The sequence below is a fragment of the Desmodus rotundus genome, chromosome 2 (genome assembly GCF_022682495.2).
Source record: "Desmodus rotundus isolate HL8 chromosome 2, HLdesRot8A.1, whole genome shotgun sequence".
NCBI lineage: Eukaryota > Metazoa > Chordata > Mammalia > Chiroptera > Phyllostomidae > Desmodus > Desmodus rotundus.
The window spans coordinates 1,622,374-1,762,033 of NC_071388.1; the positions used below are offsets into that span (position 1 = coordinate 1,622,374).

A 139,660-nucleotide genomic window follows, 5' to 3' on the forward strand; every position below is an offset into this window, starting at 1 on the left:
GAGCAACGCACTCGGAACCTTTAAGCCACGGCCGCAGCACTTGTGTAAACTCGCACTCGCTGCACCGCACCTGCCAGGCGCTGCCCCAGGGAGGGGTGCGGGGCAACTGGCCAGAGACCCTGCCCTGGAGCCAAGCCCGCGAAGCCGCAGCCACAGCATTAGGAGGAATGACCGCCCGGTGCCCTGCGGTGCGGTCCCCGCCGAAGGTGCATAAATGTGGAGCCACGACGCTGCCCGCCCCAAACGAACCCGACCCTGAACGTCAGCTGTGCCCGAAGAAGAAAAAGGTCACTTCCCCACCCTGAAAGCCCCACTGCTGAACGTGGCTGGCAACGTCGGGCGGCGGGCCCGCGACCTCCGGGAGACCCCCAGTCGGAGACACGCCGTTTCCCGGGCGACCCAACAGGCGGTGAGCGGCCCTCTCCTCCCGGGGCTCGGCCCCAGGGCCCCGCGGACGACTCGCCCCGCAAATCGGAAGTGTGATGGGAGGGACCCCGCAAAATCTCGTGAGACGCAGCAAGTTCTGAGCGCCCCATCAAGACACCCACAACCGCTGCATCTGGCTTCTTAAATATCGGGCTTGTCTCTAGCATTTGCAAAAGGAAGACTGTGCAACCGACGCACGACAATGGTCTCCGTGCCGGGACTGCGTTTTAAATCGCCCGGGCCGGGCGCCCTGCCCCCAAGGCTCGGACCCACTACTGCGCGGGCCGCGCCGCGCCCACAGGGACTGGAGGGAAAGTGGAGCTCGTGGGTCGCGGTAGCTCCGGGCCAGGCTGGGGGTCTCCGCGGGGGAAGGCTCGGGAGGCGGGGGTGCTCGAGGGGGAACGGCCGGGGGACCGGTGCGCCGAGGCCGCGCTACCGCGGGCTCGCGTCGCTCATTCAACTTCTCAGGTGTCACGCCGGGCTCGGAGTCCCCGAGGGCGGCGTGCGCGACTGGCAGTGACAAGGGGCACCCCTGTGGTGCACCAATCCCACTTCCCACGTGCGCGAGTCCCGGGTCGGACGGGCTCGCTACCGGCCCGCTCCGGACGCCAACCGCCCGGGATCAGAGTCCAGCGGCCGCGGCCCGGCAGCGGGAGCCGGGACCGGCGGACGCTCCCGCCCCGCCCCCCACGCGCCGCGCTCCAGTCCCGGCCGCGGGCGGGCTCTGACTCCCGGGGGCACTAGTGGGGCTGCGGGCGAGCGGGCCGGACGAGGAGCCCGCGCGGCCGCGGACGCGGCCGAGGTCGTCGCCGGGCGTGGGGGAGGGGAGGGGTCGGCCCCGCGGCCGCTGCCACCTCTCGGGCCGCAGGCCGTCGCGCGGGCCCGGCCGCCGGAACCGGAGCAGGAAGCGTCCCCACCCGAGCCCAGCTTCAAGCCCGCCGCGCGGGAGAGCCGGCGCCGGCCCGCGCCCCCTCACCTCCTGGTTGAAGGCGTTGACGGCGTCCATGTTCGCGCTGCGGCGGCGGCGGCTCCGGGCCCGCCGGTCACATAGAATTGCGCAGGGCGGAGCGGGGCCGCGGCCCGGCCCGGCGGGGTCGGGGGCGGAGCGGGCGGCGGGGCCGGGGGCCGGGCAGGAAGCGGGGCGGCGGGGCGGGCGGGCGGCGGCGGCGGCGGGCCCCTCTCAGTGCCGTTCGGGGGCTGAGGAACAAGAGGCGGCGGCACTGCGCCCTATCATGTCCGTTCGGTGGCGGCGGCTGCGCTTTGCGTCTCGCTGACACGGCCCCCGCGCTCTCACGCACTGGCCACACGAGCCCGGCCGGCGAGCGGGCGGCCTCTCTCAGCCTCTCGCCAGCGGGATGGCGGCAGCGGCCCGAGTCCACGCCGCGCGGGGCACCCTGGGACGGCTCGGGCCTCCCAGCGCTTCCGGTGCCCGCGCCGGCCCCGCCCCGCCGCGTCGGCTCCGTCCCCGTGCACGCCGGCCCCGCCCCGTCCTGCGTGCCGGGCGGCGGGCGCGGGACTCGGGCAGGCCGGGCGTTTTCCCGGGCGCTTTCCCGCCCGCCGCGGCCGCGGGCCGGGGAGGGATCCCAGCCCGGAGCCTGCGTCTCCTAGGGTCGCCGGAGGTCGCGGATCCCAGCGCCGGGATGTTGACCCCTGCAGCGTCCCCAGGGCCATTTCCGAGTGCCATTCGGTCCGAGCTGGCGGTGCGCCGGGCCGGGTGGTGCGGGCGCGGAGCCCGGAACAATGGGCGCAGGACTTCACCCAGCCCGCGGAGGTGCTTGTGCCGGCTCCCTCGCAGCCCCTGCCTCGCAGCCTCTGCCGCGCAGCCCCGTGGGTGTCGCAGTTGTGCGGCTTAGTCTTTGCGAGGTGAAGTGCGGAGAAGGACAAACAGGCCCAAAGGAACCCCTGTTCCGTGGAACAGCCTTGTGCCACGGGAGGAGTGGACTTGCTAAACCCTGATATCGCCTCCCCAAGCCACCTCGTTTCTTTTTTGGTGGAAGGACTGTGCCCTGATTCACTTCCCCTGAGTATCTACTGTCTTCCAGGCGCTGGGCTGGGTTCTGGGCACATGGAAATAAAGGATCATTTTTCTGCCTTCGGACAACCCAGGTTAGTGGAGAGGATAGGCAAATGAGCAGATAATAACTGAAGCATGTAAGTGTTCGGGCAGAGCCCCTGGGGAACAAAGAAGAAAGGTATCATCCTACTAAAAGCCCAGTAAGGCTGAAGGAAGTGGCACCTGAGCTGCATCTGGAAGCAGCAGCAGCATTGGGAGAAGATACTCCATCTTGAGCTTGATGGGTACGGTGGCATCAACCTCCCCCAAGGAGGAGCTGAAGCTGGGGCAGTGATGTGGACCTGGAAGGAGTGAGGAAACCAGGTCCCTGAAGAGCCTCTGGGCCATTCCAAGGAGTTTGGATATTTTGTCCCCAAAGTAATGGGGAGCCACTGAAAGCTTATAAGGGTGGGGGGAGTGGTGTCCTGCAATGTGTCCTTTCAGAAGAAAGGCATGGAGTAGTAGCAAGTGTGGGGTCAGGGAAGGAATAGCCCTAGTCCTGGGGGATGTGCTGGGGGCTCAGGCCCTGGAGCTAAGAGGGAGAGACAAGGTCAGATATTTAAGAAGTGGGAAGGAGAGGCTGTGAGATTAAGGAAGAGATAGGCTTTGACAAAGATGGTCCAGGTTCTGGCTTAAATGATGTGGATGGTTGGATTTATAAGTCAATTTAGGGGATACATGGGGAGGAGGGAATGGGTTTGAGTGAAGAGGGTCGTGTTTAATACTTGTAGATCGTGCCAGGGTCTATCTGACATGCTGTTCTGTGTTATTTAATCTCCATAACAGGCTTCTGTGTGAGGTGCCTATTAGTAATACCCCTGTGTTATATTTGAGGAAGTGAGGCCCCATTCAGTTAACTAAAGTGAATTAAATGACTTCCTTCTGGGGCCTATGGAATTTGAGCTGCCCCTGGGGCAAATAAGTGAGGATGTCTAGGAGGCAGTTGGATAAACACAGGTGGAATCAGGATGGATGGCTGGGAGGTGGTAGAGATCTGGGAGTCATTAGCACTCGGCTGGCTGGCATGGGAGCAGCTGAAGCAGACAGGGAACGTGGGTATGTGAGGGGTAAGAGGCAGAAAAAGGAAGGGCACAGGAGAAGCAGTCAGCCCCTCCCATGCCGAAGGTGGATGGGTAGGCCCAGCAGGTACAGGCGGCATCTAGGGCCTCAGCAGGAACGTGTGACTGTGGGATCGAGGGAAGGGGGCCGTTCCATGTGCCGTCCTATTGAGATTTGAGTGGACGAAGAACAAGATTTACCTTGTAAGATCCTTGTGTTTGAAGTAGATAATTTTGGAGGTTCTTTTCTGGATAGGGTTGGTTTTTATGTCGATCGTGCTTGGGAGGTCTTTTAAGCAAGTTGTTTGGGGAAGGCATGTTATCAGTGAGACTTTTGGAGACTTGTCAGGGTTTTCTACCATTTTTTCTGTTCAGAAGATGGCAGCACCAGTGTTTTTAAATTGATTTTAGAGAGAGAGGGCGGGGAAGGAAGGGAGAGGAAGAGAGAGAGAGAAACATAGATTTGTTGTTCCACTTGCATAGATTTGTTGTTCCACTTGGCTGCCTCTTGTATGTGCTGCCCTTACTGGGGATCGAACCCACAGCCTTGGTGTATTGGGAAGATGCTCTAACCAGCTGAGCTACCCGGCCGGGGCAGCAGCACCTCTAGCTGCTTTGGGACACCTGCTGAGCATCTGCACAACTACTGCTGGACTTCGGTCTCTGCTCCTCCAGGCAGACAGGTCACACCCTCCAATAGGAAGTTTTGGGCAAATGACAAAAACTTGCCAGGGCTGTGCTTTGAAAGTGAGCAGCCCTCGAAGCAGAGGAATGCAGCCTGTTGGAAAGATGGCCAGGCAATCATAAGTGCAAGTGACTGATAAAACTAGCAAGACATTTCATCCAGTTGCAAACTTGCCTTCTCTCAAAGGACAAGGGTCTAGTAATGTGGGCATGAAGACGGACAGTTTTGAAAAGCCATTCCAAACAAACCCATGTTTTTAAAAAGAGTAGATGAAATCCATTTTCAGAGGAGAGAAGAGATAACATTCAACAAGTAATATTCTTGTTAGCGCCCTGGCCAGCTAGCTCAGTTGGTCAGAGCATCGTCCCAATGCGCCAAGGCTGCAGGTTCAACCCCCCGCCAGAGCACATACAAGAGTCAACCGAGTGCATGAACAAGTCCGACAAATCAACGTTCGTGTCTGTCTCTCTCTCTGCCCTCCTCTTTCTCCTCTTTCTCTAAAATCAATGAATAAAAATCCTCGTTAATTCTGTGCCTTTCACATGTGACTCCATTCTCTTGGAAGGCATGCTGGCTACAGTCCACAGGTGCAGAGAATAAATACAGAGACAAGACGTCTCACCTCTGCCGATCCAGGAAACATCTACAGGTGTGAATTCTAGAGAAGACAGGTTCTTTCTTGTGCTTCATCCTGTGTGCTTCTTGGGGCAAGTATAAACTATGACGTGGCCCAGGACCCCTCTTTTCTTCCTGGGCATCCTCCTGCCTTCCATGAGCACTCACCTGCCCCCTGTGCCCCTCTGCCTGCCCCGTTCTGCACTTGAACTCTCTCCTGGTGTACGGCTGCATTCCCCAGCACCCACTGGAAATTCTGAATGCGGGCCCCCTCTGTCCCACCTGCCTGATCCCTTCCCATGACAGCCTCCCTCTCCCTGCCCTCTATTCTGCTAGGCCCAAGAGCCCAAGACAGTGGCGCAGACGAGGAGGCCACCAGGTACTGGATGGAGCTCAGTGCCAACTGGGGTGCTGGGACTTTAGGGAATTTTCATTCTCTTTAATTTTTCAGCACTTTCTAGACCCTCCAGAGAAAGCATATATTACTTTTGTAATCAGAAAGAGTAAGCTCCAAAAGTGACAGAGAGAAAGGGAGAGAAAGAAAGGAAGGAAGGAAAGAGAGAAAGAAAAGAAAGGACTCGTACAGATAAGGGTGCAGCGAACCTGAATGGCTTTGGACAGGTAGCCTTGGCTGCGACGACTGTGTGAGCGAGCACAGGCAGGGTGCTGGTCAGGGCTCTGCAGAGACAGAACCATGAAGATGGAAATATATATATATATTCTCCTTTTATATATCCCATTTGTATGTGTGTATATACATCACCTTATAGACAGTTACATATGTGGAGACGTATATCCTCTCTGCCATTGGAGAATCAAAAAAGCTGGTGGCCAGTGTCCAGCAGAAGGCCGGAGGACCAGGGAGGCCCATGATGGAAGTCACAGTCTGAGGGCAGGAGAAGGTGCGGTGAGATGTCCCACTCAACCCGTGAGGCGGGAGGACAGGAGCTGACTCCTCCTTTTCCCACCTGCTGTTGCATTTAGGCCCTCAGCAGATCGGACAAAGCCCACCCGCCCTGAGAGGGCCGTCTGCTTCCCTAGGTCCCTCAGTTCAACCCATCTCACCCAGCCGCCCCTCCACAGAAGTGACCTGTGATTGGCATGTTCTGTGGCCTGGGCAAGCTGGCATATAACATGAATCATTGCAAGAGCTAGTAAAGGGAAATGGTTTCTCCCAGCTGTTTCTTGTCTTACTTAAACATAGAGATCTAAGATTCTTTTTGCAAAATTGGAAATATGAAACTCAAGTCTTGACTGAAGTGACCTGTCACCTCCTGAGACTGACCTGCCCAGTTGAGCGTTCATTCGTTCATTCACAGGACGTGGGCGGGCAGTTAGGACACCGCGGTGCACACGTCCAAGAGCGCCTCCTCACTGCGCTCCCCATGAGTCCAGCCGCCGCCCTGGTGTTGGGCATTTTTTCAGACGCAGAGTGGCCATCAGCATGTGATCACGTCTTATTTGAAGAAAGAGTTTTACTTTTTTTCTAGTCCCTGCATATGCCTGCTATTTACTTTTCTTATCTGCACTAACCAGCACTCTGGTGCGGTGTTGACCGAGAGCAGTGAGAGTGGACACTGGGGTCGCCTGTGTTGTCTCTGGGTCAGACATTCCTTGCCACTGCCCAGGCTTGAGCTCCAGGCTGTCCACAGAAGCCCGGTCACAGGTCGTCTTGGACCGTCCAGGAAGTCCCCTGTCACTGATGTCTTGAGAGGTTTTGTTTCCTTTTTTCCTTTTAAATCATGGATGGGCCCTGGCTGGTGTGCTCGGGATTGAGCGCCGGACTAAACCGAAGGGTCACCAGTTCAATTCCCAGTCAGGGCACATGCCTGGGTTGCAGGCCAGGCCCCCAGTTGGGGGCGCTCAATAGGCAACCACACATTGATGTTTTTCTCCCTCTCTCCCTCCCTTCCCCTCTCTAAAAATAAATAAAGTCTTAAAAAAAATAAACTGTGGATGGGTGTTGAATTTTGTCAGATGTTGTTTCCGTGTCTATTGAGCTGTTCATCTGGTTCTTCTAGTTTTTTTTTTTCAAGTACAGTTTTCTACCTTTTCCCCCCACCACCCCAGCCCTCCCTGCCTCCCTCCCCCGAGGTTCTTCTATTCTATTCTGTTAATATGGGGAATCACGTTGATCAGTTTTTGAATGTTTGGCCAGCCCGCCAGCATTCCCGAATGAACCACGCTGGTCTTAGAGTGGTCCTTTTTTATATGTTGCTGGATTCAGTTTGCAAGGATTTTGTCACGAGGTTTCCTCTATGAGTGATACTGATCTGTTGTTTCCTTTTCCTGTGATGGTTCTGCTGTCTGAGTATCCTGTCCTCATCGAATGAGTTAAGAAATATTTCCTTCCCTCTCCATTTTCTGAAGGCATTTGTGTAGAATTGATAATATTTCTTCCTTAAGATTTTGTTAGAATTCACCAGTGAAACCATCTGGGCCTAAAGTTTTCATTATAGAAGGGTTTTAATCATTCAATTAAAAAAATTTGTACAGGGCTCTTCTGGTATTTTATTTCTTGACTCAGTTTTGGTTTTTTGTTTTTTTTTTCAAACAACACAGACATCCTCTTGTAGTTCTGGTGGGCGGAGTCTAAAGCAAGGTGTCAGCCCGCCGCCTCCCTTCTGGAGTCTTCCGGGAAGAATGCATTTCCCTGCCTTTGAGGTCCCCGTCTGAGGCTCCCGCCCTGTCTCAGCCTCGCCAGCCTCCTGCTTCTGCCACCGTCACACCTTCCCACGGAGCCTCTGTTGATAACCTTGGATAACCTTCGTTTCTGATTAACGACTTACTGACTTTTTCATAACAGTCCCTTCTTGTTCTTTTCGAGGCTGTGGTCCATCTCCTCTTTTACTCCCGATGTGGGAAGTGCATGTGTTGTCTTCACAGCTCTCTCCACTCCAGTGCAGTTGGAGGCTCCTCTGTTCTGCTGATCTTTCCAGAGGAATAGCCTTCGCTTTTGTGGAGTCAGTCTGGTGTTTGTGTACTTTCTGGCTCACTGATTTGCACTCTTACCTTTATTATCTCCTTTCTTCTGCTTGCGTTGTGTTTCATTTGCTCTTCGTTTTCTGGTTTTTTTAAAGTGGAAGCTAAAATCATTGATTTGAGATTTTTGTCCTTTGTAATGTTGTAAGCATTTAAAACTTAAAATTTCCGCCTTAAAATTTCAACATGTTTCCACTTCTATTTAGTAAAGATATTTCATAATTTCCCTTGTGATTTCTTCTTTTATCCACAAGTTATATAGAAATGTTTTGTTAAATTTCAAATACTTAGAAATTTCTCGAGTATCTTTCTGTTGCTTCGTAGTTTAACTTTACTGCAGTCAGAGACTGTACTTGGTACCATCTCAGTTATTTAAAATTCATCGAGACCTGTCGCATGGCTCCGCCCGTCGCCTGTCTGACCTTTCCATACGCACTGGGAAGTACGGTATTGTCTCGCTGTCGTGCGGTGGGGTGTTCTGTCAGTGTTGGTCAGGCCCCCTCTCTGGTCCTCTTCTGTCCACTTAGTCTATCAGTTACTCGGAGAGGAGATTCCACATCTTCTGCTGTGATTCTGGATTTGTCTGCTTCTTCCAGTTCTGCCCGTTGTGGCTTCAGGTGTTTGGAATGGTTATTGGGTGAGTAACAAGTTACGATGATTATTTCTCTCTGATGAATTGACCCTGTTGTCATCAGGAAGGCTTCCTCCCTCACCTGTGGTTACTGTTCCTTGTCCTGACCTCTGCTCTGTCTGAGGTTCTTACGATCAGTCTTTGCATGATCCAGATTTCCACCCTCGCCCTTACCCTGTCTGCGTCCTCTCCAATTCTGTGCTCATTGTTCCCCTGCATTTTACTTCTACATGTGTTTTACCAGCCTGCCGTTCATCAGCTTTGTTTTTGCTTCAGACAGTTTTCTTTTCAAGGCATTTAAAAAAAATAATACTTTTTATATTTTCCCACATACTTAACATTTCCAATGCTCTTCCTTTTTTTTTTTTTTTTAATAGATCCAGCTTTCAATCTGGTGTCAATTTCCTCCTCTCTGAGGACATTTCTGTAGTATTCTCATAGAGCAAGTCTGCTGTCAAGTGACCTCTCTCTGCTTTAGTTTATGTGGAAAAGTCTATATTCACCCTTGTTTTTTACAGATATTTCCAGTGGGTATAGAATATCAAATTTGCAGGATGATCGCCCAGCACGCCAAATACGCTTCTCTGTTGTTTTCTGGCTGGCACAGTTTCTCATGAGAAGTCTTGATGATTCTGTATTTGTTCCTCTGTCAGTAATTTGCCTATTACCCACTGTCTGGGAAAGTTTTTCTTTCTATATTTTCCAGTTTAAAAAAACACGGTGTAAGGATTTCGGGGTGGGGGTGTTCATTCGGCAAGGTCTAGGTCTCCTGCCTACACCCTGGCTGGGGAGTTGCAGGGTTGGTTTTCAGTGTCAATAGCAGGAAGCAGAGTCTGCTTTCTTCCAGGATTTGTAACTGGGGGACACAAATCCAGTTTTTATCCCAAACATAAAAGAAGGAGATTCAGAGGTTTTTCAGCCAAAAACAATGATGAACGCTTTTCCCAATCCACTGCACCCCTCTTTTGTGTAATGACTCTGAGGTTTAGAAGAAGGCTCCCACCTCCCAAGGTAGCCTCTGCTTGATCCAAGCCCAGTTTAATAGTGTAACCCTCCCACCCACCCTTTTGCCAGCAATTTGTTCAGAAACTCAGGCCTAAGCCATGTGGCACAGGACGTCGCTCTGACTTCGAAGGCTGGTTTAGAAATAGGCGCCTGACACGTTCTGGTCTCATGAGGTGCAAGATGACGTGTTCTGGGGGACTCTGGGGGAAAGTTCCCCATGTTCCAGAGAATTGTAGAACGCAAGCTGGCAGCATCTTCCACATGGGATGATCGTGGTATCAACCTGAGGATGAAGCTGCCGTGGGCCCAGGAGCAGAACCGAGAAACGGAGCTGGATCTGCTGGATGAAAGCAACCCTGAAGCCCGCCCTGCTCCTTGGGGTCACGACAGCCGGTGCTCGTCCTTATTGTTGAAGGCAGTGTGAGTCGGGTTGTCTGCTGTTGGTGATGGGAAGTATCTTAACCGACTCAATATAGAGTCTTCTGGGTGTGTAGCTCCTAGTGGCACCTTCCAGAATTGGTGTTCCTTTCTAACAGTCCCTGGGAGATGGAAGTGGTGGAATCCGGACTACGACGGCGCTACAACAAACATGATGAGTGATGTGAAAGGAAATAAATATTGATTGGATTAAAGAATGATTGAAATGTATAGTCTTTATGATGAAAGAGTTGTGCTTTGGTTACCAAAAACCTTAAGTGCATTGACAGATCAATTCTGAGTAATGTAAATAATGAGGCTCCATTAAGCCTTTAGAAAATACTTGTCTGCTTACCTGGCAGGGGCGATGCCGTGGTCAGGAAGGTGGTTTTCCTGGGGCTCAGGCCCTGCACTGGGGACATGCTGACCCCTGCAGGTCCCCCAACTGTGGGAACCCGGACTACAGAGTTTGTGGTCGTGGGGGGCTGCGTTCACGCTGTCCCCAGAAATAAAAGGAAGAAAATACTTGTACAAGTGAAATAAACTAACATATGCCTCATCATATCCTTGGCCTTGGAAAGGGTCCAGGGTACCGGTTTGTGACATGACCTCTGGTAGGTTAATTTGCTTTTCTGAATCTTAGATTTCTAGTCTGCAAAACACTTGTTGTCAGAATCAGGTTAATTCATAAGTGTGAAAGATCGTTATAGAAACCAGGGAAGTGAAGAAGCAGGTTTTGTGTCTGTCTGAGTTCCGGATGGCTGATAAGGCCGCACTGATCATCCATGACTTTTGGTTCTAGTGCAAACACTTCATTTCCCATTTTGATTGCTGATTTCCATGTTGAAAAAAATCCACTGGTGTGCGTCTTTGCATGTAATTCATAATTGGTATTTTATGTATGTTTATTTTCGTTTGATAACTGAGTATTGAATATAACCGACCTTTTGTCAGAGTGAATGGAAGTAACGAAACACTTTGAAATGTGTAACTAAGATGAAATGTAAAAGGAAAAATGGCCGGGTAGCTTTGTTGGTTACAGCGCTGTCCCACCTTACCGAACAGCAAGTGGGGTCCTGCTGCCCGCTGCCACCCACTGGGCCAAGTTCCAGAGGCAGAGGTGTGGTGATGAAGGAAAGGAGTCTGTGTTCAAAAGCTTCACAATTTTGGAATAACACTTTCCACATGCATTAGTCACTTAGACCTATCAATTAAGGCTACACTCTTTAACTCTGTAGTGACAGCTTTAATCACTTAAACCTACCAATTAAGGCTAAACCCTTAACACCTGGGTTCTCCTAGATTCGCCTGATTAGTTTTTAGTTGTCTTATTTCTATAGGGTTAATTTACAAGCTAAAACAACATAAGATACAAAAGTTACACCATTTTGGAAGAATGGCAGGCTTCCGCCTCAGAGCCGGTTTCCTCTAGAACCCCCAAAGAAGAACAACCCTGCCACCCTCTGCCAGGCCAGCTGGATCCTAGGCTGTGCCCAGAGTTCCTTCCCACCCAAAACACTTCCGGTTGGGAACCCCCAGCAGCTGCAGCACCATCATCCAGGCACCCCCAAGGCAGAAGAGCCTGCAGACCAGAGAGCCAGCCCCCTTTATTTCCATGCATTAGAGGCATTCTTCTCAGCCAATCGCGTCCTAGACTGTTTACCGTCGCCCGGCAAGCTCCTCCCACGGCGCCTCCCGGCTTCTCCCCAGGCGTCTGATCGGAGCTCTCCCGTGCCAGGGTCCCGGTCAGGGCACACGCAAGAGTCAACCAAGAATCCATAAGTAAGTGGAACAGCCAATCGATGTTTCTCTTTCTCTCTCTCTCTCCCTTAAAAAATCACTAAACAAACAGTTTTTAAAAACAGGAAAAAAAAAAGAAAACCCCTGCACGATCCCATTTGAGAGGCGCAGAAACTCCGCGCAGTGGGGAGAACGGCCTTACGGCGGCGACTTTCCGAGGGGAAACGGGGACGTAGAGAGAGGTCTGTCTGCCTAGTGAGCGGTGGGAGCGGCGTTTTCGTCCCGCGTCCTGCTGATGTTTCTGAGTCTCTCCTAACTCACCTCCAGTCTCCCTGCCTTCCTTTCCTTATCTGTGTGTTAAGATGGGGTTGTTCTGGGAATTAAATGAGCTAATACTTACAAAGTGTTTGGACTGGAGCCTGGAACTTAGTAAGCACTGTGTAAGCATTTATTAAATCATAAACAAAGATGTTCTTTTTTTCTTCCCGTTAACTACCACCACTATGGTTAATTCTCAGTTTTAAGTGCTTCTCCTCAAATACCAGTGTTGTTTTGATCTAGGTTTTCTTTTCTTTTTTGCCTGCTATGCTTGAAAAAATGTTTTATATGAAAGTGCGTTACTTGTTACTCTTTGTACAATGTTGTAGATCAGGGGCTGGCAAACTATGGGCCTAATCGGGCCCAGTGCCTGTGTCCATAAAGTTTTATCAGCGCGCGGCCACGCCCACTCATTTGCATACCGCTCCAGGCTGCTCTCGCCCGGCCTTGTCCACCGAGTTCTGTACTTAGAGCAGACAAAGCCTGAAATTATTCATTATCTGACCCTTTACACAAAAGGTCGCTGACCCCTCTTTTACTCATATAGGTTTTAGGGACATATTTGAAGCTTTTGGTCCTCAAGAAGGAGGAAAAACTCAGACTTTTTCAATTATAAACAGATAAGTAGTTTCTTCCTGTTCTTTTGTTTGATTTTAGAGAAAGGCGGGTAGAGAGGGAGAGAGACATGGATTTGCTGTTGCTCTTCTTCATGCACTCCTTGGTTGCTCCGTGTGCGCCCCCACCCGAGGGACACCCAAGCCTTAACCTTGGTGTGTTCGGACAGCGCTCTCACCAGCTGAGCCGCCCGGCCAGGGCTTTTCTTCTTGTTCTTATGAGAGTAGAAATATAAATGATTCCTTCCACGCTGTTTCCCCACCTCCCCTGTATCACGGATGAGGGGCTATTAGTAGCAGTAGTCCTCGTCTGTTATTGTTACAGTAAGCGCAGACTGTCATTGCCCAGCCCGTGCCTGCCAGATGCTGTGGGCTGGGCTCTTCTGTGTTTGAGGCTCATTTTCCTCCTCAAACCTGTCTGTGATCAAGGGCTCTCCGTTAAGATCGAAGGAGTGATTCATTTCCCCTGAGGTCAGATCAAAGTCCGAGCAGGAGCCCAGGTCTTGTGCTGCATCCCCCCGCCCCACGCACCCCCTCCCCATGCTGCCTGGAGTGGGGCGGCTGCCAGGTTGGACCCTGGGTTACACCACTCAGCACCCCACTCCTTCTTGATTGCATGTCACCCCCTTAACCTTGGGTATTTGTCACCTAAATCTGTGCTGAGAGGAGCTGCTGGGAGAAGAACTGAGATGCAGCAGGTCAAACCCATCCTGGTTCCCCCGGGAATGCAGCTTGGGGCGCAGGGCCCGCTGTAACCAAGGGGCCTGCCTGCGGCCGTGTCCTCCTGCATTTTTAATGTTCTAACGTTTTATGGTTTGAAACTGTGTGAGAATTATCTCACATCTAACTCTTTCAGTAAAAGTTGCTTTTCAGAGATCATTTTTGGCAATTTGTCTTAAAGCTTCTCAAGACTATCCTGGCATTCTCCAGCAGTGCCCGCACTCTGTGAATCTGTCTCCCCCAGGCATGATTCCAAGTCTTTAATGTCTGCTACTGTTCAGATTGTCGGATTTCGCGCTTCTTATCTAGGGTATTTTCACTGACTGCTTTGCACGCAGCCTGGGTAAGGTTTCACACCTGGTCCCTCCCCCCTCCACGCACCATGCTCATTAATAACTCCTTCCCCTTTTCCCGGCCCCCATGCAAAATATAAATCCAAAGTCTTTCCTTTTTAACACATTTCCTTGGATACTTTTCTGTAATCGTGACTTAGGTAAAGAAATATCATCACCTCGAGGGCAGTGGGGGGCCGACCCCTGTCTGCATTCTGAGTTATCGAGGTAGTTTCTGATCTCATCACACCAGACTCCTAAGGTATGTCCAATTATATCGCTAAAGACAAAGCCTGTTGTTTTACTATTTCCTTGTAGACATTATTTATAATGTCTTTATTAGAAACAGTGCAAATTGTTGCTAAGGTGCCTCTATCTGAAGTTTAATATTTATGGAAATTTAAAACTTTAAAGCCTACTTATAGAAAAGACTATACTATATGTTTAAACTCTTTGAAAACACCGATCTTCAATTGTCGTGACAGATTGTGAAACTTGAAACGCTAACCTTTTTCTTCATCTGAAGCTATTCGTGGAGTTCCAGTTTCAGGTGAGAGTCCGACCTGAGAAACGCAGGCCTGGCCAGGTGGCTCAGCGGGTCGGAGCGGCGTCGCGCGTGAGGGCTCTCAGGGTGCGCCTCTGCGGACGGAGGGGTTCAGCCAGGAGAACACCTCTTCCTTCCCTTCTGTGGGTCAACTTTAGGAAGCAGCAAAATGTACAGTCAGTAAAAGTGGATGTTCCTAAACAGGTCGTGTGTGTGTATATGTCTGTGTATGTTAGAACGTTTCCTTTCTCCTGGCTTCATGGAATGTTAAAACAACCGAGTGAGCAAATTGATGCTTTTTTCTCTTAGTGGTGTTGTTTTTCCATCTCAGACACGAACATGGCCAGCTGGTCTCTTTTCTCACACCCAGGCCAGGGTATCGGCTTAAAACACCATCACACAGTGATTACGAGTCAAGACCATGGACCCAGGATGCCGAGTTCAAGCCCCAGAGCCACCCCTCACTGAGTCTCTGAGCTGGAGTGTGTCGCTCAGCTCTGTGGTCTGTACCCTGGGCTAACACCGACATGCCAGCCTCACGCAAGTTTTTATGACGACTGGTCAGTGTGGGTGCTTTGAGGAGGACCCGGACCACCGCAGGGACAGCCTGAGTGTCAGATCTCTGCCATTGCCCCAAGAAGGTTGTCTTCTGGTCCTCCTCCCTTCCATCTTATTCACTGTGTCCCGGCCACCCTCACCCCAGTGAGCCCCTGAGGCTCTGACGAAACTTGTTCCGTCACTTGTTGACACTGGCGGCCTGGCCAGTGTCAGTCACTGGTAGCAATGAGGCAGGGGGCTGTGTTTTAGGTGAGGCTCTGGCATGGAGGAAGGATTTGATGAAGAGTAAGAAAACCTGGCTCTGACCAGGCTGCTCAGTTGGTTGGAGCGTCAAACCGATATACCAAGGTCGCAGGTTCAGTCCCCTGTTAGGATGCAAATGGGAGGCAGCTGATGTCTGTCTGTCTGTCTGTCTGTCTCTCCCTTCCTCTTGCTCTAATACCAATAAATATATCCTCTGGTGAGGATTAAAAAAATAAGAATAAGAAAACCTAGGGTCTGTTCTTCCATCACTACTTACCAGCTAGGTGTCTTCAGGGAAATCTAAAACTTCTGTGACCCGGGTCCCTCGACCTCAAAGTTAATGTGTACCTGGCCTGCTCTTTCCTATGTCTTTCTGTGTCTTTATACTGGCTGTCCTGTACTATGGTCACTGATACGTCTGGCCTTCTTTCTGACCTCAGTGGAGGTGGCCCGCCGACCCCCACCATTTCATGGCCCCTGAGTGTGGAAGGTGACCGTCCAGTGGCCCTCCCCATGTCCAGACACAGCCGTGCGAGTAGCTCTCGGCATGGAGGGCGAGCCGCGCTGGCTGGAAGCATGGAGGCCTTCAATTACTTCCTCCACTTTGGATGCTCATTGAATTGGACAAGGCCTTGCAGGTAAGTGGAGGAAGCAGAAGGGAGCACCTGTTTGTCTGTGAATTCTGACCCCTGGAGAACTAGGGGTCAATGAGGTATGTAAGTCAATGCTCTGGCCTGAAGGGTCACGTCCCCCCAAAATGCGTGTGTTAGAGTTCTGCCCCTCGAGGTGATTATGCTAGGAGGGGGGCCTTCCGGGGGTGATTAGGTTGTGGGGTGAGGGCCCTTCTGAAAGGAACCCTGAGCGCTCCCTCACCCCCGCTGCTGTGGGAGGGCACAACGAGACGGCCGTCTGTGAACCAGGAGCTGAGTTCTCACCATGCACCGGAGCTGCCAGCCCCTTGATCTTGGACCTCTCGGCCTCTAGAAGTGTGAGAAATAAACTTCTGTTGGTTATTAGCCACCCAGTCCATGGCATTTTGTTACAGTGGCTTGGACAGGCTAACGGTCTCATCAGTGATGTAAGTGACTTCCTCGATACCTGTCTTCTCTGTAAGTGCCAGCTCCCCGGGGCCCAGGGCTGTCCCCGTTTCTTTCACCACCGTCTCCCTAAAGCTCAGCTCTGGCGGACACTGCATCAACTTTCGCTGTGTGAGCGAATGGGGTGCTGGCCATCCCCTCGAATTCACTCGCCGGGCCCTCATTGATTCTTTCCACAAGTGAATCTCTCTGCTTCCATCAGGCCAACATCTTCCTCAATAGGAAACCGGCCCGTGAACGAGGCAGGGAGACCCCTGGGAAAGAAAGCTGCCCACCCGCTGTGTCTCTCAGCCACCCGCTGTGCGGAGTGTGGTGAGGAAGACTGCAGCAGGGATGAAGGACAAGAAGCTGTGCCCGTGAATAACAACCGAGGCTTCCCCATCGGGCCCTGAGCTGGCGCTCCTCCCACATCCCCTCCCCTCCCCTTGGTCCCCATCTTTGCCCCTCGTTGTCAGTGCGGTGTGACCCTGTGTTCCAGACGAGTCTAAGGGGGCTGGCTCTCTGTGGGAAGCAGCGAAGTCCGCACTCACCCCACATCTTCCCAACTCCAAGCTTGGCCTCCCCTACACCCCGCACTACAAAGAACTCAGCCGCCAGCAGGAGTCACTGAACCTCTCTGAGCCCCAGGCTCACCCCTGGTATCGACAGAACAGGGTCAGTGCTCCTGGGTCACCGTGGAGGCCAGAGGAGAGAGAATACAGCCGCGGTCGCAGGGCTTGGCGGGCTGCTGGCCTCCTGAACAGCACTCGCAGATGGCATGCTGGAGAAGGCTCTGTTGACCGTGCCGGCTCTCAGTTAGAGTGGGGCTTCCACAGGCAGCCTCTCACTCACTCAGACTAAAAATAATTCTCTCAGGCACACGAGAAACCGTTTTCTTCTTCTATTTTAAGTGTTCGACTTTCTCCCCAGTATTGTCTGTGGGTGGGCGAACCTTAGTCAAGTTTCTGTTCCTCTAATCGGCTTCTGAGTTTGCGCCAGGGGAAGTGCTGTGTGAGCTGCGTCCAGTGTTGTCCTGCCTCTCCTGGGTCTTTGCAGGAAGACAACTGGGGGGGCGGTGGACATGGAAGGAGGCCCTGGGTGGTGGCCACTGGGCAGGGGGACCGCTGGGCCATGATGGGCTGGCCTGGGCTATGCTACCTCTTTGCTTCTCAAGCACCCGCTGCAGAGCAAGGGGCAGGGCTCTTCCCCCCAGGGTCCCCTCCCTGTACAGCTGAAAAATAATGGCGGAGTCTTCAAAACTAAACACCTGCTAAACCTGTCCTTGCCGCAGCGGCATTTCCGGCGGGGCAATCTCGCATACTGACTTGCGTTTGGATAACTGTCCCTTTTCTTTCAGCTTCAGCGCTTCCTGCCCCCAATATTTGTTTATTGTACCTATCCCCCTTTTTGCTCTCCTGAGGTGGTGAGATGCAAATGGACCTTTTGCTGTGCGCCTTGGGCTCGAAGCTGACAGAGGGGAGACAGAGCAGTTAGAAGAGCGGCTGAGAGCTGGCGAGGTCTGGGGCAGAAAGTGTGAGTGACACCTGATAAAAAACAGAGCCAGTAGCTGCAGAGGGGGGAAGAAGACTTGCATCTAGGGAGAGGATTGAAAACCAGGCTAGCGAAAAGGGGGTACTGGGACCCAGTTCCAGCGGGTGGACGCTTCCCCTCACCAACTAGCAATTCTCAGACGCAGCAGGGTGTCCAGAACTTCGGCTCAGTTCTGACGCCATTTACCGGGAGAGAGGACCATATTCCACAGGCGCAGGCTCCGTCCCACCGGACCCCCTCCACTGCAGAGGCCAGTCGCCAGTGCGATTTCCACCCTCTGGCCACAGGTTGGGGTTTCTAACGGCCCCTTCCCTGGGTTTGATTAATGTGTTAGAATGGCTCACAGAACTCAGGAATGTCTGTTTACTCCCTACTGATTTGTTACAGAGGAAATGAAAATACAGAAACCAACAGCCAGGTGACAGGACACAGAGGGCGAACCTGAGTGAAGGGGCCTCTGGCCTCATCCGTGGGGCATGATGACACGGGGAAGCTCCCCCAGTAAGGGCCAATGGACTGTCCCTCTGGGTTTTCGTAGGATCTGTAGATGAAGACCAAACACCTTAGCAATCACGACATCGCTGCTAGTCCAAGAGACCTCTGGCCCGGGGACCCTGCAGAGGGCCAGCTGACCTGCCTGGGGCCAGGCCGGCACCACCTTGTAAAAGAAAAATTGAATCTTGTCGTTCCCCTGCTTAGAACTCTCCTGGGGTTCCTGGGGTTCCCAGCCCACTTAAATACAAAAGGATGGGAAGGCCCTTACCTTGGCCGACAAAGGTCCCCACCTCAGCATCGCTGTTCTTCTCATCTCCCACTACTCTCCTCCTGGCTTGCTGTGGGCCGGCACGTCCGGTTTCTTAGAACTCCTTAACGGGTCCCGCCTCAGGGCCTTGGCACTTGTTTTCTCTGCCCTGAACCCCCTCCTTTCAATAGAGCCTCAGTGGCTAAGCCAACTGCTGGGGGGCCTACCCTGACCCCCCGTCCCCCCCTGATGGAAGGAGACAGCCCCACTTCCGGCTTTTTTCTATCTCCTTGTTCAAATTTGCCTTCCTTCGTAGCGTTCACCCCTGCCTGACCTTGCCTCATAACTGGGGCTGTCTGATGTCTGTCTGCTGCCCTGAGCGCCTCGAGGACGGGTGCTGTGACATTCACTGTCCACAGCATGCAGTTCAGGGCCCGACACGGCTGTAGACAGACTGGCTGAACGAACGGTCGAACACAGGAATGAATGAATGAATGAGTGAGTGAGTGAATGAATGAGTGAGTGAGTGAATGAGCAAATGAATGAATGAACAAATGAATGAACGAACGAACGAAGGAGCAAACAAATGAATGAAGGGATGGTTGGTTGGGCAAAGACATGCCAGACTGTGCGGAACTTCAAGCCTTGGACCTGCGGCCGGTTCCTCAGACTTCCCTCTGCCCTCGTGGTCCTTGGCTCCTGATTTCCACGCATTTCTAAGTCCTCCCCTGTCCATCCTCTGTCCTCTGGTTTTCCTTACCTGCAGTCTCAGCAGGAAATGTCCCTGGGAAGGATGCAGGGAGCCAGGGGATGGAGGTAGCAGGTCCTCCCCCTTCACGGGGTGGGGGTGAGGGGTCGAGAGGGGCTCCTTGTGGAGCGGTCCAGAGCCGTCACCCACAGGAGAGCAGCTGGCTCCTTCCAGCTCTCCTCCTACCGTCTTTTCTCACCACCAGGGTAGACACCAGTTAACCCACAGGGGGCAAACACAAGGCCCGCAGGCCGAGTCTGGCCCGCCACCTTGTTTTACCTGGCCTGGCACCTTGTTTCTACCCAGCAGCGGCGCTGAGCTCTCGCTTAACTGTTAAGGAGTAGTTGCATTTACACCGTCCTAAAACTACATTCGGCCCTTTGAAGGCAACCATGAGGCTGATGTGGCCCCCGGTGAAAATAAATCTGACACCCCTGAGTTAAGCATACCATACTTGCTTGCCCCTCTTTTTTAAAAAATAATTTTTTAAAGAATTTATTTATTTTTAGAGGGGAAGGGAAGGAGAAAGAGAGGGAGAGAAACATCAATGTGTGGCTGCCTCTCCCATGTCCCACACCGGGAACCCGGCCCGCAACCCAGGCCTGTGTCCCAACTGGGAATCAAACCGGTGACCCTTTGGTTCGCAGGCCTGTGCTCAATCCACTGAGCCACACCAGCCAGCATGCTTGCCCCTCTTTTAAATATGAGAAATAAGACAGAACGGAAGTCCCATTGGTTCTTCCCCAGGCCCTACATCCTCCCCTTGTGCCACAAGTTTGGTGAGCATCCCTCTGGCCCATTGAAAAAATGTGTCATATACCTGAGGGGACAGTGAAGATAGGGAACATATGCAATGGAGACACTGTAACCAGGCTGCTGAAATTACTCACATTATGAAGGTTGAAGCCGGAGGGAAGGTTCCATTCTCGTTTTAACCAGCCTGGAAGCTTGGACCCTTTTGAACTTTCCCGTGCTGCGCCGGTGCCTGGGTCGGGGCGGGTCTGCACCTCCAGGACGATCTCTCCTCACCCCCCACCCCGAAGCACTCACGTATCCAGACCACCTGACATCCGGTATCCAGACCCCTGGATGTGACCGGACCTCCTGGCGCCCACCTCTGGACCACCTGGCACGGTCATCCTTGCTGGCACGCGGCCGTCCTGGACCGGTGCCAGGTGAGGGACACAGGGCTGCCCAGTCTCGAGAGCGGGCTTTTCGCTGTGAGAACGTTTGACTTTTCTTTCTTCTCCAAGTGCTCCTGGCTTTTGGCTTAGCTGTGTTTCCAGTCTGCAGACTCTAAGCGTGTTGAATAACCCTGTCATTTATTTCGAGCAAAGCCTCCAGACTCTGAGTTCGTTCAACATATCTGTAATTGTATATGCCTTTAAATGTACTTTCCATAGACAAAACAGCTGATGTGTCTGTAAAGTAGGCTCTACACTAAATGTCCGTCCTGAAGCTTCCTTTTTTCATTGTATCACATTGTGAGCGCCAACCACACACACACACACAGATCTAGTTAATGTTTTTTCATTCCTGCACCTCACTCTGTCCTATGGATACACCGCACTTGCTTTGTCTGTTTCCTTACCGAGGCGTCGATGTTTAGCCTGCGCCTGGCTGTTGTGACAGGCAGGCACATCCTGGGGCTCCCCTTCACTCTGCCTTTGTTCACCAATGAGAGGCTCTCGGCTGACCCCCAAGAACCCAGCAGGGCGGTGTCCGAGGCCCTGTGCCCACCCGCCACCTGTGCCTGGGGCCTCCAGATTCTGCAGCTGCACCCTACTATCCGTTCCTAATCAGAGGAGACACTGCGGGGGTTCCTGGATCACCTACTGCTGGCAGGCAGCCCTGCTCTCCGTGCTGTTGGCCCTGCTGCAGGGACAGGGGCAACTGCCTGGGGGTGGGGGGAGGGTTTGGTTTCATCAGTCTGCAATCAAGCAAGATATGGTGGCTGATGAAGATGAGTCCCTGGGCAGCCCAGGCGGGCCCAGGCAGGCCCAGGGAGCGAGACCTCCGGACATCTTCTGCCTCCCAGGCTTCGACCTGGTTATTCCCACAGGAGGCCAAGGAAAGCAGAGGCTTTGGAAGAGTGCTGTTGATACAAACTAACCAGTTTGAAACGTATTGAGATCCAGCTGTGGCTGGAAGCACCAGCCCCATGCAATGTGTGCACGGCCTGTTCTTACTTAAGAGCCACGTAAACATTTACACTTGGTTTCACAGGTGCCCAGGGCCCTTGGCCATTAGTGAGCTGCTGTACCACGTAACAGTTTGATGGGGCAGGTAATGAAGCCTGATTTAGGGACAAGGAGAATGAGATTTGAAGATGCAAATACCTTGTCTGGGGCCGGATTCCTTTAACAGAGCCAGGAAAATAGATTAGAATTCCCAGTTTTTCCAAAGGTGCCCCTAGGGGGTGGTGATGCTCTTGGCTGATACTTAAATACCACCAGTCCAAGGTGGCAGCCCCACGCCTGGGGACGCAGCTCATCTGCCCCAGGAGTGGGAAGACAGATTGTGTACAGGTGGGAGTAGGAATTATTTGCTGTTGTTGATAAAAGTGGAACTTATTTTCCAACACTTAGGTACAATTCCTGGTGGAGCCCACGCCTTTCCCCCTTCCCTTCCTCCCCATTTTATTCTCTTTCTGAGAACTACAAGCCCAGCGGAGGCCCCTGTGAACCCTTCTGTCGATGGTGGGAAGAGCCGCCGAGGTGGCCATTCTTCTTCTTGTCCCCTTCCACCCCCAACTGCCCTGCCCACGCCCACCTTCCCTGCAAGCCCAGACCTGGTTCCGTCTGTCAGTGTCCAGTCCGTGAGCCTTTGGGGTCCCCACTGCCAGCCAGGGAAGGCCAGTCTTGCTGGCCCTGGAGACCCTCAGCCAACCCCACACCTCCTGCAGTTCTGTGCACCCCCCACTCTAGAATCGAGGATCCCCCGGGGGTCAGGACATTCCTTCCTCCTGGCACGCTCGTCCCCATCGGCTTCTGCACCACCCACTTCCCCATCCCTGTTGGCAGCTGCATTCTTGTAACACCTGTGCAAACGCCATTCCATCCGTGAGTGGGGAGAGCATCCTCGTAACTCCCCCTTCTCACTTTTGGGGGGAATACTCAACAACCGGTTTCCCGTGGTCTTCCTATGCAGCAGACGCCAGAACAGTTGAGATGCTTCTCACCTCCTTTTAGCCATGAAATCGCCGCCTTTGTCCGAGGCCGTATCCTGACTTGGGCGATTAGTGGTGGGACAAGCGTTTTGTCTCTCTCAGCGTGGTTTCCTTGAACCGTAAGGTGTTGGGTGTTCTGATACGGAGACATTGTTCGTTATGACAAGTTAAACCATTCTAAAAACGGTCAATGGTTACCGTGTGGGACTGGGACCGGAAAAGCCGGCGTTCGGGCTGCCTGTCACCACCAGACCCAAGAAGCAGCGACAGGGACCGCATCTCTGTGGGCGCTTCATTGAGACGCCGGCGATCCGAGCAGACGGCGGGCTTGCATCCTAGCGGACCATCTTACCTTCCCTTTCAAGCCAGCCTGTTTATAAGGGGCAAAAGTGTAGGTGAGGGATCTGGAATTCAGGAGAGAGGTTAATCAGATAAAAGCTGCAGCTGGACAATTTCCCTAACATCCTTTCATCCTCTGACCGGTGATTCTCTATCTGGGTCCTGTGTCCTGGGTGATTTTCTTTATCTGTGTCCTGGGCGGCGGGATGTCTCTCCCTGGGACACAAGGGCTCAGATGGCACCTTGATCGCTTATGGTCTCTTCTGGAGCACAAACAAGGGTCCAGTCGCTTCTGGTCCCTTAGAGTCAGGGTTGGCGGTGCCTGCGGTTCCTGAATCAATAGCTTTTCACACGCATTAACCTCTAGACTTATTAACCTAAAACCAAAGTTTTCCAACCCTTAGGGGCCCATCAGGATTTCTATCCCAAGAGCGTTTTTTACAAAAATTAAAGGGGACGTTGATGCAATGCTTCCACACGATGCAGCGGAGAAGCCTCATTGAGTGGAGAGACCCCGCCGGCCAGCAGAGGGCTCCCATGCACGTGAGAAACATTTCTCGGCGCTCAGTCCTATGAGCCACACCAGCCAGGGCCTCTTCCACAGAGCAGGCGTGCGGGTGGGTGAACCCCACTTGTCGTCTGGGTGCCTTGGCAGGTGCAAGTTCCAACAGGTGTAATTATGGGGCTCGTGGCTGCATCTCTACTCCCCAGCGTTGTTCAAAGGAAGAGATGATGACAGAGACAGCAGCCAGCGGGTGGGTGGGTGAGGGTTGGGGTGGCAGCAGGTCTGAAGCGAGATGCACATGAAAAATAGGATCAATCAGTAAAACGGCAGAAGTCTGAACTACCCCCGTGAACGCGCGCGGAGGTGCGCAGGAGGTGCCCGGGAGCGGCTCCGCACAAGTGCGCGCTGTTTGTCGCCTCCTTTCCGGGTGGCTCGCTGTCTCTCCCGGCCTGGCCCTGACGCTAAGGACGCTGACATTGCAGGCCTGCATGTCCAATGTCCTGCTTTGAACTCCTCCCCATGTCTAACAGGCGTTTCAAAATCAGTTCTCTGCCCAGCCCACTTCCAAAGCAGAAAAACCACTGACTCCGCCCGCATGTTCGTCATTCACTCGGTGCCACCAGCATCCGCCCAGCTGCTCCCCCCAAAGGTCAGAGCCTCGGTTCTGCTCTGCTCGCTGTTCCCCGCCTCCAGCACAGGCCCCCCCTCTGCTTCTGAGATGCATTCCGACTCTGCCCCCTCTCCGCCCTCTGCTCCCACTATACCCCCACCATGGGGCTGGCCTGGACTAACGCTGAGAGCTGCCTCGTGGTCCCTGCTCCCTCTCTGGACCCTTTTACTCCCCCTCAAACACAGCCAGAGTTCCTTAAAAGCAAATCCCATCATACCACTCCGTTGCTTAACCCCCCTCCCAGCCCATGAAGCTTCTTCGTTGCACTTAAAGGAAAGGAGGCCTAGGGAGCCCCACCTGGTCAGGCCCTTCCTCCTTTGCAGACGCCTGAGCTCCAGGCCAGCTGCTGTGGCGCCTGCACCTGCGGGCTCCCCTCTTCTCTGGTCCACCCTGTCTCCTGGGAAATTCATAAGGTGAATGAGCCTCAGGCTTGGAGCCCTCCCACCCACAGATACCTTACTCCTCACTCAGACGTGTCTCTGCCTTAGGGGTGCCTGAGACAAGCCCTCCCACTACAGCAACCCTTCCTCCAAACCTATTCTTCAGGGGCTTCTCCTTCAGTGCCACCCCTCTGCTCTCACTCTCAATGAAAACCCCAAGTATTTGGAGTGACATTTGATTAAGGTACTGCACACACCTGTGTGGATGACTGGCCTTCACTTACCAGGTTGTGCTTTTCCTTTGAGAGAGAACCCTAATGAAACCCTAAATAAGACAAGTATCAGGAATGGTTATTTAATCTGTATTTTAGAGCAGGGTGTCACGAGCCTCTCCACTTCTCTCTGCTTACCAGCTGTGTTACCTTGGGCAAGTGGCATAACCTCTCTGTGCTTCAGGTTCCTCACATGAAAAGGGGGCCATGAAAGCACCTGCCCTGTGAGGACGGGATTAGTGTGCGGATGTAAAGCGTTTGCAACAGAGCCAGGCATAGAGAAATGAGATGTATGCATTAGCCATTATTGCCGTCATCACCATCACCCCATCATCACCACCATCACCACCATCACCATCATCCTCACCATCACCATCACCATCACCACCATCACCACCATCACCATCACCACCATCACCATCATCCTCACCATCACCGTCATCACCATCACCACCACCATCACCACCATCATCATCACCATCACCACCATCACCATCATCACCATCATCATCACCATCCTCCTCCTCTTCCTCACCATCGCTATCACCATCACCAATATCCACAGCATTTTCCCTCTACCATCGCCAGGTCTTAGGGCAGCAAACTGCCTCTAGTCCCCCCACTTTGCGGTTTCCCCCCAGTAAGCTCAGTCTCAGATGGGTTTGTTGCTTGTTGGCATCAGCAGAGGGCAGACTGTAAAGGGAAAGGGTGGTCCAAGTGAAAAGGTTAGAATTTCACTTGGTTGCTTAGCTTGGAGCTTCCTGTGTATGAATCCCTCCAGACCGCTCCCCAGCCACGCTTTATACATCTGCTAAGCAGCCCTATTTTTTCCGTTTCTCTGTCACAGCGAGTTTCTCTTGCTCAGTGAAATACATATGGTTTTGAATATTTGGACCCGATGTTTTCCTCTTTGCTCTGAATGCTACAATGTTTTGCAAAATGTGGGAAAACGGAGCTTGATATAAGTGAATTGCATTTTTCCTGCCAAAGAGCTATTTTGATTTTGGGCTTCAGTCACGGGTGAAAGGTGTCAACAACCAGGGGTTTGCCCCTCCAGGCTGCACGCCCGTGGCACCGGGGCCACCCTCCCCTCGCTGGTGCCCACGGGGGGGCATTGCTGGTCCGCGTGACGCCTTTCTCGCTGACTCAAGGGCAGTTTTAGGCTTCTTCCCAACACGGAACTTGGGTCAACTTCTGGCAGCCAGTGGTCCTTGAGAGAAAGACAATCTGGTGTCCCCGAGATACTCTCCTCCGCCGCTCTTCCACCACTGCGCACTTGAAGTCTAGTGTTTAGATCACGGCCTCCTATTTTAAGGAGAACTTTTGTCCAGTGATGCTTAATCGGTGAATTAAAAACGGTGTACAGCAAGTGCTGAGAAGAGTTGTGGAGAGTAAGAATCGTAGGCTGGCGTCAGGAAGGACATTTGGAACGCACCCTGGTCGGGGAAGAGACAGGTGTCGGGACGGGGGCAGAAAGCAAGGGGCTCCTTCAGGCGCCAGAGGGAGAGGGGCGCGGGCAGAGCCTGGCGGGAGCGGGGGCTGTGGAGCCCGGTCAGGTCCCGCAGCCCATTTCATAGCAAATTATGCCTCGGCCTGGCTCGAGGAGATTAAGGTTTTCTCTGGGGACACGGAAGAGTCCATAGGCATAATGTCGTGAACTCCAGGGCAGTTGGACGGGTTAGCCCTTAAAGGCCCGCGTGTGAGTGTGCGTGCGTGAGGGAGTGTGGGGGCGGGAGTGGACGTGCGTGTGAGCTTGCGGGTGTGTGAGGGTCAGTGTGAGTGTGAGACTGTGTTTGTAGGTGAGAGTGAGTGCGGGTCCACACCCTGGCCCTAGAGGGCGCTGCATTTGCTTCCTGTCGCGGCTGTAGCGAAACACCACCCTTTACAGGCGTGAAGCAACACAAATCGGCTCCAGTTCTAGAGGTCAGCAGTCCAGCTTGGGTCTGGCAGGGCTGTGCTCCCTCGGGACGCCCCAGGGAGCGTCTGTCCCTCGCTGCATCCCGCTGCTGGAGGCCCCTGCGTTCCTCAGCTGGTGGCCCGTCCCCCGCGGACGGCAGAGTCCTTCTCGGTCTGAGCACTGTGACCTCTTCTTCTGCCATCTTCCTCCGCCTGCAGGGCTCCTCGGGCGCACATGGGAAACCTGGGGGAATCCCTTTATCTTTAGGTCGGCGGATAAGCAGCCTCTGTCAACCTCAGCTCCTCTTTGGCGTGTAACCTAACCTGCCGGCAGTTCCAGGGACTGGCGGCGGGGGCGCTATTCTGCCCACCACAGTGGCCATCCCAACCCCTAGAAGACCTTTCTCTCATAAAGCAGAACTGCTTCTTTCTCCTCCTCCAAAAGCCTACACTCCTTGGTGGCCGGCTGGAGAAGCAGGTGTTTTTCGCAAAAGCACCCAGATGGTTCCGATTCAGCCCTGCCCCCATGGGCCTGCTGGAGGAGGCGTCATCCTCAGGCGTTTTGTTTTTCCCAGTTGGCAGCGATGGAGAGGACTTTTGTGATGCCCCCTCTGACCCCTTTGTTGTCATTCACGAGGACCCGGAGAGCCCGGCTGGTGAGATGACTTCTCTGGGGCCCCCCAGCCGGGCGGCAGAGCTAGGGCTCCCACAGACCCTTGGGACTCCATCCACTTCCCTTCCTACCATCATGCACATCAATTTTCTGAGATTGCTGTCCAGCAACCCCCAAAGATGAGGTTTTGACCTTCAGAAGACATTCATTCTCCTGACCAACAAAGTACACCTGTCTGTGGGTGCATGCACCTCAAAAGCAATTGCCACGATGGGAGTGGTGTTTGCTGTGTGCGGAGCAGGAGGAGGGAGGAGGGGGAGACGTGAGTGTGCCTGGCGTTCAGTCCCAGGGCGGAGGTAACGGGAAGAGGCAGAAACCTCCGCAGAGGTTCAGAAAAGACCGGCTGAAGTGGCCGAAAGAGAGAAGGCTGAAGTGCCCATGCAGGGCGTGCCTCACGAAGCAGTTAGGCAGCCGGCGGGGAGGAAGCAGGCTCCAGGACTTCCGAGCATCTTTCCCAGCTGTGACAGAGAGGACACGGCGGTGTTAGCAGCCGGCAGGTCTGAGAGCAGGCCCTGCATGCAGATATGAGAGAGGAAGCTGCTCCGTGCCTGCACTGCGGGTTCCAGCTCCTCTTGCCGTAACCTGCGGCCAACCACACCGGCTGACTGCCAGGGTGACCAGTGGTCCTGGTTTTCCCGGGCCTGAGGGTTTTCCTGGGGCAGGACTGTCAGTGCTAAACCCAGGACAGCGCCCAGCAAACCTGGAGAGTCTGCCTCCCTGCTGACCACTCTGACTGTCTCCTTGCACGGGAGGGTCACGATCCAGCCTCCAGCTGCCTGTCCACCTGGGGCCTCGAAATACCAGAAGTCCTGTTTGCACAAGGGTCCCGAAGCTCCTTGGAGAAATGGCGAAGGGGCCCGGGGCACTCGTGGACAAGCCTCAGACAGCTAGTGGAGCGATTCTTCTCGCACCAAGGAGGCACAACTGGTCCCCCTGGGCTGCATCAGAAGGCAGCTGGGTGTTTCAGGAAGGGAGGGAGCAGGGCGTGAGGCTGCCCAGGTTGTCCCGGGGGTCCTGTTCAGGTGTAGTGACCGATGTGTTTGATGTGGTCTTACCCGGTGCCCCTCAGTCACCTCTAGCCTAGTCAGAAAGAAGGCGGCTGCCTTTGGACGCCCAGAAATTCATAACCACCGAGAGAGGACCGTGCTTACGGCGACTCGGTCCAACCCAGTCAACATCCATCATGCCTTCCTGGTTCAGCATCTCTGCAAAGCTAGTCCTGGGTGAGAACGGAGAACCCAGCGCCAGTGGACTGCGCTGCAGCCGCCCACGGACCCATTTCCCATCTGTAAGGGGTGCTCCCTGGACAGAAGCCATATGTATGGTGGATGGTGATGCCGACCAAATACGGCTGGTGCAGAGAGCAAGTTCAAGTCCAGAATAACCGTCTAATCCATGGGGGCCGATGCTGATCCTCCTGAGAGAAGGGATCGAATGCTCTCTGTCACCACAGGACGGCCCATCAATGGAAGACAACATTAGGGGACAGAGAGCGATCCGTGCCAGCTGTGAGTTGGTCCCCATCACTAGCAGCCAGATGAGCATCAGGGCAGGACATCTACGGGCGTGTCTTTGATCCATCAGTAAGTTCCACTCCCATGGCCATGGCCACCAGGCTCGGGAGCCTGTCCAAGTGTCACTGAGTAGCCGACAGGGCGGGGCGTCTTGTCACGGTTTACTCAGCACTTTTCCCAATGCAGAGCGAGGGTCTTCGGGCGGATGTGCACTTGGGGCGCCTTCCTAGAGGAGAGGCCCATCCACGTGCCCTCTCAACCCTCCCTGTCACTCATTCTCCCATCTTGTTCCTTCCAAGTTCATGACCAGCCGTTCAAACATGAGCCACAGCCCACAGCCCAAGAATCTTACCATGTTTCCCTTTAAGCCAGGGTGTCAAACTCATTTTCACCGGGGGCCCCATCAGCCTCGTGGTTGCCTTCAAAGGGCCAAATGTAATTTTAGGGCTGTGTAAATGTAACTGCTCCTTAACTGTCAAGGAGTTGCACGCTCGACAAAGAAGGCACGAAGAGGTAGCCTCCAGACAGGGGCGAACACGTGGCTCTCACATCCGCGGGGCGATGGACACCCCCTGGGGACGCGGCAACCCCACACCAAGCAGGACAAGTGGCAGCCGTCTGGGGATGTCCTGGGGAGCAGGTTCGTTCTGAGTCGCAGGTGGAGAAGCTCTGTCTTCCACCTTCCCTTGGCTCTTTGGGTCCTCAGGGCACCGGGGCCCCTCACATGTCAGGAGGGAGGACAGCCACCTGGTAGATGCCCTGGCTTGGTGGACACACTGGGCCGTGGGAGAGGCACCTCTGTCTGGGCGGCAGTGGGCTGTGCTCGGAGCTGGTCGGCCCCTTTCCACTCACCTGCTGATTCAGCTGCTGGGCTCACCGGTCAGTTGTGTTAGCTGCCACTTTATATTGCTTGTACTGTTACCATAATTAATTAAATATTTTTAAAAATCTTCACCCAAGGGTATGCTTAGAGAGAAAGGAGGGAGGGAGGGAGGGAGGGAGGGAGGGAGAGAGAGAAACATTGATTGGCTGCCTCCCATATGTGCCCTGATTGGTGGGGGTGGGGGGGTTGAACCTGCAACCCAGGTATGTGCCTTGACCCAGAATCGAACCTGCAACCTTTTGGTGCTTGGGACAACACTCCAACCCACTGAGCAACCCTGCCAGGGCTGTAATTAATTAACTAAATTTAATTTAACATTGTGTGAACCAAATTTTGAAAGAAAGTGAACACCTACAACATGCTAGGTGTTTGTGCTCAAAATAAAACCAGTGAGCAAGACAAAAATCTCTTTTTTTCCCTGTAACTTTGATTCTATGCAAAAAGATATAATTTACCCCATGGAGTTGTGTCTATGAGACTAAGCTGAATGCGTTTGTGAGACTCAACAAATGTGAGTTGCTCAAAAATTTTGCTTAATTTGGTGCGGTTGAGACAACTGTAAAATGATTTGGAAAATGTGGCAAAGATCTGGAAGGGTTCCACGCTCAGAACACTTCACAGTATCTTCAGATTCTTGTTCTATTTTAAAGAAGCCAAAACTAGAAATATATGGATGTGATTTCTACAAGAAGAACAACGAAGCCATCCAATCAGCAAACCCGTAGCCAAGAAAGGCTTTGGGTGTTCATCAACAGATAGGAGCCCCGGCTGGTGCGGCTCAGTGGATTGAGCAATGGCCTGGGAACTGAAAGGTCACCGGTTCGATTCCCAGTCAGGGCACATGCCTGGGATGTGGGCCAGGCCCCCAGCTGGGGGTGTGAGAGAGGGACCCAGCTGATGTATCTCTCACACATTGATGTTTCTCTCCCTCTCTCCCTCCCTTCCCCTCTCTCTCTAAAAGTAAATAAAGTCTTAAAATAAAAAGTAGCAGTGGGTGGGTAGAAACGGGGTGGGGGAGGGCTGGGGGGAGAGGCAGAAAACTGTACTTGAATAACAATAAAAAAAAGGGTTTTTTTAAAAAAAGTTAAAAGCAGTCAATAAGACATGGCTCACCCATTTAAAAAAAAAAAAGCTAGGAATGGACATTTGTATGTTTTAAGTTAAAATGAAATGCTTAAATAAGTATGTACCCTTTTCCTTTAAAAAAATGGATTTTTAACTGTAAGTAGCTTTTTCTTCTTTTTTTTAAGTCCTCACCCAAGGACATGCTTATTTTTTTTAGAGCGAGGGGGAGGGAGAGAGAGAGGGAGGGAGAGCAACATCAATTGGTTGGACGATGCCTGACCAACTGAGCCACACGGTCAGGGCAAGGAAGTGTGGCTTTAACTTGCCTCTCCCTTATGGCTACGGATGTCCAGCATCTTCTCATGTGTCTATTGGACACTTGTATATCTTTTTTTTATTAAGATTTTATTCATGGGGAGAAAAGGCATACAACTGTAATTGAATAACAATAAAAATTTAAAAAAGATTTTATTCATTTATTTCTAGAGAGAGAGGGAGGGAGGGAGAAAGAGAGGGAGAGAAACATCAATGTGTGGTTGCCTCTCATGTGCCCCCACCTGGGGACCTGGCCTGCAACCCAGGCATGTGCCCTGACTGGGAATCGAACTGGTGACCCTCGGGTTTGGAGGCCCATGTTCAATCCACTGAGCCACACCAGCCAGGGCTGTATATCTTTTTAGAAGAAGTACCTATGCAAGTTTTTTTGCCTGTTTTTAAAATTGGGTTGCTTATCTTTTTTTTGTTGAATCATAGGAGTTCTTTATATATTCTGGATGTTATACCCTTGTCAGATAAATGATTTTTAAATATTTTCTCCCATTCTGTATGTTGTAGGAGTTTTTTGTCCTTTGATGGATAATTTTTTTTTTCATTTTTTTTTTCATTTTTTAAGTCCAGTCTACCCGTGCTTTCTTTTGTGGCTTGTGCTTTGGTGTTCTGTCTAGGAGTCCATTGCCAAACCCAATGCCAATGATTTACCCCTATGTTTTCTTCTAAGGCTTCTATGGTTTTAGCTGTTCTGATTGGGGCACTGATCCCTTTTGAGTGAAATTTTGTCTGTGACATAAGGAGGGGCCCGACTTCATTCCTTTGCATGTGGACATTCAGCTGTTCCAGCAACACCTGTCGAAGAGCCTGTGATCTTTTCCCGTTGAGTAGTCTGGGAGCCTTTGTCGGCGGTGACCTGGCCCATCTCTGTGTGGGCTGTGTCTGGCCCCCGCCCCCCCCCCGTTCTCTTTTTCCTCGCTCCCTTTACCCTTCGGCCACCTCCACGCTGTTTGTTGCTTTCACTTTGTTTGGGTGAGTTTTGAAACTGGGAAGTGTGGGTCCTCCAACTTTGTTCCTTTTTTTCTAGTTTGTTCTGGCGATTCCAAGGCCCTAGCAATTCCATGTACATGCGAAGATTGGCTTTCTCATCTTTTTTAAAAAGGTTGTTGGAATTTTGATGGGAATTGCATTAAATTTGTAGATCACGTTGGGTCCTGGCCTGTTAGGACTAGGGAGAAGCCTTCTCACCTGATTCCAGAGGGGTGAACTTGGAGCGTCTTAGCCAGGAGGCTCAGCACCTGCCCAGCACCCTGTCCCTGGGGAGCCAGTGGGTCTGGAGCAGTGAAGCCGGTCAGAACACTCAGCGCTTGTCTCTCCTCCCAGGCCAGGCGGAGTGCATCATTGAAACAGCATCTCTCTCTCTCTCTCTCTCTCTCTCTCTCATTCGTTCCAGCCTGGAGCCCACACTTGAGGACCCACTGTCTTAGCGACTGATGAATCAGCACCCAAGTGAGGAACTGAAATCGGACCAGCTGGGCGTTCTGAGGCTAATTGGGAAGCAGACCTGGGACTAGTTCTTAGCTTTCCAGCAACTCTTCCCTTTTGGCGAATGCACTTAGTACTTTTGTATGTAAACACAGGTCACGATGCCCGTGGGTACCGCCCGAGAACACGTCCGTTGCCTGCCACAGGGCCTTGCTCTTCTCGCACGACTGGCAGCTCACAGGTGGGCGGCTCCCGGCCCCAGCTCGGCAGGAAGGGTTTCTGGGTTGGTGTCTTCGCTGTCCTTTCTCCTGCACAAGATGGCATCACCACTTCAAAGATCACGTCTACCTTCAAAACAGAGGACGGTGGGAGGGCTGCTCCAGAGCTCAGAGCAGTGAGGCGGAAGCCTTCCTGGAAGCCCCCAGAAGCCTTCCTGTTTCAGTGGGCGAGTTAGAGTTGTGTCCCGTGGCACAGTGGCAAAGACCCGGGAGCTCAGAGGACGAGGTGACAGTGACCGGCTTCACCTGGTCTGGATACACTGCTTGGAGTTGGGCATGATACCTCCCCCAACAAAACGGGCTCTCTGGGCAAGGAATAAGAAAAAGGGGGTACCAGTGTACCAGCACACACACATGCGTGTAGGTGGTCCTTTTACTACACGCTCCCTAACACTTCCCTCCTCTTGTGGTCCTGTGCTCCCCCGGGTCGTCCACGACTGTCAGGGGTCACCTCATCCGCTTCACTTTCCTGCTGGGCCTGAGAGTGGTTTGGTACATAGGGAGAGCACCAAAGACACGGGTGATCTCACCCACAGACAAGCTAGGAAGCTGGCTTCCTCAGGAGCGTGTGTGCCAGAGAGGGTGCGGTCCCTCCCGCGTGTGGGCCAGCCCGGGGGAGGCGGGATGGTCCATCCTGGGAGCGGGGGCTCAGCCTCTGCGTCTGCGAGACCTCAGTTCACACGCTCCAGAGAGTGCTTCCTGACGAGAGCCTTGGAGTGCTGAAAACACTTTCTTTTCTTGACCTTTAGAGGAAAAAGCCGTGCTTCGAACACTCATCTCATCAATGATTCAATCAAAGAAACTTCTTAATGAGAAGACAAGGAAAAAAAATCCCCGACATTATGATATTTGGGTAGATTTCAATAGCTCATTTAAATTTCAAAATGTGAATATAAATTAAAAGGCTAAACACTTAAAAGTCAAAAATATTCCATATTTGACATTAAAGTCAGTGAATTGATCACATTTGCTGAATGTAGCCAGTGAAAAGCGCTAATTTATGGCTCAGTCATTAAGCAGGAAGACAGATGGAGACCCCGATGACGGTCCCTCTCGCCCAAATGTGCACACGGCTTCCAACGGCGCCGGTCCTGGGAGAACACGGGACGCTCTGTGTGTGAGCTTTGCTCACGCATCCCCGGAGGAAGAGAGGGGATTGTACAGACTCCCAGACGGAAGAGAAAATGCAGAGTGCAGACAGATGTTCTTGCTTGTTCCTCACTCATTTATTCCTTTGGCTTCCACTTCTTTTAAAAAAGATTTTACTTGTGTATTTTTTAGACAGAGGGGAAGGGAGAGAGAAAGAGGGGAAGATACATCGATGACATCGACAGGTTGCCCCTTGCCTGTGCCTCAAGTGGGGACCCGGCCCACACGGCAGGCATGTGCCCTGACCGGGAACCGAATCGGTGAGCTTTTGTTTGGTCCATGGAATGAGGCCTAACCCCCTGAGCCACACCAGTCAGGGCTGCTTCCACTTCTGAGGGGGAAGAACGGGCAGCTGAGGGATAATGAAGTCTCTCCATCTGCCATTGTAGCCGGGAGCCAGAAGCCACTTATTCCGGTTTTCTCAGTAACAAGGGGCGCGGAGGGGTAATCCTCCCATCTCCAGTCCTTGGTTGCCTCATTAGACATTTGAGTGTGACGTTGACTGGACTGTCTCTGGGCAGCGTGGCGGGCGGACGGCTCGAGGGCCCTTGCAGCCTCGCTAGCTGACAGATCTCAGACAAATTCCCTCAACCACTGTGTGCGACAGGCTCTTAGAAAGTCCTTGGGATACAACCTAACAACAGCCAGTCTAGCCTGTTCCCATCCTGTGTGAGGCTTGAGATTTCTTAAAAAATTTTTAAAAAATGTTTATTGATTTTAAAGAGAGAGGAAGGAAGACAGAGAGAGAAGCACCATTTGGTTGCCTCCCGTACACGCCCCCGGCTAAAGACTGAATCCGCAACCCAGGCGTGTGCCCCGACCAGGAATCGACCCCTCAGCCCTTTGGTGCACAGGACGACGCTCCAGCCAACCGAGCCACCCGTCCAGGGCAGGCTTGCAATTTCCAAAATCACTAGCAGGGATTATCAATTGTCGGGACCTTGTTTACACTGCCCTCAAGGTCACAGTGGCACCAGAGTTAAGGAGGTCAGGCCCGCCCAGGCTGTGCGGGGCTCACACCCAGCGGGGCGGTGCCCATGGGGCATGTGGTTTGTCAGCTGTGTTCAGAGCTGCCAGCGGAACCCTCAGACAGGGTCCGGGTGCGGAGGTCCCTGGCAGGGCCCAATGCTGTGACCTAGACACCCTCCTGCACCCACACGAGCACTAGCCCCGAGCTGTGCCAGGGAGAGAAGTGATTTCTTTTCTGTTTTATTTATTTTCTATCCTCACCTGAGGACATTTTTTCACTGCTTCTAGAGGGAGGATGGGGGAGAGAGAGACACCGATGTGAGAGCAAACACCGACTGGTTGCCTGTGATATGCGGGTAGACCGGGGATGGAACCCCCACCCCAGGCCCTGGGCGTGTGCCCGGACCAGGAATCGAACCCTCAACCCTCCAGTTGTGGGGCGACACTCTACCCACCTGAGCCACTCAGCCAGGGCAAGAAGCAATTTCTTTATTTTATTTATTTCTTATTTTTTTAATTGTATTTTCCCATTACCATTTATCCCCCCTGTGCCCTCTTCCACCCCCACCCTGCAATCACCGCACTGTTGTCCATGAATTCTTTCTCTTTTTTGCTCGCTCCCTCTACCCCCTACCTCCAGCTATCAGCCTGCTCTCTATCTATCAGTCTGAGAAATACTTTCTTTTTTTAAAAAAAGATTTTATTTATTTATTTTTAGAGAGAGGGGAAGGGAGGGAGAAAGAGAGGGAGAGAAACATCAGTGTTCGGTTGCCTCTCATGTGCCCCCTACTGGGGACCTGGCCCACAACCCAGGCATGTGCCCTGATGGGAATCAAACCTGCGACCCTTTGGTTTGCAGGCCAGTGCTCAGTCCACTGAGCCCCACCAGCAGGGCTGAGAAGCACTTTCTTTATCACTGTTTGCAGAGGTCATTTTTTACCTTTCACTGGAACTGCAGCTTCTCATGAATAGAATGACCGGGTGCCAGCCGCTTTGAAACCCATGGCAGCTTCCAGTCTGGGTTGCGGCCGTCGTCCAGGACTACAGAAGTTCCCAGTCTGTGCAGCAAGTTCTAGAAGCTGTCCAGGCCAGATGGCACTGTCTGGGCAGCCAGGCACCTTTCTTCCTGAAAGTGCCTCTGTCTACTTCCTGATGTCTCATGTGACAGCTGGTCAAGACACCCTGCCCTTCCTAGCCCAAGAGGTGAGAAACGGGACCTAACCGGGCAACTCGGATTCTCCTTTGACTTTACCTCTTACGCAAACTGACATAAAAACGGGAGCTGGACATTCTCCATCCACTCTGCTCACTGTGCCACCAAGTGGATCTTTACCACCTGCATTGGTGGACTTGACCCTGAGTTCCCCCTGGGATTGGCCAGTGCGGGGCAGAGGTGCTGGAAGAGGAACACAGGCATGTTCGCACCTCCCTTCCTCCCTGCCAGGCGCTGCGGTTGGAGCTCCCCCTCTCCAGCGCCTCAGCCCCAGACAGCAGCTCTAAAACCGAACAGTCCGCAGCTGCTGCGGCGGGCGGTCCTGGGAAGCATGCTCCGAAATCAGTACCAGGGTGAGCGGAAAACTGTCATCCAGTTCTCCAGTTTTGTTTTGTTTGTTAACATTGGAATTAATTTATAACCACATTCTTTTCTTGGAAAACAGTGTTTTTTAATGAAAGCATTATTGTTTTTAGGGTTATCTATTTTCCCCATGCACAGGTTTTAGCCATTTTAAACATTGAAATATAAGGAACAGATCAGAAGACTCACCCTTTAGAAATGCACAGTTAAGTGGCTTTAGGCATATTCACAGAATTGCGCAATCGGCTGCACTAATCATTTCAGAACTTCTCATCCCAACAAAGAAACTCTACACCACAAAGCAGCCTCTCCCTGCTCCTCCCCTCCCCCAGGCCACTGGTGACCACCCGCTAGTTTATCTCCTGTCTCTGTGAGTTTGCCTATTCTCCACCTTTCCTGTGATGGGAGACACAGTGCGTGGCCTTGTGCGTCTGGAGTCTTTCACTTGGCGGAGTCTTTCCAGTGTCCACCCCCGTCGTGGTGTGTGTGTGCGGCTGACGGACGCTCCGTGGCACGGACTCGCGTGGTTTGTTCATCCAGTTGCTGGTTGGCGGGCGTTTCGGTCGTTCCCACTTTTTAGTCGTTAAGGTCGATGGTGCTCTGAGAATTCTCGCACAAGTGTTGGTCTGGACGCCGGTCTTCAGTACAGTGGGGTACACACCCAGTTGTAGAAGTACTAGTCCACGCGGTAATTCTGAGCTGGGCTTCTGCAGATACTGCCAGGCTGTTTTCCCGAGTGGCTACACGATTCCCCCTCCCCACCGGCCGGCGGGAGGGCTCCAGCTTCCCCACACCCTCACTGGCACTTGTCCGTATTGTCTCTTTTTTCTGATGGCAGCCATCGAGAGGCGGGTCTCACTGTGCTTTTGATTTGCTTTTCTCTGATGAATAATGGTGTTGAACTGCTTTTCACGTCATTATTGCCCAATTGTGTTTTCTTTGGGCAAATAGCTCTTCGAACCATTTGCCCATTTCTAAATGGGTTTGTCTTTTTATTGTTGAATTGTAAGAGCTTTTTATGCTATAGGTTCGAGCCCTTTATCAGATACATGAGTTGTAAGTATTTTTTCTCCCAGTGTGTGGGTGGTCTTTTCACTTTCTCGACGGTGTTCTTTGAGGCACAAAAATATTTAATTTTGATGAAGATCAATTTATCTATTTTTTTCTTGGGTCGTTGTGGCTTTAGTATCTTATATTTAAGACATGAAGTTCCTAGGAAACTCTCACTAATTTTATATTCCAATGTTTCCACTCTCTCATGAAATTTGGAGGATCCGTATTAGGTATTCTGACTTTATCTTCCAAATACTCTATTAACCACCTTTCCATTTGTTTTTCTTTTCTTTTCTTTTTTTTAAAAGAGTGTATTTATTGATTTTTAGAGGGGAAGGGAGGGAGAAATAGAAGGAGAGAAACATCAGTGTGTGGTTGCCTTTCCCACACCTCTACTGGGGTGCTGGCCTGGAGCCCAGGCATGCGCCCCGAATGGACATCCAATCAGCACCTCTTTGCCTCGCAGGCCGGCACTCAGTCCACTGAGCCACACCAGCCAGCGCTTGTCTTTCTTCTTTTTTAAACTCTTGTTCCCAGTTTTACTGAGACGTGATCGGCGTGCATCGCTGCGTAGGTCTAAGACACACCGCGTGATGCTCGATGTGCGCAGAGCACATTGTGAAGCGATCGCAGCAGTAGGCTCGGCTAACGCCCATCTCCTCATACAGACACGACAAAAAGGATGGGAAAAGGAAAAACTTCTCTCCTTGTGATGGGAACTTTCACATTAAAAGTCCTTGGTCTCCTTCCTTTCTGTGTTAATCACACAGCGGCATCACGTATCATGTTGTACATCACGTCCTAGTACTAGTTTGTCCTAGAGCTAGAGCTTTGTAACTTCCCACCGCCTTCCTCCCTTTCCCCTCCCCCACGCTCCCACTCTGGGGCCCACAAGTCTGATCTGTTTTCCTACAAGTTTTTTTTAGATTCCACATGTAAGTGAGATCATACAGTATCTGTCTTTCTCTATCGGACCTACTCACTTAGCGTGATGCTAAGGTCCATCCATGTGGTCACGAGTGGTAGAATTTCCTCGTTTTAAAAATGGCTGAGATACATGCATGTGTCTCCTTATCCACCCACCCGCTGATGTGCAGCCAGGTTGTTCCCGTGTTTCAGCTCCTGTGAACAAAGCTGCCGTGAACACAGGGGACAGGTATCGTTTCGAGATAGTGTTTTCGTCCCCCTTGGATGTGCTCCGGGGAGCAGGGTTTCTAGGTCACGTGGTAGGTAGCTCTGTGTTGGAGGTTCTGGCCCCTGCGCTGGTTTCCGCGCTGGTTTCCGTGCTGGCCGAGCCTTGCGGTCTCTCTGTGCTGCGTTCGCAGGAGCTCCCTCACGCCGTCTTCCACCTCACCCGCTCTCTTTGCAGCTGTGTCTAATCTGCGGCTCCTCTGTCTGCTGACATTTAATATCACTCAATACACTCTGCATTTCTAGAAGTGCTGTTTGCTTTCTCTTCAAATCTACTTGTTCTCTTTTATGGCTATTTGTTCACACTGTAGGGTCCTATTTCCTAACTTTTTACTTGTCTCTAGCCTATGCAATTTGTATCATCTTCCAGATTGTTAATTTTTAAATCTTTAAGTCGTAGGGTCTCTAATCTTCTCGTGTGTTTTGTTTTTGTGATACCTGTGGACTGTGTGTAGTGTAAGTATACATATATGTACCTATATGAATGTATGTGTAGTGGAACACACTTGTGAGCTCATTTTCGTGAAGGCTTCTGTTTTGTGGGAATCTGCCGTGGCTTTCTTTGCGGAGTATCTGAGAGGTCACTTTGTATTCTCCTCTGTCCGGGGTACATTTTTCCTCGCCCAGAATCAATTTTTAGATTAACTTCCAGTTTGGATCTTTCCTGGACTCTACAATGAGTATAAATTAGGGTCTCAGATACATGAAGCTTTTATTTCTCTTTATTTGGACCCCAGGGCCCACACAGAAGCCGATGAGCTGTTTCCTCCACTGCTGGCTGTGCTGATGGGTGACGTTTTCTGGAACACCTTTTGCTGAGGCTGTGGCTGCCTGACCACCGAGCTCCACGCAAGGGTTTTCACCGCCCCCCCCCGCCCCCACTTCATCTCGCCCACAGCCTCCGCATGTGAATGTCGACACCCGAGTGCCTTGGCCATGTGGACAAGCGCCCTGCCCCCCCAGCCCTGTGTATCCACATTCTCCCTTTGACACAGCCCTGGGATTTTGTCTTTCTTTCTTGTGAGATCAACTGTAAGTTTTTAAAGGTTTTAAAAACCATGCTCTAGGCAGCGTATCCAGAGTTTACCGAGAGGTTCAGGTTGTGTTCGCTGCCTTCTTGCCCACGGCACTTGCCCTGCCCCACTCTGGCTTTAAAACGTCTTCTGCTAAGCGATCACCACCACCGGACGATGTGAGCATTAGCCTGGGCTGCCCCCGTGGGCCACCCCGATGGGGAGAGAGAAAGGGATTCAGCAGGGAGGGGGGTTCTTGTGACAGCGAAGGTGCATTTTGGAGCCAGCCCTCTGGGCCTGCGGGCACACCTGTCTTCCCTGACGTGTGGGGGTTGCGTTCCTGCCCTCGGACTGCGTGCCCCTTGTGTGAGTGACTAGATCTCTGCCTTTGTTCCTCTGCTCTGTTTACTAGCATTCCTGCTGCTGGCGGGACCCCGAACAGCAGGCGTCAGGGGACTCGATGAGCAGAACTATTTGGTGCGTGTCGACTGCTGCAGTCAACTCTCATTCTGAGCGGTCGGGAGGGTCATCCACATGTCATCGTAGTGGTTCCTTCTTTTGACTGTCACCCCTGGAGAGGGGTGGGTCGTGCCCCCCCCCTCCCGCCCCATAATTGAGGTGTTTTCGCTAAAAAAGAAGGAATGGGTAACAGGCAGCAGTGGAACACAACTGTTCCACAGCAATTGTTTACACCTCTGATAGAGCCGTGATGGGGAGCTGGAGTGATAGGTTACAATAAGACCTGAATCTTTACCTTTGTTGCCCCGTCCTTTTATTTTATGGATGCGAATTTGACCTCTGAACCCGAAACCCTGTTGTTGCCATGGCAACTTAAATCTCTCTGCGGACATAGTTCCCCAGAGGGTCCTCAGAAATTCTGCCGGAAATAATCTGTTTAGTTATTCATAGACTGTGCACTGAATGCCGGCCAGATGTCTGGCTCGGAGCTGCGCACGGTCTCTGGGGAGACGGGACGACCAAGTTTCCGGCCCTCGCGCTTTCACCCCGAGGAGGTCTGCCGGGGAGGTCTGCTGGTCTCCGTCTTCCAGCCGGCATTCTGGGCAGGGGGGTCTGGGTAAAGGAAGCTAGCGATCGTCTGCGACGTAGTGCCCTGATTTAAAAGCAGTTTCCAGTAAGCAAAGCTATTTCGGGGTCGTGGCCTAGTAGTTGTCCGTGTAAATAAGGTGCACACCCAGCACAACGATGAGCGTATAGTGGGTGCGTGTGTTATTCAGGGTGGCTACGTGCAGCTGCTGTAAAAAAGCGACCCCCAAACTCAGTGGCTTTCAAGGTGAAAGGCCTATATCTTGCTCGTGGTATGTGTCTACGGCACATCTTCCGTGGCTCTGCTGTGGGGCGCCCCTGGGCGCTGCTGGCCCGTGGCTGGCGTGAAAGCACGTGGCGAACTTACATGGGCCCTTACAGTTGCTGCCGGAAATGACACGTCGCTGCCGGAGACTTTCCATTGTCCACAGCAAGTTCCATGGCTTCACCTGCTGGGGCTGGCGCAGGGACATAGAATCTCCGCAGGGAGGGGCTGCAAATGCTCCAGGTCGACAGCGCGAAGTGCCAACGTCCTCGGTAAGTAAGTGTCAGTGGGACAGCTGTGCACGACATATGACGAATGCCAGCGTATTCTCAGATCGCAGCTAGACGCGCCGGTCTCTCGGAGGACAAGCCTGCGATTGTGTGCGTTTCGGAACTGTGCGGAGAGCTGAAGTCAGAGTAAAATCATCTCAGGATTTCTTTTGCTGCAACTAAGTAACAACTTCCCGTCCACATCGGGTCCAGAAGCCACGCCAGCCACTTCCCAACCCCACGGGTCTTCTGCCGTTTGGAGACGCGTGGAAAAACGTCAGAAGGAGAAAGTTCCGGAATGTCTAGGGAGGAAGGAGAGGTTTGCCTCAGCAGAGTGCCGGGCTGCACACCCCAAGGAGGTGAAGAGCTTGGTTCTGGAGCCAGATGGTATAAGATGGGGCTTTAAATATCATCCAGAGACACCCCGTGCAAAACGAACTGCCTGCCCCGGGGTGGGGGGGTGGCTGGAAGGGGTGTGTAGCACGCAGGGGAGAAATGCGTTCCAGACTGCCACGGGGCCCTTCCTGATTGAAACGAGACCCACTCAGGGAACCACGCTCTCTGTGAGTCTGCGACTTCCCCCTTTCCTGCAAAAAGAGGAAGGGAACACATAGACATGTTTCCATAGCTGGACACTGTGGAGGAACCATGCTTCTTGGAGTGAAGAGATGCATGAGGGAGCATGAGGCTGCATTCTGCAGGGCAGGTGACGGACACCAGGCTCACACGGTCTTAGCAGATGGGGCACCACCAGAGGGGTCCGTGCAAGTGGGCCCTGGCCACAGCCCCGGTTCCCCGCGCTGCGGCCGAAGCCCTCCCACACCCCTGCCCGCCTCTGCGCCCGGCAGGGCAGCCTCTGCCTGCCGCCCGTGCTTCTCATGGCTGAACGTTCTCAGTTCTGAGTCTCCGTGCAAACTCCACCCCCTCCTCGAGGGCTTCCCTGACCAGTCCAGTCAAGTGACTGACTGCCCTGTCAGCTCACACTCTGATGTAGCGGTTCTGTGAGTATTTAACAAACACCTACTGAGTGCCAGGTGTTGTCCCGTGTGCCAGAGCAGTGTGTCAAGCGGACAAGAATTCCTGCTCCATGGGGGGCCCTTCCGAAGGCTGAGAGTCAGACTCGAGAGGTGACAGTTAGTTCTGGGGCTCGGCCGTGGAGCCCGACGCCTGAACAGACGCCAGTCCAGATGTGTCTGTAAACGCATTTAGCAGACGTGTGTCACATGGAAATCGGTGGACTCTGAGTAAAGGCCTCTGAGTGATGGATCTGCCACGGGTGGGGTGGGGGCCTCGTCTGATCCGTTGACGACCTGAAGAGACAGCAGCAGGGTCCCTGGGGGAAGGAGCCCTGCCTTCAGTCTGGAGACTGTGGACGCCGTTCTCTCCCAGCCCTCAGGCTGCTCTGCGGACGTTGAACTTGTGAGACTCGCCATATTGTGAGCGAATTCTGTAAAATATAGATATAGCATGTGTGTGCGCATGTCTCTGTGTGTCTGTCTGTCTGTGTGTGTGTGTGTGTAGCAGGGAATGACTCCAAAGGACTCCTTGTTAAAAAGCGAACAGCAGAGCACTGATCCAGGCCTGCGGTCCTTCCGAGTGCAGGGCCCTGGGCAGGGGGGCCTGGGCCTGGGGAGCCAGCCCTGTGCCCAGGACTGGGCCGCCTTGGCGTCCCTCCAGGCTCATTCACTGCCCAGGAGCAGCCCGTGGGCAGCAAGGCCCCAGTGCCGGGCGGCCAGGTCCTCTCCCTGTCCCAGGGCCCCGGGTGGCACACCCTCGCAGCCTCCTCAGGGGGTCAGATGGGTCCTTTGTGTATGTATCATTCTTGCTTGTTGTCTCTTCGGAAGGCTGAGAATGAACACATTACCCTCTGTTTGCAACGATCACCATAAAAAGGGGCTTCAGTCCTGACACAATAGATTCACATTGATGATGTGACTAGGGACTTCCTTGGTGTGTGTGTCTTTGCTCACTCTTCTAGGAATTCTTTTTTGGAAATTAAGAATTTTTATCCAATTACAGTTGACATTCAACATTACATTATACAGTATAGCGATTAGACATTTCCATACCTCACTCAGTGGTTCCCCCCGACATTCCCAAGCCCCACCAGGCCCCGCACTCAGTGACGATGACATTGTGGATAGGCGGCACCGCCTGGGCCAGCCTGGGCACTCTCCTGGGGACAGACACCTGGGCCCGGAGGTGCACCCGAGCCCAAGGTCTTCACGTACGCTCACACACTATGATTCCTTCATTTCTGAGGACACAGCATGAAATACATAACGAAAAATTCTTGTTGCCCGTTCTACATTAGGTTTATTTTCTTTCAAACAAGAAAGGGTTAATGTATTTTCAACCCTTTGCAATGTCTCTCTTTATGGCTTTTGCTTTTCCATACTTGGTATTTCAATGAAATCAGTAGTACTTCTGAAAAGAAATATCAGGAGGCTTTCTATAAATATCATATCTTTGCAAAAATGTTCAGATCTGAAAATGAAATGTGTCCCCAATAATTGAATCCCACTGAAAACCAATTCATCGCATTTCTAAGGAACACAGCGAATCGCTGGGTGAGAGGCGTGCCGCCCGGGGCCCATGACTTGCAAATCCGATCGAGCGGGAGCTGCAGCCCAGATGTGCACGAAGAGAGCTCAAGTCTTCAGTTTCGTGATGGCGATGTGACACTTCCTCTCTGGGCACGCAGTCGGAGGCCGCGGGTTTCAACCTTGCGAGGGGCCAGTCTGCCTCGTTCGCTCTCGCCCACTTTCGGTTGTGTGGATGATGGGCGTGACAGTGACGTGGAGGCTAATGGTTAGAGTCACACTGAAGCCGCTGAGTTAAGAAACATGCTGTCATGTCATGTTATATCATGTCATATCATGTCATGCCATGCCATATCATATCATGTCATGTCATACAGCTACAGGTGCACTTGCAATTTATAACCCGTGTGTAATCAAGCTCCCCTACACTCGTGTTTTAACTTCTGCCTGCACGTTCTACGAATCAGCTGGTTTCCTGGTGTCTAATGTTGAGTCTGGCCGGTGTGACATCTAAGTACTGCAGCCGTATCGGGAAGATGGTCTACAGAATAGACACCTGTCTGTCTGTCAGTCTGTCCATCGGCCTCAGAGCAAACGATATCAGCGTGATGGGATGACGAAGGCTCACGTTCTTAGACTGAAAACAAAGCCTGTGTGGCTTTCCTTCCCCCAGTTTTCCCGAGAGGCGGCCGACACACAAGTGCCTTTTACTTCCTGCCCTCGCCTACTGCTCCGGCCAGCTCTGCGTTCCCGCACCGGCCTCGGTGGAGGCGGGGAGAGTGGGCGTCCTTGTCTTCTTCCTGGTCTTGAGGGGGAAGCGCTCAGTTTCTCACCGTTGAGGATGCCGTCGGCCGCGGGCTCGTCATGCGTGGCGTTCATCGTATCGAGGCCCGTCCACCCCAGACCCAGGGTGTGGGGAGTTTTTATCCCGAGCGATGTTCGATTTTGTCCGGAGCCTTCTCTGCACCCGTCCCGATGACCTGTGGTGACCCTTGGGCACTGGTCACGGCAGTGACGGTCACTGTCCTGCAGCAGGTTCATTGTCGCTGTGAATGACGGCACTGCTCTTGAACAGTACCGATGGCTCTGTTCAGAAGGGTTTCCTGCTCCGTCTCTCTGAGTCCTTGTCCTTTTATACGTCCTCCTTCTGTGACACGTAACTGACCTCTGGCATCACGAGGGACTCTTTGAAACAGTTTGAGTCGTGGTCCAGCTGCAGCCTTGCGCACTTGGGTGTGTGACTGTGGGCTCGAACTCTGCTCCCTCATTTTTCCCCAGTACTTGCGGAGACTGGCACTTTCGGTTGTGTCTCTGCTAGGGAAGAAGATAAAAATTTGCACATGAAGGGGATGTAAACGGAGTTTTAAAAAATGAAATAAGTAACCTTTCAAGATCCTTGAAAATTTTTTTCAGACGGGAAATTAGTTCACGGAAGTTCTTTTAACGGATTCAGGGGACACCGATTGGTTGTTGGACCAGGCAAATTTCTGTTATACTGGGGTATTTGTACCTTGCATCGGCCGAGACTCTGAGGTTTGAATTATTCAAGGACTGTGCACTTGTAACAGTGTGTCCTAGCTGGGTGGGGTCGGCGTGGTGCCTGCGACGTCTGGCTCTAAAGTCCCACTCGGGAGTGTCTGTGTTACTTTCTGTCGTCTTCACGTGTCGGAGGCCAGGTGGTGGTGGGTCATGTTCGTAGCCCGTGATGCCAGGCCACTGCAGCTCAGTCTCTGTCCTGCCACCGGGAAGCCTTCCAGATGTTTCCGTAGTCCCCAAGGTCTCAGGTGCACATCAGAGTTGTCTGAGTCTACTTAGAGTTTGCAGAAATTGTGAACAATATTTCTAAGATGTCTTTATTCTTAATTAAAACTCCGGGAAGCCCAGAAACTCAGGGAGAGCTCAAGTAAATGGACATAGAAATACTCCACTATCTGAACTCGTGAATGAAACCTCCGTCTCAAACTTCTTTTTTCCTGAAAGAAGAAATGAATGGGAAAGCCCAATGGTTGGTCTGAGCATCTCTCCCTCCTACTGCTGTTTTCGCTCACTGCCCAGCCTGTCTTCCCAGGTGCACACTTCAGCGTTCTCTGCTCTCTGTTCTCTGCGAGGCGCCTGCATGCTATCGGTCGTCACCAAAGCTCTATTTTATCCCTGTTTCCTTTTGTACTGTGGTCTGAACCACCAGAAAGCTCTAGTTTATTAAGTAGACATTATTGAAATCTTTTATTGCACTTTTGGTACCAGTCTGGACTCTGGGTTTTCTATTGTTCATTTAGGGTTGGTTTTTGTTTTTGTTTTTTTTTCCTGGCATAAGCTTAAATGTGCACATTCTTGTTCTCTCTTGAGATCACTTTGTATTTTGAATCTTGAGCTTCTGATCCAAAAATAACATTGAATGTGCACATTTCTTTTCCTTCTCATGCCCATCTCGACACTGGAAGACTCTATTATTCTCTCTATTCTTGTCCTCTTCTCTCCCTGTTAGGGGCTAGCGCCTTCCTCCTGCTCGAACATAATGCAGACACCTTGGTCCAGCCTCCCCTCCTGGCCATGAGGCCTGGAACGCGGGTCAGTCCCGACAGAGCAGGCGGTGAGATGCCGGTCTGCATGAAGGAGCGATGAGGCTGCAGGCACTGGGGACCTCGCCAACACGTGCTGCGGAGGCCAAAGGGGGCGGAAGGGGCTGCATGCTGTGGGGCGGGACCTGGGGGCTGGACCACATAGTCAGAGAAGGGAGGGCTCGTCAGTTTGGGAGCCCTCTCCTGGGACATAAGATCTTACAAACTACACAATGATTTTTTTGGATCTGTCATCAAAATCCCAGGAAACAAAGCAAATGTAGACAAGTGGGATTGCATCAAACCAGAAAGCTTCTGCTCAGCAAAAGAAACAGCCAACCAAATGAAAAGGTGACTTACGGGATGGGAGAAAATATTTGCAAACTGTGTGTGTGATAAGGGGTCAATATCCAAAATGCATAAGAAAGTCCTACAACTCCAAGGGGAAGTAACAAACGGATAATCCACTTGAAAAACGGGCAGAGGACCTGAACAGACATTTCTCTAGGAAGACAGGCAAATGGCTAACAGGTACAAGAGCGGAGCTCCACTTGTACACCCACTGGGGAGACGCAGAGCCGAGCCACACTGAGACCTCACCCCACACCTGTCAGAGTGTCTGTTGCTGGAAGGACAGGAGAGGGCGGGTGCTGGGGAAGGAGCGGGGCAAAGGGAGCCCGCATGCACTTCGGGCAGGGACGTAAATTGGTTTGACCACTGTGCAAACAGGGTGGAGGCCCCTCAGAAAATGAAAACACGGAGCGTGTGCGTGGTGGAACTCGACTCAGCCCCGACAAGAAGAGTCTCGGGGCCACACCGATGGCCTGGAAGACACTGTGCTAAGTTCCAGAAGCCAGGCTCAGGACGACAGATGCTGCACATTCTCGTCTCTGTGGGGACCTGAAATTGTCCCCGTGCTGGACACAGAGAGCGGAGTGGTGGTTACCGGGCCTGTGAGGGGAACGTGGGGGTGGATAGAGCAAGGCGCAGAGCTGCAGTTAAACAGGAGAAATAGTTCTGGGGGTCTCGCGTGTGACGACGAGGCTCGAGGTGACAGTGTTGTGTTGTGTGCCTGCAATTTGCTGCAAGGGCAGATCCCCAGTGTTGATGGCACAGCCACACACGGTGCCTGTGTGAGGAGACGGATGTGCTCATGGACTGGATTTTGGTGACTGTTTCACAACGTACACGTATATCAGACCACCAAGTTGTAGCCCTTACACATACGCCATTTTAATTGTCAATGAAAATTCAACAAAATCGAGACAAAAGGAGGGATGGAGCATCTGGACACAGCCCCCAGGGGACAGCCCCCAGAGCCGCTCACTGTGGGAGGACCCTGTCAGACCTTCCCACAGGACTCAGGCTCCCAGCGGCCACGCGGGATGCAGGTGCCGCGCCGGGATGGAGCAGGGCAGGCCTGTGGGCCCCGGCGAGCTGCGCAAGCAGGTGGCTCAGACCCTCGAGACCTGTGCCACGTGCACTAGCAACGCCCCATCAGCCAGCCCCCGTGGCCACCAGGGAGGGGACCCCTTGCAACCCTCTGATGGAGGAGGAAGAAGCACCAGTGTGACCCGGGATGGTGTGTGTGGGTCCCAGCCCTAAACAGCCAGTGATGAGGCTCGGGCCGGCCCAGTACCAGCCGTGGGGACACCCGTGAGGGGCGGGGATCCTTCTGTGGGGGCTCCAGTGGGCCCAGGAGTCCGCTGCGTCTGGACAGATTGCACGTACCATCCATGCAGCTCTCCATGTGCAGACTCATCGGCAGTAAGACGTGGCCGTGGATCGGGAGCCTGGAAGGAGGAAAATCGGGAGATGAGGGTTCAGGAGGTCTGAGGCATCTTGGCTGGGCACAGCTGCAGCCAGGTCAGCACCCAAGGAGAGCCTCCACCTCCAGGGGAGGGGCGCGGGGCGCCCACCGTGTCCAGCCACCAGCTTGTCATTTTATTTTAAAGTCACCGTTTTCTAATGTATGTCCCAGACACTTTCCACGTTGACTTAAGACAACAACCAAAGTGGTTTCTATTTTTGTGGCTTCTTCACGTATATTTGCCTCCTTTAGTCCTGGGAACTAGAAATGACAGGGAGGAGTTATCTCCTTTGCAGGTGGAGAAAACGGATGTGCAGAGAAGATACGTGACGGGCTCAGGATCGCGGAGCCAGCAGGCCGGGGACTCAGCAGACCAGGGACTCAGCAGGCCAGGGACCCTGGTTGGGTTTCCCATGTCCCACCTGCAGAGAGCCGATTCAGCCAGCAGGGGGCGCCGCTCTCCTTGTCCACCTCCAACCACCTGCCACCGGGAGCTGCCGGCTGCCATCAGTCTTCCTGGGTGCCCCTGGACCATGTTGGTGCGGGGCCCACTTCCAGAGGACCTTGCTGTCCCAGCAGCCCCTCCCCTTGGCCACATTTCAGGGTTGCCCATGGCGTTGTGCTCAGTCCCCAGGCCTCTGCACACCCATTGGTGCTGCCAGGCTCTGCCCAGTCCAAGGCAAGAAAGGCACAGGTGTTGGCACCCGCAGGTGGGAGCCACAGACGTTGAGCCATGTGGTAACAATAGCTGTCTGCTTCCTGCTGTGATGCAAACGAGGGGCCCCTCCGGGGCCTTTGTCTCTGTGGCAAAGGCCCATGGAGGCAAAGGCCCATGGAGCGTTGCTTTTTTCCAGCCGGGCCTCTGCGATGCCAGCTCTCTCCTGTGGGACTCGGTGGTGTGTTTTCATCTGCTACGTTCCTGCTTTCTCATTTACCACGGTTCCCTCTTCCCCAGGGGCAGGCCCTGTGAGTTACAAGTCAGTCCGACCACCGGGAGCCTGTGTTCGGTGCCTCCTGCGCCAGGCAGCAGCCCTCCCGCAGCCTCTGTGGCAGGGAGGGCGACGGGCAGCAGACAGAATAAGTGAGGAAAAGGTGGGCTTTGCCACCCGGCACTGAGTGCCACCACGAAGAAGAACAAAGCAGAGCAGGGGACCAGGGAGGGGTGAGGGTGGGAGTGTGTGGGGTGTGGCCTGGAAGTCTGCATTGTGAATGGAGAAGGGGTTGGACACGGGCTCCCGGTGAAGGTGACATTCCAGCAAATTCCCAGTGATGGGAGGAGCCAGCTGTGCAGGTATTTGGGAGAAAGGCAAAGGCATGCGAGGGAGCTGGTCATGGACAGGCCTGGAGGGAGCGGGCCTGGCAGGTGGGAACAAGGGAAGGCAGCCGGTCCCTCCGATGTTGCTGTTGACCTCCGAGGGGAAGCCACCTCCAGAGGAGAGATGCTTGCACGGAGAGACAGTCCGGAGCGACAGCCTTGTCCTGGGAACCAGTTTAACTTCCTTCCTTCTCGGCAGCCTGTTTCTAGGATTTAGAGAAAAAGGCCCAACCCCAGGATGTGGCGTCCCAGGATGCCCTGTTGCTGGGAGGCGGGGGCACATTTCTTACGGAATAGTTGTGACACCGGGCTCTTGGGGACCGATGGAGAACAAGCAGGATGAGAGTCCGCTCTCCCGGGGGCTGCCATCAGCACCCCGCTGTTTGAATCGTGCCCCCTTCTCTCCCTGAGCGTCTGCTCAGTGCGGCTGGGAAACGGGCACGGGAGGGCAGCCGGGTGCCACCATCCACACCCCGTCACGCTGCAGGTGCCCCCCAAAGCCCAGACGTGCAGGCCGGGAGTCGAGATGAGACACCTAACGCACACCAGGCGTGCACAGCGGGTGGACGTACAGACGAGGTTCCTGGTTTCAGGGACCTCACATTCTAGAGGGAGGGAGGCAGTGAACACAAACTAGCCTGCAGTCTTCTGTGACGGCTGACCAGTGGCACGGGGAGTCACTGAGCAGGGACAGGGCGGTGAGGGTGGCTCCCGGGTGGAGACAGCAGAGCCCAGAATGAAGGGACAGATGGACATGGAGTCGGTCTGGGAGCAGCGTGTTGCTGGTGGAAGGGACAGCAAGGACAGGGGGAGAAGGTCAGTGCTTGCAGGAAGGGCGAGGGGCAGGAACGCCGGGCCTGGGGAGGCTGGCCCGGAAGACGAGGGTGGGGCTGGTGGTGAGGGCGGGCTGCATCAGGCTGGGCGCTGGGACTGGGCCCTGCGGCGTCTGAAGACTGTGACAGAGGGTGGGGGGACGTGGTCACGTGTGGGTGCCTTGTGGAGTAGGCCGAGGGATTGGAGCTGAGGGCGGGAAAGGAGAGGAAGCGAAGCAGGACCCTTGGGTCTCTGGGTGAATTTGGGCGAAGTGCTAGGAGAGGAGGGAGGGGGGTGCTGTGTGGCACTGAGCCCAGGTTGGCCTGAGCTCCTGTCAGGCGTGTTGCCCCCCGGGACTCCGGGTGGGGGAAGAGAGCCAACCTGGAGACAGTGCCTCAGGTTCCCCAGTGCTGGGACGGTTGTGTTCCTGCCGTTTTGGGGCACTGCCGAGTGACCTCTGTCAGTCAGCGAGGTGGTGATGACAGCGTTGATGGCAAACTCAGCCTGTGCTGGTGCCGAGGCTGGGAGTGGGCTTTATGGGCCTCGTCTCATTTAGTGTCACACTTCCTTGCGATCCCAGTTTTAGAGATGGGGAAACTGAGGCACAGAGGTCTGAGTCGAGTTTCCTTTTCACAGCAGGACTTCATTACAGGGCTTAGCGGACAGGACAGCCCACTCTGGAAGACCACCAGCCCGTCTGACTCGGGAGCCCTCCCCCCTCAGCCTTCGTGCACCTGAAACAGCAGGGCGCGGGGGGAAGAATCAGGGTGGCTGTGACCTCTGGGGCCCCGGGTGCCAGCCCTGCTCTATTATTTCCCGGGAGCTTTGTTGGGGGAGAAATAATGCGTGGAGCTCACAGACCGTCCCCCAGGCAGAGGGTGCTCCTGCCTGCCGCCCAGGTTTCAGTGCGGTTCCCCTTCTAGCCCCAGCCTGCCTTTGGCAGCCCAGCCCTCTGGCTAAGCTCATTTCCTGGCGGTGCCAGCCCGAGCACTTCCCATTGCCTCTGACGGCTTCCATCTGGGCTCCTGGCTGGTGCTCCGTGGGGGCGCCGTCAGCCTCCCGCCCAGATGGGGGAGAAGATGGGGAAGGAGAGAGGGAGGAAGAGAGCGGCTGGTGTGAGTCAACCGAGGAAGCTTCTCCAGGCTTCCAGCCTACTGTGGTAGGTAGAGCTTCTGGAAGGGCTAACTCAGCCAGGTTAGAGCAGGGCCCCTGCCTTGGACAAGGTAAGTGATAACTGATGCCAACGCTCTGAGAAAGTTACTGGGACTCTCCTCCCCCAGGACAGGTGGGGCCCGGCGCTCAGAAATGCCACTCGTTCAAGAATCAGCGAACAATGACTTCCATTTATTTGTCCCACAAATATTTAGTGAGTGATGGCCAGGTCTCAGGAACTGGGCTAGGGCCTGCAGGGCAGATAAGATGTGAAATGAGACACAACTCCCATTCTCAGTGCGTCTGAAAGAGGAGACACTACACTCGGTCCCTAGTGAGTGTGGAACACCGGCCAGGAAAGTGTGAAGTGAGGGACCTGTGGTGGGAGAGAAGGGAGGGGCCCCCTGGCTCTTGCAGCTCACCGCCTGGGAGGGCTCCATGGGAAAGGGACAGCTTGGGACAAGGTAGGAAGGAGGCAGAGGTGGCAGACAGGGGTGAGGCGGCCTAGGAAGAAGGTATAGGGATGAGAACAGCTGGAATCTAGTGCCCGGGGCAACCCCACAGGGGAGAAGAAATTTAGTTTAGGACGATGAGAAAATCTTCAGGGTGGGATGGGGGGGTTGGATGGGGGGGTTGCTTTTCGACCAGATGTTTTCTGTGCGTCTGACAGGAGGGCGATACCCTGTGCTCTAATTTGTCTCAGGAACAGGAATTTCTGGGGTTATTCTTTATTAAACGAGGTCATTAGGAAGCAGGACCTGTAGTGCAAAAACCAGTCGCTGAGCCCAGACAAGCATTGGACTTGGACTTCCCTTTGGCATCCATCCCAGCTGATGGAATTAGCAGTGAACTTGAATCAAACCCAGGCATCAGGCTAGAAAAAGATTTAATGGGCCTGGTTTTTCTCTCTTCTTCACCCCTTCTCTGACCTCCACCCCCCAGAGGATAATTAAAGGAAAAGAAAACCTCTATTTTATTGTAAATGTCTTCCACCATTTTCATGCCTGAAGCTGACTTTTTTTTTTTTTTAGGTCATAAAGACGCTTTGATGAACAGTCTCTGACATTTGCCTCTCACCAGAACAAGGGAATTTCTAAATTTTCATATACAGCCAATGCCCGGAATTTTAAAATGTCATACTCTATTAATACGCCATTGGGGGGAACTCGAAGTGCGGTTCTGAAAGAAGACTCAGGATGGTTCCCACCCCAAAGCGAGCCTCGCAGTCCTCATTCACTGGACACTTGCCCCCCCATGTCACTGTCCTCTTGAAATGTGATTATTGAATTAGAGACATTAAACAGATCGAATGGGCCTTGCAGAAATCGTGGGGGTGGGGTGGTGGCAAAGAAGTCCCTGAAACACCGCAAGAGATACATTTGAAACTGTCTCTTTAATACGGAAAAATGGAGACATTGAGCGGACGGATAGAAACCAAGGCTGGTGACTCGCACACTTGTGAGTAGTTGATTATAGCCCAATAATTACAATTAAATCTATTTAAAATGAACGTTTCTCTGGGCCACCTTTCGGATGGGTCAGAGAGCTCCCAGGGCGCTGGATTAAAGAGAGCTGCCGCCCCCTCTTCTCCGCCCCCCACCTCCCCCCCGCCCCGAGCTTGGACAGGGATCGAGTCGTACAGGTTTGCCGAGGGGGAGTCGGGTGAAAGGCCCTCGGTTCGGGCCGAGTCTTCCCTTGCAACTCTGACGCTGTAGGATCTGGGTGGAGTATGCGCTACACGTTGGCGCCTTTTATCTGGCTGCTCAACAGGTAGCATTTTGTAGATTGCTTTCCAGGCCCCCGGCCCCTCCCCCGCCAGCCTCTCCCCTCCCGAGATTCCTCATTCTCGGTTTGAGATGACTCTGGGGATCCTGCAGAAGATGCGTGTCGTCAGGGCAGCGGGGCTTGTTTGCGAGGGGCGAGCACAGTCACGGGGCGCGCAGAACAAAAGCCTCCCGGAGCGGGGAGCGCGGGGCCGCTCAGCCCGCCACCGCCCGCAGCTTTGCAGCGGAGCGCCGAGGTGTAGACCGGCTCGCGGAGGCTGCCACCGCCCGAGCTCCTGCGCTGCTGCCGGACTGTTATTGTTGCGCCCGCTTCTCCCGCAGCAGAGCGGTCCCATCTGCGAGCGAACCCGGGCAACCGCCCGCGCGCCCGCCCCACCCCCACCCTCTCCACCCAACCCTCCATCCGTCCACCCTCCGGGGTCCAGGGGGCCGTACTGCGTGCCAGGCCCTGGGCTGGACACCGGGTCGGGGCGCCTCCCCGCCTCCCTCCGGCCCCGGGTGGGTGCGGCTGGAGGAGTATTTCACCGCCGAAAGGTCCAGAAAGCCCGAGCTCAGAATCAGGCGGGAGGCGCGGCGGGAGACGGCCCGAATCCGGCGGCCGGGAGCGCGCGCCTGCCAGGCCGCGCGGGGTCCCCCCGGCCGCCGCTCCGCGCCCCCGCCCTCCGTCTCCAGCGAGGGGCGAGCGTGGCTGTTGCGCGCGGGGAGGGAGGGGCTACGAGGGATTTGAAAGTGCACAGGCTGCGCCGCGGAGCTCGCATCTGTTCCCGCCGCCCGCGCCCGGATTGAATTTCTGCAAATTCAGACTGAATGGGGCTTTCTTCTGCTGCCGTCCAGAGGGCGCCTGCAGCCCGCCGCGCGCCCAGCTAGGAGCGAGCGGGCGAGCGGACCCGAGCCCGCGCGGTCGGAGCAGGCGGGGCGGAGGCTGCCGAGGCGCCGGACGCGGGGACGTGGGCGCCGGGATCTGGGACCCGGGCACCGGACCGCGCCCTCGCCGCCCCTCCCCGGCCAGAGCGGCTCCCCGCGCCCCCGAGCGCGGCCACTGACCTCAGCAGCCCGGACGGGACCCGGGGCGGGGCTCGCGTCCTGCAAAGGGCCCGGCCGCCCTCCGAAGAAGAACTTGTTGGGGGCGGGTCCCCGGCCTCCGCCGCCCGGGCGGCCGCTATTGTCTGCGCGCGCTCGGCCGGGCCGGGCCGGGCGGCGGCGGGAGGAGCCGGAGCGGAGCCCGAGCGGAGCCGGAGGAGGAGCCGGGCGGCGCGATGCCGGCGGCAGCGGGGGACGGGCTCCTGGGCGAGCCGGCGGCGGGGGGCGGCGAGGATGCGGCCCGGCCGGCGGCGGCCTGCGAGGGAAGTTTCCTGCCCGCCTGGGTGAGCGGCGTGCCCCGCGAGCGGCTGCGCGACTTCCAGCACCACAAGCGCGTGGGCAACTACCTGGTCGGCAGCAGGAAGCTGGGCGAAGGCTCCTTCGCCAAGGTGCGCGAGGGGCTGCACGTGCTGACCGGCGAGAAGGTGAGCCGCGGGGCGCGGCGCGGGACCGGGGGCTGGGGTCCGGCCGCCGGGCCCCGCGGGGAGTCGGCCGCGGAGTTCCGGCCGCCCCCCGCCTTTACTTTCCGGACGGAGGGGCATCGACCCCAGTGCGAGCGCGGGCCCCTAGGCCCCCGCACGGCCTTTGCGGGGGGGAGTCGGGGGTCAGTCCCCGGGGGGAGGCTGGCTCAGCGGAGAAGCCGCCTGCAGCCCTTAGGCTCCTGGAAGGGCGCCGCCTGGCGGACACCAGCGCGGGTCGGGGGGCCTCGGCTCCCGGCGCGGTGGGGGCTGGAGATCCCGGGGAGGCAGGAACTCGGGCCGCGGCTCGTGCGCCCTTGGGGTGAGGGCGGGAGGGCTGATTAGCCAGGCTCGGGGGGAGGCCAGCGTCTGAGCGCCGACCTGGGCTCTGGGGAGAAAGTGGGGGCCCTCCTCTCCACCTGTGCGCGCGGGTAGCCAGGGAAGTTTTCGGGCCGGAGGAGGGTTATCACAGCCCCCTTCCCCGCCCCCCGTGCCTGCGTGGAAGCTGCAGGAACGACCCTGCTCTGGCGGGGAGAGAACCAGCCCGGAGAGACACTTGGCTCAAGTTAGAAGTTAGTCAGTTGTGACCCTGAGCCAGGCCAAGCCCGGGCGCGTCCACCTTGTAACTTAGACCTGTGAGGAGGAACCCAAGATATGGTGGCCGACTTCGGAGGTGCGTGGCCCAGGCTCTGGGTCACTGCCAGCGGGGAGGCTGCCGCAGCCGGGAGTTGCCTCACGCTCGGAGCTACTTCGCCCGAAGCTTAGGTCAGCTCAGGCGCTAGGCTCCCACAGGCTGGGGTCGCTCAGCTCTGGCCTGGGAGCCGTGGCTTTTGTGGCCCAAAGCCCAGGGAGGCATCAGCAGTGTGTGTGTGTGGGGGGGGTGTGGAGCAAGGAATGGGGGGGCAGGGAAGCTGGGACTCCCTAAGCTGCCTCCATCCAACGACCTGGGATTCTCTGCCCAGCCTGGGTACGCCTGAGAATGCCCTGCAGTGCGACCCCTGATGGCAGTGTGAGGTGCCCTGCCCCCCAGTCCCCCTCCCAGACCTCATTTTTCTGCTTGTTTCCCCGCTGTGCCCTGGAGGCCCTTGCATCTGAGCACAGGTCTCTCGTCAGCCTCGTCCTGTGCCAGCTGCTCCTACAGCCCTTTGTTTGGGGTAAGTGGGGGCAGAGAGCACTTTGAAAGTGCCTCTTGCTTGGATTTCCACGCGGGAAGGAAACGTTCGGGGTGCACTCCCTGAACCAAGCAACTCTTCAAAGAAGACAGAAACCAAACAGAGACTGCAGACCATTCCGGAGCAGCGGGAGAGGGGACCCGCTGCCGCCAGGGCCCTCGCTGACGCGCGCTGGCTGGCCTGTGTTGCGTGTGGTGGGTGGTGGGACTCCATCCTCATCCCAGACGTGTCGGGTTGAGGCTGGTTGTGTGTGTTTGCTGGTGAACTTGGCGAGAAGAGATGAGGCTGGACGCTAGTAGCCAGTGGCCCTGTGACAGCACGTTTTCGTCGCCTGCCCTGCGCTGGGCTGTGTAGGCTTCTCGCCACCTCCCTGCTCCACTCTGTGTCGGGGCGCCCCCGCCCGAAGCATGGTAACATCGGGCTGCTGGCCTGGGCTGCTTCTGCCAGGTCGCACTCTGAGCTCCGGCCCTACCCAGTGCTTGGGTTCCGGGGCTCGGCGCTGGGCACGCTGGGATGTAGGGAGTCCAGCCCAGACAGGGTGCCCACCAGGAGCCCTGGCCCCTCGGTGCTCACGCCCTTTCACTCCATCTTCCCTTTCTTCCATGACCAACCTCGCTTCACGTAGTCAGCAAGGCCGGAACTGTTGGTCGGCTGTGAAGCCACTGTGCCGGACGGCTGGCTGGACCTAGGGGAGGACGGCGGTTCCCAGGGTGGAGGGGCAGGAGGGAGATTTCTCTCCGGGGCCCAGCCTGCAGCCTCGGGAGTGACCTGGGCTTCAGTGCTGTGATCGCAGCCTTGAGGAAACAGTGGTGTCATCCGTGGCGTCCACCCCCTAAACCCAGCACCTCCGATGCTTGACTGACACGTCTGGGTTTGGGCGACTGTAGAGAGTACAGTGCGTGTGTCTGTCGGTCCGTCTGCCTACCTCTGCCCGGGAGGACTGCTGAGTTCCCGACGCCCATCCCCGCTCTGGTCATGACTACCGTCTCACTGAAGCCCAAACAGGGGTGCTGTCACCCCCACACCACTCGCTGCCTTTGGTCTCTTTAAAAGAAGAGCTGTTAGGAGGTTTCCCCTGGAGGAGCGCTGCTCATGTGAGTCACGTGAGGGGAGACCTGGGGGTGACAGAGCTGGAGGAAGGGGCTCTGCAGTGTCCCCCAGGATGGGTGGCGTTGGTGGCTCAGGAAGGGCTCTCACCTAACAGTCCCCGGCTTTTAGAGGGTGCACACTTTTTGGAGGAAGCACTTCACTTTTCTCCTTTCCTTTTCTAAAGGACACAGACCACAGTGGGAGGGGAAGTCATGAACACCGTAGTAAGAAATAGATGCATGCCCCCATGCCACCCCGGAGTGAACCGGTCCAGGGCAGCAGTGGGGCGGGGGGTGTCAGTTCATGAAAAAGCTGGAAGGGGAGATGGAGGGGGTGTGTGTGTGTGTGTGTTGTATTTTAACCTAGTGCACATTTCCGAAAAGATGGGGGTGAAATCCTCCGTGGCTTGCTGGGAGTTACTGCCTGAGTCCGGATGGCAGACACCGCTTTTCTCCTTTCAGTCAGGCTTCAGCCTTGTCTCCTCTGGAGGCTGCCCCCACTACGGCCTGCGGGACAGGGTTTACTTGCCTTTCCTCTGACGAGGTTTGTTTGGAAGTCATCTGTGTCGAGATGGCCCTCTTACTGCCTGAAAAGAAAGGGTGGCTTTGGCTGCGACCTGGTTTTGTCCCCCAGCTTGGAGTTGGAGCAATCTCTGTCTGGGTGGCTTAAAAATAAGTGATTCACGTGCTCCCGGGAAGCTCCTGATAGCTGTGTCCTCAGTCGGGGCTGAGCGTCTTTGACTGACCCGTGTTGGTGACTGGCGGAGGGAACCGCTTGGGAAGTCGGGTTGGGAGGAGCAGGCACTGAGGCTCTGAGACGAGAGCCCAGTTGCTGAGCAGGAGCACCGGCTGATGGCCCCGGGGAGCCAGAGAGGCTGTGGCTGCGGCTGCGGCCCTGACCTGGGTCCCTGAGCCCTGTGGAACGCAGCCTTGGGCACACCGTAGGTTCTTAGCACATTTTAAAACACTGATGCCGCCTCGTTGGGAAGGCCTGCATAGGGAGGCGGGGGCAAGCCTCAGGTCCAGAGCCGCTTCCTGGGCTGCAGAAAGGGGAGAGGACTCGATGCCCCAACCCCCTTTAACGTTAACGGCGAGGTCGCTCTCGGATCCGAAGTTGGGCATGAAACGCGGTTGGTGAAGGTGTTTAAATATCTTGTTCTAACCTTTGGTTTAAGAAATAAGCCTGTTTATGACTTTCATTGGAGCAGTTTGGGGGCTAAAAATAACATTCGCCTGCTTAGTAAGCTGCCAGTAACGATGCGTGGAGTGTGGCTGCCAGCTCCCTGGGGCAGAGGGCTACTGAAAATACACCCCTGAGCCCCGCCGGCGGGAAACACGGCTAATTTTAAAGGTGGCCTTTTGGCAGATCTGTTTTTAGCGTTTTTAGCAAGTATTTCTGAAACAAACAGGTGCTAAATCCTGTAATTTTTTTTTTTTATTTTTTGTGTTAGAAATCGAGTGGTAATAGCTCTGAGGAACAAGAAATGCTTGGAGCCTGGAGACTCCTATTAGTCCGCAGCGGGGTTTCTTGGCACGCGGGTGGCGTCTGGCCAAAGCACCTGCTCAGCCAGCCGTGCGCGCCCGTGTGTGCGGGTGCGTGACCAGGCGGGGCTGCCTCTGTCCTGCCGCCTCTTTCCCAAGTGCGTGTGATGATGGAAATCCCTGCTCCTTGATGTGCAGGCCCCAGGGACTTCAAAGGGTGCCCGAGGCCAGGCCACAGGCTGTGCGCTGCCCATGCGGAGGAGTGCAGCCCGGCGCCATCTCTGCGGGTACGGTGTCACCAGCACTGGTGGTCCCAGGCAGCACGGCAGCCCCCCTGCCCCGCTGTGGTCACCCTCCCAGACGGCATGTGGAGTGGCAGCCGTGCCTGCCCAGGAGATGATGGGCAGGCCAGCATCCACCGTGGGACGGGGGCTCAGACACGAAGTGCCACGCACCCTGGAACAGGCACCCTGCCCGGCTCTTCACGGTGACAGGACCGCCTGCTGTGCCGGCACGTAGAAGCCTGCAACTGTCATCGCCCAGCCTTCTTCAGCAAACTGGAGAAGCCCCTTCCGGTTGTAGCCTGGGCTCTGGCCGCGCCGAGTGCTGAGTGGAATTTCACGCTCTTGCGTGGGCGCTGCTGGCTGGCTGGCTGGCGAGATGGCTGGTGGCAAGGAGGCGAACCCCGGGGCCTGGGGAGCACCGAGCAGGCTGACGCCTCTGCGAGATAGCGGGAGCCATTGCCGCTCCTCTGTCGCACCCACCAGTGCAGCGATGGTGTGGTGGCTGTGGGTTCCTCCGGGCCCCCCGTGCATTTCCCCCTGGGAGGCTTGCGGGGATTCTGACCACGGACAGAGCAGGAGCCCCACGAGTAGGCTTCACTCCAATCTTCTCTTGTCACTGCTGGGGCTGTTGTGACAGCCGCCACCTGCCTGGGGCTTGAAACTGTAGAGATTCGTCTCTCAGGCTTCTGGAGGCCACAAGTCCAAAGTCTAGGTGTCTCCGAGGCCTGGCCCCCTCTGGAGGCTCCAGGGAGGACCCTTCCTGGTCTGTCCCAGCTTCTGGGGGCTGCGCACAGCCCTGGGCTCCCAGCCGGGTCACCGCACACCCTCCGCCTCTGCGTTGGCGCGGCCGTCCTCCCCCGGGTCTCCTGTGTCCACATCGCCTCTCATTCCTAATCAGGACGCCAGCGATTGCTTTCGGGGGCGACCCTAATGGAGTAGGACCTCGTCTTAACTTGGTGACTTCAGGCCTCCTTAGGGCGTTGGGGTTGTGTGCGAGTGATCTCCTGGTGCGCAGGCCTTGAGGGGGCGAGAATGGGGTCTTGGGTTATACACCCCCACCAGCACCTATGAGGGCAGGGGAGGGGAGAGGGAGGGAGAGGAAGGGAGGGCAGGGAGTGGAGCCAAGCCGCCCTGGGCGCAGGGAGGACCTGGGCTCCAGTGGGGTCTGCTCGGAAGGCCGTGCCCTGAGGAGGTGAGCCCTGGAGGGAGAGCCTGCTTCAGAGGTGTGTAAGTCCCGTGAGGGGACTGGGTCTCTGTACCTCTGCACGGAGGGTGTTTGGGTGTGGGCTACCTGGGAAGGGGCTGGGGCCTCCAACGCCTGCTGAGGGCCGTTCCTAGGGTAAAGCTCCTCCCTCCCCCCAAGTCCCATCCTCACCCCTTGCTGAGAGCCAGCAAGGTCTTCAGCCCCGGAGGGAAATCCGTCAGTGGGTGTTGGCGCCCACTCCTTCTGAACTCCACGGGGCCAGGGTCTGACCCTGAGTCCAGGGTGTTTCCATGCAGAATGTGGGCAGCTTCCCGGCTCCGTCTGCCCGCCCCGGTCTGGTCCCTCTTGCCCTAAGATGAGGAGCCCCAGAGAGCCTGCGGTCCAGCCCCTCTGAGCCTCCGGGAGACGTTCTGGCCTCCCTTCCCTTTGGTTGGAATTCTCGGGTCCCCGTTGTGTCTGTGGGCGCCTTAGGGCACTTGGGTGCATTCTGTGTGGTCTCTCTCAAAAACTCTGTGTCAGCAGAGTTTGGCTGACTGGTCGACCAGTGTGCCCACTGTGGAGACAGCACTGCTTGCCTGGGAGAGGCCCTGCCTCCCCGTTCCTGGGAATGCTGGGAACACTGCTAATGGGGGTGGGGGTCGGGGCCGAGCCACCTGCTGGCACCCTCTCACCGCCGCTGGGCCCGCGCTGTTCCACCCAGCGAGGCGACTGCCAGTGACTGGCTTCTGTTTGCGTTTTAATCACTTTTGTGGGATGTTAAGATCCATTTGGGTTCGTGTTGGTGTAGTTCACACCGACACCTGGTTGGAAATTCAGAGTCTAGCAGGATGTAGAGAAAGAATTCTGCCTCTCACCTGCAGGCCTCTGGACGTCCGGGCCCCTGCAGGCCTGCACCGGCCGGCGCGAGGCTGTCCGTGCGCGTGGATTCCAGGCGTAGAGGGGTGTACTTTCCAGCGCCCCGCTTTTCCCCCAGCATTACGTCTTGAACGTCCTTCCCCAAAACTACCGTGGGGTCCGTTCGTTCCTTTTAACGACTGCCCAGCATTCCCTGGACGGAGGGCCCACGACAGCCAGTCCTTGTTGCGTAAGTCATTGGCCGTTACTGGGAGAGCTGGGGAAAGTCAAAGAATGGACGTGTAGGTGACATGCTGTCTTCGTCGTTCCCGAACCCGCACGGCAGTAAATGTCCGCACCTGTTTGTCCTTTGGAAAAGTTTCCCTTGTAGCCCAGGGGTAAGCTCCTGGCCTCGGGCGGAGGGGTCTCACCGTTGCAGCTGTGGGTGAACATTGATGGGGTTCCCTTCCCTGGAGGGTTTGTTTCCCTGTTGGGCCCCCACCGGCCTGCGGGGGGCGCCTTCCCCACCTTTGTGCACAGAAGGTGCTCTCCAGCTTGTTGAGCTGTGCCAGTCGGTGGAGCAAACACGGCATCTTGTTTTACGTGTGGTTTCTCCTCCTTGCAGATGAGCCGAGCGGACTTTCCTTTGTGCAGCAACAATTTGCGAGTCACTTCCGTTGTTGTTCACGTCTGTGCACCGTGTTCCCCGTGGGTTTTCGGTCTTTTCCTTATTGATTTAAAGGCACTCTTTACATATGAAGGGGATCCGTCGACTTTCAGCGGTGTCCCTTGCAGCCTCCTCTCCTGCCCCCCTCCCTGCTTATGCTTTGTCTTTGTTCCTTGGTGATTCTTGCTGTTGCAGGGTCACACTAACTAGAGGGGGACCGCAGGTGGGCTTTCGGGGCCATGAACCCCCGTGCGCCGCAGGTGGGTGATGACATTTCTGGGGAGAGGGTCTATGGTTTTCAGGTTCTGAAAGGAGTGCTTCACCCCCAAAATGTTCAGAGCCACCGCTTCGCAGCCCGCCCATCCCCTGTGCTGGCCCCGTGAGGTTTGTGTGTCACCGAGGGAGGACGCGGGTCCCCGTGGATGTCAGCGCCTGTGCTGCCCGGGCTAACGTTGCAGGATATGCTCAGGCGAGGCGGGCTGGTGCTGCACCACGACCTTGGACTGGGGTCCCAGGACACCTGACCGCTGCTCCCTGCCCCGCCTCGCCTGAGTCACCCTTGCGGGGCCAGAGGGGGTGTTGAAGGGTGATGGGGAAATGCTGGCCGTCGCTGGGAAGGCTCTGAATCCAGGATCCGCGTCCTGGCAACTGTTCACGGAAAGGCGGTAGATTTAGTCTACGGTGGGTGGTTGAGAGAAGAAAACGGGGACTTGGGAGGGGAGTGGAAACCTGTTAAGGAGCAAGAGCCGCCACTTGGACGTAAAAGGTGCTGAGCGTGAGTCGTGGATCAGAACGTGCCTCGGGGCCACGGGGTTTCGTCTGCCCTCCCGGCCCTCCGGGCTGTGGTCCTGGGGGGGGGAAGGCCTGGGCCCTGCTGCTTAGAATCTGGGTGTGGCATGGCCTCGTGCTGACGACCATCTCGAACACGTCCCCAACCCTCCCCGCACCTTCGTCCTGTTCTGTCTGTCCTCAGGGGGCCCCTGACCACCTGGATTTGTTCGCTGGGGCCGCTGTAAGAAAGTGCCGCAGACGTGGTGGTGTCTTAACCAGCAGAGACTCACCGTCTCCCAGGGCTGGGGGCTGAAGTCCAGAGTCGAGGTGTCGGCAGGGCTGGCTCCTTCTGAGGCTGGGGGGTGGGGAGTGGGGGTGGGCAGGCCTGTCCGAGGCCCCTCTCCTTGGCTTGTAGGTGGCCGTCTGCTCCCGTCACTTGCGCCATGGTCCCTCTGTGTGTCTGCGTCTCTGCATGGAGTCCCCTGTGTTATGTGCACACCAGTCGTGAGACACCAGGGTCCATCTGAATGCCCTCCCTGCACCTTGAGGGTCGGTAAAGGCGTAGCATCTCCCCGTGAGGTCACCTTCTGAGGTGCTGGGGGTCAGGACTCCGTAAAGCCTGAATATGTGTGCTCTCCGACCCTCCCCCCCAAATTAATGTGTGAGACCTAATCACGATGTGGTGGCCTCAGGAGGTGGGGCCTTCGGGAGGTCAGAGCCCTCATGGGCAGGGCGAGTGGTCTCCTGAGAGACCCCCGTGCTCCCCGGCCCTATGTGCGGACACAGCGAGAAGGAGGCTGTCCAGCTCTCACCAGATGCTGCGTCTCCCAGTGTGAGAAACATGTTTCTGTTATTTACAAGCCCCCCAGTCTCTGGTGTCTTGTTACAGCAGCCCAAATGCACGAAGACAAGACTTAAACACACGGATGTTGGGGGAGGCCCCGCTGGCCTCCCTGGCATGTATGTTGATTGATTGCCTCCCGTGAGGGAGGAGCGGTGGCTCCATCCAGGGCCTGGAGTAGGCCCTGAAGCCGAGCAGGCGCTCAGCAGGGCCAAAAGGTGCTCCGAGCTTCCCCGGGCGAGAGGGGCCAGCCTGTGGAACAGTCTGGAAGTGCCGTCGGTCTCACTTGCAGCCCCTGGGGTGCCCGTGTGAGTGCTGGGGTTGAGCAGGTTGTCTGGCTGGCGCTCCTTGGCGGGGGCTGCAGCCCCGGACGTCTGTGCCTCCCCGTGCTCTCGGCGCCTCCCAGGGGGCGCAGGGGCCGCTCTGTCTGCCAGTTCTCACAAGTTCACTTTGAAGTGAGGAGGTTGGGCCGTGTGCGTGTGCGTGTGTGTGCCCCCTCAGTACACATGTGCACATACAGTCGACCCGTCAGTAATGCAGAGGTTAGGGGTGCTGACCCCCCCGGCACGGTCCGAAGTCCACATACAACTCTTGACCGCCCCGAAACTTCTGCAGTTGGCCTCTGTGCCCATGGGCTTCCCGTTCACAGATGGCTCGGAGGCTGAGGCTGACTGCCAGTGAGTGGCCTACTGATGACGAACACGGAGTGGTAGGTATCACGTGTTGTGTTCGTACCGCAAAGAAAGCCAGAGAGGAGAAAATGGTACTGAGAAAGTCACAGGGGAGAGAAAATGCATTTCCTGTGTTTACTGAAAAAAATCCCCATTCCTGTGTGGGTGTACCCGTCAGTTCAAAGCTGTGTTGTTCAAGGGCTGTCTGTCTATGACATCTCACAGATGTGTGTGTGCGTGTGTGCATATGTACCCTTTCCACATAAATCATGTAACATCGTGCTAAGCATGGCTGCTTGGGAACAGACTCCCTTAAGGAAGGGAGCGGGGCGTGGGTGGGGCAGCTCTGGCGAGCGGTCACCCCGCGTTTGGGAACCTCGCTTCTGCGCTGGGAGGAGAAACAGCTCTGGGCGGGAGCGAGGCCTCTGACTGAGGGGGTGCAGTCGCCAGCGCTGGTCTGAGCTGTACACCCAGCGTCCCGGGGGCCCCTCCAGGAAGGGACACAGGGACACAGGGACAGATTACTCGTCGCAGACCCAGCCGCACACCCAGTCGCTGGCTTGCCGTGCAGACGGTCTGGAGTGAGGCCAGCTTTTCTGGCTCCGTTTGGGCTGGGATCTCAGAGGCACATGGTATGAGGACATGCCGGGGAACGTGGGGACACTTCGGGGAAGGTTGGCGTCCAGTCTGGGGCCAGAACATTCTAGCATTTTATCTGAGCTCCACGTCCGTGAAAGCGAAGGGACAGAGGTAAGAGCTGTCGCTGGCGCAGTCCGGTTGTCATTGGAGTTACTGCAGCTCGCTGACGGGGAGCCTGGCTTTCTAAGTGTGCTCTTCGTTCCAGGTTAAAATTTGCACAAGTTGTGACTTTGTGACTCTGTCCTCAGCGGGGCATTTACATTTAGTAACGCAAAGAAAACAAAACGCGTGCTCCGAGAGCGCTTCTCCAGACTTGTAACAAGTCGTTCCCGCAGGGCGACGTTTTGTTCTAGGAGAAATGAGCGTTTGTGAGCGGCAGTGGCAATTTCAAGCCCAATTTGATGTAATGAACTTGAATTTCCCTCTGGAGGGGCCGAGCTGTGTGGCTGTCGCACTGCCACCTAATTCATTATGCGAGATATTTTTTCCTAGATCAACAGTGAGCTTCTTATCGTAGCGAGCATTAAATTAAAGCACCAGGGAGCGAGTGAGCAACAAAGTTTCTTTCCAATAATCAGAGTTAGAATGGTGCCTTCCAGATTCCAAAGGGGCACATTTATTTAAAAATAGATACAAATTACCTAATGTAAATCAGTGTTTTTCCTAGGACAGCTATAACTATTTAAAAAATTAAAGCTTAAAATATAAATATTTTAATTATTTATTTTAAAGTATACATATTTTAAAGTATAAATATTTTAACAATAAATTTTAAAGTCTTTTGGACCAAGTACTCAGTGTTTTAAAATTCTTTAAGCTAAGTCTGGTTGCTGGTGTATTCTAGAGCATTCCAAGTTACTAATCTACCAAAATAAACCCGGGGCTAACATTGTTAATTGCCACGTACTTTCCTGGCCCACCTACTAACTCTGCTCTCTTCATCATTAATTCTGCCACTTGCTACTTCACCTTACCAATCACATTCCGTTACCTACTCTCCTGTTTTTAAAAATTATCCTTTTTCTGCCAATTAATTAAACATGATTTTTTTTTCACCCCGGTTCCTTGTGGAAAATAAATAGAAACACAAAGCAAAATAAAAATCACGTGTAGTCACACACCCCAGCACCCATCCAGCGGGCCGGGTGTGTGTGGCACAGATGTACGTGTATAGAAGCCTGTCGGGCATGTGCCACGCATGCAAGGACGTGTCACAGCAGATGGTGGCCCCAGAAGGTTATAGCGGGGCCGAAAACTTCCCATAATCTCGTGACTGCGGAGCCGCCCCGAGGACCCACAACCCCCAGGACGCCCGTGTTTGCGGAGAGGCTGGTGTGAACAAACCCCCTGCACACGCAGTTACATGCAGGACAGCGTACTGGACACGGGTGGTCAATGTCTCTGCTCCTGGCTTATGGATTTGCTACATTTTCGTCGTTGTTTCAGGGTGGACTCTTCCTGCTCATGACACGGGTGTGCTGTGCACCTGTGACAGTACACCGAGTCACACCCGCAGGGCCGCACGCACCTCGCGCTCACTGGGTTCGCTGCGTCGCTGGGTCACTGCGTCTGCTCCTGTGGTGTGTGCTCGCGGCCCGGGTGCCCGGCTGCCCGCAGAGCCCAGGTGGGAGCAGGCTGCTGTCCCAGTGTGCGTAAGGGCCTCCATGAGGTTTGCGCGGCAGTGAACCTGGGGCCCCCGAGTTTTTCGGAACGTGTCTCCGCCATGAAGTGGTGCACGGCTGTGGGTGCTGTTTTTACCGCTTTGAAGTCACATGCCACAAAATTGAGATTACGACATTGATATTGTGACCTTACTTTGTCCCCCATCTTAATGTACAGAGAACCTTCTCCCAGGGTGTTAAATATTCTTTTAAATTTGATTTTTGGTGATAAATAGGATTCTATTATTTGAAGTTACTTATAACTTTAAAAACTGGTTCTTCCTGCTGGTTGGTTGCCTTTGATTCCGTTTTCGTCTGTGTTGTCTTTTTCTGGAGGGCCCGTAGAAATGTCATCTTCTGTCTAGTCCGACCAATGAGTCTTTGCCTTTAGTTTCCTCGTACGTTTTAGGCTTCGGTAAGCCCGAGGGTTAGTTGTTGGTTCTGCTCGGTCAACAGGTCTCCACGCGGCGTCACTGCCGCCTGCAGGAAAACCATTGTGCCGGGCAGGGAACTTTGTCTTCTAGCCTATTGCCAAACGGCGGGACCTAACGGTGTCCGGCACGGCAGCTCCTGCGGCAGTGGGCTTGGGTTCCGGCCACCTTTCTGCTGCTTGGTAGCTGCGCGACCTTCCTGAAGGAGGCCAGACCCTCGGAGCTTCAGTTTCTGGATCTGCAAAATGATGCCAACGCCTCACGGGATTCGATGGGAATTGGACTAAGTACAGACGTGTGTGTAGTGGAAATACATGTACAGATAGTACTTGGTGTGTGTGTGTGTGTGCATGTGAAGCGCATGGCCTGGGAATAGATTCAATATTGTGTCGGGGACCACATGGCAGCTGGTAAATCCCCCCTGTCAGACTTTCTCGTCTATATTTGAAGGTCTGTGTTAATTAGCCTCTTTCAGATACAGAGAAACAGACGCCCACTCAGTTATTCGTGGGTGATGCAGTTTTTCTTTAAGGAGGGAGGGGAGGGGAGGAAGAAGATACTGGCTACACTTCCCCTCCTGCAATCAACACCCCCCTGAGGACGGGAAGTCCACCGGGACCCCACGTCTGCATTCCTTGAATTCCACTTCCCTGCTCTCTGCCTCTGCCAGGAGCTTCCGGCAGCTTCTGTGGCCCGGGGAATCTTCCTCCGGCTGGGGCTTCTCACTGTTGCGGGCATCTCTGCCTCCTGGTTTTTACTTTGTGCTCTTTCTAGATGTTTCTGGGTTGCCTCCCATGTCTTGGATGGGGCCACGGTGCCGGGAAGGTGCCCTCGAATCCTTCTGGTGTAACTTTCTTGGCAGCCGGCTGCTTCACCTGCAGAAAACCATCTTAACTGTGGAAGAAAGAGGAAGTCGGGGGGTCGGATCGGAGTGGTGTGGAGAAGTTTGTGGTGCACCTTTGCTCTCTGTGTTTGGTTTGGTGGCCGACTCTTTCTCACTCCACATTGCCATCCGTAGGGGCTATGGTTTCTTTACTTGTTGACCAGCTCTTGGCTGGAATTCCTGTGACGTCGAGATCTCTTTAGACTCCAGGATTGGGCTGAGGATTCTGTCTTGGATTATTAGTGGCCGCATTTCTGTGCTTCCGTTCTTACAGAGCCCGCGCTCCCCCAAAGCGACTTTATTCTTGTCCCTTTTCAGCTCCGTTGGGCTGCCAAGCATCCTGTGATGTGAGAATAGAACATCGATTGTGTCCTGTAGCCTGCGGGCAGGGATGCTCCTTGAGTTAGAGCTCATTTTGGAGTTTAAAGTATTAAATGTCAAATTTTGAAGATGGCACGTCTCATCTCTTCATTGTGGAAGTGAAGGCGACCCAAGGCCGAGGCCAGGGGAGGGAAGAGAACGCTCAGGTCTCCCCCTTCTAATGCATCCCCATTCGCAGCCGGAAGACTCCCCCTTCCCTCACGCCCTTTTGAAACACTCGTTTCCTACCCTAAAGCCCTTTGCTAGGTGTGCTGTGAGGCCGGAACTCCCCAGTAGTTGCCAGTTCAGAGAGGAGGAGCCTTCCCTTTACGTGGCCGTCGGAGTTGACCTGTGTTTCTCCTTCCAGACGTCATTGGTTGTCCTCCTGACGCGGAGCAGCTGGCAGGGGCGTTGGTGCAAACGAGTGCAAGGCGCCTACGTAGGCAGACCCTCGGGGAAAGGCGTCCCCTCTGGGGAGACCACGTGGCACGGGGTGCCCCGCTGGGTGTGCGCGGCTCCCTGGGGCACAGGAGGCTGGCAGGCCAAGGGGGGCGCAGGTTTCTGTCCCAAGTGCCCCCCAAGTGGACGTTTTTGTGTAAGCCACCAGACACACTGCGAACAGGGGCGAGAATCAGATCTGCCCCGAGCTGGGAACCCCACACACAGAACTCACCGTGTTGCAGTGAAAACATTTCCTGGAAGTGCGGCACATGAGGTCCTGGGGTCTTAGGGGACCTCAGGGAGACGTCTGTCGCTCGGCCCGGCTGCCCTCTGGAGAGGCCCGCATCCCGGCTTCTCTCCGTGGGAGGGAAAGGAGCTCTTCCGGGTTCCTGTCCACCACCACCCTGCAGACACTAGACAACAATGAACTTGAACACCGGGTGGGGAAGAAGGGAGGTCTGGAGACACACTCTGCCCTGGAGCCTCGAGACCTATGACCCTTCTGTGTCCTGGGTCACCCTTGGAACTGACAACGGCCCGGGCTCAGGCTTCCTGTGAGTTGAGGGTTGAAGTGACCGTCAGCTGCGTCCCGTCCCCTGCCCCCACCACCAGTTGGAAGAGAAAAATCCCCTGAAGTGCCGATTGCTCCTCCGCCCAGTTTTCCCTGGTCTGGGTACATGGCGTGACAATTTCGTAAGGGGCCGGTGACAGTCACATGCAAGTGGAGAAAAGCAAGAGCCTTTGAACAGAGTTTGCCTGTTTTCTTTGTTCTGTTCTTCCTGGGAAAGGAGCGGGATGGTTTTGGGTTTCTCTGTGTGTAACCAGAGCGCTCACGCACCTCTGGGTGACAGAGGGGGATTTCAGATCCGGACGGTGACTGGTGACTCTGCACCAGCAGAGCCACTTGTCACGCTGAGTGCCTGTCAGGGTGTCTGTCAGGGGTTTTAAGGTGTTGTGGGGTGTTTGTTAGGGTGTACCCCCGCCCCCAGCCTCAGAATGTGACCGTGTTCGGTGACGGGCTCTGTATGGAGGAGGTAACAGTGAAATGAGGTCCTGTGGGTGTCCTCCGGAGGAGAGGACCTAGGACACAGATGTGCAGAGTGGAGAAGCCCCTGGGAGGACCCAGGAGAAGACTACGAGGAGAGCAGGCCCAGGAGCAGCGAAGCCCATTGACACCTCGAAGCCCGTTGACACCTCGATCCCAGTCTGTGTTCGTGCTGCCCCACCCCAGGTGCTCGGGGACAGGTACCCACGTCCCTGGGAACAAACTCTGGCTCTGGAAGGAAACTGGCATCGCCCGTGGAACTCCCCCCGACTTGCCCTCGTGTGGTGCTGCGGGCTGTGTGACCCCACGTGCCAGCGGCTAAACAGACAGCCAAGTAACCCCGTTTAAAACTCCCGGCAGTGGCTTCTGCACCCCCAGTGTGCTTGTCTCCACAGCCTGGGAGAGAATCAGGTGTTTTAAATTTCCACCGGGATTTCTTAACAGGAAATTACGAGGACCATCCACAGAGGGACTCACATTTTGTCCATTTCCAGGATATCGACGTGTGGTTTATGGATAACTTGCATATGGTTTGTGTGAACCCGGGTGGCTAATTCGGTCAAAGAACCTGCCGGGAGCCACGCCCAGAAGCTGCGGGGCTGTGGGTTCGAGTCAGGTCCAGGCTGCACGTGTCCCGGCTGGGCGGCCGGGGGGGCATGTCTCTGTGAACCGAGGGTCCCCCCTTGAAAAGGGGGATGTGACAGGGTCTCCTTCCAACGCACCTGCCGTGTCTCGCTTGTCAAGCGGTCAGTAATGGGATCAGCTCCACCGGATGCGTGTAGCTTGGTGACTGTGGGCCGTGGCCTTTTTACCGGTTTTCACGCCACACAGCCGACAAAGAAATGGCGGTTGTCCTGGTAGCTCGTTAACGCTGTGTCTGTAGACAGCTGAACTAGATCATTTGGGTCACTCAATGGCTCCCCAGCCAGCCTGAATGTTTATGTGGCGTAAGTTGCCGAGATGGATGGGTGGACCGATGGACGTGGGTCGCGGAGACCGGCCTGACCACGACTGGACTGTGGACACCATTCATGCCATCGGTCTTTTCTCTGCGTCTTGATGAAAGCGTGTCCAGCGCAGCGAGGGCGTCACCGCTGACCCACCTGACGAACTGTGACACCGATCACAGGGCCCAATTGGTTTTGGCGGAGGGGCGGTGGGGCTAGCAGGTCTGGTGTCCCGGGAAAGACGGGATAACATCTCTCCTGCCTCGTTCCGACCGAACGAAGCTCCACCGATCTCCACAAGGGACGAGGGTAACGAGCACGTGACTCAGACTCACAGGAATCACAAGGGGGAGCAGCACCTCCGACCACAGGGGCCCCTCTGCCAAAAATACGGAGCTCTCAGAATTTAAAACTGTTCTCATGGTGAGGGACCTCGTTCTCTCGTGTGGGAAACAATTCCTTTTTCCTTAAAAATAAGCGGGGGGCCGGGGGGAACTGTGGGGGGCTGGTACCAGGCCAGGAGGGATTTTCAATTTCTCATCAAGGGACCGAGCTTCATCCCAAGGTGTCTGGGCACAGGCAGCACCCATCACCGGCCTTAGAGGGAAGCTGGGGGCCCTCGGGGTGGAGGGGGGGCCTGGGGAGCTGGCTGGCAGCAGGGGGGGCCAGGAGGGGGCCTCCTGACTGTGCTGGGTGGGGAGGGGGTCAGCGGGCGGGGATGAAGTGGCCTCAGGGGCCGGACAGGAGCACAGGGAGACTTTCTCAGGGGAGAGCGGAGAGGAGTGGGGCGGGCCGTCCCCGCGGGAGGTCTTCCCAGCAGCAGCAGTGAGGGCTGTGTTGGGTTCCATGGGTCTGCTCGTGTTTGTTCAGGTGACGTATTGTCCCTCCTTACGATTCTCGTTCATTGCCAACGGGCCGAGGAGGAGGAAGCTGGAGCAGGAGAGGCTGCTGCGGGGTCGGGGTCAAAGGGTATTCGGGGCAAATCGGGGTTTTTTTTGTTGTTGTTATTTAGATATTATTTATTTATTTTCAGACAGAGGGGAAAGGAGGGAGAAAGAGAGGGAGAGAAACATAAGTGTGTGGTTGCCTCTCTTGCGCCCCCTACTGGGGACCTGGCCCACAACCCAGGCATGTGCCCCCACTGGGCATCGAACCAGCCGTGACCCCTTGGTTCGCAGGCGGGCACTCAATCCACTGAGCCACACCTGCCAGGGCTGGACGCTCAGTTCTTTAACCAGTATATTTATTGACTCGCTGTGTTCGGTGCTTCAGGAGCCCGCCGTGGTGGGGGATACCAAGAGGGGTTACCCGTGGGCCTTGTTGGCTTTTCCAAAGCCGAGGAATGATTCGAGCATTGCCTGTTTTAACTCGTCCCTCCTGTCCTCCCTGGATTCCCGAGTTGTGGCAACTTCCTGCTGAGCAGGGAACTGGGGTTCCTCTTTCCTTGTGGGTAGTACGTGCTCTCTGAAGCACGCACGCTATAGCCCGTAGAGGGGTTCCGGTAAGAATTCCAGCGGCTGCGGGGAGGCGGCCCTTCTGTCATCTCAGAATCCTCACCTCGCCGCTCACCGTCTTCCTCCCTCCCTCGCAAGGACTAGCTTCTGGGTCCCCACCAGCAGGGTGTCCCAGGGGGTTGGGACGCAATTTGCTTTGGGGGCCCAAGCTGGAGTCAGGGCGTAGCTGGTCCCAATGACTGTGGCCCTGTGCCCCTGAGGTGGGCATGGAGGGTCTCCCAGCCTGGAGACCCTTTGCCCGCTGCCCTGCAGGGGTGGCCAATGGGATGCCTGTGAATGTGGCCCAACACAAAGTCATAAATGTACTTAACACCTGTTTTTCTCGCCGGTTTTCGTTAGTGCTGGTGTATGTAACGGGTGGCCAAGACAACTCCTCTTCCAGTGTGGCCCGGGGACGCCACAAGGTCGGACACCCTGCTCTACTTCTTCCTTTGACTAGAGTTCTCCTTTGCGTTTCCTCAGCCCTGGGTTCTGTTACAGTTGCCAAGGCCAGTCCTAACGAGCTCTGCTGTTTAAACTGGGGAAGGAAGCCTTCCTCTCCTGTGCAAGGAGACGGGTTTGGGCCGCAGCAGCGGAGGGCGGCCGGCAGGGAGCCAGGGGTCAGCACTGTCTCCCTGTGCTACGTAAGCAGCAGCAGGTAACGGGCCCCGTGTGAGACAGCCACCCGCGTGCTCGCTGTCTGGCACTCTCTCTCCGGGACACGGCGCCGCCCTGGAGTCGGCCATAAAGCCAGCGAAGGATGTTTTCTGCCCCATGTTAAATAAGTCTCTTCCGATGCTTGTGCGGGTCGCTTCTTGGAAGAAGGCGTGAACCCGATGTATTGTCACACCTCCCACTGGGTCACACCAGTCCCCGCAGTTTTCACCCTGGATTCCGGCTCAGGCTCGGGTGTACGCCCGGAGCCTCGGAGCCCTGGGCCCCTTGTCACGGTCCTCATGGCTTTGGGGAGTCTGCCCCTGCACACCCCGCTCAGTCCTTGTCGCCCAGACTCTGTTGCTGCAACTGGATGTGAAAGGAAGCCGTTCTGTCACTGCTGACGACTTGCAGAGAGGCCTGGAACAGTCGGCCAGGGCTGCCCTGACGGAACCCCACAGGCCGGGCGCTCTGACCTGGGTGTAAACAGCCGCGTGTTTTCTCCCTGAGGACGTTGGAGACCGAGGTGTCAGCAGGGCTGGGCTCATCCCTGCTCGGCTAGCGGACGCCCCTTCTGTCTGAGGTGAGGTCCTCCTCACAGGCGGGGCCTCTCCTCCGTGTGGACAAGTCCTGTCCGGTCGGGCTGTCCCTTTTGTCCTCGACCATCCACAGTGTAACCTCCTGAGGCCCAGTCTCCAAACATAGCGCCCTTGGGGGTTCGGGCTTCGCCATGTGGATTTGGGGGGCAATGCTGTTCAGCCCGTGGCAGGTGGCGACAGTGAAGGAATCCACGTTCTCCGCACACGTGGGCCTGAACACCCGTGTCTGTTTTCCCGTGCATGCATGGCGTGGGAAACAGTGTGACTGAGGGTGTTTCAGGAGCTTCGTAGGTGTTGGCTGACGGAGTAAATGTTTGAGTTTACCATCCAGTTCTCACTAAGAAACCTAAGTGTTCTGGAAAGAGCTCTTTTCAGCTCGTTTCCACATAAGAAGAAATTTTAGGTGGTCAGGCCCCTGGTTCTCTGGCCCCCGGATTCTCTGAAACGTCGCCGTGTGAAGTCGTGTCAATGAAAGGAAGACGGGAACTTTGGAAAACACGCTGTGTCATGGGTGAAGCGCCCATGTGTGTTTTGTGTTACCGTGAAAGAGGTGTCTCTTTGATTGGCGGTTTCTCCTCTGTCGTGGGGAAGATCCGAATCCGTCTGCCTTCCCACTGTGGAGATGGGACACGCAGACCGTCCCCAGGGTGCTGCCGAGTGATGGATTCTGCAGGTGGTGACCGGCGACCAGGATGGAGGGATGAATTTGAAATCCTGTGGCCTCTGTGTGCTCGGTCTCCGCCGAGCCGCCGTTTGAGGGAGGTGAGAGCCCAGATTGGTGCAGAACCGCTGCCGTGGGGGGTAAAAGCGACTTGGTTCCAGGATTCGAAACACCGCATGCAATGTGGTCCAGGCCTTTTTTTTAACATGCTAAAGCCGCAGGTCGAAGAAATGCATGTTTTTCCTTAGCGGAACTAAGCTTCAATGCTTTTCCACCCTCTGCACAGGTCGGCTCCGCGGTGAAAGTTAACTGGCACCGGGGGCGTGGCCTGGCTGCCTCAGGCACCCGTGGGCTTGTGGGGTGGGGTGTGTGCCTTCATCCAGAACAATTTTATGGGGTGATTTTTCTCCTGATGTGTAACAAGGGCCATTAGGTTTGGATTCCTTCCCACCAGGCCCGCCTCGATGACTGGGACCCACAGCCTGAGGCCTGTGTCCCCATCCCTGGGGTGGAGGGGTGGTGACCCCTTCCCGCAGGGCAGCCCCTCCAACTTGCCTTTCACCCCTCTGGTCTCCTCCCCTGCCACCCCTCCTCCCCTCCCCCCCGCAGCTGCCACTGCAGCTCCTTAGAGCTGCTTCTTTCTTTTTTGTCCTTTTCTTTCCTACCAGCTTAGCTGTTTAAAAGTTAGTTTGCTGATTTTATCCCTTGTTGGTGGGCATTGTTCTGGTGGGAGTGGGGGTGGGGGTGGGGGCGGAGAGGAGGGTGGGGTTGTGGTGTTGTCAGGAATGCAGTTCCTTAATTACGGAGAGAGAAGCGGGTGAGCTGCATGCCTGTGCCGGGTGCTCGCCGCGCTGCTTCGCGGGGAGGCCTGCGGGCAGCCTTTGTGAAATTCCGGGGGCTTGGCAGCCCGTTGGGCCCGTGGAGGAGCCGGAGTCTTTGTTTCGGGGCCTTTCACAACGCCGTCGTCCTTTTCCTTGGTCACCGAGGGCGACATGCAGGCTGCCAGCCCCCCGGCACCCCTGCCCCTCAGCCCACTCAGGACAGCTGGGGGTCCGGTCTGGTCTTTGCCCTCAGTCCTGGGCGAGGATGTGCAGGTTGATTTTCCTCCTGAAGACCCCTGACTAAGGCAGCTCGTCTTCTCCATGAGAGACCCCTCCTCGCCTAGAGTCGGGCGGCAGATCTCCCATTGCAGCCGGGTTGGCGGGGGCGGGGGCGGGGGCGGGGGCACCTGTGGTGTCAGCACCGCGCACCGAGGGGCTCAAAACAGCAGGGGCCCACTCTCTCATGGCTCTGGGGGCCGGAGTCCCGAATGCGCTTCGTATGCGACACGCAGCCTCTGGGGAAGGGACTCAGGAGGAGCGTCCTGTGCGTCGTGGAGATGAGGCCTGGGAGCAGCTGCAGGTTGCGGCCGAGAGTCGCCCTTTGTGGTGATCTCTGACGGAGAGGGCACCGAGCACTGGAGGCAGGGAGGCCTGGTCGGGGGCTGGTGCCGGGCGCAAGGGCTGCCAGGCCGCCTAGTCACTGAGCCCCCGTCCCACAGTGCCCTGCTCACGGCCTCACACGGCAGGTGGGGCAGCCTTGGTTGATGCAGGGGGACCCACCCTGGAGGGAGGACAGTGAGGCCTGAGGGGCGGGGAGAGGCCCGTGGCCAGGGAGAACTTGGTGTTTTACCCCTGGAGACCCCAGTTGGACGCTGCCCCACTGCGGAGCCCCACAGACCACCGTCCAAGTTGCTTCAGTAAACTTCCCTCCCTTCCTCAATTGTTGTGCCTTTTGGTCCTCGCGGAGGTTTCACTTTGCTTTCTTTCCCTGAGGCTGTCTTAGATCGAGTTTTTCTCCTGGTGCTTTCCTCGGTTCTTGTGCGGAGTCAGGGAATAAATAACCTTTGCCCGCGGGGACTGACCACAGCCGTGTTCTCGCTGTCTCCTTAGGTGGCCATAAAAGTCATCGACAAGAAGCGAGCCAAGAAGGACACGTACGTCACCAAAAACCTCCGGCGAGAGGGGCAGATCCAGCAGATGATCCGCCACCCCAACATCACCCAGCTGCTCGACATCCTGGAGACGGAGAACAGCTACTACCTGGTCATGGAGCTGTGTCCCGGGGGCAACCTGATGCACAAGATATACGAGAAGAAGCGGCTGGAGGAGGCCGAGGCCCGCAGATACATCCGGCAGCTCGTGTCCGCGGTGGAGCACCTGCACCGGGCCGGGGTGGTCCACAGGTGAGCGCTGCGCCCGCGCCTGGGCGCGCTGTGCTTCGGCCGGGGCGGAGCCACTGCGGCGGTTCCGTGACTCGTCCGCGTGTGTGTCTGGGGCTTGTCTGTGAGTCGGGCTCACGCCCAGGTGGGGTTTGAGCAGGGGCGCCTGCTGGCCGAGGGCCTGGGCTTGCATCCCGGCTCTGCCCCGTACCAGCCGCGCGACCCTGCGTTACCTTAGTAGCCACTCGGGGCCTCGGTCTCCTCTGTAAAGTCGGACTGACAGCGATGCCGACCTCGTGGCTGGGGTGGCGTCCGTGCAGAGAACTAACGGGCTGACCTATGGAAAAAGCTCGGACCCGTGTTTGGTCCGGAGGAAGGGACAGGGAGGTGTCGGCTGCTGTTCTTACTGTGTGCAGAGGACTGAGAGCAGCCGCTGGGGGCCAGAGGGAGCCTCATGGGGCGGTGGCCGGAGGCTGATTGCGGCGAGTGCTGGGGTGGCGCTGCCCTCACATCTGCTGTCTCCGTGGTGGCTGCTCCACAGCTGTTCTTTCAGTTAAATCGAGTCACCATTGGAGCCGTGAACTGGCCCTCACAAGTGACAGGTGTCCCCCAGGAGCCAAACCAACCTGGCAAATACTTATGAAAATCAGACATCTTTAGAACTATGACCGGCTTCCCCCTGCGGCGGAGCCCCACAGGGAAAGTGGGGGAAGCCACGTTGTCGGACACGTTGGTGGCGGGTACCTGCTCTCAGTGAGGCACAACCGTTGGGTTAGAAATGAAAGCGCCCGCTTTTCCTCCCCAGGAGCCGCTCACCTCTCCAATAACGGCAGAGTCCTGTCTCCGTGGAGTTGCCGCCGCAAAAACTCTGGGTTGTGGAGGGAGCGTAGGGAGTGCTCATGTTTAGTAGGTTCTCATTCCCTTCTTCCTTCCTTCCTTCCTTCCTTCCTCTCTTATCTTCACCCAAGGACATACTTAGAGGGGAAGGGAGGGGGAGAGAGGGAGAGCAACATCAGTGTGAGAGAGAAAGGTTGATCGATTGCCTCTTGCACCGCACCCCAGCCGAGGGTCGAATCTGCATGTGCCCTGACCGGGAATTGAACCCACGACCTTTCTGGTAGGGGACAACTCTCCAACCAACTGAGCTGCACCAGCCAGAGCTAGTGGATTCTCATTTAAAAAGCAAGATCAAAGCATCAGATGGGTGGGGTGTGTATCTACACACACGTGTAACACTTTTTATTGAGATACAATTCATATACCGTAAAATTCACCATTTTAAAGTAGGCAGTTGAGTGGATTTTTAGTATACTCACGGAGTTGTGTGACTCTCACCACTAATCTAATTTTAGAGAATTTTCATCACCCTAAAAAGAGACCCATTCACCCCCCACTCCCACCTCCCGTGAGTCCCAGGCAGCTGCGCCTCTCCTGTCCGTTGCTATGGATTTGCCTGTTCGGGACGTTTCCTGTGAGCGGAAGAAACAGCCTGTGGCCTTTTGTGACCGGCTGCTGTCCCCCAGGGCAGTGCCTCCCGGATCCAGCCGCAGCAGAGCAGGTGTCCGTGCGTCCATCCTCTTTGCGGCTGAGGCACCTCACGTGCCGCTGCCGGTCTGCCCGCCCTCAGCGACGGCCGTGCGGTTGTTCCGCCGTCGGCTGTCCTGAGTAAGCCGCTGCGGCGTGCGTTGTGGTGTGAACGTGTGTTCGCCCTGCTCTAGCGAACCGCTGGGTCATCTGACAACCCTGCGTTTGACCTTTTGCGGAAATGTACAGTTTTGAAAATTCAGCTTCTAGGGTGCTTTTGTCGGCTGGAAGCCGTTCACACACTGTCTGCTTCGTGGGGACAGTGGCTGCAGGTCTGTAAGACATTGCGCTGGCTGGCTTTGCGGGTGGAGACAGACGTTCCTTCCCGAGGGGACTGGCGCCGCGACGCCCCCCTGCCACACTGGTGCCAGGGACAGTGGGGTGTCCCCCCCCCCCCCCCCGGAGCCAGCCCGGACCACGAGATGCTTGCAGGCGGATCATTTCCTCCCTGAGTGAGAGAACCTCTCCAAGTCCCTATTTTTACTCCCGCGCATTGTCACGAAATCATGTGTCATTAGGACGCTTTGAGTTTGGATCAGCAGGGAAGGGAACACTTAGAAATTTTGAGTGAATAATGCTATTTTGGGCTCTTTCTGACGACTCCCTGCATCGCCTGTCCTGTCATAGCTCTGCCGCTACTGGGGAAGGGATTGTCACCAGAGTGCCGGGTGCTGTGTCTGTTGATGAGGATGACACCCACAGACAGCTTCTGGGCGGATCGGCCTGGGTCACCAGCTCCCCTGGCCGCAGCAGCAGGCAGAGCCGGCAGCGAGTTCCGTGGGACCCGGGGTGTTAGGACAGGGGTGCGTGTGCCCAGCTCCGGGGATTTTGAGGACAACAAAGGAGAAGCGGGTGACAGCTGTGCCGTGGTCTCTCCGGAAGGAAATTATCCGCAGCCCGTTGAAAGAATCTTCACGAAATCCGGTCCCTTTCCCTGCTGTCACTGCCTGAGTGGGGAAGGAAGGAGCTGAGTAATGTTTTGACAGTGAAGACGGGTGCTTTTTCTTGCTCTGATCTCCTCTCCCCTCTTCTTGGAAATGCATCCGTGAGCCAATCACGGCCAAGGCGCGGAGGTTCGAAAGTCAGGGATGGTGGGAAGTACAGGGCTTGTGGGAGAGGGTGCTGTGTTTGCGTGAAGAAATCATGTTGTGGGCGCACTCGGAGCAGGTGGCCCAGCACGTGGCCGAGACAGCGCAAGGAGACGTTTGTTTGGAGTCGACTCTGGCGGCTTTCACTGAAGCCTTGACCTTCACACTCGACACCACTGCTGTTGAGCCCCCATAACCCGGCTTGCCGCTGGTGCGCTCTTTCCTGCCACCCTTTTCCACGGCACAGAACTTCCACCTCCGTGCCACACCGATGGAATGCATTCGTAAATTATTTGAGGTTGAGATTTTGGGGGGGCAGCAGAGATGCCCTGGGGGCCGGCCCTCCTGGGAAGAGTTCCGAGCACACAGATGGGACAGCAGCAGGGAGTGGGCGGCGTTCTCCGGTGTGAGGGCTCTGGGTCCGTGGGGTGGGGACTGCTGCTGGACTGGTGTGTGGTCGCCATCGACTTGTCAGGGGAGCCGTCTTTCCCGGGACGTTAAATCTGCATCCTTGGTCACCCACCCAGAACTAGTGCAGTGTCATTTAAAGGTCGGACTTCAACAATTGTGTAAACATGACACTAAAAGAAAAGGAAACTACACTTGCGTAGAGCAGATTGCTCAGCTGGCAGGGAGAACTGCCTCTCGCACCCGACCGACCCGCCGTAAGGTTTGCGTCTTTTGCTGCAACAGGCCGTTGGCAACTCTGGCAGCGGCTCGGCGTGGTCTTCACATCTCCATCCCAGCACGTTTTTTCTTCTTCTCAAACGTGCTCAGCCAGCGGGACTCCGAAATGTGATGACTCCTTGTTGCACACAGAGCTCCAGCCCTGCGTGCGCCATCCCCGACGGCCCCGGATCTGCGCACGCTGCTGAGCTGAGGGTCGTCTGTGCCGTCCAGCTGACCAAGTCCAATCGGACTGCACAGGTGGACCTGGCGGGGCGCACAGTGCTGCTCCCCACCCCCCCCAGCGGGAAGACGCCAGCCGGCCGCAGGGGAGGGGCACGTGACCCGAGGGGGTGGAGCCAGGCCTGCCAGTGCGTCAGCCCTGCGCCCCGGGCATGACCTTGTTCATTCACCAACACGGGCACAGGGCCCGCGGGCGTGCACTGGGGAGGAATGCCGGGAAGAGGGGCCCCTGCTTTGTTCTGTGGGCCTGACGAGAAGCAGGCACAACCTGGACCCATCTGGAATGAAGCAGTTTTTTCAACTTTTCGGTCTTCTTGGAGAGGGGAGGGTGGGGCAGCAGATGTGAGGGGAGTTTGGGGCCAGGGCCTTCTGCTGCGAGCTGTGCAGGCGCTGGTTCTAGAGACCAAGGGTTTTTGAAAAGGGAGGGAGGGAGGGAGACCTGAGGTTTTCCCATGCTCTGGCTCACAGCCTGGCGGGTTGGGGGTGCCACAGCCAGCCGTGCTGGTTCTGAAGCCAGACCGCCTGCATCCCCACGGCAGCTCGCTGCATCGGGTGCGTTGCTCAGGCTTCTGTGCCTCTTCTTCCAAGTACGCAGCAGAAAGAAGGGGCGGGTTGCTTCCTGGGCTGTCGGGGGGTGGAATGGGCCGACACCTGGGCGTACAGCCAGTTCTCACTTAACACGGTTGGTCGGTTCTGCGAGTTTAAGCGAAAAGATGTCCAACCAAACCCGCCTGACCGTGGGCTGACTGACACAGACAAAAGTGAGTTCCTAGGGCAGCTCGTCGCCGTGGCGCTGAAGTCGCGTTGAGCCCAAGGATGTTGCTTGAGGAGCTGCTGTGCCGAGGACAGTTCGCTGCACGTCGGCATCATTTATGTTACTCGCGGGAAGCGGAGTTCTGGGCCCCAAAGCCCCACCGCTGGTCTCTGTTTCTGTGGCCCTGGCCATTTTTGGCCGAGTCCTGCTCGTCCTTTAGGTCCCAGCTGCAAGCTCACCTCCTCCAGGAGGCCCTCCAGGCTAGGCACCCTGGTCACAAACTTCCACAGCGCCTTCTGCTTTGCTTTCCCAACACTTTTCCTGTGACAGCTTCCTTGTCTGATGTCTGTCTTCCGCGCAGGCCCCCGCTGGCTCAGCGCCAGCCCAGGGGGCGCACAGTGGGACGTGCTGCATGAAGGAGGGGAAATCGATCGAATGCAGCCACTGGCTGAGCCGGTGTGGGGGTGGCAGCTTTCTGGTGGCCAGTCCCACGTACTTTCTGGAATGTTCCGTATGTTCCCTGAAATTTCGAGGGAGTTTCTTCTTTGACTTGGTACCAATTTGTTTATTTTTCAGGTCGCAGTGTAGAGAGTGGCCTCTTTTTAGGAACGAATCGCTCTTTCGTTTCGTAACCATTGTAGGAACTCAATTAGGCTTTCATTTCGAATACATAAAATTGGTACGTGCTTAACAAATTTTTCTTGTGTTTTACCAAGTTGCCCACTTGTAAATAAATGGAAGATTAAGAATCGTTTGGTTTCGATACAGAGCTTTGACGATAAAACCTAATCCTTGAAACTCTTGCTCAGGGGAAACCACTGGCTGCCTGGGGAGTCGTGTGCTTGCGGGGGACGCTTTACTCTCAGTTTATTACTGAAATCTGTCCTGCGGCCGCGTCCACGGGCGAAACATCCTCCTGCAGATGGGAGCCCATGGGAGTCTGGTCCAGCCCCCTCCCCTCGGACCTCTCACTTGAGAGCTGATGCCCCCAATATGGTTTGCTTATCGCCAGATGCATCCCCCTGTTAAGTCTTTCCGGAACCTCCCCCTGGACGTGGGTGAGAACCTGTCACCTGATGGTCCTCACCTCTTGTCTGTCGGTGGCCGTCCAGCCTGGCGTGGCCCCGAACACGGGGCACACACGTTCTCATTTCCTGTGACGAGCTGCCGTGCTGGACAAACCCTCTTTTGAGGGCCTTTGTCAAGGAAGAGTCCGAAGCGCCGAGCCTGACGTGACTGGCGGAGGGCGGTCAGTGGCCAGTCGGTGGGAGAAAAGCCACTACAGAGCCACCTTCCGTCCATCCCTGGGCGGCGTGGATTCTGCTGGGCGTGTCCATGTGGGTCTCCACCGGCTCCCCCACCCCCCGGCTCCCTCTGGCCCCTCTGAACCCCGCGGCCCCTGCTGTTCTGTGTTATGTCACTCACTTCCCCCCTTTCACGTCAGGGTGGCCCTGAGGGGCTCCCCAGGCTCCCTCTTGAGTTTCTGCCCCTCAGCCTGGGCCTCAGGTACATTAGAGCCCGACCTTTGACCTCTGCTGGCCTTGGCCTGGCCTGGGAGAAACTCCTTCACCCCCTCCCAGTGCTCTGGACGGGCGTGAGCACTCTCACATACCTGCGGTGTGCACGCCACACATATCCACACGTGCACTCCACACACACACACCTGTACTCACACCCGCGCACACACACACCCATGCCTTCCCCGGATGCACGCACACCTCAGACTTGCACACACACGAGTGTTCACACGTGCAGTGTGCAGCACAGACCCACGTGTGCTCACACTCATTGCACACGTGCACAGGCACACACGCACACACAACCCTTCTCCCCAGTGGGCGCCTGTCTGCCCCTTTGCTCTCCGGGGCCTGGCACCAAGGCCACTGCGCTTTCTTTGGCCGCGGGGCTCCCCTCCCGGTGGAGTTCTCTGTGGCCAGCCTCCCACCCTCAGCGCCTGATTGCCGTCTTTGCAGACATGCCGGGAGAGCCCGGGTGGGTGGAGGGAGGGCGGGGGCGCTTGGTAGCTTGTAGGTGAGCCTGTACTGGTGAGTTTGGCCTGTGGGAGCTCGTTCCTTTGAAACAACCCAGAACAAGGGGCTGGTGAATCAGGCTGTCCCCTTGGGCTTGCCCCCCACCTCTGACACCCCATCCTGCCCCTGAGCATAGGTGAGAACTGACCCACTGCCCAACCTGCTGAGGGCCTTGGGGGAGCCCCGAGGGGCAGTTGCCTCTCAAGAGGGGCAGTGCCTCTGGGCTCCTGGGCTCCCTCTTCACAGCAGTTTCCTTTGATCCCAAGACGCGGGTCCCTGCTGCCTCCCCCATCCTCCGAGAACCCGACCCATTGCCCCTTACAGTACCGGGTGCCCGGTCCCCTCCTCCCCATCCTGACTTTTCTTAGGAGCCCCTTTGGCCAAGAAAAACCTGTTTCCCTCCCCCTTCCCGTCTGTTCGCAGTCACCAGTTCACGGCCGCAGGGAGAAACGGTCCCTCCCTCTCTGTCCCCATCACGAGTGACTGATCAGGTCAGGGGGCATTAATACGAAATGAGTGTCACCTCCCTGCCCAGCTGGCAGTGGGACACTGCCCTGAGCCAGCATTTCGCTGTCTGGGGCGGAGCTTGCTCTCCCACGGGCCGCCGTGATGAGAGGTCTGCTGGTCTTTTGTAAAGGTGCATTAAAATACACGCTGAAACCTTCCGAATAAATTCATCTTCCTTATTTTCCAAGGAGGTGCCTCTCCCTTCTGTGGCCTCCGGGGTCGATTCGGCCTCTTTGGTCACGGCTGCGTGGCCGGGCCGCGGGTCCCGGGGCCCGCTGTGCCGAGGGGCTGGTGGTAAATTTCCGGCGGTGAGGAGGCTCCACCGCGAACGTCCTGTGCGATGCACGTGACCGTGGTCCTACCGTCCCTGATGGTCAGCTCTTACGAGAGGGAAAGACACTCAGTCTACTTTTAAAAAAGGAACAGACTAGTTTTTAGAATGGTTTTAGGTTTGGTGCTGAAACAACAAGAGTTCCCCGCCCTTCCCACCCCCGCTGCATCGCTTTTCCTATTTTTAGGATCTGTGAGAGCGTCGTACATTCGGGTCGGTCGAGGAGCCGACCCCAAGATGCTGTCCCCACCCAGGGCGCCTGCGTTGTGCTGGGCCCGCCAGGGAACGGGGTGCATCAGGATGCTCTGAGTCGTACATCCTGCAGATTTTGACAAATCACGATGACGTGTAGCCTCCATTACAGCCTCACAAGGGTTAACTTCACCAGCCTGAGAAGTTTGAGCTCCGCCCAGTCCTGCTCCCTCCTCCTGAAACCTCTGGCAGCCACTGACCTTTCTTACTGTCTCTATAGCTTTGCCTTTTCTAGAAGGTCACATGCTTGGAATCATACGGTCTGTCATCTTTTTAGACCACCTTCTTTCCCTTAGAAACACGTGTAGAAGTTTCCTCCGTGTCTTTTTACGACTTGAGAGCTCATTTCTTCTTCTCACTGAGTAACAGCCCTCCCCTGTCCGCTGCACCACAGTCGACTTATCTCCCACCTGCCGAAGGCGCCCTGGGTGCCGCCCAGTTTTGGCAACTGTGCACACGGCTGCTGTAAACGTCCGCGTCCCTACCGTGTCAACCCACTGGGGTGAATACCTAGGCGAAAGCTACTTTTAAAAATATGACTTTAGAGCCTGTTTTCCTAAAGTCGGAAGGCCAGTGTTCTCCCCCTTCCTTCTGGATGCCTTTCGGAAGACGGGCAGGAGGTGGGAATAGGCAAAGCTGGCCGAGGGGGATGTTCCTCTGTTTCAGGCAGTTGGGTATGCCGATCTGGGCAAGGCCGGCGTGGCTCCCCTTGCCAGTAACCAGGCAGGGAGCCGGGAGACGCGGACATCTTTGAGAAACCTTCACAGAAAGGTGACATGTGGGCAAGCGGCCTCAGAACCGGGTTCGCTCGGGGCTGGGGCGGGTCCCTGTGGGAGGCAGTGCGTGGGAAGAGAGTGACTTCAAAGGATTTCATTTTTCTTGTTTTGCTTAATAATTACATGTTTATACCTCCTCCCGTTCCCCTGATTTTTCCCTTTGGCCTTTTCTCTTCTTTTTAGTCTTTGTTTTTCACCCTTCCTCTCCTAATTGTGGTGGTTCCCCAGGCTTGTGCGGCCCCAACACTACCCAGCTTAGTGTCGTTCTTCCTGGCGGTTGCTTTTTCTGACCTCACTCTTTAAAGCTGTTGTTCTCCACAGTGTTTGTTCTAAACGAAGTTTCTCCTTTGATGTCTTAGTGTGGCTCCCATTCTTGCTGGAGAAAGAGGTTCAGTTTGCCGGGAACAGCTGCGGCCTTCCTTTGGAATGAAGCAGTGCCGCGGCTTTATGGTTGGTGTTCAAGGACCCGGGTTTGCGAGTGCACGTGTGTGTCTGGAACGCCATATATGCGTGAGTAGAAGGTCAGGGCGACCGTTTGTCCTACGTATCTTCAGAAAGGAGGAAGCTCACTTGGCAAGTGCCGTACTTGCAAAGCGTCTCATTGGATGGGGCGCGATCTCAGGGACTTCACTTCCAGGAACACAAATGCTAGTCGGAGAAGACACATCGAACTCTGCTTGACTCACTGGTGACTTTGGCTGCTTCTGGGCGCCCCCCAAGGAAACCAGTAGAAAGAGAGGGAGACCTTTTACTGCAGTTTTATCGTAGCTCCCAGAGGCACCCCCCCACCCCGCATGGTGAGGGTTTAGGAGACCACGCTGAAACCATCCCCGAGTGGCTCACTTATAAAGATTTTGAATGGATACTTGCTATTTAAATGGCTCGGGATAAGATTTCCAGTAATTGCATCCTACGGAGGTTCACGAAGTGCTTCTTCGACCACAGCCGTCAACTGAAACGTCACGTCACCTGTCTCTGTCGTCCCAGTGCTGCCTGGGACAGGTGCTGGTGATTTCTTTCATAAGAGGTGAGGGTGTGGGAATAATAGTTCTAAAACTAATGACATTGATGTTGCTGTGTATATGCTCTTAAACAGGATGGTAAGGCTCCGTGGTAAATAGCATACAGAGTCATTTGATAATTTCGTTGCATTAAAAAATTATATATTTGTATTTTTCAAGTACCTTTGAAAGCAGGGTCTTCCCACTGCAAGAGTGGGGAGGACCCCCTTACCTTTGGGGTCACCCGCATGGGGACACATGCAGTGCCTTCAAGGGGCCGTGGCGTGCCTGGCGGACTCTGCGTGCCGTTTCATCGGGGCTGGTGTGAAGACACACTGCTCTTCCCCCTCCTCGCACGCATGCACTGGGGCCGGGGAAGACCCGTGTCCGTGCCCTGGCTGTGCGTCCCGACGCCATCTCCCTTCTCGTCTGTGGGTCCGGCCCCCAGGCTACAGCCACCGTCCCGCTTTGAAATCCGCCGGACACTTTTGAGAGCTTACCTTACCTTTTTTCTGTGCTTGACTCCTTAACTCCTCTTCCATCTCGACACGCTACCCTCGCGGTCCCTGGGCGAACGGGCTCCCCACCTGCTCCTTCCGGGGTGGCTCCACTGGCCGTCTCTCCTCCTCGTTGTCTGCTCTCTCCCGGGCAGGCGCATGGCCCGGCGAGGCTGAGCCTCGACCCCTGTCTGAAAGCAGGAGGTCTGCAGGCCGTGTCTTCCCTGCAGGGTTGCCCACTCGGTGCAGTTACTGTAACCGTTTTAATTGTGCATCTGCTGCCGACATTGAAACACTGGGATCGAATCCAGATTTCCAGCTTCTCTCGGAAAACGGGCGGGCGGGCAGTGCCGGGTGGGGAGGTGAGCGGCTGTCCCTGGGAAATGGGCCCCCGTCCCAGTCCCGCAGCCCTACCTACTGTCCCCTAATGTCTCAGGACTCAGGCGTGGTGTCACCTGTTGACATTTTTGTTTATTATGATTGCGCTCTTCTCGTCCTCACAAGAGAGATCAGAAGAGAAAAAGTGACTCTTTTGCCCATGTCCCTACTCCCAAGAGAGAAAGTGGGAGCTGGACCAGGGATGCTGTGTCTGGAAACACCGGTGGAGAGCGTCCTGAGCGTGCGCGGACGGGAGGGACCGTCCTACGTACGCGATGGTCGGCAGGCTGCCATTTAAGATGCTTGGAATCGTCGACCTGGACGGTTTTGATGACCGAGAATCTGCTTCTGCCCTCATTTTTCTCCCTCCAGAACCCCCAAACTGTGTCTGTACTAGCGTAGGTTCATTGGGATTTAGCGAGCACCTGGCTGTGCAGAGGTGAGGGGGCGGGCCTGCTTCTGCCCCTGGGGAGCCCCGGTTCTCAGCACAGTCTCCATGGGCCCTTTGCACTCAGCATGACCCTGGGCCCTTCCTCCTTCCCACCGCCCCTGTCACCTCTGTGCCCGTTAATCAGGGACGCGTGTCCTCCAAGGAGTGGTCTTCAATCCTGTAAGGTGAGCGCACAGTCCGGTGTAACACGAGGGATGAGGGCCCTGGTGTATTCGGGCCCCATTTTTCTGCCCACCATAGTACCTGCCTAGTGAAAAGATGAACTTGCCACCAGCTGCCACTTTGGCCTCCACGCGGAGAGGCTGTAGGACCGACAGATTTTATCTGCGTCTGGTTCTATTCAACTGCTTCCCGAGTCTGCTGCCGTCCCTTCTGGCAGGGGTTGCCAGCCGTCTCCCCAGCCCACGGCCGCGCTTTTGCCCCTGACAGTTCTAGTTCATGCCCGGGTTTCAGCGTCCGTCCTGCTTCTTCCAGAAACTTCTCGTGCTGTGCTCTGCCTTCAGTGTTCCTCGTCCTCTCTGAAACCTGCTAGCTGTTTCAGTCTGCAGCAATGACCTCTATCACGTCCTGTAAATGTTTACTTCATCCTGTAAATATTTACTTTCCGATCGTGGCGTTTTGGCAGAAAGCTTTGTGGGCGGCTTCAAAGGGGCTCTCAGGCCATTCGTTTCCCCTGAGAAGCGAAATGTCATTTTGTGACTTCACATACCCACCTGACACTTTGTGTGGCTTTGTTTATTTCAGGGACTTGAAGATAGAAAATTTGCTACTAGATGAAGACAACAACATCAAGCTGATTGGTATGACTTTTTCTTTTTCTTAAAGAAGATTATCCTTTAAGTGTTGCTCTGTTCATTGTCTCTTCTTTGTTTCTGGGTACCCGACTTAGAAAATTATTCCTGGCCTGTTTTCAATCCCCAGACAGTACTTCTAGATCACATCCTTCACCGCCAATATTTAATAATGGTTTTGAAAATGAAATTTACTTTAAGGAGTAATTTAAACCTAAGTAGGAAGGTGAAGTGCTGTAAAGTGACCATAAAATGAACTCCACAGCCCTAAATAAAAATTCAGATTATTCAGCCTTCAGCTTCTCCCTAAGCTCAAGATGGATCTGAACTTTTGTACGGGTTATTTTTATTTGGATTACCGTAAACCTTTTTAAAAACAGGGGCTGTCGTTTGCTTTGGGAGTGCTGCCTGTAGCTTAGCCAAGTGTCACTTCTCAGGGGTGCTGGGGACTGGAATCGAAGGCACGCAGTGTCCTCGTCTGTTTGGTCCAGTCTCTCCCTGCGCCACGGCGCAGGGCGGCTGTGCAGGGAGACACCCCCCAGCGCCCCAGAGAGATCTGTACCGGTCAGAAGGTGGTTCTGGAGGAGAGCGGGTCGGACCCGGGTCCTGGCTCAGGGTCCGTGAGCAGACGCACTCCGCGCTCCTTCTTGAGCAGATTCCATTTCTGTTTGCCCGTGTGGAGGCTCTCGGCCATGGCGTGGGCGCCCCTTCCACTCCCAGCTGCCAGACAGCGCTGGCATTTGCTCTGCTCTTTTCTTCTCCTTCTCTCCCCGCCTCTAGGGCAGGGAGTTTCTCCGCCGCAATGGCTTGAGAAAGGCTTTTGTGCTCAAGAAGGAAATTTTGTCTGGCATATGCTGGACGCCTTCTCAGGACTCTGAAACCCGTCGTTCACACGACCGATTAGATTCTCCAGAACCGCAGGCGGCTCCCAACCCAGCAGCAGACAGGGCTGCAGGCCCTCGCTCGGGTCGTGAAGCACCAGTGACAGGCGGTAATGAGCCCTCACGTTATTAGAAGATTGGCAATTAAGAGGAAGCCAACTTTTTTCCCCAAAAGATTTTATTTTATTTTTTAAAGATTTTATTTATTTATTTTTAGAGAGAGAGGAAGGGAGGGAGAAAGAGAGGGAAAGATCAATATGTGGTTGCCTCTTGCACGCCCCCTACTGGGGACCTGGCCCACAACCCAGGCACGTGCCCTGACTGGGAATTGAACCAGCACCCCTCGGTTCTCAGCCCCCACTCAGTTCATTGATCCACACCAGCCAGGGCTCCCCCGAAGAGTTTAAAGAATGTATCCTTAGAAGACGCTTGAACAATTCAGAGAATTTTCTTCGTATTGGATTGTTTGACCCTTGAACTTTGTCCCGAGAGCTGAATCCAGCTGCTATAAACCAGGCCGATGACCTGACGCCTGCGGGTTGTGGGTCCTGCTTCCGATCTGTGGCAGGAAACTGAGGCTCGACCTGGTGGTGCTGAGACGTGGAGACAGGAGGTTGTTTGGGGGGTCCCTAGCAGGCTGACCGGTAACCTGCCTTCAGAAAATGTGGGGGTGACAGGGACAGCGGTCCCCTCCAGCAGCAGAGATTGCAGGCGGACAGGCTGCATAAAGGCCGGTGTGCGTTCCAGTCCAGTTGAGCCTGAGCTGGTGAGGGGCCGAGTGTGGTCCCCAGGCAGTCCCCAGACTGTCCCTGGGTGGTCCCCGGGTAGTCCCCGGCCTAGTGCCATGGAGTGGGAACTGTGTTCTTTGCTCCCCTCTGCCTCCCTTCCTGCCCCCACTGGCTCCATCTTCGTCTCCCCCGCCTCCCCCCCTACCCCAACAAGAGCCCTGGACGGCCATCTGGAAAGCTAGACCGGTGCTGTACGGTGAACAGGGGTGAGCAGCACGCTCAGAACGTTGTGGAGGAACCGATGACTGGGAACGGGGACGCGTTTCTCCGGCGCTCACAGACAGGCTGCGTGACAAACCCGTGACAGAAGACAAAGGAGCGAGGAACCTGGCCCGGAGCCCCGCTCGCTGCCCGCAGTGTGCGTGGGGCGGTGGCTCTTCGGGCACCAGGAACCAGGCGTTCTTCTTTTATGGATCATGCTTCCGATTTCTTTTTTCTTTCTTTTTCAAATACTTTTTCGGGTGCAGTTTCGTTGCTGTCATGCTGTGTCAGTCTCAGGTGTGGTTAGACGGCCCCAGACTGGGAACCTTGCTGTTCCCACGCCATCACCCCTCGGCCAGGCCAGGCGGCCGGGTTGGCCCCCCGCCTGGCGGTCCAGCCTTGGGCCCCAGGGGCGCTGCCGGAAGGAAACCGGGTGTCGGGAACCAGGATTCCCTAGACGGCTGCCTCTTTTTTTTTTTTCCACATGGGGGAAGGGAAGTGCAGGAGGGAAGCCATGCCCAGGGGCTCGTAGGTGTTTTTGCCCCTAGGTGGGGCAATTTGGATCAAGTGTCTCCACAGCTGTCTTTGCAGCTTGAAAGCCCTTTGAACAGTTTTCTTCAAAGGGACTTTACCTCGTTGTGTTTCAGAAGTGGGTTACAGCTGTTACCACTTCTTCATCATAGTTTCTCTTTCGTTGAAATATTTCGGTTTAAATAGATGTACCGAAGCCATGTTTCAAGTAAACTAGAGTTAACCGGGACTGAGATTTGGTTTCATCAGGGTTGTCCCTGCTGCGACAAAGCCGCCTCACCTCTGAGGGTGGAGTGTGACCTCAGCGTGTGACTCAGGACAGTGCTGTGCCTCCGGTCTCCACAGCAGCTCCCCCTGGGAGCCCTTCGAGATTCCCGTGGCAGAAGGCCCGGGGACAACTCACTCAGGTGTTACCAGCTCCAGTGGACGCCCACCTGGGGACCTTGCTGGGAGCTTCTCTCCTGTGTCACTTCCTAATTATAGGCACCTCTCTAAAACGTTAATAATTACAGTGGTGAATGGGGGACGTCCTGCTTATTTCTCTACAAGATATTTTAAATGAAACCCTTCCCACCAGGTCAGCATAAGCCACTTACACTGCAGATTTTATCTCCTCCTGCCCCGGCCCCCCTGCTAATTTGTCTTCCTGAAACTACGCTGAAGATAAGGCAAGACCGCTTTCCCACGCTTGCCTGGGAACCTCGGCTGCCTCTTATCTCGCCTGCGGCCCTGTCTGCCGTGGAGCACGTCTTGGTAGCCCCAGCAGGGGAAGTGCGCCGAGTGGGGGAGTCCGTGCAGTGGTTGGAAGGAACCCCCGGGGAGGTGAGGGGCAGAGTCTGGGCTCTTTTGTTTTAATCTCAGAAGGAGAGCTGGGTTTTCTGGGACCCCAGGAGAAGGACGGCCCAGGAAACGCCGGTTGGAATGCTGTCCAGGCCATAGGTGGCCCTTACTCCCCGGGCTGTCCTTCCTCAGAGCCGGCGCCCTCAGGCCTTCGTTGTTCTGTCAAAGTTCCTTCAGGTCAATTTTCAAACTGAGAGCATTTCAACAGCCATCCAGTGCAAAGCTCAGCATGAGTTTTCTTCTTATAAAAGCAGTCCCCCCCCCTTGCTTTGCATCCCTGACCCAGGCCCTGAGATCCCTTTGAACAGGGACCCACCCGGCTGGGAGTGTGAGAGCCGCCCCGAGGGCCTCCTGGGGCCGCAGCTGCTCGCTGGGTGCAGGGAGGGCAACAGGGGCCAGGGCGGGGCTGGAGGAGAGAGTCTCGGAGATTGAAAAGGGAATCATAAACAAATAAAGGTCGAGTCCAGTGTGTGGACGTCCCTACGGCTCGGCGGCCGGTTTGCCAGTCCCTGCTGTAGGTTCTGAGGCTTCGTCTCCAGCCCTGAGGTGGAGACTTTGAGAGCCCGGGAGCGTTTTCCCGGGGAGCTCTGCCCAGACTCCCAGACGGGGTCTGGAAAACCGCCTCCGCCGCGCATCTCACCACACTGAGCTCAGGGAGCGGCACTGAAGCATCTTGACCCATGGCGTGTGACAGCTTCACAGACTCGCCCGTGTGCATCCTTTCCAGAGCATGCCTGGCGGTCATGCTCTTGGCGGGTGGAGACATGCTAACGGCCAGGAGAAAACACAGTAATGAAATTAGGTGTAAAGCCTGCCAGTTGAGAATGGGAGAGGATTTTGTTCAAGAAGTGCCGCTGGTTGGTCCCTGACTACAGCCCCTTCCTGACCGAGCCCCGTGGGCGGAGAGTCCTCCGTTTGGGGACGAGAACCGCCGTGTTTACATCGAAGTTGAAGGGGGAGCCGTGATCCGGGTTCTGAGCTCAGCCAAGACTGAAGACAGGTATCAGACAGGGCGGAATGGTAACAGCTCTCTAGTCACCTGTCTTTACCATCAAAGGCAAACTTGGCTCCGAAGGCAGAAGGACCGAGGGCGCTTTGGATGCGGTCCTCTTCTTGCCTCTTCCCAGGTGCCTCAGTCATCCTCAAATGAAGTGGGGCTGTGAGGTCCCTTAGTCTAGTTCTCGCCACTCTCCCCCTGGCTTCATCTTTGCACCAGCACTGTCTGCGTCACTGGGCGTGTGTCGTCCCGCTGCGCGGGGCTCCATCTGCCACCACCCACATCGGGAGTGCTGTCGGAAGACTTGCATGAAATGAAAACATTCGGCCGAAAAAGCCGTCACTACATGGTGGGGTCATGTGTCACTCGGGGTGACGCTGACACCAGCCCGAGAAACTCGGTCTTCCTTCCAATTTCCCCGGAGGCCACAGGGAGCTGGAGTGGGGACTCCGGGGGCCCCTGCGTGGCCTCGCTTCCTCCTCCATCCTAGAAAGCAAAGCCTCTCTCTTTCCTGGATGACTCATTCTAAGCCTTGCTAGAAATATGTTTCGGTTCCACGTTCTTTTAGCTCGAGCTGGAGTTTTAGGGAGGCCCTAGAGAAAATGTTCCCAGTGCAGCCAGCTGGAGGCCTGCATCCGGAGGTTAGCCTTCGCCGCTGCCAGGCTTCCTCTTGGATGCTCGGCGAGGTGTGAGCCAGAGAGAATGTTCCCTTTCCTGCATGCCCGCCACTTTCTAACGCCGAGCGCTCTCTGTCGCCCCCTTTGCAGACTTCGGGCTGAGCAACTGCGCGGGGATCCTGGGCCACTCCGACCCTTTCAGCACGCAGTGCGGCAGCCCCGCCTACGCCGCTCCCGAGCTGCTCGCCAGGAAGAAGTACGGCCCCAAAATCGACGTCTGGTCCATGTGAGTTGCTGAGCTTGTGAAACAGGGCCCCCTCCTGGGGCTCCGCTGCCCCTCCCTGCAGAGGTGACGTTGGAGTGTTTGCTGAGGGGGTATTAGGTTGGAGGCTCTGGCACAGATCCTGAGTGATTCTTTGGGGCCTGGCTCTTCACCTCTTCCTTCGGGTCCTTCCTCTACAAACTGCCCGAGAGGCCTTCCTGAAACTCGTCTAGGTGCCAGGGAGGCAAGAGGACAAGCCCTGTGCTTGCAGAACTCACGTCTTTTTGCTGCTTAAAATCCTGCCATGGTTCTTCCACCAGCATCAACACAAACTCAGCCCGGTGCCACGCTCCCTGCAGGACCCTGTGCCCCAGCGCCCGCCCCTCCCCCACCCCTCCAAGTGCTCACGGTCGGCGGACACGCTGGCCTCCGTCCCGTCACCCCCGTCACACCTGCCCCCTCCCCCCGAAGTCCATCCCAGCTCTCCACGTGGCCTGTCCTGTCCCACGTTCCAGCTTTCATCTAGCACCACCCTGCAGGGGCTGTCTCTGTTCCCTGTTGCACGGGCCCCCTCACTCCTCACTCAGTCTCCTCGCCTTCTTGTTTGCCTCTAGCACCTCATAGCGCAGCACGTTCTTGCTTGTCGGCCCCTTTGTGTCTGACTCCCCGGGGCTGCCTGAGGGTGGACGCCTGACTGGCCAGCTGACCAGTGCCACCACGGAGGGCCCCACTGGGGCCCTGGTCCCGGAGTCCAGGTCCCTCACGGTCCCCTCAGCTTCACGTGTCAGTGGTACAGATCCCTTGCTCTGGGGAAATGGGCTTTGGACAGACAGACAGACAGAGTGGGCTGCTGCTGAAGGTATAGAAGCTGGAGATGAGAAGGGCTGATTAGAAGCAAGGGTGAGTTGTTCCAGAACATTCCTGGAGCTCCCCGGCTTCTCCCACATCGCTGCGCTTTGTCCGGGTTGCAGAAAAGCTGGAGCTTGCCCCGGCCTGGTGTCTGGCAGGCCCCGTGTCATTTACTTTCATGGTGACCCAAGGAAGCTGGGACTGTCCATCAGCCCACTTCATGGAGGAAGAAACTGATCATGTGAGGAACCAATGAAATGTCTCGAGGTCATGGAGCCCTGAGTGGAGGAGCTGGCGGTCTCCAGGGTCTCGCGATGAAGGGCTGAGTCTTGATCGTGGTGTAGGCGCCCTTGCTTGGGCCCTGCAGCTGGTTAGAGGCCACGTCCCCGTCCCTGTCCCCCACCCATCCTCTAGCTAACTCCATTTTCCCGCCCCGATGCGGCCCAATGGCCCCTCCTCCCTGCCCTTGCCACAGTCCCTTCAGCCAGAAGTGTTCCCTTTCCCTGGTGTTCTGTGGGAGGCCGGTTGCCCTGGGCCCTCCTGCCTGCTGCAGGCTGGCTTGGTGGCCTCCCTTGTCTCCTCAAGTCCTTGATCTCCGCCCTCCTGGCCCTCACCTGTGGTCGTCGAGTCACTACTCACCTGCTGGACCCCCTCCAACTGCAGGTTGAAGGGCAGGGACCACGCAGGTGGTTCTAGGGATTCTTTGGTACCTGGCACGAAGGGAGGGAGGGAGGGTGTGGGAAGGAGGGAGAGACAGAGGAGGAGGGACAGGCCTGTCACCCAGGCGAGCAGAAGTACAGGGTCGGAGCTCCGTCGGCAGAGGACGCCGATGGAGGCGCGTGGCCGGTGCGGGCTCCAGAAGTGGGAGGAACCCTGCGGTTGTGGTGGCAGTCTGAGAGAGAGGCCGTGGACGTGGGAATGGGGTCTGAGGGCCACAGAGTTCCCCGAACCTCTCCCCGCCCCTCCGGAAGGCCCAGCCTGTCAGCAGCGGGACATGTTAGTCAGGAACCCGCTTCCATCGCCGATCCCCAGCACACAGACAGGAGGGGGCGGGGGCCTCTGTGGCCAGAGGTACACACAGCAGTGGGCATCGTGCCCCTGGCCCCTCCCCGGCCAGCCCCACCCCCTCGCCACCTCCCACAGGAGGTGTGGCTGGGCCACTGGTGGTGGGTGGGGATGCCGAGAGGGAGCGGCTGTGGGGGGCCCGAATTGCTGATCGCAGACTCTGGGCTGGTCAGCCCCCGGGCAGCCGCCACCCAGCAGCGCCGGTACAGGAAATGAAATGCGTTCTTGGTTCCCTCCGCCGCTCGAGACCTCCTGCAGGTGTGGGGCCCGTGACTCCCCTCGGCGCAAGTTTATGGATGAATATGAATATTCTTCCCTTAACAGGGAACCCATTTATGCTAAATGGGAAGCTCTGAAAGGAACAGATTTTGCACCAAAACATGAGAAAATAAGGCTGTGGAGAGTGGGCAGCCTGAGAGACCAAGAGATTCAGGGGTGTCCTGAAAGTGTGGTGGCAGGGAAGGGGGTGGGGACACGGTGACCAAAGGGAGAGTGAAGGCTACGGCTCGGAGAGCAGGTGCCAGTTCGCTCCTGAGGCCTAGCTCTCCAGGGGACTGGACAGTGATAGGGTGTGGTCACCAGTCGTCATGGTGATAGGGCTCAGCCCGTGGAAGGGGACTCTTTCCAGCTGTCCCTAGTGGAGCAGGTGCATCTGGGAGTGAGGTTGAAGGAAGGAGCCCCGGGCTCGTCCAGCTGCGGGAGAGGCCTGCAGCCGGCGGGGCTCCCATCCTTTCCCACTCACTGTAGGTGGGAGCAAGCCACACACCCCGAACACGGGCAGTGAAAACCCAGGCTGCCCGGGCTGTGCCGTCCGAGGGTCACTTTCCGGCTCAGCCCCTCTGCCGAGTCCTTTGACAGGGAAGGGACCCCCCCCTCCTCAGTGGCCACGGATGCTCCGCTTCTCCGTTTTGGGAGCAGGTCCGTTGACATGACCTAGGACCGGGGAGCCAGGGCACACCTTCCTCCTCCCTGGCTGCCGACATGCTTGGGCTGCGTGGGGGGCCGCTAGAGGTTTCTTTGCTAATGTCCCGTTCAATTGCATTTTTTCCCCGCGAAGGAGATACGCCACAGCAGGCCTTCCACAAAGCCCCCTGCCGGCCTCACTCTGGTCCTGGTGCTGTCAGGTAACAATGCCACAGGCTTTGCTAGACGGTGATGCTCCGCACAGATGCCGGCCCTAAGCCGACAGTGGCATTGTAGCTCTGGAGGCCCGGGCGGGACCTCCGGGTAGACCAGACACGGCAGCCCCACGGTCTGTCCTGGTGTCCACGGTCCCTGTCCCCATGCCCCATGGCGGTGAGTCGAGCTGGAGACCCTCCCTTTGCTCAGCCCCGAAATTCCGGGTGTTGGTCCATCTAATGAATGAGCTCTCCCTGGGGCCAACTGCCAGGCGCCCCCGGAACACTCCTCAGAGGGGGGCGCTGCGTGACCCGCGCCCACGGCACAGGCACGGCGTAGGTTCGGTGCTATTTGGAACTGTGATAAAGCCTCATAGACTGAGGTCCTAACCCCCAACGTGACAGTACTGGGAGGCGGAGGCGGGGCCTTGGCCGGTGTTTCGGGTTAGGGGAGGCCACGCACGTGGGGCCCCGGGACGAGACTGCTGTCCTTATCAGAGGAGAGCCCAGCGAGCTCGCTTGCCCTTGGACCCAGGAGACACCGTCTCACAGTCTGAGCCAGGAGGACGGCTCTCGCTCTGACCTTGGACGCCCAGCTCCGGCACTGTGGGAAGTAAAGGTCTGTCGGTGAAGCCACCCTGCCCGTGGCACTTGTTGTGGCAGCCTGGACTGACGAAGCCACCCGCTTACCCACAAGTCTCCCTGGGAGCACACAGAGCAGTCAGGGGGCAGAGTGCAGGGAACACCCACATCCGCAAGCCGGGGAGGGGTCAGGAGGGCGTCCGAGGCTAGCGCCTGTGGGTCCTGGTGGAGTTCACTGGGTGGCAGAGGGGAGGGGACCCTCCCAGCGGAGACGGAAGGCCACAGCTGCTCTTAAGCACAGAGAAAACGGGGAGACTTCAGAGCCTGCGGTGGGGATTAGTTTTCCTCTGCTTGGGGTCGTGTCTGAGACGCAGTCGGTCTCTGGGGCCCTTGCCGTGGCTGCCGGCGTTGAACACGGAAACCCAGCGAGAATTTAATGTAAAAGGCTGTTGAGAAGACAGTGGACATGGAGCCAGTTCTCTGTCTGGTTGGACACTGTTGTCACCAAACGTCCCTTTTTCTTGCTCGGAAACAATGGAGTGAAGAGTTCATTTCTTGAATCAAAATGAGCGCCCCGCTCTGCAGGGTTTGGCCTTCGGTGGACAGATGGGCCTTTTCCCGAGACTTGAGACTGAGTGAGGAACAAAAGCAGCTTGTCACTGGGAGGGGAGGCTCTTCCCCAGGAACGAGGCCCCAGCTCCCCTTCTGCAGTGAAGCCGATGACCGAGGTGAATGGAAGACATTGCCTCCACCTTGGGGGGGGGGGGGGGTCCATCATTTTCAATGGTCTTTATTTTCATGTACGGACCACATAGGAACATCTTTAAAATCGTTCACTTCCTTCCTTTCCTCCAGAGGAATGAAATATTTAGATCTGTATCTCCAACCAGCTTGGAGATTCGGATACGAAAACAAAAATATTCGTTCTGGCACAGTGAGCCTTTTTTATTGCTAACCGGCTTTTCCTCGGAGCAGCATACACAGCAATTTAAAAAACTTTAATGCAGATACACCTTTTAAATGAAAAGAATCAAAATTAACTTTATTTTCAGAACATTATAAAGCTTGTTGGAGAACATCGGTGCCTCTCTAAGGATAAGGAAGATGGAAATTGAGAGTTCTGGCCCCAAAAGGTTGAGAATCCAATATGTTTTCAACCAAAGCTGCTCTTGGCTGTCGCGGGGGCCCCTGGGGTGGGTGAAGTGTCTGTGAGAGGCCCGGCACTCGTGGGGATGGAGCACAGCATGCTCAGACCCCCTCCCGGCCTCGAATCTGTTTTCCTTTGTGGGGCGCTCTGCCCCCAGGGCTGTCTTGTGGGTAGACCAGTTGGCCCCGAGGAGCCCATCCAGCCCTGGCTGGTAGTAGAGGAGGGACGTTTGTTCCAGGGCTCAACTCTGTTTTTGTAAAACAGTAACACATGGCAGGACAGCATTTGCTGTCCGTGCAGACCCCTCAAAACGAAGGGTGGCAGGAGGAGGTGATGGAAAGGGGGGACCTGGGCTTCCTTTTGGGTCATTTAGAGCTTTTGACTTTTAAGAGAGAAGCTTCTTTTGGCTTCTGAGATTTTTCAGTTACAAAGTCTAAGACTTATTTTTTTGTAGTTAGCATCTGCATTTAAAGTAGTAGAGGAGAAGGAAGAAAGGAAATGGAGAAAAGTCGTGAAATCCATAAAAAGCGACTTCTTGGTGAAAACAGATGAGTTAAGGGAGCAGTCACGACCCCTGGGGTTTTCCATGTGGACGGATCTGTCCCCTCTCTCGGGCCTCCCCCGGAACTGGCGTGGAAAGTCGGAGCTGCTGAAAGGTGCAGGGTTGCTTTCGGTTGTTCCGAGGCAGTTTCTTTCTTGAGCCGGCCAGCGTGTGCTTGTGCAGCTGCCCTGTGTGTCTGTCTCCCGAGTCTGCTGCGAGCGATGGGGAGGGCCGGTCCCAGCACACGTCTGCAGGCGCGGGAGGAGGCCCAGCTGGGTGCAGCGGCATCTGCGGTGGGAGCACTCTGATTCAGACCCGCCTCAGTGGCACAGGGCCCCCGGGGTCTTAGTCTTGTTTTGATTGGAAATCCGATTGCCTGTTTTTACAACGTCTTTCCTTGGGCGCTTTGCAACACTCAAGGCCTCTTGGCCGGCAGACACCTCACCCCCGTGGGGAGATCTCATCAAGATGATGTCAGGCTTCTAGGTCAGGAAAGCAAAAGCCCTCCAAGGAGACGCTGCCGTTTTCTCAGCTGGCTTTGCAGATAAGCAGAGAAGCCCGTCCAGAGGGTATTCCGACCACACCTGAGAGGCAGGGCCAGCGCTGGGTGGCAGGACGTCATAGTAAATAGTGACGGAGCGAATAGGAGTGGTTAGGAGACACCTGTTCCCTTGCAAGGAATTACCCTGGTTCCAGGCTGGGCCGGAACCCCAGGGAAGAGCAGAGTCCCGGTGCCGGGTGGGACCTCACGTCACCGGGCTGCGCAGTCGCCAGGCATGCTGGCGGGGCTGTGACAGGTGCCCCACGCAGGTCCAGCCCTCCCCCTGGCTCTGCCTCGTCAACCACACCAGGACGACCACGTAATGACCAAACTACATTTATTCGAGGCTCCTACCACACCCGGGTGTTTTCCACGTAATTTGGTCTGGACTTCCTTGCAGAAGGAAGGGGCGTGGTGTGCCCTCCTCGGGGCAGCTCGTGGAGATCCGCAGACCCCTCTTCTCCCTGTCACCCAGCACCCTCGCCCGGGCCTTTCCCCTTGGCCGCGTCAGGGTGGTGCAGAGCATTCTAGAGGGTTCTAGAAGGACAGGACGGAAACGTCCCGGGGGCCTCACTCTGGTCTCACGCGGTGGCGTCTCTCTTTTCAGAGGCGTGAACATGTACGCCATGCTGACGGGGGCCCTGCCTTTCACCGTGGAGCCTTTCAGCCTGAGGGCTTTGTACCAGAAGATGGTGGACAAGGAGATGAACCCCCTCCCCACGCAGCTCTCCACAGGTAACAGCTCTCCACAGGTAACGTACCTGCCGGCCGGGGGTCCGCGCTTGGGCACGGGCAGCGAGGGTGTGAGGACCACCCACGGCTCGAGGTCTCTTCTTAGAATGGAAACGAGTCTCAAGAGCGGGGGGTGTCCCATCTCTGCAGAGCCATCTCGCCTCCGTCCTTCCCTTTCCAATAGAACTCTGAACTCCTGACTTCCTCTTCTGCTTAAAACACAGGAAGCAAAAGGGTCTTATGGTCCGTGTTGCAGAAATAACGGCAGGCTTCCTGGCTTTGAAACTCACCGTGTTGTAAGGTGGCCTTTGAAACGAGCGTTTGTAATCTGTGTGTTTCTGTTGTGTCTTCCTCGGTCAGTTCACTGGAAAGAAGTGTTCATTTTATTCACGGTTGGGCTCTGATTTGTTTTGCTTCTTGAGTTTTAGAGCCCGCTCCACCAGGTGGGTCGTCTGGGAAGGAACCTCAGACTTAGCTGGCTCGCATTTCAGTAAATAGTTCATATGCGGATCTGGTGTCAGATCCAGGAAACTAGTGAGTTTGGTTTTTTGTGTGAACCGCAGTCCACTTCATTCCTGGCCTCGGTTGGCCCTGAGAGTCGTTGAACTGGCCCCTGGACTAAACCGAGCTTTCCCATGATAAGACAGGTGACCAAAAGGTGGTAATTATTTAATTTCGACTTATGATACGTGGTTAAAATGTAGCATTTTTATTTTGCTACTGTTGTATTTTTTTTTTAAAGAAAATTTTAAATTTAATAAAAAACCTCTTATACCTCTAATAAGTCATATACAAATTTAGTAGATTAAGTTCCCTAAGCATGTAAACATCTTTTTTTTTAAATATGTTGTATATTTTTCTCTTGAGTTTATAAAGCATCCAGGAAGCTGACCCTGAATTTGTGTTTGCAAAGCAGAAACGCGTTCTTATGTGAAACGATTGGATTTGTCCACACTTGCACCTTTGCTAGGGAGGCTGGAAGTGTGGTGGCATGTGTACCCCTGCAGGTGGGGGAGTGCACACCTGTGCAGGTGGGGGAGTGGGTACCCCTGCAGGTGGGGGAGTGGGTACCCCTGCAGGTGGGGGAGGGTGGGCACAGGGAAGGCGACTTATGGCTCTGACCATATCAGAGGAGCACCCTTACTGAGTGGGAGGAAGGGCCCAGACCGGTGGGGCCAGAGCTCCTGACTTTCTCGGACGTGTCACATGAGGAAGGGCGGCCGCCACGTGTCTAAGAGGCAGAGCTCCTGGAATGTCTGTTGAGCAGCCTTTGTGGGAGGAGGAGCAGGAGGCTAGCCCGCGGTTGTCACAGGGGTGGGCCGGCTGGGGAGATGACAGCACGAGAAAGTCGGTCTCGCTCCTTCAGAAAAACCATCACCCCCCCGGACTGTCCCCAGACGTAGCAGGCTGGGCTGTGAGTGCTTCCTGCCTGTGGGAATAAAATTCAGCGTAAGAAAGTAAAAGTTGCACCCCCGATGAAGTTATTAAAGAGTCCAAAGGAAATTCCAAAGCAGATCCGTTGGAAAGGTCCCAGCAATGCCGGCATCCCAGCGCTGGCGTGCAGCCCCGCCCGGTGGAGCGGGGCTGGACCTGGGCCCGTGGCTCTGCGCAAGGCTCCGGGTCTCACACCCCCGGCCTCCGTGGTTTGGGTTTGCCAAGCAAGCGCAGCCTGCTTTGCTGTGTCTGATCTGAGTTAAGGAATCTGGGTCCCCGCCCTTTTTTAAAAAACTGCTGGGACGCGTGGACATTTCTCTCAGCTGGGCTCTGCCTGCAGAGCAGCGTTTGCGCACGCTGAGCGGTGTGTCTCTCGGCGAGTCCCCGTGCGGACTCTGCTGTTGGCGTGTGCGGCCCGGAACACAGCCCCCAGGGGCACCGGGTGGCTCTGGCCGGAAACTAGCCTGAGGTGTGAGGTCTGAGCCGGGTGCCAGCTGCCAAGGGGCCCAGGGCACCTGATCTTGCTCACAGGATGGATGGCTTCGGTTTTGGGGCTCAGCCGCCGCCCTCTGCAGCCCCCATTTCCCCAGCGCTTCGCCCTTTGCACCCCACCACGTCGTCTCTTCTCCCTGCCGCCGGCCTGGCCCCCTTCATCAGAGACCCCGTCTGTTTACACGCCCCAGTGCTAGTTTCCCAGTAACCAGGAGGGGGGCCGCTTACAGGACAGGCGCGTGCGCGTGCCCGCACGCTGTCTCGGTTCCAGCCACGCAAGGGGGTGCTGCTGCCCCCAGCCTGTCTGCGAGGGTGGAACTGAGCCTCCGTCAGACGATGTGCTTCTCTCTCTCTGAACTGACGTCTGCTCGACCCCCAAACCTGGGTCGTCCCCGCTGCCCTGTTCGCTGCCCTCCCTTTTCTTGCTGTGTGTAGCCTAAGACGCACCCCCAGCCCCCCCACTTGGTGGTATCCTCCAGTGTCCTTACGTTTTGGGTGACATTGAGAGTGGATTGTCCAAATCGCAAACGGGCCACTTTATCCCGGGCCTCATGAGCGCACCCCGTCCATTTGATGACCCTGCCCCTCGTTTCTGTAACGATTCCTCCACCTCTGTTGGTGAGCATACATTTTTCGCTTGAGTGGGAAGGGTTTTTGCCAGGTTTGAGTTGGAAAAGTGCAGCATCATGGACCCCGTGGGTTCACTGTGCCGTGTCCTGGTAAAGCCACAGTAAGGGGGAAATGCTGCCCGTGGAAGTTCATCCGGCACAGTGACCCGCGGACACCCGGCTGAGACACACCGGGCGGGCGGGGTCGCCTACACAGCACAGAGCCCATTCCACCATCGAGTGGTGAAAACGTGAGCTTTGGGGCCTTTCCAGCTCTGGCCGCCAGGCGGTTTCTTCTCCTGCCCGTTGGTGCTCCACAGTCCCGGTGTCACGCATAGTCCGACACTAGGGACGGCTCCCCTTTCGTCACCGCACGTCCGTGACAGCCCTGTAGACCCTTCCAGACCCCTCCACACAGCCACTTCGGATCAAGAGGGTCTGTGCTGGGAGTCACCGGAGCTAAGCTGCAGAGGCCGGGACAGCGGGTTACGGTTTCTGAGGAGGCTCCGCTGTCCCGCTGGGGTCAGGCTGCCGTCTCGGGGAGGCAGTGAGGACAGAGCCCCAGGGCGGATGGGACTGGCTGGCACCCCGGGGCTGCTCTCCCTGTGTCCTGCGGCCCTTTCCCTGGGCTCAGTGTCTAGACTCACATGTCCCCATCCTGGGAGCTGACACCTCCCGGGGTACATGTGGCACAGGCGATGGGGACCGTGTGGAGGGAGCGCCCTCTGGGTCGTCCCCACCCTCGGGCTCGAAAGGGGATCCCTCGAGACAGCTCAGGAGAGAGGGTGCAGCCGGGCCTCGCCCACCACGGCCCCCAGGACAGCTGAGCGTGTTTCAGTCCCTCCTGCTCCTGACGCGTAGGGCTTTTCAAGGCCCTGACAGCAACTTCAGAGAGCTCCCCGCACGTCCTCCACGTCCTTTCAGGCTAATAGCGCGACGCTCGCGGTGTCCACAGTGGCAGAGTTCGTCCGCAGAGAGCCGCACTGAAATGACTTGGGCTCTCAGCCGTTTGCGAAGGTGCAGAGCGCCCGGTTCCGAAAATAGAACAAGAACGCACATCCACTCTGTTCTCAGCTCCTCCGGTTAATCACGCAGGGACGAAGCCGCAGGTCCTTTCAGGCTGAGCGGCAGGGAGTCTCCAAAGCATCAGTCAGTCACTCAACAGCCTCCCATTTCAGTTCACGAAGCCACATCTTTTTCTCTTAAACAAAAGACATCCCCATCTAAGCATCCAACAGAGTCTCACAAAGCGGGGGAGCTGAGAGAAGGGAGACAGAGGTCCCAGGAGAGAGGAATCTCTGCTTTTTTTAAACATTTATGTTTTGAACATTTATGATGCGGCGACAGGAGACCCAGGGCAGCCGACGGGAGCGTTGTGCCTGGGTGGAAGGAAGGGACGGTGAGATCTGGGAGCTGGTCAGCTCTTTCTCAGACCCTGGCCTTTCCCAGCATGCCCCACGAGACAGGCGACGTTCAGTGTGCCGAAAATAAGGACGAGCTTGACTGGCCCTTCGCCCTGAGGGCCAGCGCAAGAGCAGAGGCCCTTCAGGCAGACGTGGGCTTCCAGTGTGGCGCTTGCCAGGCCTGTGCTCACGAACTAGGACTTCAGACCTGAGTCGCTGTTCGAGTTTGCTAAACACTTCAACCGAACGCCCTTTGGCGTTGCGTCGGCCTGGTTGGCTGCGCCAGGTGGGCATGGGCTCCTGGTGGCCTGTTCCGAGCCTGGGACGATGTGGGGGCTGTGGAGAAAGGACCAGAGAGACAACAGGACCTCCCTGGCCTGGGGGACTGGGTGTCCCCCGGCGAGGGCCACATCTGGCTTCCAATGACCTTTTCCCGCTGGTTCCTTCCCGAGTGCTCAAAACCCTAGTGTGAGATGAAGCAATTTCTCTTCACTCTCTTTCGCCCCTTCGAGCTGACTGGTACAGGACAGGCTTCCGCCCCCCTCCGAGGGCATGAGTACGGACCAGACCACGGGTTCCACTGGGAGGCGCAGGGCACGGGGGCCCTTGGCGTTCTCCTGTACCAGGTGCACCTGCTGAGCAGGCGTCTTAGACTCCCCGGACCTGTGGCACCCAGAGACCCAGGGAGTGGACTGGCACTTGGTGGCTCGGGGGGGTGGGTCACCTGCATCACGTCTCCCTGGTGCAGAGGGCGCAGCTTAGGACGTGTGTGTGGCCGATGTCTCCACAGGAGCCACCAACTTCCTGCGCTCGCTGCTGGAGCCCGACCCCGTGAAGAGGCCCAACATCCAGCAGGCCCTGGCGAACCGCTGGCTCAATGAGAATTACGTGGGCAGAGTGCCCTGTAGCGTCGCCTATCCCAACAGGTGAGCAGGAGCCTCCCCGGGGGCCCCTCCTCGGCCGGAAGGGCTGGTCCACAAGCCCTGAACAGTCTTGACTGGAAGCTGTGATTCAAGACAAAGCTGCTACCAGCCCCCACCCACCCACGCAGCCCCGACCAGCCCCCCTCAGGGCACAGGAGGAGGTGTGCACGGAGCCCACACCCCCGCCTCATGCACCCTGCACCTGGCAGAGGGCGGGTGAGGCTGACGTCCGGGCCTTACTACCGGGGGGCATCCTTCCCAGAGGCGGGCCTTGTCTTCATACCACGGGACCCTTTAGACTAACCGTGCCCAACAGAGTGTGTGTGTCTGAGTGTGTGAGCACGTGTGTGTGTGAGTGTGTGAGTGAGTGGGAGACCCACCCGGCCTCCCCTGCCAGCATCGGTGGAATCGCCTCTCTCTCCTCCAGACTACCTGCCTCTGGGTGTCCGGGTGGGAGGGACAGACGGTAGCAGGAGTCTCTGGCTCCGGGCAGTGGCTCCCTGGGGCTCCCCATGAAGGCCACCAGAGTGGATTCTAAGGGGCGGCCTCTGTACAGAGGGCCCTGGGCCGGGACCCCAGGTGGAGACACCGAGTGACACCTCGCTTCATGCCGGGGAGCTGCCCGCAGCTCCGAGACCAGCCCACCGGAGTGTTTCCCCGTCTGCTCTCCTGCCCATTTCACATGTGTCTGTAGCCAGCTCGGGCGAGGGAATGGGGACCCTCCCCAGGGTAACTCGAGAGCCAGTGTGGGGACTGTGTGGGGCTGACACCTGACGCATTCTTCAGACTGGAGTGTCCTGTACATTTGAGGACAAGAGGACCACTGGTGAACGGGGGCGAGGGGGGGACAGGCCAGGGAAAAGTGTCCCCTGTGATCATGTTTTCAGACTGCCCAGGAGGGTCTGGAAGCTTCCACCAGGCCTTACGAATGTCGTAGTGCCAGCTGCTTCAAATGAGAGGGGCTGGCAGGGGTCTGTCTTGGGGAAGGTGGTCTCAATCAGGGCTGTCAAACTCATTTTCACTGGGGGCCGCATCAGCCTCACGGTTGCCTTCAAAGGGCCGAAATAATTTTAGGGCTGTATAAATGTAACTACTCCTTAACTGTTAAGGAATTGAAATTACATTCGGCCCTTTGAAGGCAACTGCAAGGCTGATGTGGCCCCCAGTGAAAGTGAGTTTGACAGCCCTGGTCTAGAAGAACCTAAGGGGATGTGGGTGGGCGTTCCTGGGATCCACATCGACACTATTGGGTCAGACTTACACCCCCCGTGGCAACAGACGAGGGGGCTTCGCCCACTTGTCACCTAGGATTCACACAAAGTCCAGGTTCCTCGGTTACCTGGGGCCCTGGGGACGAGACTGCTGGATTCTGACACAGGCTGGGCTTGGGCGGGTGTCTGACACAGACCCCCGAGAGTCACTCCAGCGTGGGGCGGAGAGCGAAGCTGAGGCCGGGGCTGCTCGCCAGCGCTCTGGGAGAGCGGCACCCAGGCGGGCGCTCTGTCGTGCGTGGGCGCCGCTGGCAGCTGGAGGTGTCATTAGGCCAGCCTGTCCCTGTCCTAATGAGCTGGCTCCCTCCGCTAACACGGCAGCTGTCGAAGGAAGCAGACCTGGTATTAGAAAGACTTTCCCCTCATTGGCCAAAATGTCACTCACAAAGAATCACCCTGTGGCGTCTCATTTTGTCCTTCCCCCCAGGTTGCAGTCAGGCTTTCGTAGATTAAAACTTAGAGCCAACATCCTGTGCTGGCTTTGCCAGGTTAGGGGTTTTGAACTTGGACTCGGTCACAAGTATAAGGCTGCCTGTGAACTAGTCGGGCAGGTTGTAGAAACGGTCCGGGTCCTGTGTGTTGCAGAAACAGGGCTCGTGTCTTCTGCTGAGGGAAGGGCTGCCGCTCGGCTTCTACTAGAGGCGACTCGACGTGCGGTTTCCAGGGAATGAAACCGGAGGTCTGGTCCTGTTGGGGGCTGCGCAGCTTATTTACTGTCTGTGTTTCGAAAAGCATTTGAGGTGGGAAGAAAGTGACAATTACTCTTCTGGTTTTACCAGCCCACAGATGAATGCCGTAGGAACACGAAACCCGAGAAAGAAATATTTTCTTCATGAAGTGTATTCTGTAGCTTCCCCACATGCCTCGCCCCAGATTGAATTATTTTAGATGTCGTCTCTTTAGAGTGTTTCCTGTTGGGGAGGAAAGAAAAGAAAGGCCCCGTGTTTCGGACCTCTCTTCTGGAAAGCCGCCGGCACCCGTGCCCCGTGCCCCTCGGCCTGCCTGCTTGTGCTCTGTGGCCATCTGCCTGTCCGTCTGAGAGGCGGTGAGCGTAGAGGTGTGCCACTCGCCAGGGTCCCCGGGCTTGAACTCGGGGGCTGCAACTTCCTGCCTCTGGGACCCTAGGCGGGTCACGTCACTGCCGTGGGCCGCCTTTCTTCATCTGGGAATGGGGGGTAATAGTGCCTACGCGTGGGAATGTCGTGGAGGCTGCGTGGGTTCCTGTCTCTCTTCGCCACGGGGAGAGGCTTGTTGAATGAATGAATGAATGAATGAATGGGTGAATGAGGGAACAAACGCCTGTATTTCTTCGGCACTTCATCCCAAGGAGTTTAGCTCTATAATCCTCCTGCAAAGGTTTAACCTGTCTGCGGAGAGCACCCTGCTTTGCAGCTGAGCCCCCAGTTTCCTACTTATGAGCGCGTGAGCTCACACTGTTCCTGTAAACCCCATCTGGGCCGGTTCCTGAAAACCCGCTTTATTACCCAACTCCCACCCACTTGAGTGTGGGCTCCCCCTGTGTCCAACAGGTATAGCTGAAGGAAAGAACGTCAAATTGTAGCGAAATCCGGGACAACTGGGGAGATTGGAATGTAGTCCAGATATTAGGAAGTGCTGAAAGATTGCTACGACCTGGCCGGGTGTGTGGATGGTATTGCTGTTCTGCGGGAGATTCTGCCCTTGGGTTTTGAAGACGCACACTGAGGTGTGTAGGGAAGAAATGCCGGGATGGCTGGGGTGTAAAGGGAGAAAGGGAGAGAGAGAGAGAGAGAGAGAGGAAGGGAGAGAGAGGGGAAGGAAAGAAAGAGAAGGTAACACAGCGATGTGTTAACTTCGGCCCATCCAGGTGCTGGGTCCACGTAGGGGAACGATGCTATTTCCTCCGCTTTTCTGTAGAAGGGACCTTTGTCACGGCGGAAAGTCAGCGAGCGGCCAGGGCGGTGGCCCTGCGTTGTGCAGGTGTGAGCGCCGCTCAGCGGCCTCTCCGTGAGGGCGGAGGGGTGACGGCGCCCTGTCCCTCTGCTGCCAGGATCTCGCTGGCTGACCTGAGCCCGAGCGTGGTGCTGCACATGACGGAGAAGCTGGGCTACAAGAACAGCGACGTGATCAGCACTGTGCTCGCCAACCGCGCCTGCCACATCCTCGCCATCTACTTCCTCCTGAACAAGAAGCTCGAGCGCTACCTGTCAGGGGTGAGTGGGGCCCGCGCGGCGTCTCCCCCACGCGTCCCCTCAGTGACGTTTGATCTGGGCGGTTACTTCAGACCGAGGGGAGGCTGGGGGTCCCAACGGGGGGTGAAAGCAGCAACAAACCTTCCTGTTGGGGGTCGGGGGGGCACGCTGTCCATGTGAGGCGTTTTTCTCAGGTCCTCACGCAGAGGCAGGCTCGGGGCAGACTGCTGGGAGGCTGGGGCCTCTTCTCCCTTCAGCTTCGCTGCCTTCTTGCTGCCACTTCTTAGCATCCTGGGGTCCCCACTGGAGGCACTGGGGACCCGCGTGGCCATCGAAGCTGGCAGCGGTGCACACTTACCCTCCAGAAGAACAAGACAGGTGCCACCACCTGGCCCTGGCCGCTCTTCTCCAAGGCTGCGTGTCCGAGTGCAGGGGGTCTGTGCCCCCCGTGAGGTCCTGCGGGGACCCACTGCCGGGGTGGGGTGGTGCCCTCCTCCCGTGGTCACCTTCGCTCTGCCGCCAATGCCCCCGTGCGCCTGGGTCTGTGAGTTCACACGTGTGGTGGCGAGGGTTGGTCTTGACCAAATCGGCTCTCTTTCCGTGGACAGTGGCTCGGAAATACCTCTGCAGGGAAGACCAGGTTGAGGGCGGTGCGGGTGCTGAACGGCACGCCTCCTGCCCCTCCTACTCAGGGTGGTGGGGGCTGCCCCAACCTTACGGGAAGCCCGCCCTCGAGATTCGGAGTGTCAGGCAACCGTGGGCAACTGGGTGCTGTTCCCGCTGCCACGACGGAGGACGTCCACGCTGTGGGCAGGGCACTGTGAGGCCTGGCTGTGCAGCTCGTAGCTGCAGGAAGACACGTAAATCCAGACCACGAGGGTGAACTTCTGGCAGGGTGGTCTGACCTCTGGGCATCTCGGGGCCACCCTGGAAGAAGAAGAGTCGTCTTGGGCCACACATTTAATACATTGTGGCGCATAATCACAAAAAATCTCATCACGTTTTAAGTAAATTTACGCTTTTGTGCTGGCCCCATTCACAGCCTCCCCGATCCGCATGTGGCCTGAGGGCTGCGGGTTGGACACCCCGGCAATCCAGAGTTTTTGGTGCTATTTAACAGATAACCCTAATATTCCACAAAATTTCCCTACAGTAGGCTTGGACACCTTTTCTTTCCTCACCCGAGGACTTTTTTTTACTGCTTTTAGAAAGAGAGGAAGGGGGGAGAGAGACATCGATGCAAGAGAGAAGCATCCATCAGTTGCCTCCCCTACGTGCCTGGGCCGGGGATCGAACCCGCAGCCCTTCGGTTACGGGACGATGCTCCAGCCAGCTGAGCCACCCTGGCCAGGGCGTGGAAGCCTTTCATGAGGTTTCTATTTGAGAGAGAAAGATGGACACCCTTCGACAACCAGGGAAACGGTTGCCCTTTGTGCCAGGGCAGCGATGGCCCCCGTCGTGCTCGGAGGCAAGATGGTTAAGAGTGTGTCTCTTCAGTGAATGGGCTTGGGAGGCATCTGCAGAACATTGCTGCGCAGAAGACGGACCTTCACGGGGGTTTGCAGAACGGCCAGGCAAAAGGACGGGCGTTTCTGAGCTGAATCAGCTTGGGGTGCTTGCTAGGGTTCGCTCCCACTGGAAGCGAACTCCGGTGTTTGCTGAGCCACCCAGGGAAGGATGTCCTCAAGAAGTAACACCCTGGACGGCCAAAGGCTTTTAGCCACGAGAGCCGTGATCTACAGGGCAAAGCGCTCTCCAGGAGCGTGGCCGAGGCCGGGTGGTTTTGGAGACGGGAGTTGAAGGACAGGTTGCTCTCGCAGCTGTTTCTCGTTAGTGTTTGATCAGAGGCTTGCGTCCCTCATTTCTTTCTCCTCACTTCTCGTTCCTGCTTTATTATCTATTTATAACACGAGTGGCCCATCAGTACAGTGTTACACGCTCGTGACTTATCAACAAATGAGCGTGTCGTCCAGGCGCCCGCCCACAAGCCTTTCACAGGGGGCTCACGGTCACACGCCCGGGCCCCTCGGTGGAGGACGGCCGTCAAGGATTTAAATAAGTCAGGGAGGGAAGAGGACCGACCCACTGCTTTTCTTTCTCCAAATGATGAATGACCTTCGGAAAATGAGTCTGCAGTCAGTGTTTCCCCGAAACTGGCCTGAAGTCCACGGTCTCACGTGTGTGGAGGGCGGCGTGGCCCCAGCCCTCAGCGGCCAGCAGCGTCGCCCGTCTCCGGCAGACCTGTCCTCTGGGTGCTGGCCCGTTAGGTGGAGGCGCTCGGGTTGTTAAACACTTTCTCTCCGGCGTCTCCCTCCACATCTGCAGAAACACTTGGTTTCGCCCACTCTTCCTGAACATTCTGGCGGCACGGCCCACGCAGGAGAGACCCGCGTCCTCCCTGGGAGTCCCGCCGCCTGCTGTGCCCTGCCCTCCTCGGCCCGGCCTCAGGGTTGCGGGGCTGAGCCGGACTCTGTCTGTGGAGAACGTTCCCCGGAACCTCAGCTCACGGCACTCTCGCTGGGGACGGGCCTTCTTTTCCTGTGTCTGTTCCTCCCTCGGCGCTGAAACCAGAGGACGGACCTGGTCTCACACCTGCTCTAACTGGAGCAAACGTGTCCCCGCCGGCAAGGACAGCGCTCCTCGGCCCCAGCGGACAGCGGCTAACTTAATTGCATTGTGTGCCCAGTCCCAGTTCTTAATCTCAACCTATTAAGAGCGACGCGTGTGATTTTGGAAATGAAACTCATGATCGAAAGGGTAAAATGTGAGACCTCAACCACCTGTTTCTCCCCTGCTCTCCTGATTCTCGTTTCTTTTTTCAAAGGCAAGAAACATGGGTTTGAATTTGGAGATCTTGCAGGGACATTCTGTGGATATTCATTGGTTGATAAACTAATCGGCCACTGAATCTCACCTGTCTGCGGATGGGGGGGGGCGGGTGGCCCTCCATCAGTCACAGGTGCAGCTGTCTGTCTGCTGGACCTGGATGAATTGCTGGGGCTCGTCTTGGGGTTGGGGGCAGATAGGGACCATTGTCAGATAAGCAAATAACGAAGACCCGTATAGCAGTTCAAACAAACGAGGTTACCCTCCAGCTCAGCCCCTGGGCTCCGCGTTGACACCATAGAGCATCTCGTCGCGCAGAGGGGGGATGGAGGCCACCCCCGGGACCCCTGGCCTTTCCTGGCAGAGCCAGGGATGGGGCTTCTCTGCGGTTCCCTGCCCTTCCCTGCCAGCCACTTGGGGCACTCGAGCCCAGCCCCAGTTTAAAACTGAGTCGGCCTTAATGGACATTTCTGTTTCCTGTGCGCTCAGCATGCTTTCCCTCTTCTCGGTAGAAATCCGACATCCAGCACGGCCTCTGCCCCAAGACCCAGCTCCCCCAGGTGGACAGGTGCAGGCCCGGCAAGGAGCCCTACGAGGTGAGTGGCCCCGAGGGGCGCCTGGGTGTCTGAGAACAGCTGCCTTCCATTGCTGGGGAGGTGGGGGGTGGGGAGCCCCGGGCTGGGCCTGGGCCAGCAGGGGAGTGGCCCTGGGGCCCTGCCCACGTGCAGCCCGGGCAGCCTGGTGTTCTCGATTCCACTTCTGCCGAGGAGACGGGCTGAACTAAGTGGAAGAACCTTCCCTCTTGGGATTTCGGTGCCAGGACCTTGTGACTGGGCCATGGTCTCCGCCTCCTGTTCCTGCCAGCGGCAGAAAGTGCGTCTGTGAACTTGGGACCGAGTCTCCTGCGTGAACCCTTTGGGCACAGGCCCCAGGGGCTCCCCTTCCTAAAGGGGCCCCGGAGGATGAGAGGGTCAAGGGGCATGGTTGTCATATTTGAACTGGCCTGTGAAGCCACACAGAGCCGGAAGCCATTTCGATAAAGTCCTTGAAAGTCACGGTGACCTGCAGGAGAGTGTCCGAGTGGCCTCGCCGTCGGGGGAGGGGAGCTGGGCGCGGGGTGGTGGGGGGGGGGGACTGTATTCCTGACACTGGACCACAGACCGGGACTTAAACGGCACACAGGCTGGGAGGCTGAGATCAGCGTGTGGCAGGGCCAGTCCCCAAAGGCTGGGGGCCTCTGTCCCAGGCCCCTGTCCCAGCTCCTGGCGGGGCTGGCCATCTGCGACTCCTGGGCTTGTGGGAGCCTCGTCCCGGTTGCTAACCCTGTTGTTATGTTAAACGGGACCCTCCCTGCGTGTGTCTCTCTGTCCAGTTGCCCTTTGTATAATGACACTGGTCACACTGCATTAGGGCCCCTGGGGACCTCATTTTAACTTGATTACCGCCCGGTAACACCAACCGGCCCCCTTCTCCAAGGTGAAAGACAGTGAGTTTTCCCAAGCCCCACTGTCCCCAAACTTCAAAGGGGGTATAACAGGCTTGTCCTGGTCCCGTTTTCAAATAAGTCCCTGTCCTGAGCACCTGGGGCTGAGGACTCCCACGTAGGAACTTGGGGAGATACAACCCCACACCTAAAGGGGACTGTGTGCGTGAAGGTAAGATGCTAGACTGTCCGCTCTGTGTCTTTTTCACGACCTCGACACCTTTCTACAATGACGTTTCTCAGGCCGGCTGAGCTGTTAGAAACTAGGATGGTAGTTGCCTTGGGGACTGGGCGGGGGACACGGGTGGGGGCCGAGGGACGTCCTGTTCGGGCTGCATTCGAGAAAACCCCTTGACCTGCTCACACATCCCGGGAGCCCTCCTCTGTGGTGCCTTAGAGCTGAGAAAAAAGTCCCTGGAACGTGTATTCAGCACCTGACTTAGGACACCTGCTGCCTGCCTCCACCATGACCTCGGGGTTTGGTGTCCGGTGTAAACACGGAGATGAGTCGTTCTCACACCGAGGCGCGAGTGGCATGGGTGCAGGTGCAGGAAAAACAGCAGGTGCAGCCTCTGAACTGTTGACAAATGCTGCTGTCCACAGGCCTCCCTGGACGCCTGGACGCGGGACCTGGACTTCCTTGCCGTGCAGGTAAGCCCCTGGGACGTTGAGGCACGTTTGTCAGCGTTCTCTGGAAAAGTGGACCTAATAGGGTCTGTGCGTCCCTGCGTGGTCACCCAGGGAAGAGGTGGTGTCTCAGCTCCCATCCCAAAGCCGTTTGGAGGCAGGAGCTTTCCTGGGGACCCCGCCATCTGTCTCTCTTGAGGTCGTCTACTGATTGGACAAGGCCCACCTGTGGTGGAGGGTCCTCTGCTTTACTCAGTCTACTGATTAAAACGTTACCCTCAACTCAAAAATACTGCACAGCCACATCCAGGCTGGTGTTTGACCAGACACTGGGTGCCGCGGCCCAGCCACCTAGACGTGAAAGTGACCGTCACGTGTGCCCCTGAGGGCTGCTGGAACTCCGCCCAGCGCTCTGGGCTCTGCCCGCCCGTCCTCCTCCTGAATGGGACACGCAGGGTCCTGTCGTGAGTGGGGCTGCCGGAAGCCCCTCCGACCAGACCCTCCGTTCAGCTGTTTCACGCTGTCTTGCTGTGGTTACACGCTTGGCTGTGCACGAGTGTTTCTGCCCGTGTGAGCCACGGCATTTGCCACGGCCCAGGGCTTCCGGCTCCGTGGCCTGGTTCTCGAACCAAGCCCTCTTTCTCTCAACTCATTTCTGTTTTCCCTGCGGCAAAGTCAGGCCTCGGCAGCTTTCCCTTATGGGACGGGCAGCAAGGAGCCCAAATCAGCCAACCCACACCTGGGCCGTCCGCACCTGACTCTGTTGTCCCAGACAGCCAGGTGAGGTTCGTTCATCGTCCAGGGGACGGCAGGCTCCAGAAAAGCCGCGCTGAGCTGGACTCGTGGTCACCCGGCTTGTCTCGAGCCCCCAGGGCTCCCCTGCGGTGCACGTCTCTCCCTGTGGCCACATGTCCCCGCTGAGGATGGGTGCAGTGGCCTGCAGCCTGGGTGATGGGGTCGTGGGGGGGGGGCTGGCGCACCTGTGCTTGTTACACTGATAAAGCAGGTGAGGTGTGGGTTCGTTTATATGTGAAGAGTTGGAAGGACCCGCCCTTGTGGTCACAGAGGGAGGCACCTCCTGTAAGGGGGGCGACTTGGCAAGAGCCACCCTGCGGCACCCACAGAGGAGGCCTCAAGAGGCAGGGGAGGGGTACAGGCTTTGGGGGACAGGAGGCCGAGTCCCCGGAGGCCAGCGCCCCGAGCTCAGGTCACAGGGGCCGAGGACAGGATCCCTCTCAACCCCCGCCCAGCTGTCACACCTGCAGGCGTCACCCTCCCGGAGCCCAGTGGGCCCTCACTCCCTGGCCCCGTGCTCCCCTCCATTGAACAGCCCACGGCGTTAGGGGTCTTGGTGGGTAATCGCCGTGGGGCCACACTGTCAGTGACGGGTTGTGTAGGTCCCCACGCACGTCCGCAGCGGGTGGTTTGAAAAGAAGCTGTTGTGTGTGCGGCTTGCATGTGGGGCTGCCCGAGGTCCTCTCTCTGATCTGCCTTGGGGGATTCGGGATCATGCCTGGGGGTCCAAAGGGGACCTTTTAACCAACAGCTTCAGATCCATCGCCTGCCCTCAGGCTCGGGGGTGTGGGGCGCAGCCCCCGGGAGACTCAGACTCAGAAGGAAGCTGGGGAGGCCGTGCATGGGGTGGGCGCCCCCCCGACTGGGGAGGAGCGCGGGAGCGGGCGCAGGCACGGCAAAGGCGGACATGTCAGTCCCTCTGACAATCCGTGTCTGTTACACGGGGAGGTGGAGCCTCCTGCTTTCTAAGAAACCCCTTGGGAACCGCAGTCCATGCCAGTGGGAAGGGGGGACTCGACGGGTGTCGCATCGGTAACCTGTGCTTGGGGCACTGTGCTTGGCAGCAGATAGGTTTCCGAGGGCCGTGGGCCCTTCCACAGGGACTGACCCAGCAGCTGGTCCCCGGTGGCTTGTCCCCGGCAGGGAGCAGTCCGGTAGCCGATTCTTGGTGACCCCCTCAGAAACCAGTCACTGTGGAGTAACCCACCGTTTTAGGCTGGAGGACAACCGGGTACAGGGTCCCGGGATTGACTCCCGCAGGGTGGCCAGCCGGAGCAGGGTTCCTGGAACTCTCCTTTCTCCTGCCCTCACAGGGCTTGTCACCAAACATCCCTGTGTCCGTCACAGGAGAGGTTTCTAGAGCCAGCTGTGGTCTCTTTCTGCAGAAAACTTGTGGCTGGATGCCTCTGCGGGGGTAGGGACGACTGTTGTGTTCCATCCTTCAGCTTTGGAGAGCCCAGTGAGCGAGGGAAAGTGCCTGAGGCAAAGCCACGGAGACGCAGGCAGGGCGGAGAGCGTAGGGACTGCAGAGCAGCCCGACTTTGCAGGATGGGTCATCGGGGCCCCTCTGATGCTTGGGGAGGGGTGGGAGCTCGCTCTCTTCTTCCTTTGAGAGGGAGGGCCATTCTGCAGAAGCAGGGAGAGACAGGCAGGGGACTGACGAAGGTGCCCTGGAGCAGGTGAGCCCCTTTCCCCTTGGTAGTATCGTGCCTGGTGTTGCTACCGGAGCCCACGGCTTCATCCGTAGCATCCTGGGGACCGACCTGGAGCCCTCAAACTCCGTGTGGCCCCTGCCCTGGCCAGCAGCTGAGCCTGCCCTTTGTGCCTGCCACCGGGATCGCCCGCCCTTCCCTGTCTCTGGCTCCCCGGGGATAGTGTGGCGTCTGGGTTAGGAACTCTGGTTTCGGGGCTCTGGGGAAATCAGAGTCTTCCTCAGGCTCTGGGGTTAGTTCGTCGCTCCCGCTGCCCCTTGTCTGGAGGACGGCCGGACCACGGGCCTCACCTCATCGCGTCACCTCTGCGTGTGGTGCCTGGCGCTCCGGGTGTCCCCTGCAAGGGCTGCTGGTGGCTGTGTAGACACAGGGGAAGGAGTTGGCAGGAGCTTTGCCTCCCGTTTCTGCCCACCTCACCGCTCCCTGGGGGACAGGCCACCGCAGCCGGGGCTCAGCCTGGCCTCCCCGAGACCCGTTCTTCCCTGCCGCTCTTTTCCCCTCAGACACGGGATGGGACACACCCGAGCCTGTGAGGGCTTCCCACGTCCTCACTACAAAGGTGCAGCCAGGGTAGAGCTGTGTCCCCGAGAAGCTTTGCGGCTTCTCTGTGAGAGCAGACGAAGTCCCTGGAATGAAAAGGCTCGCAGGTTTGAGGCGGGAGTGGGGCCACCGGCCCTCTTTCCCCCCAGTTCCGCGAGTTCGGGCATCCGCTGCGCAGCGAGGAGACATCACAAGGCTCCTGGGGCCAGAGAGAGAAAAGCGCTTCTTAGTGGCCCCTCTTCCCGGGAGCCTGACCTCATTTCTTTTGATTCCTTGCGGTTCCCACTGGCATTTCCTTTTTTAACGTTTGATAACCATTTGTTAAGCCGTCCCAGTCGGCCCGGCCTCGTGCCCAAGGCTGTGGGTTTGAAGATACAGGAGCGGAGGAATTCACTCCTTCCGGGGTTACAGTCGAGCCCAGTAGAGGCAAGACCATCGCAGAAATGGCTGAATAGTGCCCCTTTTAGGGACACAAGTGAGTGCTTGTGTGACCAGAGGGTGGCGGAGTGTCATAGACTCACCGGCTGGCTCAGGGCCGGGTGGGCTTCCTGCTGGCCCTCGGTGTGGCTGAGCCCACGAGAACGGCCATATCCTGGTGAAGTAGCTGCATTTCCACTGTGGCAGAACCTCAGGGCTCTACTTTACAGTGAGAAGGCGGGTTCCAGAAGCCTTCCCCTGCTTTGCCTCTGTTTGTCCAGCTTGTCCTAGAATAATTGACCTCCTAGGGATGACCCTATCCCGGCTGGGGCCCCTGGAGGCAACGCAGCACGGGTTGCCGGGAACAGTGGAAGGCTGCCAGGCCCAGCCCCGGGGAGGCGGGGCCCCTGAGGATCCCCAGGCCTCGGCTCTGTTCAGAGACTTGTGAAAAACCGGCTTTCTCAAAGCTGCATGGGTAACCCTTCAAACAGGAATCACACTGTATGGGGCTGTCCCAAAAGTCAGTCACATGTCTCATTTTCACCAGTAACTTTATTGATTTGGGTATTTTGAGTGTGTCGGCTGTCTCCTGCTATTGGCCTCTAGTGGGCAGAGGCCAGGGGTGCTGCTCAGCATCTTCCCATGCAGAAGACAGCCCCACCATGAAGATTTTTTTTTGGCAGAAATGTCAATAGTGCCAAGAAACTTCACAAACCACTTTTGACATGTTCAAATCACTCACAGCACCTTCTCCGTACACCGCACAAATCTTTTTATGTGCTTCAGTTGCGTTTTTACCTTTCTTGAAATAATAAAGCATAATATGCTGGAAAGGTTGTGTATTTTCTTCCATCTTCAATATTATAATGGCTGCACAAAAATTCACCAATTTTCATTTTTTTTAAAAAAAAATGCATGCTGAGAAGTGAAGTAATAGCCCTGGCTGGTGTAGTTCAGTGGTTGAGTGCCAGCCTGTGAAGCAAAGGGTCACCGGTTTGATTCCCAGTCAGGGCACATGCCTGGGTCGAGGGCCAGGTCCCCAGTAGGGGGCGAGCAAGAGGCAAACCACACATTGATGTTTCTCTCCCTCTTTCTCCCTCCCTTCCCCTCTGTCTAAAAATAAATACAATCTTTAAAAAAATGCATGCTGGTATGATAACTGTCACAATACAACCTAACAAAATTGTTCTGGATGAAGTTAAAGACAATTAAGTGCTACTAGAGCCATTATATGGAATAAACTAAATGGACTTTTTGGTCCACCCAGTAGATTCTTGTATGTGTCTGAGTACATGTCCATTTCTGATCTGAAGGACAAAAAGCCCAAAGAACAGGAAAAAAGAGGGGACTTCCTTCACCGGCCGCTTTCCAGGAAGTTGGACAAGACCCTGTCCTCGAACAGACAGCCCCCGGCCTCACCCGTGACGCAGGTGCCGGGCACCAGGGTGCTGCTGAGGGACCGTAAGGCCACCAAGTCCGGCTTCCCCGACAAAGGTGGGTCCGCCCAGCCTGCTCCCCAGGCCACCGTGCCAGATTGCACGGCCGCTGTGTGGCCCCGGGACAGACACAGTTCCTGTGCCTGTCGGCCACCTGTGCAGAGATCGAGCAAGCAGGGGTGGGGGCAGGTGGGGGAGGGGATGGTGGCGTGGGCCTCACGCTGTCCTTTGCTTTCTTGGTGTGCAGATTCCTTTGGCTGCCGCAACATTTTTCGCAAAACCTCGGACTCCCATTGCGTGGCTTCTTCCTCCATGGAGTTCATCGCTGTTCCGCTGCCCAGGACCCCCAGAGTGATGAAGAAGGCAGAGCCCCCTCAGCAGGGCCTGGGGAGCAGCGGCGTCCTGCCCCGGGAGGACCCCCTGATGCTGGACATGGTCCGCTCCTTCGAGTCTGTGGACCGCGACGACCCGCTGGAACTGCTGTCCCCGGCCCCTCACTGCGGAGCCCTGGGCTCCCCGGGGGGCTCGGCGCACGGGAACCCCGGGGAGCGGGTGCTGTCCCCGACCCTGCTGCCTGGAAGCCCGTCCCCTCTCCAGACTCCTTTGCATCCCACTCTGGTCTCCTTTGCTCATGAAGACAAGAGCTGCCCCCCGAAAGAGAGCGGCGTGTATGCCGCCCCTCTGGGCCCCAGTGCCAGCGTGGCGCGGCCCCTGGGGAGCCCGAACTGCGTGAAGAGCCGCGGCAGGTTCCCCATGATGGGCATCGGGCAGATGCTGAGGAAGCGGCACCAGAGCCTGCAGCCGCCCGCAGACAGGCCCCTGGAGGCCAGCATGCCCGCGCTGCTGCCTGTGGTGCCCGGCAGCCTCCCCTTCGACATGGCCAATGGCCTCAAGGGCCAGTGTTGACGGGGACTGGTAGTAGCCTCCCCTGCAGCAGCCTTCAAGGCCTGGGGACCCCAGCCAGGCAGTGTCCCACCTGGGGGGCAGCTAAAATCCCCAGAGGCCAGGGTTTACCAGCAGGGGGGGCTGCGGGGACAGCTGGTGACAGCCATTTCCTCCTCTCGCTCCCTCAGCTGCACTCGGGCTGGACACTGCTCCAGCCTGGGGCCGCTCCAACCACGGACTGTTACCCGCCTTCACTGTGAGCCCTGCTGGGCCTCCCCGGGTCATTGCCTATTTAGCCATCAGCCATGGCTGCAGGACACCAACGGCAGTGTCCTGCAACAGCTCGTCCAGGTCACGGTGTCCTTCCTTCTGCAGAGGTGACTCCCTCACAGGGAGCCGGGCAGGTCCCTCACCACCAGTGCCAGCTCCTCTGAGCGGGAGGGGACAGCTGGGCAAAGACCGACCCAGACGGTGGGGACCCAGCAAGAGGAAGGGACCAAAGGGGCACGCACACATTTCTGAGCGAGGTTTTGACAGATTCTTTCCTTTCTGGTAGAAACTTGCTGATGGGTCAATGATCTTCCCCAAAGATGACTTTTCTCTGTGTGGCATCGTTAGGTTGACGTGATGTCGTTTTAGGAACTAGAGGGAGAGATGAGAAGTGATCCACCAACCTTGTGCTTCCATGAGGGGATGGATGTGGAGGCACAAAGGCCCATGTGGGGCTGGTGGCCCACAGCCACCTGCAGGACCGCACGGGCCTGACGGCCAGCCCCGGGTCCGGGCCATTGTAGCAACATAGCCCTGATCCTTGCTGAAGGCGCAGAACATAGTTTCAGTTGGTTGGTTACAAAGAGAATATAGTTTCAGTTGGTTGGTTACAAAGAGGAAATGGCTACAGTTGGATTGGGACACACCTGGATGGCACGCGGCCTCATGCTGGGCGGTGCTCAAGCTGCTGGAGAACGGCCACGGTTCGGAGCTCGGCTGGTTCATGGTGAGTGTGTGCAGGCTGGCCTGGTGGGGCTGCCCTCTGAGGACAGTACCGTGTCTTCTGTCAGGGCAGCCGTGGTCCCCGAACAGCCTCTGACTCGCTGTTTCTGCAGCTCCCATCGAGGATCGAGCCAAAGGAGCTCTCGGTTTTGTGTCCGCTGCCCCTGTGTGGACTTGTGGACCCCGGTGAGGTCTGACTGTCTCACTGGTGCTGCCAGGGGCCGTCTCCTCGTGGGGCCTCGGCCTGGCACTTGGGGACCACTCGGTCACGAGCAGCATGGGAAAAGGGACTGGCACAGGTTGGAGAGCGATGAATTCAGGAGAGAGATTACACAGCAGCCTGGAGTCCTCGGGCAGGAGAGATTGAAGCCATCGTGGTGGACGTGCCAGGGTGTGCAGCCGAAGCCAGCCGCGGCCCGTGAGAACTGCAAGGCCTGCGCCCATCTGCACTGGTGGCCCGACAGTGCCGGCGAGCGGGGGTGGCTCGTCTCTGCTCCCCTGCCCGTGGGCACCTCCTCTGCCCCCACGTCCCTGATGGAGCAAGGGGAGGGGGGATGTCTGCCGACCCCAGAAGCTGCGGCGCTGCCTGGTCCTGGCTGTCCTGGATGGACCTGCAGTGGCTGCTCCCCAGTGGATGGGCTCACCCCCAATCTCAGGCTTGCCAGGGGGGCATCAGGCTCCTGGGTTCTGGAACAGTCCCTTGAAAGTAGAGCTTTTGAAGCATGTGAAAAAGACCCTGTCCTTTGGATGGAAGCTTGGTCTTCAAGAAACCTCTCCTGAAGGTGGTTCCCGGCAGGCTGCGCACCTGAGCCGCGCAGCCCCTCGCCTGGCTGGCCTCTCGTGTCTCCCTTCCTTTGAGGATGTGAGCGTTCCTGTCACTGTCCCCTGCCCCTCGCACACGCTGAGAACAGCTGTGGGCTGTCACACACCACCATGTCTCCCTGGGGACCCTGAACTGTGAGCGAACTCGGGGTGTGGCAGACCCAGTGAAAGGCGGGGGGGGGGGGGGGGCGGTGGGAGGGGCTGAACTGTCTCTGCTGTGTGAGCACCTGGCACATGTGTGGGATGGGATGAGAGGAGAAGCGTTCAGGTCCTTGTTATTTTACTGTATTTATGTGGAAAGCCTGACTGTCCCTTTGGTAAGTACGACACACGTCCCTCCGACCCACGACCGTCTGTCTCGCGTCTGTGACCTCGGTCGGCCTGCGCCCCCTGACGGAAGTGACCGGACCGGCCTCGTGTGAGGTCCGGGGGGAAAGTCCGCTTCAGTGGTTCTGTTCGGTCGTAAGCAAGGACTGTGCGTGTCACTGTTATTAAGTGTCTGTACTTTTATAAAGACTGTGAAATACACTCTCCCTCACTGTGCCTGCCTCTCGTGATTGCCGACACGTCGTGAACCGCGGCACAGGCCGCAGGTGGTTGAGGTGCTTGGCCAGCAAGGACAGACCACAGGCAGGGGCTGGGGGGGCTGGTCTGCGGGTGTCTGCTGCCCTCTCCTCTCCGCTTTGTGAACTGAGGTCTGCAGGACAGCAGCTCGGGAGGAGTCAGCGTTTTTCTTTCCGGGGGGCACAGGCCGAAAACGGCACATGGAGAATGACGTCTGAACGTCGCCTGGAGGTTTGGTCCTTGTGTGGGCCTCGGGGAGGGTGGGAGGGCGGTGAGGAGGGGCGGGGGGTTCTGGGTGGGTGTTGGATCGTCCCACTTGCACTTTGTGACCGTGCACAGCAGGTTTTTCACACACAACCCTGCTCACACCCTGTGCTCCCTGTGTGGAGGCTCGGGGGGTGCATGGTAGAAACCGAGAGCCCCTACGGGGGCCCCAAAGGTGGGCAGTGGGGAGGGTGACTCTTGCCTTTCCATGTTGATGTTCAGTTAGGAATCAGAACATTTCAAAGGGACCTGCGCTTATTTGGCTCAACTCCAGCCCCTTAGAGGAAGAGCGAGTGGGGACCCCTGTAAAGGTTTGCTCCTTGCACAAATTTTTGTGTGCTTCGATGGGTGCGCTGGCCCAAGGGGGCTGGGACCGGGGGCAGGGCTGCCCCTCAGAGAACACGGAGTGATTAGTGTGGCCACTACTGTCGGAGGGAAGTCAAGAGCAAGCTAAGACATCAGAGGCGTCTTCGCATTTTTAGGTCATTTTCAAATTGTGCAGCTTCTCTGGGTCCGAGCAGCACACTCCACCGCCCCCCCCCCCCCCCACACCGACTCTTGGAGCTAGAAAAAGTCTCTTTCCTTCTCAACAGGCAGCCCAGGGAAGCAGCAAGCCCCAGAGAGCCGGTTGGCTATGTGAGCTGTCAGAAGGGTATCGAGTTTTACCAGGTTAAATCAATAAGCCATTTCTATATAGCCACGTCACGAAGGGAGACAAATTCAGAGCGAACGCAAGATGGTGTTTTTAGGGGGGGTCTGGGAGCCTCTCGGTGGTTGTATTGTTGTCCTGGCAGGACCGTCTTGGGGCTGCAGGCCCGGTGAAAGTCGTTCAGGGCTGGTTCGCGGCAGGGTCGTCGAATCCCCAAAGTCTTATATTGTAGCCCTAGCCCCCAGTTGCTGGGGGTGTGGCAGGGGTTGCAGACGGGGCCTTGAAAGAGGAGTGAGTGGCAATGGACCACGTTGAGGGTGGGTCCTGATCCAACGTGATGGGTGTCCTTGTAAGAAGAGGAGGTCTGGACCCGCAGAGGGACACCAGACAGGGGAGCGACCCGAGACGGCGGCATCTGCCAGCCGAGGAGAGAGGCCTCAGGAGAAACCAGGCCTGCCTGTCACCTTGACCTCGAACGATCAGCCCCCAGAACTGGGAGCAGTGAATGCCTGCTGTTCAAGCCGCCCAGTCTGGTATTTTGTCACAGCAGACCCAGCGGGCTGGCATGGGGTGGGGGGAGGGGAGGGCACAAACAGGAACATTTGTATATTCCGTAAATCGCACAGATTTTTATGTATTCAGCAGAGTTTACAGGTTCCATCCCATTTCCTGAATCCAGTTCATCCTTTTCTTACAACTAAACCAACCCGGAAAGTTGTCTATTTTTGCAGTGAGAGTCCACCTTGTCCGAGCGCTCCCCTCCCCTCCGCCGTGTGCCAGCCCCGTGTTCTTCTCCAGCGTAGATCCCCGTTCACAGCCTGTTCTGTAAAAGGCCAGAGAGTAAACAGTCCACCCTTCGCCGACTCCCACGCAGTCCGTTGCCTGTTCTTCTCTGTGTTTTCAGTTTTGCTTTTGTTTTCTCACCCTTTATAAATGTGCTCACTATTCTTACCTGGCGGGCTGGTGGAGCCAGGTCCAGCTGACCTTGGCCTTCGTGATGGAGGTGGCCAAGTCCTGCATCGGCCCTCACGAGGACCCTGTGACGTGGCCGTGTGTCCACCCCGCAGGGAGGTGTGGGTGGCCTGCCCTGCTCAGGTCAGCAGGGCTGCTGTAGCCACACACTGCCGCCCGCCCCAGAAGGGGAGCCAAGGGGCTCTTGGCGTGAGGCTTGGGCTGGCGTTCTCTGGAAGAGTCCGTCCTGGTGCAGCAGGGCACTGTTAGGGTCCATCTGGCCAAAGGAGTTAGCCTGAGGCTGTTGGAGGTGGGGCAGGACCGGCCTCTCTCTTCACTGCTGGGGGACTTCCATCCGCAGGCTCGGCTGGGCTTCAGCTGGGTCCCAGCGGGGCCAGGGCAGGGAGAGAGAGAGAAACATCCGCGTGACAAACATCAATCAGCCACCTCCTGCACGCGCCCCAACCAGGGATCGAACCCCAAACTCGATGTGCGTGAGGCCCCAACTAGCTGCTCCGCCGGGCAGGTGGAAGTCCGTTGTGATGCTGCTCCTGGAATTCATCCCATTCTTTTTTTTCAATTGACCTGATTTTGAAAAAATGCTGGGTTTACAGAGAAGATGCAAAGACAGTGCAGACAGTTCCCGGCACCTGGCGCCCTGGCGTTCACATTCAGGTTGCCAGGGGACGTGTGTGACAGCTGAGGTACCGACATTGGCGCGTCACTGCTAACCAGCCTCTAGGCTTTATGTGGATGTCACCAGGTGTCCCATCAATGTCCTCTTCTGCTCCAGGGTCCGGCCCAGGACGTCGCCCTGTGTTGAGTGGTCATGTCCCCTCGTCCGTTCCGGCCTGTGGCCGTTTGTCCATCTTCCGTTTGTGTTCACGGCCTCGGGGTCTTGAAGCGTCCTGGCCAGGGGTCCTGTGGAGTGGGCTTGTCTGCAGTTCCCTCGTGAGCAGACTAGAGCCCTCGGAGGGGAGGTGCCCGTTTGGTCACAGCGTGTCGGGGAGCACGTGGCAGCAGGGGTGGAGCTGACCTGAAGCACCCGGTTCATGTAGAATCTGTGAAGTTCCTGTTTTTCCCTTTCTCTACTCTGGTCTTGGGAGGTCAGTGCCCGAGTCTCCGCGTTCCCCGCCCCCCCCCCCCCCCCCCCGTCCCCTCCCAGAGGAGGAGAATGGGGACTTGGGCAGCACGTCCCGCAGCACGGAGTGTTCCTCGGAGTGTTTCTGTAAGAACAGTGCGTCCCTTTCCCGCCTGCACTGACTTTTGTCCCGTCACTTAGTGCTGTGGGTGCAGACCCTGGGCCTCCATCTGCACTCACCACGTTGTTCCCTGTGCGGCTCAGAGTGTCCCAGCGTCAGCCGCGGGGAGTTCCTGCAGGCTGGTTCCTGGGCCCCGTTGGCAGGGTCCCTTGCCCCCACCTTCTCTGGGGAGTACTTCCTTACTTCCTGGCACTGAGGAGCTCCAGGCGTCCCTGGTGTTTTCTCTGCCCTAGCAGCAGCCGCAGAGCCCTGGTTCATTGCCTTCTGAAGGCTGCCAAGAGCGGCAGATCCCATTCCGCTGTGAGTGGGTTGAACAACGAGAGTCACTTTGAATCATATCTGGTGAACTACAGGTTGGCAATCAAGTGGGTTAAGTAACATTTTGCATCAAAGACTGTGCAGCAGGAGGGAGTCGTGAGCCAAGCGTTGCCTTGGTTGAGAAGCGAATCACAGCCGGAGTTGTTTTTCAGAAGCGCTTCCCACTCTCCAGCCATTCTCGTGTTTATTCATTAAAAACCAGTGACTCCCTGCCTTTGTGAAGGGAGCGTGACCAGTGTTGCTGATGTTAAAGGAACAAACCAGCGCTTTCGTCACCTTGGCTTTTGAAATGGTGTTTTTCCCAAGTCTTGGGGATGTTGAACTTTGTACCACAAACATTCACACTTTGCTTCTGGGTCATAATAGAGGCATTATGGTCTGTGATCAGTCACTACTTTTCTTTTTCTTTCTTTTTTTAACTGGCCCTCCACTGAAGATATTTTCTTTTTCTTTTTAAAGATTTTATTTATTTATTTTTAGAGAGAGGGGGGAGGGAGAGGAGAGAAACATCAATGTGTAGTTGCCTCTCACGCGCCCCCTACTGGAGACTTGGCCCGCAACCCAGGCATGTGCCTTGACTGGGAATCAAACCATTGACCTTTCAGTTCACAGACCAGTGCTCGGTCCACTGAGCCACACCAAACAGGGCACTGTTTTTCTTAAAAGCCTGTGTGCATTCTTATTTTTTCAATCCCCCCTTGAAAAATCAGAGGAAATGTTAATGTGTTTTAGTTTTACTGTTGTCATTCAAGCCCTTGGCAGGTTTTCACCGACGTCCTCCTGGTGTCCAGGAGCGCACCCTGGGCTGCTCGCAGCCATGTGTCCACCACGCAGCCTCTTCGCACTTCCTTCGCTCCTGCGAGCAGCGGCGCTGAACTGGCTCCTTCCTCTCTTGATCTGTCGCAACGACGAGAAATGCTCTTCTTTGCCATCTGTTCTTGGTTTTTTCTCCAAATGCTTCCTTGTAATATGCCAAATGTCTGGCTGGCCCATTGTTTTCTTTATGCAGAATATGAGATTCTTCACTCTCAAAATGACCATTTTGATACGGGCATGAAGCAGCGGGCGCGTATGCCTCTCCCCTCTGGCAAGACCCGCCTGTCGTGTGGGGGAGGCGGGTTGCCGCAAGTCCCTATTAAGATCATACCTTGATGTCCACCAGTCTCGCAGGCCAGCCCTTTGGATGCCCAGAAATCCACTTCAGTGGGTGGACAGATACTCATGGGGCAAAGGCAAAAACGTTCCTCCTGTCTGTGAGGATGAATTTTACATGTCACCTTGCCTAGCCACGGCATGCCCCGATTTAACATCACCCCTGGGTGTGTCTGTGAGGATGTCAGATGAGATCAGCATTGGACTCAGTGGATGCAGGAGAGCAGATGACCTCCACCCTGCCTCCATCACCATGTGAGGAGTCGCCATCCACTCTGCTGGGGGCTTGAACAGAATAAAAGGCAGAAGAAGGAGGAATTCTCCCTGTTCTCCTGCCTCACTTGGTTGAGCTGGGGCCTCTCATCGCATCTTCTGCCTTCAGGCTGCAATTTGCATCATAGGCTCCATGGCTCTCAAATCCTCAGTCTCAGACAGGTGTTCCTGGGTCTCCAGCTTGCAGATGGCAGGCAAGCCATGGGGCATCTCAGCTTCCGTAATTGCGTGAACCAGTTCCTCATTCTCCATCTCCATCCCCATCCACCATCCATTCATCCATCATCCATCCATCCACTCATCCACCCATCTACCTATCCATCCATCCATCTACCCATCCATCCATCCATCCACCCATCCTCCCATCCATCCACCCATCTACCCATCCATCCATCCACCTATCTACCCATCCATCCACCCATCCTCCCATCCATCCACCCATCTACCCATCCATCCATCCACCTATCTACCCATCCATCCACCCATCCTCCCATCCATCCACCCATCTACCCATCCATTCATCCATCCATCCATCCATCCACCCACCCATCTACCCATCTACCCATCCATCCATCCATCCATCCATTCATCCATCCACCTATCCATCTATCCATCCACCCATCAGTCCATCTACCCATCCACCTATCCATCAGTCCATCCATCCATCCATTCATCCATCATCCATCCATCCACTCATCCACCCATCTACCTATCCATCCATCCATTTACCCATCCATCCATCCATCCATCAATCCACCCTACCCACCCATCCATCCACCGTCCATCCATTGGTCCTGTTTCTTTGAAAAACCCTAATTAAGACTCTGTCTGTAGAAGAACCACATGTCTGGCATCAGGCTGGGAAGCACCCCTAGAAATCTCCCCCCTGAAGTTGATTCCGTAGAGCACCACAAATGACAGTAAGCCACTCCAGTGACTCAACACAATTCTAACTTGAATCTGTTCTCTCCCTTCCCCTTCTTATCCCAACTCCAAACTCATTGATGATGTTCTCACATCTGCTGCCTCCATTGCTTTGTGCTGCTTCACTCTGCACCTGCACTCTGGCTGCAACTCCCACCATTTCATCGGAATTGTTCTCCAGCACCACCTGGAACTTTCTCGTTGCCAAATACAATGGACAATTTCCATTTATCTCACTTGACTGTCTCTGTTACAAGCTGAATTGTCCCCACCCCCACCAGAAATTCATCTGTTGAGTCCCTAACTCCCAATGTGACTGTGTTTGGAGACCGGGCCCTTGAGGATGTAATTAAAGGGAAATGAGGCCCCGAGGGAGCCCAGTTGGGTAGAGTTGGCCTTGTTAAGAAGAGGAAGGGCCCCCAGGGCTGTGTGTGCAGAGGAGGCCTTGTGAGGACACAGTGAGAAGACAGCCATCTGCGAGCCAAGGACAGAGGCCGCAGGAGAAACCAGCCTGCCGACACCCTGATCTTGGACTTGTGGCCTCCAGGACAGGAGCAAATATGTTTCTATTGGTTAACCCCCTAATCCGCCACACAGCAGGCCCCCAAATAATGTTGTTTGGTTCACGTCGTTCCTTCATAGCATCGACGAGAGGCTCTGGGCACCGGCTCTTGTCCCTGTCCATAGCATCAGTTCTGTGCTACGTCCTTTTGCCAGAGACCCAAAAACCTGCGGGCAGAGTTGTGAGCACCCACAAACTGTAGCAGCAGCCCGAGCTGACTGATGCGCCATCCTTCTGGGAACTCCCTGCCGTCTCAGCTCCGTGGTTTTCCTCTTCCTTCTCTGACTGTCCCCTCCTGGTCTCCCTCGGGAGCTCCTCTTCCTGCACCTGTTCCCAAGCGCTGGCACCTGGTCTCCCAGCATTTAGCCCCACCCACCAGCTGGAGGTGTGAATATCACCTCTCCCTGAACTTGAGAAGCTGACGTTCAGTATCTGGTGGTGCATGTCTCGGCCATTCACAGCCAACACAGTTCCTCTCTTCTCCTTTCCACCTTCCCTGAGGCGCCCGGGCCAGGATCCTGGTCCTGGTGCTGGAATCCTCTCCTTCAGCTCCCATGTCCAACCAGCCTCGAGGTCTTGTTCTTCTTACCCCTCTGCAAAGCCACTCCCTCTCACAGCCTATGCCAGCCTCACTGTCTCCGGTCAAGCCAATTGCAGCAACGTCTAACGGGTCCTTCGCCCACCTGGCCACGCCTCTTCCTCATGTTACCTTCCAACCAAGCCCCTCCCAGCAGTGGCCCCAGGGCAGCCACAGATGGTGCCCTCACTCCCTGGCAAGAACATGGGGCTCTGTGTGCTCTGGGCCCCGCTGTCCTCCGAGATTGGCCCTCAACACGTCCAGTCCGACCTCGGCCACGCTCAGATGCTCCTGTTCCCCTAGCACCCCCGCCGTCTCTGCTGGGCCCTCGCTCCCACTTTCCCTGCCCGGCTTGTGACACCTGTCAGGTCGCCTCTCCCCCAGGGGACGCCCCTGCCCCCACTCCACCCTCCAGCACTGCGGTGCCACGTGTCTGCCTTAGTTGCCTGTGGCTGCCGTACCCGGTGTCCCAGACTGAACAGGCTGAAGGACACAAATGCATCCTCTGTGGGTTGGAGGCTGAAGCGAGTCTGACGGGGCTCAGCCCCAGCGGCCGTCAGCACCAGCTCCGTCTGCAGCATTGGACAGGAGAAGGTCTCCCCGCCTTTGCAGCCTTGAGCGGCTGCCTGGGTTCCTTGGCCTATGGCTGCGACCAAGTGCCCTCTCCCATCTGCTGCCTTCGTCACACCGCTTTCTCCTGCCCCCGACCCCCATCCCCATTCCCCTTGTAGGGACCTTTGTGATCAGATGGGCCCACCTGGATAATGCAGGCTACCTACCTGCCTCCGCCTTGGCAAGACCGTTAATGTAACCACACCTGCACAGTTCCTTTGGCCTCGGCGGGTAACACTCATGGGCTCGGGTATAAGGATGTGGGGATCTTGGGGGGCATCACTCAGCCAACCACGGTGCCCCTCTCTGATTCCTCCATAACCGTGTGTGGGTGTCCGCTCACCTCGCCCCTTATGCAGGTCTGTAGTCGTCCGTGTCTGTGTCTGCGTTGCCCCTTCGCCCCCCGCAGTCCACTTTTCAAGCCTAGGACCCTATCTCCCCATCTTGCGTCCCCAGGACCCGCTGGGCCTGGAGCGCCCTTGGTGAGTGACCGAGTGAGTAGCGGTCTCATCCTGGCTTTCAGACCTGACCTTGGCCTGGACTGGGCAGGGACCAGGACGGCCTGGAGCTGGCTAGTACAGAGTTGTTTCCTCCCTGTGCCCCGCCGCGTACACCCCAAGCCCAGAGAGGCAGTGTGGGTCACTCGCAAGGAGCTGAGGTTGGGTGCACAGGCGGGCAGCCCACCGGGGTGGGGGTTGGGGGGCAGGGGCGGCTCCCTGAACGTCCTTCCTCCCCACTCGGGGAGGCAGAGGTTTGAACGCGTCAGTGTTGCTGGTGACTCATGTGGCCAAACCACGCCGAGCTGAGGCTCATGATCCTACTTGGAACCGCCAGCCGCCCGCCCCACTGCAGTGTGTGGGCTGTGAATTTCTTTGATTCGGGCCAAGCCATGAGCAGTGGGTTTGGGGCCACCATCCACGCCTCCCAGGCAGGAGCCTGGCACCCTGATATGGGGCCGGACCCAGTCGCCCTGCTGAACTGTGCAAGGGGAAGCTGCATGCTGGCTGCTTAGAAAGGTCACCACGAGGCCCCCTGTCCCCCTGCCCTTCGGGGTCCCTGGGGGGCTGGTGTTGTGGGCCTTGGAGGTCACTGGGTCTTGTGGTCCCCGTTGCAGATGGTGGAGAGATACATGTGGGGGAGGGAAGCCTTCCGGGTGGATGGCAGAGTCAGGAGCCCGTTTGCTGATGAGTGACCCCCAGCTGCGACAGGGCTGCAGTGACCGGGCCGGGCAGTGTGTCTCTGAGGCACGAAAGGGAACCAGCCATCAGAGAGTAGGTGTGGGAGGAGCACCAAGACAGACAACGGCTGAATCCTGAGGCAGCAGCGTCCCCTCGTCCTCTGCCGGCTGTGTGCCTGCCTCTCTGTCCCCATTTCTCCTCTCACAGGACGTCTGTCCTGTTGGATTAGGGCCACCCCCGATGACTTCGGGTTCCATCCAAATGAGGCCACATTGTGAGGTCAACATATATATACTGAGGGGGGGCAATTTAACCCATAACAGCCAGTCAGGTAGGAGAATGAGACTCAATGGGCTACCAACCCTTCCCGGGCAACCCTGGGGTTTGGGGGGGGCGCACTTGGGGAGAAGCCTGGGTCACGGTGTCACCTTCTGCAAGGCAACGTGAGCTGGGCATGTGGGCTCCACGGACCGAGACTGTAAGACTCTCCCGGTTCCAACTGCTTCCCCCTGAGATGGTGGATTGGCATCTGGTCCCGTAGTTAGTAGCTGTGGGGACCCCCTGGGTCCCGGGCTCCTGCCTGCCCACAGTGACTACAGGCCAGGAGAGAGGGCTCCTGGGAGGAGGGACAGCCCCTGTTCCTGTGTGGGCAGCTGCGGGAGTCCCCGCAGCAAAAGGAAACTTGAAGTCGGGAGAATGGACTCAAGGGGGGATGATCCCACCCTCAGCCCTGACTGGTTCTCGTGCACAGAAGGGGATGAGCTGGCCCTGCTCCGACCCCCTGGGTGTGCTGCGGAGCCGGGTGAGCCTGGAGGGACCGACCTCCAGCTGCCGGCAGCACTCTCCTCAGCCCAGGGCCTGTAGAATGCCAGCACTTCCTGTTTCAGAGCCAAGTGAGGGGCAGTTTTCTAGACCTCCCATTGCCCCTCCCCCAGCCCATTGACCCGCCCTGGTTGCTAGGCACCTGTTCGCCATAGAAACAGAACACTCCGCAGGGTTCTGAATGGTTGTTCATGCCCATAGGACATTGGCAGTCGGTGGCAGAGCTGTGAGCCTGGCCAGCCATGGAGGGCCTGGTGCCCGCCACGGCCACGGCCACCGCACCCACCTTCCGGCTGATCCTAGAGCACCTGTGTGCAATTCTGCTGCTGATTTCTGAGAGCTTGAGACACGTCCCAGCTATCCCTGCCTTCCTCTCTGTGATCCTGGCGGCCGCTCTGGTGGTGGTGTGTTTCATGGTGAAGAGACACACGTCAGGAAGAGTGAAGGCGCCGGACAAAAGGTGTCCTGCCAGCGACGAAGTCTGTGCAGGACACAGTGAGAATACTGGACCGATGACACAAGCTGACGACACCCCCAAGCCACCTGGGGTGGAGGCCCGACCTCTCTGGTTACAGACCTTGTGCTTGAAGGCCCTGAATAAGCACCTGAGCGGGATGTTGTCACTTCAGGACCTGGCTGACTTAGTGAGAACGGTGCACAGGATCCAGCCTCCAAGACGCTCCCACATGACCAATGAGAAGCCTGTTAACAAAGCCTCAGGGACTGACGGAGAAAGACTTCAGGAGAACATGCCGTGTGACTTGAACAGAAACACTCGTCATCCCGAAAGTCCAGAGCTGCGCCAAGATGAAATCAGGGGACGGCAGCAGGATGTCCAAGAGGAGGAGGAGAAACAAGGGCCGGAGCCGTCGACGGCACCAGTTGAGCGGGACCTGCAAGGTGGAGTCGGCCAGTCCCTGTCCCTGGTGGGAACCCCGCTGCAGACCAGCCCCAGGCCCGAGGTCCTTAGAGGTCACTTGGCTCACGTCAAGTCTCAGGTCAAACTTCAGAAGGAAGCAGGAAATGCTGATCAGTCTGTCCATGGGTCAGAAGGTGATCTCAAGGGCGTCCCTCGTGATGCTGACCTCCACGTGTCCCTCCCACATGCTGACGAGGAAGATCAGGGAAGAGCCCGAGAACTGTGGGAGCAAAAGCGAGTAAGTGAAGAGCTGGCAGCAGAAATAACGAGCCTGCGAACCGAGAAAGCGTCTCTGCAGTGTGAAAATGCAGACCTGAGCGCTGAGATTCAGCAGCTGAAGCTGAAGCTCCAAGTTCAGCCTGACATATATGAGGATCATTTGACACAGCTCCAGAAACAGCTGTTTGAGGCGGAAAGGAGCTGCTTAGAAATGGAGAAGAAACTGCACAGCGACTGGAGAAACATGAAGTCCACCTATCAGATGCTGAACACCTGTAAGAAGATGGCCCAGGACATGAACCAGGAACTACGAAGGAGCACTCTCTACTATGAGAAGGAGATTCGATACCACCGGGAAAGAGCTGAAGCAGCCCGGAGGGCAACGGAGCACATGGAGAGAAAGCTCCAGGAGCTATGGAGAGAAAACGAGCGCAACAGGCAGCTGCTGGCCAAGGCCAAGTTCCCCTTCCAGCCTTTCCCAGGTGGCCCTTTTGCTCCTGCTGCTCCACCTGCAGCCTACCGAGGCCCAGAAGTGCCAGTCCGTCCCCTGGGTCATCGGGTCCCCAGGAAGGAGCAGGGTCACGCAGCAAGAGTAAGAATCCAGGCGCACCTGCAGGTCTGACTCGGCTCCCGCAGCAGCTGGGTCCTGAGCCCCCACACCCAGGACACAACATCTGCCTGTGTTTCCGACCCAGTGATTCCGATCTATCTCTTTGGAGTTTGGCTACAGTTATTTAATTGATACTATAATCCCTCTAATTCAAGTAGATATAGCATTATAATCTTAAGTTAGTATTTTTAAGTATTCATTAAAAATAAAGTTCGGTTAATATAATTTTGTGACTATTGTACATTATTTTCACATATTGGACCCTCTAGAATTAGATAATATATGTGTTGTATTTTGATTTACATAAACAGTCCACTAGTTCTTTGGCCATCCTTGAAGTCTGACATAGAACAGACTTTGTTTAAAACAGTGAAGACCATTTCTACCTGCCCTGAGCTGCTATTGGAAGTCTCCACAAGTAATTTAATATTTACCCGAATAAATCTGATTGTCTGTTTAAAAACAATTGGGAAAAAACCCTAAGCAGCAACAATACCCCTTCCAAACTTCAATATTTTTACTAAATTAGCTCTAAATTCATAAATTACTTTGGGGAAGTTGTTTTTTTAAAATTTTTATTGTTATTCAATTACAGTTGTCTGCATTTTCTCCCCATCCCTCCACCCCACCCCAGCTGAACCCACCTCCCTCCCCCACCTCCACCCTCCCCCTTGATTTTGTCCATGTGTCCTTTACAGTAGTTCCTGTAATCCCCTCTCCTCACCCTCCCCTCCCCACTCCCCCCTGACTATTGTTAGCAGAGAGAAAGAAGGAGCTTATACCCTTTGCAACAGCATGGATGGAACTGGAGAGCATTATGCTAAGTGAAATAAGCCAGACGGTGAGGGACAAATACCATATGATCTCACCTTTAACTGGAACATAATCAACAGAAGAAAAAAGCAAACAAAATATAACCAGAGACAGGGAAGTTAAATTTTAAAAGCAATATTTTCTTATTTTGTATTTTCTAAACCTATCCTTGTTTTGTTTAAGATACTTAGCTCTTTAGATGGTTCTACATTTTATACAGTGAAAATAAAAGTTCCCCCGGGCGGCAACACCACAACAAGTGTAATGCGGATAAAAGTCACCTTTAGTTGCTGTGTCAGTAACAGAGGATGGTGTATAAATAAAGGCGCAGCATTTCTTTAGACATTTAAAGAAAAAAGGGGAAAAGCCCACACTCACACCACTGGGAAATGCAGAGATGAAACCTGAGTCCTGTGCACACAGGGGAGCGGCCCGATGGAGCGGACAGGACCCCAGGAGAAGCCCTTGTCCCAGGCGGTGCAGGCGTGGACACCCGGGGGTGGCCCCCAGCTGTGGGCGGTGGAAGGGACACCTAGGAGGGGCTCCAGGAGCTGACAATAGGAGCTGCTTCTCCAGCCCCAGGGCTGGGGGGAGTGAGGAGGGGGAGGGTGTCACCTGGGTCCAGTGAGGAGCTGTCAAGGGATCCAGGCCAGCTGCCCACCCCCATCTTCTCCTGCCCTCCCAGCTATAACTGGGGCCCCCAGAGGGCCTGGGGAGCGCAGGCAGGGGTCAGCGGGGGGCACAGAGCAGGCCAGAGAGGGGCAGGGCGGTGGAGGGAGAATGGCCGGCACCCAAGAGTCTCTGTGACGGACAGTGTGAGGTCCATTCCCCTCACTCCCACCCAGTTCAGGGCTCTTCAGTTTCCACGACGTCCCAGCACCGTTCCAGGGGATCGGGGGTCAGCGGGGTGAAAGGACCCCTGGAGGCCTGTGGACCCACAGAGCTGCCACCCCAGCGAGGGTCAAGGCCAGATAATCAAAGGGAAGCAGAAGGGGGTGATGGTGGGAGAGGAGGAGGGGAAGACCAGACCCCAGGGCTGGTTTGGAAGCTAGAGTGGGCTGGCTCCCTCCAGCCCCTACAGGGACCTACTAGCCCGGACCTCTGCGGGGCCTGACCGTGTCAGAGATTTCCGGGCAGCAGCTTTGAAACCTGCTCAGGGCCAGTGGGCTGGGTGCTGAGGCAGCTTTACTTGCTCGCGCTGGGCGCTGGGTGCCAGCCTGGAGCTAGGGAGCAGTGCTTGTGTGCCTGCCGTGGTGGCCACAGCAGGGCCTCACCCGGCGGCCCCTCGGGTGGCCTATGGCCCTTCCTGCTGGGTGCGAACACTCCCATCTCGGGGCGTATTTTGCGGCTGGACCCGGGCTCCTTGCTGCCCACCTCAGTGCAGCGTGGTGGTAAGGTGTGACTCTGAGGACCACTACATGCTAGTTGCGTGCCTTGGGCCAGGTGACTAACCTCTCTCACCTGTTTCTCACCTGCAAAATAGTAAGGCTGAACGTAGCCCTGCACGTGCGGGGGGTGTGCAGCCGTGCGAGGGCGCCGGTACCGATGCCCGGCACAGAGCAGAGCCTGGGCACATGCTGGACGCTGGCGGTGGCAGCAACGGCCACGGTCCCCTTGACCAGAGGGAGCTTCAGGGTGGCGACATGGGCCAGGCCTGGACATCAAACGGGTTGTCCAGGGCAAGGCAGGAGCGCGGAGAGCCTGCAGCTGGCGGGGACACAGGCGTGCAGCCAGCCCGGCCTGGGGGCTGGGCGCTCAGGGGGACTGGCAGGGCCGCGAAAGGTAATGGTGCCCACGGGCAAGCTGCTGTGGTCTCCCCGAATTGGGGACCCAGGCTCCTCAGCTGCACACGGGGGGGGGGGGGGCAGGGCTGAGCCCGCAGGGAAAGGCTCTGTGGGCAGAGTGGGGCTGGACACGGGCTGGTCACCTGCGCTGGCCGAGGTGGAACCACCAGATTCTGGGAATCTCACCAGAAAAATAACACACTCAAACTCCCTACTGTGGGTCCTGCTTCCAGAATCTCAGACATCGTGAAGTCCTAGGCTCAAGATTAAGAACCTCTCTGGCTTGGAATGAACGTGAGAGCCAAAAGCGGGCCATGCCCAGGCTTTGGGGACACCACCCTCAGGGCAGAGAGGGGGGAGCCTGTGCCGAGGCCATCAGGGAGGCAGGAAGAGAGGCAACAGGCTCTGTCCTGAGAAGAACAGACTGACGGGCCCACCCGTTTTGTACTGTGAGAAGTTTGACCACGTGGTTGAAGAGTCAGCTGGCAACTTGGCAGAGGTGGTCATGGGCAAGCTTTGTTGGGGTCTGTCGGGAAGCTGTGGCTGGGTGAGGGCTGGCACCTGAGGTGGGGGGGAGTGGGAGGGGAGGGTAGACGAGGAGGGCAGGCATCTCTGCGGAGGGGCTGGGAGTGAGAGACTCGGTTGACTGTGGCTGCGGTGGGTTGGTGTGGGTGGTGCGCAAGGAGCTGGGAGACCAGCATGCGGCACTGGTGTTGTCTCCATCTGTCAGGGACTCGGTCTGCAGTCCCGAACACAACAGCCGACCAGCAGGTGACCAGCAGACAAGGAGGGGTGGGAAACACAGAAGAGAGGGGAGAAAACTGAGGAGCCAGGTCCCGGTCCTGTGGGAGATGGAGCAGGGCGGGGGCATCATGACTTTTCGCTGCTCACACCCTGCGTTCCCGCCCACCACAGCCGGAGAGACTTCCGCTGAAAGTCTGCGGCCTCCTTTGTCCTTCTAAGGGAGATAAATGTCGATCCTGCCGGAACAGTTTGGGGAACTTGTATCCAAAATGCTTGCTGTGTCTTGAATGTCACCAAAGACATTGGCACCTGAGCAACAACTGAGCTCACGTTTATCCGTGTCATTCGCTGTGTTTAAGGGAACAAAGAGCAGCTGTTGCTATTCAGGTGACAGTTACCGTGTTGAGCGGCACACAGAAGCAGTTGTTCTGAGATGTTTGAGCTGATCAGACACGCACTGCGTCGAGTGAGCGGTGCACACTCGCAGTAAAATGTACAACACGCCATCCTTGTACTGGCTCTGCTGAGTTTCAGAGTTTCCATGTAGGGAAATGTAAACTGCATTCGTAATCCACCAGTGTACATTTCCAGGGAACTGGCTACAGTATTCCGATGAATGAGGAGCGGGGGACCGCTCAGTGAGCCGAGGACCCCCAGTGAGGGCCGCTCCCCTAGTAGCCCTCCCTTGAACCCAGGCTGGCCAGGCGCTTTGGTGCATCACCTGTGGGCAGAGTGAGGCTGAGCCACATCCGGCCTTCATGCTAAGGAGCCCCGCAGCTCCTGCTGCCCTGCTCGGGAGGAGCCCGCTGCCATGGGAGAAGGCCAGCTGCCTGAGATGAGCGGCCGGAGGAAGCCAAGCTACCTGAGAGAAGGAGACACATGGAGGGGACTTGGGGAATCACCCCCCACAGTGACAGCCGAGGCCCCGGAGCTGTGACCCGAGGTGGCCCTGGCGGGTCCGGCTGCCATACTGACAGCTGTGGAGACGAGACGAGCTCCCCGTCCCCGACTCCACGGTCTTGAGCACCCAGTGCGATCGTGGCTGGGAGAAGCCGCTGAACTGCAGGCCTGTTAGTTTGCAGCCGGAGATGACAGAGACACAGAGATTTCAGGTACGTCTACAACATACGGAACGGGAGGCCGTTGTGTGATGGAATGTTTGCAGAGGCTACGGGCTCAGACAGCCGGGTCAGCCTTGGGCGGAGAGGAGGTGGAAGCTAATTCTGGTGACGCTTGAACAGCAGCTCTGGGAGACCAGGCAGGTCAGTAGGACTCCGTTCCCGGCTTTGGTCTGGTTGTCGGGGGGTTGGGGTGGGGGGAGGGGGGCGGTGGGCGTGGGAAGGGAGCAGAGGCGTAGACGACGAGGGTTCCTGGAGGGGGGCCCCAAAGTGCAGAGAAGCAGGAGAGCAGAAAGTGAAAATTACCTACAATCCATCACATCGAGGTGACCACCATGGGCATTTTTGTTTACACCCTTCTCGGGGTTTCTACGCATGCCAAAAAGGATGAGAAGGGGGCTCACGTTGTGTAACAGCTACAGTCCACTTTGTTTTGCTCTGTGGAATGACCGTCTTTCATGTCTGTCGATAACGTGCATCTGGGGCCACATAACATTACCCCAGATGGACGTTCTGTATTCGGTGTAACACATTTTTGATTGCTGGACGTCAAGGCTGGCTCTAAATTTTCAGTTTCGCAGTGAGGGCTTCAGTGAACATCTGTGTAGCTAGATTTTTGTGCCCAGGAAGAACTTTTCTTAGAACAAATTCCAGTAAGTGGAAATGCTAAGTCAGTACGTTTGCATACACTGAAGGGGTTTCGAGACATAATTGCAGATCCCTGGGAGGAAGAGACCAAACGCGCCCGCCCTCCCCAGCAGTGGCCGAGAGTCACCCCGCCTGCACCTGTGCCCTCCCGCACGCTGGGTGACGTCACTCCTCTCGTTTTCAAGGAAGGCGCTGCCTTCTGAAATTGTCACTGGTGTTTGACGCAAGCGCACACGTGGGTCGGAGCAGCCGAACACCACGTGGGGAGGGAAGGCGGCCAGGGAAGAGCCGTTAGTAAAGAGTCCAGGCTTTGTGGTCCAGGAAGCAAAATCAAGGATATTATGCAGCTGATTACAGAGATGTTTTAAAATATAAAAACTGCTCCTAACTCGTGGCTTTTCCAGAACGGATAGAGGGCCAGCTCGGGCCGCTGGCCGTGGTTTGCTGATGGGGCTCTGAGCTGCCGCTCCCAGCTGGCCACCCTTCCCCGGGTCCTCGGTCAGATGGCAGGGTGGTGGGCCCACCTTGGGAAATGCTTAGTGTGGAGTTTTGCACACAATTCTCTGTGGAAGGATTACGAGAACCCCAGGTCACCGTCATTCTGCGTGGCCTATTAAAATACTCCGACCATGGCTCTGGAACCTGGTGACTGATGACTCGCTGGTACAAGGCAGGGCTGTTGCTCGCTGACCACAGAAGTGTTACCTACTTGTGAAAGCAAGGTGCACCAACTGTTAACACACCCGTCCGTCCGAGATAACCTCTGTGAGCATTTTGGTCACTTTCCCTGTAGGTGTGCGTTTGTGTGCATCTGTGTGTGCGTGAAAGAGAGGCAGAGAGATGGAGAGGCACGCAGAGACGGAGAGACACAGACAGAGAAATGGGGGAGAGACGGACGGAGGAAGAGCGAGAGAGAGAGTCTGAAACCAGAGACACGTCTGCACGCAGCGGGGCATGGTCCGAGTCGCTGGGCGCTGATTACGAGCCTCACTGATTGGTCGACACCGAATCATGCAGAGGTGCCTTTTTCTAGTGAAGGCTGCGCTTGAGCCGTCCCAGGCTCCCCGCGGAGGGGAGGGCGCTGCAGCGAGAACCCCTAGGCATGAGTCTGCGCCCGCGTCTTTTCAGGCCTTCTGCTTCCCTGAGAGCAAGTGCCCAGGGCCGTCCTCGCCTTCCTCGGAGTGGGCGTGGAGTTCCCTCCCGCTATACAGAGTGCCGTGTCTTTCCCCAGAAAAGTTGCATGAATTTATGGCACTGTGCTCGTGTGACCAAAGTCACATCCTTAAAAGAACGTGATTTTCCGAATATTTGCTGATTTTGATAGCTGGAGTGATACTTTGTTGTTGGTTTAAATGACATTTGGTTTCCAGCTGTTTTTACTGTTCTCACATGTGCATTATCATTTGTATTTCGTTGGTGAATATGTATTCGCCTGCCTTGACTTCCTTGCTATTGTTCATTTTGGATTGTTTTGTGAGACTTCTTTAAATATGAATGCTACTCACCCCGTTGTATACGTGCCACAGATGTTGTCATTTGCCCTTCGGCTTCAGGGTGTCTTTTGGAGGGGGGGAGTTTTCTGTATTTGCGTGCAGCCAGCCTTTCCTGGGCAAAGTCCCCCACTTTCCTGTCGGGGAGCTGCCTCTGTGGGGCCGCCCTCCAGCCCACAGCACCTTTGAAGTCTCCTCCTTCAGGGCCCTGGGTCTTCCAGCTAATCCTTTAAACCATCTGGAATTAATCTGAGTCTCGGCTGAGGAGCAGGATCCAACTCCATCCTCCCCCCTCCCCAGAGCCAGCCGTCTGCTCTGGCTCTGTGGGCTAACCCTCTCCAAACAGTTCACGTGAGGGATTTTCTCCCACTCCGCTGCGTGGGGTGGGGCTGGGGGGAGGGGAGGGCCAGACAGATTCTCGGAGTAACCTGCCCAGTAAGTCCCACAGGGGCATCTGTCCCCAGCAGCCTGTGACCCTCGGCAAGGCAAGAACTGCCATCCTCTGCAAGGTCACAGGAGGGACAGGGGCTGTCTCTGGCCCCAACTCGGAGACCCCTGGCTGACTCCAGCTCATGCGGAGCGACCAGCCCAGCTGTGGGCAGGTGCGTCCATTCCTCAGGCACTCACGTGGGCAGCCGAGCAAGCCTCACACTGAGGACTAACCGCCCCCCCTCCCGGCTCCTCTTCCACAGGCGTGTGACCAGATGTCCACTGTCTGGGGGTTTCAGGATGCCTGCCTGGTCACCTGACTCCTGGAGGCCGGGCTGTGGGCCACACCTCTGGCTATTTGTGAGCTCCCTTGCTGGGCCCCATGCTGCCAAGTTACCGGTCTAAACGTCCACTGTGTGGACACTGTGGGGTCTCAGCCTGGACACGCACTGCCCCTCCCTGCCCCCTAGGAGCTCATAGTCTGGACGGTGCATGGCCAACAGGCGTCTCCTGCCGCCTGGGCGAGGGGAGGTGGGGCCGTGGCCCTGAGCCCGCCTGCTGAGTCTGTGCACACTGACTTGGCCAGCATTTCCGAGGTGGTTCCTTGGCAGTGGGGGAAGGTGAGTGGATGCAGTTTAACTGAGTATACTTCTTTTCATGCAGGCGTGTAGATATGACCATAAACATAAATACACTTGTGAGTACTTACAGACAGAGATTCTTGACGTCTCTCCTGGCTGGGTTCCTGCCACCATGGCTCAGGATGACCCCCAGGAAATGGCAGCTCTGGGAGTCAACCCCGGGTCACCTGCTCGCCTCCTGCCTCAGGTTCCCCTCCCAGGTTCACAGCCCTTGATTACGATGGGTCAGTGCATCACGAACCATCTTTTCTTTAAATTGATGAGAGAGACATCGATTTGTTGTTCCACTTACTGATGCATTCTATGGCTGATTCTTGTATGTGCCCTGACCGGGGATCAAACCCACAATCTTGGCGTATTGGAACAACGCTCCAACCAACTGAGCTACCCAGCCAGGGCGTCATTTTCTCCCCTTCGCCTCTTCCCTGTGCACCGTCATCGGGAGCCTCAAGGAGCTTTGCTTTTATTTCTCCCGCATTTCTCTCCCTCCTTCAGTATAATTCTTATTGACCTTCCAAGGGAATGCTTTTCTTCTTTAACCAAAGAAAGACCCCTGTCTTCTCAGACAGTCTTCCTGCGAGGATATGGGGGGACAGAGAGGGTGGGGGACTGTCCAGTCACACAGCTCACACGCCGCAGAGCTGGGTCTGAGCCCAGGGACTGCGGCTCCAGGCCCCTGCCTGCCGCTGCCCTGGACGCTCCCAGCAGTGGCCTCTCGGTCTGCGGGGCTGCCC

At 56.3% G+C, this 139,660-nt stretch overlaps 2 protein-coding genes and 1 non-coding gene across 5 annotated transcripts in view; 2 read left to right on the forward strand and 1 right to left on the reverse strand.

Annotated features, from left to right (window-relative positions):
* SCAF4 (SR-related CTD associated factor 4) overlaps positions 1 to 1,567 on the reverse strand; it is a 56,866-nt gene extending 55,299 nt beyond the window's left edge. For both annotated transcript variants that reach the window (XM_053916631.2, XM_053916628.2), the window contains exon 1: positions 1,403 to 1,567. In XM_053916631.2, coding sequence (XP_053772606.1) covers positions 1,403 to 1,432 — 30 coding nt within the window. In that variant the 5' untranslated portion in view covers positions 1,433 to 1,567. The remainder of the gene's footprint in view (positions 1 to 1,402) is intronic.
* An 8,652-nt stretch (positions 1,568 to 10,219) lies between these two features.
* Positions 10,220 to 10,378, forward strand: LOC112309622 (U1 spliceosomal RNA). The gene has a single exon (XR_002975285.2). It is a non-coding gene; the product is annotated as a U1 spliceosomal RNA (small nuclear RNA).
* Positions 10,379 to 53,645: 43,267 nt separating this feature from the next.
* Positions 53,646 to 119,576, forward strand: HUNK (hormonally up-regulated Neu-associated kinase). Of its 2 annotated transcripts, XR_008425930.2 has the most exons (12): positions 53,646 to 54,463; positions 75,256 to 75,548; positions 86,827 to 86,882; positions 91,879 to 92,014; positions 98,441 to 98,568; positions 103,293 to 103,428; positions 106,726 to 106,888; positions 110,206 to 110,289; positions 111,780 to 111,827; positions 116,581 to 116,761; positions 116,951 to 118,585; positions 118,695 to 119,576. XR_008425930.2 is itself a non-coding variant. In XM_053916645.2 (11 exons), the coding sequence occupies exons 1-11, from the start codon at positions 54,215 to 54,217 to the stop codon at positions 117,607 to 117,609; spliced, it is 2,133 nt and encodes a 710-aa protein (XP_053772620.1). In that variant the 5' UTR covers positions 53,646 to 54,214; the 3' UTR covers positions 117,610 to 119,576. The 2 variants fall into 2 exon arrangements, 1 of the variants encoding a protein (XP_053772620.1); XM_053916645.2 differs by having other exon boundaries at positions 116,951 to 119,576.
* Positions 119,577 to 139,660: the final 20,084 nt, after the last annotated feature.

Coding starts and splice junctions, on each gene's coding strand:
- HUNK (XM_053916645.2), top strand. CDS start 54,215: ATGCCGGCGGCAGCGGGGGACGGGCTCCTGGGCGAGCCGGCGGCGGGG. Junction 98,569..103,292: donor CCCCACGCAGCTCTCCACAG/GTAACAGCTCTC, acceptor ATGTCTCCACAG/GAGCCACCAACTTCCTGCGC. Junction 106,889..110,205: donor TCGAGCGCTACCTGTCAGGG/GTGAGTGGGGCC, acceptor TCTTCTCGGTAG/AAATCCGACATCCAGCACGG.